This window comes from Rissa tridactyla, chromosome 2 (assembly GCF_028500815.1).
Source record: "Rissa tridactyla isolate bRisTri1 chromosome 2, bRisTri1.patW.cur.20221130, whole genome shotgun sequence".
In the NCBI taxonomy this organism is placed as follows: domain Eukaryota; kingdom Metazoa; phylum Chordata; class Aves; order Charadriiformes; family Laridae; genus Rissa; species Rissa tridactyla.
Genome location: NC_071467.1, coordinates 148,874,252 through 148,987,612, shown reverse-complemented (window position 1 = coordinate 148,987,612; position 113,361 = coordinate 148,874,252). Strand labels below are relative to the sequence as shown.

At 39.9% G+C, this 113,361-nt stretch overlaps 3 protein-coding genes and 1 long non-coding RNA gene across 13 annotated transcripts; 2 read left to right on the top strand and 2 right to left on the bottom strand.

Annotated features, from left to right (window-relative positions):
- Nucleotides 1-25,979: 25,979 nt before the first annotated feature.
- Nucleotides 25,980-34,256, bottom strand: THNSL1 (threonine synthase like 1). Of its 6 annotated transcripts, none has more exons than XR_008465001.1 (4): nucleotides 33,955-34,171; nucleotides 31,146-31,223; nucleotides 27,404-30,778; nucleotides 25,980-26,681 (listed from the first exon to the last, which is right to left on the bottom strand). XR_008465001.1 is itself a non-coding variant. In XM_054192414.1 (3 exons), the coding sequence occupies exon 3, from the start codon at nucleotides 30,716-30,718 to the stop codon at nucleotides 28,490-28,492; it is 2,229 nt and encodes a 742-aa protein (XP_054048389.1). In that variant the 5' UTR covers nucleotides 30,719-30,778; nucleotides 31,146-31,223; nucleotides 34,198-34,256; the 3' UTR covers nucleotides 25,980-28,489. The 6 variants fall into 6 exon arrangements, 4 of the variants coding, with proteins under 4 accessions (XP_054048389.1, XP_054048388.1, XP_054048391.1 ...); XR_008465002.1 differs by having other exon boundaries at nucleotides 25,980-26,477; XM_054192414.1 differs by lacking the exon at nucleotides 33,955-34,171 and adding an exon at nucleotides 34,198-34,256 and having other exon boundaries at nucleotides 25,980-30,778.
- Nucleotides 34,257-34,492: 236 nt separating this feature from the next.
- Nucleotides 34,493-47,757, top strand: ENKUR (enkurin, TRPC channel interacting protein). The gene is made up of 5 exons (XM_054192846.1): nucleotides 34,493-34,757; nucleotides 38,144-38,289; nucleotides 41,453-41,679; nucleotides 43,405-43,551; nucleotides 47,420-47,757. Exons 1-5 carry the CDS (start codon nucleotides 34,681-34,683, stop codon nucleotides 47,591-47,593), a joined length of 771 nt encoding a protein of 256 aa, XP_054048821.1. The 5' UTR covers nucleotides 34,493-34,680; the 3' UTR covers nucleotides 47,594-47,757.
- Nucleotides 47,758-48,932: 1,175 nt separating this feature from the next.
- On the bottom strand, nucleotides 48,933-56,707 carry LOC128906049 (uncharacterized). Of its 2 annotated transcripts, none has more exons than XR_008465057.1 (3): nucleotides 56,656-56,707; nucleotides 54,855-55,922; nucleotides 48,933-49,476 (listed from the first exon to the last, which is right to left on the bottom strand). It is a non-coding gene; the product is annotated as an uncharacterized LOC128906049 (long non-coding RNA). The 2 variants fall into 2 exon arrangements; XR_008465056.1 differs by lacking the exon at nucleotides 56,656-56,707 and adding an exon at nucleotides 56,175-56,340.
- On the top strand, nucleotides 56,443-103,818 carry PRTFDC1 (phosphoribosyl transferase domain containing 1). 4 transcript variants are annotated; one of them, XM_054192851.1, is made up of 9 exons: nucleotides 56,443-56,546; nucleotides 60,479-60,585; nucleotides 63,567-63,750; nucleotides 83,518-83,583; nucleotides 98,044-98,061; nucleotides 99,501-99,583; nucleotides 100,000-100,046; nucleotides 102,020-102,096; nucleotides 102,710-103,818. In XM_054192851.1, exons 1-9 carry the CDS (start codon nucleotides 56,487-56,489, stop codon nucleotides 102,755-102,757), a joined length of 690 nt encoding a protein of 229 aa, XP_054048826.1. In that variant the 5' UTR covers nucleotides 56,443-56,486; the 3' UTR covers nucleotides 102,758-103,818. The 4 variants fall into 4 exon arrangements, with proteins under 4 accessions (XP_054048826.1, XP_054048824.1, XP_054048822.1 ...); XM_054192849.1 differs by having other exon boundaries at nucleotides 102,693-103,818; XM_054192847.1 differs by lacking the exon at nucleotides 56,443-56,546 and adding an exon at nucleotides 56,983-57,303 and having other exon boundaries at nucleotides 102,693-103,818.
- The last annotated feature ends 9,543 nt before the right edge of the window (nucleotides 103,819-113,361 follow it).

Below are 113,361 nucleotides of genomic sequence, written 5' to 3'. Positions count from 1 at the left end.
CATTTCTACCGAAGCGTGAACCACCGTGCACTGGTACCCCAGGCATTTTTAGAGGATGGGTCCCCATCCATCCACCAGCGTAAAATCCTGGCACGACTACCCCGCCGGCAAGAGAGACCACCGAGTGTGAGATCATTTCAATGGGTGCCTCAGTCACATTTTTACGAAAAGCTAAACTCACGGGGCTCGACCGGAGGAACGCCAGTGGTCACCAGCACTGGCAGAAGGGAGGGCAAAAGCATCTTCACCCCAGGGCGCCCTGCCCAGATCCTGGTACTAAAGAGAGGCAGCATCTCAGCTGCTGGCACTGAGGTTTCCCCAAAAGCGTGCCCCACGCAGCAACATAGCCGTGCTTTTTCACCCCTTGCTGCCTTCAGCTGCTGTTCCCCAGTGCATCACAGAGGGAGGTTCGAGCACCCGGAGAAGTCTCAGCTGGGGCTGGGGATGCCTGTCAGGAGGAAAGCAGCACGTTTCCCATCGCTGCAGAGAGCTCTTGCTGTGAGCAAATTCCTCAGGGAAGAGATGCCAAAACCTAAAGGCACAAAAGCAGAGGGTTTGTGCAACCATAAGGCATCCATCTGAAAAAGAAAGCAGGACGGTATGGCTGCAGGCGTGATACCGAGGGGCCTCAGCTCTGCCGCTGCAGTGATCCAGGCACCGTCACTGCCGAGCAAGAGGAGACAGGAGCAAGCACACCTTTGCCTGTCAGCAAAGGGAAACAACAGTCGGATTAAACCCTGCAGACTTCAGTCAGCAAACGCGGCTTACACCGAGAATTTCAGGCTGCAGATAGAGGTTGTGTAGATGTTTACATACAGCATTTTAAATCAGTTCCTGTGACTCATCATAATACAAATATTTTCCTCACTGAATGTAGGCATATAAAGATTACCTGCGGAACTGCAGCCACATGTAACTTCTGCCGTATTGTAAATATCAATAATTAAATAGAAACCATTCGGAAGATCACAGGAGGAGTCAACAGACTGAACTTACAATGCTGTGAGAAAAACTCTGTGAATGTCTTAAAGAACCATCTCGTGAGACTGAGTGTTTTCCGTAATCTATCTAGCAACTCTTCAAATTCTGAGTGCAAGCAATATAAAGGATTAAACCAACTGTAATTTTAAAAAGTCAATTAAGATAAAAATACCTCATGAAATAGTACTTTCACTCTGCAAGTGCACGCTCTCTCCTGCTTTACCAAGCCACACTTCCCACCCCAAAAACTTGCTTTGCCAGCCCCACAAAGGCAACAGCACAAGAGGAGTGTAGCAGGGTCTGTCTGCCCTTTGCATGGTCGGGAAAACGGAATGCTGCCTTCTACCTTTCAGCTACTGATGTGTGCGCATGCAGAAAACCAGGTTATGTTTGCAAGGACTGGGATGAAAAAATGTCAATTGTAAGCCAAGCACACAGTCTATGGTGTTTATTAAAAAGACAATAGGCCACCCCACAATTGATAGCTACATTTACGGCTCTAACACTGCTTGTTTTACAGGACGGAAGGAGGACTGGAGAATGGTCCTGAAACACAAAACCAGGCAGGCCACCATTTCAAGGCAGATTAGGTAGCTACATAATGATCTGTACGAAATGAGCTGGTAACATCACCCCGCTTTTGGAGGCAGTAGATGCTCCCATTAGAAAAATCATCATCAAAGCTATCATCTTTCTTACCGGAGGCAGACGATTCAGTCCCAGGCCTCCATCCGTTCCCAGAAACAGTCCTTCTGTGCAGCATACAGACAGGCTGGGATGCAGACGCCCAGGCTGCGTGCCTCGGGTGCCATCCCCATGCCCCTCAGCAGGCAGGCACAGGCGTTTGCCTTCCCGGGGTCTCTTCTACCCAGGCAGCAGCTCTTGTAGGTGGAAGAGCTGTACCTGCACGTGCTAACCTGGTACTGAAAACTGTCACAGCCGTGTCGGCAAAACTCCCACAGACAAAGTCTTATTCCAGGATCAAGGTCTCTTCTCTTACCTTTACCACTGTGGACTAGAAATCAAAAATCCCCCGTTGTTCCAGAGGTGGAGTTTCCCCATGGGGATTTATACCCGTGCATCCATGTTGGCTTACATGTGCTAGAATAAACATATTGGTAACTGGTAAACATCCCTAAGCTGTTTGAAAGTATAATGGAGACAAAAAAGCCTGGGGATAGGGGAGAGAAAGGGAAGGAGGGAAAAGGAGAGGAGGCAAAGGGCAGGTCTGTTTAACTGGTCTCCAGACTAGGAAATCTTGGAACTACGTCTTTAAAGTAAGGTTTTCAGGGAATGCAGGCATCCCTTTCACATGTGCTTTATCGGTTCCGGGAAAGCTGATGAGACTGTGTTTCTGAGAAAGCAGGTGGCTCTGCTCCATCCAGCTCTCTGAAATCACCTAATGAGATCGTTTCATCCAGGAGACAACCGGAGAGCCCGCGCCGCACAGCAGTCTCCCAACGGCAGAGCAGGCTGACAGTGAAGGGCGTTCAAGGTTTCGAAACCACATCCTCCCTCATCTTGACATGATCGAATCAGTGACGAGATGGCGCCTGCAACAGCCCTCATCAGCTCAGAAGGCAGAGCCGACGCTCCGTCGGTCAGCGATCGGCGGGTGAAACGCAGAGCAGCTCCCGCCGTCCCGGGGAGAAAGTAATGAACCTTTGTTTCCCCTGCCGTCTGCTTGGTGACAGATGAAAACTAGATTTCATTGCTGAGTTTGTCAGGTGATAAATTCAGGTTAGTTTAAGGCAGGAAATCTGGAAAATGCTCATTAATGTTGGCTGTGAGTGCACGGCCGGGACCCTGGCAATGCCCCTCCTGTCCAACAGGAGCGACCTGAGCAATGGCTGTGCTGTAGAAGCGCAAAAGCCAAGCGGAGGCCTCACACTTAATTATCTTAAAGTTCACATAATGTCATACAGCAAATGTCATCCCTATCGTGTCAGGACATCTGTTCTTTCAGCCACTGATCTTTTTATGCCCTTAAAGAAACAGCCTGGCTGCCTCCTCAGTCTGGCAGGATTTCTCCAGTACATCTCCCTGGCTCACGGGAAGCCAGGGGAGCTGGAGTTCAAACATTTTTCCTAGTTCGTCACTCCCTGCTCAGAAAGGAGAGAGTGCCATCACCGGTAAAACAAAGTTCAGGTGCTGGATTTACAGCCCTTCCTTGGTGTCAGTCTTTGGCCAGGCAGGAGATGGGGGAAATGTCTTCTGCTGTTATTCCTAAGTAGATGATGTGCCATAAGTGGTGCTCTCGACAGAGTCCTCTTTTCTCTCCTCAGCTCTACAGCAGGACTTTCGGGTTTGGAGAGCTGATTTCTTTCCTTGGGTACTGCTTTTCCCAGCTGCCCACAAGTGATCATCCAGGGCATGGAGGATCTTGAGGTGGAAAGTGTGTCCCTGAGGCACCACTGGGCATCTTCAAAGCATGAGATCCTGGGTTCAAAGAAATATCTTGATACAATAGCTGTTTACAACTGAGCTACAGAACACCAAGATAACATTTATGTCTAAGAGAACAAGCGTCTAAGAGTTTAGGTTGCTGTGCTGCAGCGGGATACTAATTTATTTGGTTTTGGTGAGGATAACACTTTTGCTTGGTTTACAGATAGTGTAGGATTTACAGTCACTTGAGGATAAGCAAGTTTAGACATGCCGAATATTTCAAAACATGTTACTGGGGTGCGGCAGAGAGGCGCAGCCTTCTCTACTTGAAGGCAGAGAAGAACAGAGACCTTGAGCAGACAGCCAGGTCACTAAGTCCTGTCCCCTGTTGTCACACAGCCCAGATCATGTCATCCCCTCCAGATGCTGGCCACTTTTCTTCAGCAAAATAGCAAAGCATTTGCTGTGTGAATAGCTTGAAGGGCTTATTGCAAAACCTCAGTATCTAGGGGGGTAGAAACTTTCTGATTTAAATATACTCTATGGCCTCGCTGCATGCTGGTTTGCGGGCTGATACCGTCCTTTCAATAGATGGATCTCTTCTTCTCCAATATTTCCCCTTTGGTGTGTTGGTAGGCAGGGACAGTGGTTTGCTGGACTCATCCCGCAGCCCCTAGGTAGGCTGGACACGTCCCTGAGGCTGCTGACAGATACCTGCAAGGACCCCAGCAGTCACCCCTCAAATGGCAGGGCATCCTTGCTCTCCAGCCCATGCCAACGGGACAAAGTCTCCTGGGTCTCCCTGATGAAATTGCCCTGGAATAAAAGGGAAGAGAGCAGGAGCCAGAGGAAGGTCGGGATGTGAGCCTGCACGGTGGCTGAGGCAGCCTTTCCTTCTGCCCATCACGAAACTTAATGGTGAGAAAAGAGTGAGTTTTCTATTATGATTCCTCCTTGTTGCCATCGTCATCTACAAAATGTGCTGTATTTAAAAGAGGTTTATACAAATATTTCGTTAACATGCTTTAAACATCACTGCACGTTGTCCCAGTATGAAGAAATAATGTCAGGGCTCTGACATGATTTCTGTCCTTGTGGGACACCTCCTACTCTTTGTTTGGGCTCTCCTGTGTAGAAACCATCTCAGTTAAAACCACACTGTAGAGCTTTGTGAATATATTCCTTCCCTTTGAGAACAGCACCAAGCTTAAGACCTGTGCCATCTTTGAAGGGATGCCGTGACTCCATCCCCATGTGTTTCCATGTCATTGCGCCCAGGGGGAGGATCCCGGGAGGTAGCCTCGCTGGGGAGGCACCAAGGGTTGGCACCAGTTTTTGTTGTTCCTGTTCTGCAAAGCTCCCCAAAGCACTCAAGGACATTCTTTAAATTCCTTTCTCCCAGACAGTTGTTTGATAGCCCATAAATAGCTCCTCTTCAAACACAATGCTGAAAGCCCCCAGTTATGAGCCAAGACTGAAAATGTTTCAGTGTTTAAACACTTAATTGTATTTGTGGAGGCCAAAAGCTTCAGTGCTCTGTTCAGCTTTAAATTAAAAAACCCAACCAAACATATCCAAGAAATGCTATATTGTTCCTGAGATTCCCGTAAAACAGGGCTGTTTCCTTTACAGACGTGTACCTACAGAGCATGAAAGGTTGTGAAAATAGCAAGGATGAGCTGAGCTCTGAGTGCTTTCATGAAGTCAGCTTGGAGATCATGGCCAGGGTTTTCACATTCAGATACCTAAATATAGAGCTGTGCATACTCGCCACGGCTGAATTGCCAGGAGCCTTTATGTTCACAGCTGGAACATGGTCAACAATTTCTAAAAAATCAGTCTCCCTGTGATGTCTAATTTTGGGTAACAAAAAGCAAATCTCTTTCAGAACACAAGTTACTTATGGAAATACTCAGATTTATTTTCTTTCATGTGTCGTTCACAGGATTACTTTGTTCCATGACTGTGAAGGCAAGACCAGGGAGCAGCGACCTGAGCTTTCCTAGTACTAACATCATATAATATTACTTTATAAATATCATACCAGTAACAACCTGGTCATCCCATCCTGTTCAATCAGCACCTCCTCTTAGCAACATGAAGTCAATTTCCTGGCTTTAAGGTAAAGCGGTGCTTTTGGAGAAAGCACTTTCCAAAGGGAAAGAAAAATGTTTGGCCTTCCTGAGGACCTCCCACCTGTGCCAGCGCGTGTTGTGTTAACTGCCCCCTTCAGCACAAGTCCCGCAGTAGTCGCTGGGGTGCACCTCTGCTGTACGCCTTCTTGAACTCGGTGCCACTGGTTAGCATTATTAGGAATAATTTGATGTCATTAGACGATAATCTATGGACTATAACAGGGTAAAATATCTGTTATCAACTTGCCTCTGGGATCTAGAAATGCTGGTTAGCCTTTTTTGTCCTGCCAAACCTGACCCCTCCCTAACACAATTAACATTTCACATTAAACGGCCCTTAGTGTCAGGGACGTTATTTAGTCCCTAGCCTAGCCCTAGTCTGAAGCATGTGTTTACCTTTCCAACTGGGACTAGTCCTTTTAAATGGTACGACCTGTGTGATTAGTTTCAGCACATGCTAAATTGCTGCAGTAGACGAGGGTCTCCAGGAGAAACACCTCCCCTTCCCTGCTTCACTGACAAAGACCCCTGCATCCCATCCATCCTGGAGCAGACTGAGACCAAAGACATATTGCACTCATTTTGGTGATAGCTGCTATAAACGTCAAGTGGACTGTGAGGCTGGGAATATCCTGTGGAAAGCAGCCGTGATAATAAGTCCTGATAAAAGTATTAGAAACGCCTCACAGTCTGTAACCTAATATATCTTTGCAGAGGAAAAAAGCACGAGGAGCAGAAAACTCACCTCCAGTCTGGTCACTCTCACATAACTATCTTGCATTGACAGGAGGTGGTTGAAGGGGCAGTTAGGTCTCACAAACCACTGCAGTCCACTGAAACACAGCCCGGGAATTCAGAGGTGGGATGCTCCTGTCCCCACTTTGGAGAAAAAATAACATCTGCCTCTCTGAGGACGTGATCCTGTCCAACCTGCTCTAGGTGAGCCTGCTTTAGCAGGAGGGTTGGACTAGATGATCTCCAGAGGTCCCTTCCAACCCCTACTATTCTATGATTCCCTCTCCCCTGCTCAGCACTGTGGTGCTGCCGTCACTCCTGCGTCCCAGGTAGGGAGAGACTTGTGCCTCCCTGAGGTCTCTGCTCCCACTTGCCCCGGCAGTGCTGCACGCTCATGGACTGACACACGGAGGAGCTTGTTCTTCTCCTGCACTGGCTCTGTCTCCCGGTTCTTCCCTAATTAAATGATTTGCTGGTTTACGATGAAGCTGTCTCTCCAGTTCTTTTCCAATTTTAGGAAATTAGACGATTTGTTTTCAACTTGAGCTGTAACTCTGACAGTTTGACCAGTTACTCAATCAAATGCAAGACCAAATATTATGACATTTTTCTTCCTTCTGTGGGGTGTAGATCCAACTTTTTTCAAACATGTTGCCACTTTTATCTAATCATTCACTCACACGTCATTCAGGAAACGAAAATGGGCAGGAGCTGTGAAAGATGTGGCCCCGAAAGATTTGAGGAAGACCTTCAGCTGGTACAAATGGCACTTCTCCAGCTGGACAGTGGAGTGCTGCAGCTGTAGAGCAGCTGAGCAGCCAACCCTCGTGGTGCCTGGACTGCGGGGACCTGGCACAGTGCATCTCATAGAGCCCAGGCTGGAGACAGAGGCAGTGGGGGCATCCTCAGCCAAGGGAATCCAGAGTCGAGGCAAACCCAGGCTCACCCACCCATTGAAGGAATGCCAAAAACTACTTCTAAGACAGAAAAATGGGTGCGCCTTAATACACTTTGCAACATTAGGCCCGTTAACATTAGAAAACTGCAGGTCCTTTTATAAGCAAGAGGACAGACAAGCTTCATAAAGACCACTAGGCGCTTCCCTGTTGAACTGGCTACTCAGGAGGTGATCTTTGGCTGCGGTGGTGGGGTTCTGTCGAGTAGCTCATCAGTCTCACACGTTCCCAAGTCAAGTCACCCGAATGAGGGTGGCTTTGTTTTAACATGCATAACTACTTCTGCCTCCTGCTCCCAAACTGTATCTGGTGATACCCAAACCTAAGAGCCAAATAAGGATTCAGATTCATTTCTAGAATGATATTAAGAAGTCAGAGAGAAAAGATATATTTTCCCCTATTTTGGGATAAAATCTAATACAAGACAGTCTCATCTGCAAAGCTAGATTGCTCTAGTATAGCAGTCAGAAGTAGATCAGGCTTACAGACATAAAGCCCCAGCTGTGCCCAAAGGGGAAAGTCATGCTGGCAACTATTTGACTATGAGTTCAGGAAAGGGAATCCCCTCCAGGCCCATGTGGAAGTGATGGGTAAAGAGAGAGCATCTTTGCTGTGGTGATATTAATAGCTCATTTGCAAATTTTTACCCAAATCTATTCACTTCAAAAGCTTAGCTTGGGGACTGAGAGAGATATTTTTCAACAAAACATTAGTCTCAATTACCTAAATGTAACTAAGATAAATGAGCTGAAAAAAAAATAAAATTAAGCAGGTAAAACTGGTGAGACCATTAAATCCATAAAGGGAAGATGCTGAAACTTGGAAGGCACCAGAATACAACCCTGCAAGTATTCCGAGGCAGGGTCAGAAAGGGATAACGGGGCCCTCCCAGGCCGGAGATGCTGAGCAGCCAGACGGTATTGACACAGACAGTCAAATAACAGCAGAGCCCACAGCAAACACTGTGCACTAAGGTGGGAAAGAATTTTAATGAGCAATTTCAGTCTCATACATGCTATGAAAAAAGGACTTGGCATCCTTCCCAATGACAGTGCCCTCCAGATTAGAGACTAAGTCACAGCATCCTCAAGGGAGGATGAAAAGAGACAGCAATAGAGTTTCTTCCTTTCTTTCTTTGATTCTGATATAGTAACGTGTGCATAAGAGCTGTGTTGGAGCAAAAAGAACAAGCTGAAGAAAATAAAATAATAAAATAAAATAAAATAAAATAAAATAAAATAAAATAAAATAAAATAAAATAAAATAAAATAAAATAAAATAAAATATAACAAAACAAAACAAAACAGAACCACAGTAAAATAATGTTAACTGATTTTAAGGCATTAATCCAAAGCTTTATGAACACCTATAGCAGGTCATGCACTTAAGCATTAACTAATTTAACAAATAATGCCCCTTTAAAAGACTGTTCTCTGATGTCTTCAGAAGGACCAACATCCCAGTCCTCTCAGACGAGGCAGATGTGCAAAAGCAACCAATACCTTGTGGGACGGCAGGTTCTGCCCTCAAAAACACAATGGGGGAACCGGCGTGTACAGTGAATGCAAGAGGAACAAAACACTCTTCAGGCATCAGGGGGCATCAAAAAGCTCAGCTGTCTTCTGCAAAATATCTGCAATATGTTATTAGCCCAGGGTAAATGAGTCAGATGCTTCCCCCAGGAGCCATTACACCCTGGCCGGGCTGGGGCTGAGGGGCCGGCAGATGGCTGCTGGGGATGCCTTTCTGTCCGGAAAACCGGGAATGAAAAGAGCATGGCCCCGAGCACAGCTGATTTCTTAATGACAGACTCCTCACCGATCCGTCCCCAAGCCCAGCGTGCCGCGGGAGCTCTCCCACCCCGGGCGGTGTCGGCACCAGAGCTGTCTTTGCTCTCCGGAGCAGAACGCGGGCTGCCACGGTGTCTTTGTGGCCTTGATCTTGCTTTAGGCTAAAAAAGTATGATATGATAAGTCAGCAAAACTTGTGAAAAAAGCCTACTAATACCATTGTAAGGCTGAAAGAGCGACGTGCACGTTATTTCCCCAGCTCTGCACCACGATGTGCCATGCAAGCCCTCCAGGAAAGCAGCATTTTTTGGTTTTTGAGCAATTGTGCTGCCACGAAATTGTGGGCTTGGCACCCTCGTGAGAGCAATTTCCCAGCCAAGCTGCGGAGCCAGGGAAGGCCAGTTTGCTACATCTGTTACTGCCACCGCTTGTTAAAAGGACAGATCCTCTCACCACCGTGACGTTCGTTTCCGTTTGATCCTGTTCATTATTTCTAACTGGCTTTTTATAAATCAGCATCCTGCAAGACCAAAATTGAGCATAATGGAGACCTAGGCACGTAGAGTGATAAGATATAGAAATAGATAAGGAAATACCAGTTCAACTGCAGCTGGCTCCGTGTGACACTGAATGTGCAACTTCGCTGCTATTGACGTGGCTTGAAATATAGGTCTTCATCAGCCCTGAGCCAGGGCCACCCTGAGTGTCACCTGGATACCCGACAGGCATGTGCATCCTTTCAAACTTTCCCTTTGGAATAATCGGGAACTAGAACCCTTGAAAGCAATTAAATGTTTGAAAGGAAGGAAAGATATGCAAAGTCTTTCTTCCCCCACAAACTTGTGAGTAGTGACATTTTTTACCTATTTGGAGAGGTTATCATTATTTTTGAAAACATAAGGTAAAAATTTTACAGAAAAGGCTTTAAACTGTTGGGTTTCTTCCTTTTCTTTTTCCCTAGGTAGAGCCAAAAATCTTCAGTGTTTTCTACATCACTGGCTTCCCTCAGGTTTTTCACTTAAAAATCAAAAAGGTACAATTTTGCCTCAGTAGATTATTTCTATTATTTATTTGTGCATTTTCCTGTAAACAAGACTGACTGCTTAATAGAAAGTCATCTCCTGTGTTTCTCAAATAAGAAAGTAGCTGCTGTCCCAGAGGCAGACATGAATAATTGCTTGGTAACAGCCAGTGCAGGGCTTTGCTTTTCACCATGAACCTATTCCCCACGCAGAGACTAATTAGCTACTGCCGAAGGGAACAGGTAGATTTGCAGAGCTGTTCGGCCGCTCTCATTCCCAGTGATTTGCAAGGTGTTTCCTTACACCTCCCGGTCTCAGACCAGCCACGGCCTGACTCTACAACCCCCCTCAGCGTGCTCGGGCACCTGCTCCGCACCCTTCCTCTGTGATAGGATTTAAAACCACACTGCATTTTTCCTGTCTCTGGAGCAAAAGAAAGGCTCAGCTAGCAAGGATGAGCTCTTTCAATCCGGCAAGGGGCTTTCTGGTTAACCAGCGAGCGGTAGGGCAGCATTGCTGGGGATGTGCTGGGCCACCGCTTTGGTCACTGCATTTCCAGTGAAATATAACGGAGAAGCAGACAGGACAGACGCGTGGCTCCACGCTCTCCTCTGTGGGCCCCCCTTGGCCATCCCCACCTGGGGCTGTCACGCCAGGATGACTTTGCCTTTGAAACATTCGGGGAGCAAGAGTTTATATCAAATCTCTCTCTGCTGGGTTCTAATACAATACTCTCTACGAGACATGAAGACCCAGCTTACAGGACTACATAAATACAAGTATTCTTAGAGTAGATATTAGGAGGAAAATTCAGGAGGAAATTACCAGTCATGATGTAATTAAATACTCTATTATAAAGGAGATATACATAGATATAGATATAGATATGAGGAAACTGAGCTAAGGCTGCCTGGGAAGTTCTGACTTGGTTATTTCCTAGCAGCTGAGTGTTTGACCTTGGAACGGTAGCGTTTCTTTTCCCAAGTTTTCACGTGTCATTTTAATAGGGAACTTCAGTAGCTTCAGTCACAGACTTGACAAGCATCTCCAGTGACCATGTCCCTTGTTGTCTTTCAGCTTCATTACACATGGCAAGCATGAAGGAGATGGAAGGAGTGAATGAGATTTTTAATTGCTTTGGAAAGAATGATGTTCTGTTCCTGTTCAAATTTATATGGAGTCACTTGTTGGAGAATCTGGCTTTTAGCCTGTGTAAAATAATAACGAAAGGGTTAACAGGGAACCATGGATAATTATTCTAAAGTTAATAAATATATAATTAATTTCCAGTCTGCATTTTGCAATAATCCAATCTTGCTCCCACTGAACTCCATGGTAATTTTGTGATTCATTTTAAATGAATCAGGCTGCAGATCTATCGTGGAATATAAAATTCAGCACTTACATAAACCCTTTATTCTGAAATTCCAAGGTCTTCTCCAAAGATGCATAGTGCTATTACTCCCATTATACAGATGTAGATGCTGATGTTACACAGTCACCCAGACAGTCAGCTGATGGACAAGAAAAGAATAATTCCTAACCGGCTTGAAAAAAGGAACTTCAATGAAGCTACAGATTGTATTTCCAATTGATAACTTATCACTTTTATTATTTACAAGGAAGTTCAGCTTCTTCTTGCAATCAATTTTTAAATGCCATTTGGAAACTGTATTCCAAATAGTTATTCCAAAATAAAATATTACCTTATCTATCAAATGCTAAGATATCTGTTGCCGCCTCCCCTAAATGCCCAAATTAGCTCAAGGGCTCCCAGCAGAGCAGGGGAACCACTCCCCGCAGGGCAGGACAGTGGCACCAGTGGTACCGCAGCACGGGGAGAGGGAGAAGGGGCTGGGATGGGATGGGGCAGCCAGCATGGGCACAGCGCTGGGACACAGGACCCAGCCCCGCGCTCCCCCCGGGCGTGATCCTCACCTGCTCCCCACGGCAGGGCAGTGAGGTTCCCTAGACCCCGCATCAGCGCTGCTCTGGGGAGGCCACGTTAGTCCTGCTGCTGCAACAGTGACTGGGGGCGGCACGCTGCCTCTCCTAGACCACAGGCTCAGCCTTGGCGTCTGCAGATTTGCGAAAGGCTTTGATGAATCAGGAGCGAATCTTCCCAGCTTTCTCTAAAAGTGCCTGGCAAACACAGAAAGTGCATTCACAGCTGCATCTTCCAACATAGCCTCCAAGCTACTCTTTCTCGAGTCTTCTTCCCATCAGGGCACCCACACCAGCAGTTTGGGTTTAGGCTTTCGCACACTCTTATTCCCCTTGGACAGGCTGTCTAAAGCAATGGGCATTTGCTTTGCATCATTGTTCTGGGTCCTGGTTTCCAACTGAACATTGTTTGGCTTCTTGTGGCATAAAGGCACCTGGACTCCTTCCAAGAGCAAGATGCAGATTTCTAGTAGTTACTCCGTACTAGGGACTGCTGATTTTGTCCCACAGCAGTGACTTATTTCCCCTCTGTCTGATAACTCAAAGTGTTTCTCTTGGGAATTATGTTTTAAAAGACTTGGCAAACTGAAAATTAGCAGTGATTTTCTTTTTTTTTTTAAATAATAACACTTCCAAAAATGCTGTTCTCATTTACGTATCAACCATAAGGCAGAAACTGCTCTTGAATTATCACTGCTTGTAGGAAACTGCCTTAACTTTACAGATACCAGAACAAAGTCCTTATTTTTGTTATCATGAAAGAAAAACGCATACACCCTTCAGCCTGCCTATATTTCAAAGCCCATCTGAAGCAGAGCAGCAGGTGTAGCAGTTTCTCCCAGTCAGTTGAAAATACTGATGATTAATTGCATATATGCCCCCAGATCTCTGCCCCGCCTCCAAAAGGCAATCTCCTGGATGAGGCTGAACGCAAACAGGGCTGTAGAGGACCACCTGCTCTCCCTTGAGCTACATAATATGTTCTCCAAGCTCACGAACGGCTGGAAATGTAGTGAATCCAAGTTCAGAGGAAGCAACTAAGGACAGTGGGGTATAATAGAGTGGGCTGCAGAAGAGAATAGTTTCTTTTTCAGTTGCTAGACTGCTGCGAGTCTCTCTCCAAAATGTGCCTTTTATCTGTTTAGCAAATGCCCCAAAGTAAATGCTATTTTACACTGTGCGACAACATCTCTGCTTCAGCTTACACCACGCAGACTGATTTGCTCAGAGGAGCTTGGGCAGCAGCAGCTGCTACAGAGCAGGAGCTCACAGCGCGACTAGGAAACCTTTCTTCCCGAGTGCTTTCCTCTCTTTCTTCTGTACGAAGTCCCAGTTCTCCATGTTCCTGAGTGATTTAATCAAGTTGGCAGGTTAGTTCATGGCATATATTTTCCCATCTTTTGCCTAAACCTAGTTCACACTTTGTAGCTTTGGAGACCTCTCACCAATAGCATGTCGCACTGCTTTGCAGTTAACATTCATGGGGGTTTTGTTGTATGGCTGCAGAGGGGAAATCATCTGAGAACAAAGATTATAGGCCAAGTTGAGGTCACATCTTTCTCTGTAATAAACAGCCTTCCAACATGACTGCCTAATTTTTTGCCAGATGATAAAAAAAGCTCCTTTTTACAGGTACCTTTTTTTTCCTGCTTTTTGCCCAATTATAAACCTAATGAGCCAACTTTCCACTTATTCCATTACTCTGCATCACAGACATTGTATTCTGATCTGAAATTTTGCCAGTGCTCTAAAAAGCTATTGCACTCCTTTTATAGCACTAATATCTTCAAGCAATTCCACTACATTAATGATTATGACCTTTCTTCCTACAACCACTTTCCCATCTTCTACCCCTGGCTCTGAGTTGATTTTCAATCACTTGTTTATTCCTCTCTTTAGTTAAGAACATGCTGAAGGAATTTCTTAACCACTTCAAGTACAAATTCATATCTCTAATTTCCCTGAATGCTTCTATTTTTCAACCGTTAAGGTTTTTCTTTGAATATCACTTGGCAAGTAGCAAGCATTTGAACTTACAGCTGAAATCCACACAAAGTCATTATATACTATATTAAAAATCTATCTTTTGGTCTGATTGAAACTAGTGAATCAAATGTAATTTTCACTATACTCCAAAGAGGAGACTTTAAGTAAAACAGAGATAAATTCCATTTGAAACCTAGTCCTCAGAACTGACATTTCAGGGGCAGCTAAATTGCCAACAATTTTGTGTTTGCACCTTCATTTAAAAAAAAAAAACAAACAAACAAAAAACCAAAGAAAACATTTGCACAATTAAAATGGATGGAGCCAATGTGTACTTACAGTCCAGCTTAAATTATCTAGTTAGTACCTTTTAGTCCAATGCCCTTCTACTTGCTTGATCATTTGGCTTGAGAAGTAAGATGAAGAGACTGGCAATAAGAAACATGGTGCTGGAAGGAATGAGCCTGTTATGGAAGACACGCAGAGAGAAGGGGAGACTGGGTCTCCACTAAGGTCTGGGGAGCTGCAGAGCACATGCCAGATGGCACATACTTTTCTTCCATGTCTGAGCCAAGTGAAAACCAAGAGGAGTTCAATAAGGCTTTCCTACATTTGAAAGGCATCTGTTTGCAAGCATTGTACATCCAAACATTAAGCCTACCAATGCTACTAGACACTCCCAAAAAGAGATTTTTTTCTTTAGTCAGAGTGATACAAAGAGGAACCTTATGAATTCAATAAGGGCAAGTGTAGGGTGCTGCACCTGGGGAGGAATAACCCCATGCACCAGTACAGGTTGGGGGCTGACCTGCTGGAGAGCAGCTCAGCTGAAAGAGACCTGGGAGTCCTGGTGGACAACAGGATGACCATGAGCCAGCAATGTGCCCTTGTGGCCAACAAGGCCAATGGCATCCTGGGCTGCATCAAGAAGAGTGTGGCCAGCAGGTCAAGGGAGGTCATCCTCCCCCTCTACTCTGCCCTGGTGAGGCCGCGCCTGGAGTAGTGTGTCCAGTTCTGGGCTCCCCGGTTCAAGGACAGGGAACTGCTGGAGAGGGTGCAGCAAAGGGCTACCAAGATGATTAGGGGACTGGAACACCTCTCTTAGGAAGAAAGGCTGAGGGATTTGGGTCTCTTCAGTCTGGAAAAAAGACAACTGAGGGGGGACCTTATCAACACTTATAAATACTTAAAGGGTGGGTGTCAGGAGGATGGGGCCAGGCTCTTTTCAGTGGTGCCCGGGGACAGGACAAGAGGTAATGGGCACAAACTTGAGCATAGGAAGTTCCACCTAAACATGAGGAGGAACTTCTTTACTTTGAGGGTGGCAGAGCACTGGCACAGGCTGCCCAGAGAGGTGGTGGAGTCTCCAGCTCTGGAGACATTCAAAACCCGCCTGGACACGTTCCTGTGTAACCTGCTCCAGGTGACCCTGCTGTGGCAGGGGGGTTGGACTAGATGATCTCCAGAGGTCCCTTCCAACCCTACGATTCTGTGATTGGCAGCTGAGAGTCTACTTGTACCACATGAAAAAAGTGATGTTTCTGGAGAGAGCTGCTGGCTTTGGCTGTGGCAGCAAGAGGGGACCTATGCCAGCGCCCAGAAGCCCCTGTGCTCTGAAAACAAAGTTATTTTCATCTGGGTGCTTGCATAAGCAATAGTGCAGAGTCTCTTTTGCCCCCTACCCTAACCCTGGATACCCACATCAAGGCTGGGAATGTTGTTCTCACTCCTCCAGCTCTGATGCCAAGCTGGGTGCCCACCTGGGTGGCTGGAGGGCTGGCTGGTCACCACAGTACTCAAGGGCCACCACACCATGCTGGTGTGGACACTGGAGTCAAGAGCAGCGAGAGCACAGTACCACATGCCAAGTGTGCCTTGGGGGTTATATGATTCAAGTGATTTCACTGAGTGAAACAAGAGCAAAGTGGTAAAGGGTATCAAGAGGCACTTTTGACCAGCGGCTGATTGGAGAAGCATCGCTCAGACAGGTCAGGAGGGAGCAGACGAGAGCAAATAAGGAACAGTGGAGAAAAAATGTGGAAAAGGAAGAGTGGGACAGAAAAGCATATAAGGTGGTTCCTGTTGCTTTTTATTAGCGCTGCAGACTTTATATTTCATAAGAAAAGTATCTCAGTCATGTCAAAATACCTCAGTAAATCAGTACAAGTCCTCACAGTTGCAGAGATGCCATCTTCTAAGTCTCTGCTTTCCCTTTCAGGTTTTATAGATTCCATGTCAGTATTTTGTCCCCAGTCCCTGAGACACTCTTACCTGCTCAGCACTTTCAGTTCTGCCTGTTTTTACTTTTCTTATCTCGCACGGTTTCAGTTCACGTGCTCTCACAGCTCAGTGACAGCTTTCTCAGCGGCAGTGAACCAAGGTCAGGCAACGGTGCTGCACAAAACCAGGCAAGGGTCATGGCCAGCCAGACTCCGGGGCCACAGGCCACACTGCGTTCCTGAGCCTGACTGCACGGCTCAGGAACGTCGTGTGGCCCCTCTGTGACATCTCACAGGCGTTGTGTAGAAAGGACAACTGCATGGGCCAGATCCCACCTGGACCTGTTGATGCGGCAGACTGGTACCCACGGGGAGGCACATCTCTTTCAACACATGATCTGAGATGCGTCAGTCAAAATGACTTTCACAATGATCCTATGAGCATGATATTCTGGGCACACAATAAACTGAAACACATATACAATCTATATACATCCACTTTATATATATGTGTACATATAAGTAAATTCTCTCACGTTTTCTGTCTCACAAAACATACAGTAAACTGAACAAGATACCCTGGGAACCTTCATAATCAGGAAGAAGTCATACAGCTTCAGTTAAACAGACTGCAAGAGTATAAATTCTTATCCCACGTTAAACACAATTTTTGAGGTTTTAAAAAATTGTCAAAGCTTTCATCTTCCTCTACCTCAGAACTATTGCCAGACTAAAAGTAGAACCACCCCCCACCCCAAAAAAAGCTGTTTCCCTGGTATCTAGCCTGACTGTAGCAGGAACTTACACAAATCTCTCAAGAAAACCACAGCTCCACTTTTATAGTAAGATTTTAAGGCTAGAGATGGCCTGTTTTAGTCATGGTCATGTTTAAAGGAATTGTTTAAGGGGTCAGAATTTCGATTTCAGGCATTAATTCACAGACACTCGGCAGAATTGTGTCCAGCTTCCGACTATTCACTGGATCTGATTTTTGCTGCTGTTTTTCTCCCTTTTTCACTTTCTACACGTTGAAGTCTGATTTTAAAAGTATCTCTTCATTTTTGTGTCATGCATTTATGAATTTGGGGAGGAGGGAGGCAGGAAAAAGCCCCAACATCCCCTAATCAATTTGAACAAAAAGAAATGTTGCAGAAATTTCCACTTTCAAGCTTTCTGAGAAAGATATCAGCTTATCAAATATCAGCACACTCATGCATACATGCCTCTTCTCCTCTTAGGTCAAGTTACAATAACAAAATAATGCCTTCTGGTTTTCCTCTCCACTGAAAATTGTTGCGTACCTACACTTTTCCTTCCATTCAGAACCGCTGGCAATTTGTAAAATCCTGCTGTCTGACAGACGTCAGAAGTAGTTAATGACAACACAGTTCACAGAACTTAGGTATGAACATTTCAAAGGGTACCTGATTCCAGACGGGAAATAAAACTCTTGACCTGCACTCCAAGCATCAGCCTGAAAGGAACTTAATTACATTAACTACAAAATGCTTCTTACAGGATTATTATTTTTTTAATTTTACAATTCTGGCATTTGGAGTTGTAATATAGAGTTAAATTTACTCTACGAAGATTGATTTTAAATTCTCCTGTAAAAAGGATTAGAAAATTAAAAAATAGTTACGCTAAAATGACTTTATGATAATGGGTGATGGTGAAGAATTTGAGTGCATTACACAGACATCTGCTTTGCAAACCAAAAAAAGTTACCAAGGTGGTCCCAATGACACTCCAAATGCTACTGTTATGTGTCTTATTTCTTCTGTCTGCCCTGTAAAAACAGATCTACAAACCACATCATCACCAACAACATCTATTGCAGCTGTCAAAAAAGGAAAAAAAAAGGAAAGGCAAAGAAAACACAGCGCATACAGAAGGGAATTCAGGAACACGGGCCTCGGCAATTGTTTCTGGGGAATTGGAGACAACCATATAATAAAATTGCTTTCATAAGTTGATCAAAAACCATCTTAAATTAAAGTGACAGAAAATTCACTGGGGGAAAGTTAAGGGACATTGGAGGTTAAAGAGAACAATTTTTGTCTTTTTGGTCCTTACCCACACAGCCACAGTAGCCATAAGGCACAATAACTCGTCAGCTTCTCAGCTGCACAATTACTTTTAAGCTGTTCCATTTATATGGAATTTGATTTATGAAGCAGATCATGCAATTAATACAAGGAACAAAACCTCATCACTAAAGAAGATGATGCTTCTGCTGCCCCTGAACTGACAGAACAGCCACCGCTGTGGGAGGCGGGAGACCCCCCCCTTCACCCCGTAGGCCTTGCACAACAAGCTAAGTGCTAACAGAAGGCAAATTTTATTTTGGATGGATTTAAAAAAAAAAAAAAAAAGAAACGTAGTTTATATTTCTTCATTTCCCCCTGTCAGCCGTCAGCTGTGCCTTGCGGAAATGAGTAACAATTTGTGATATTGGGCACTACAGAGATCTTAGTAGTTTGTGAAGTAGTTTTCATCTAGCTTTTATACCAGCTCTATACAGCATCGGAAAGTTCACTTTGCACTCGAGATCTTTCGGCTCAGCTTCGCCACTCTGCATTTTGGAAAGGGGTTGACTGTGTATTAGGTTTGATTTGCCTTTAGTAAAGTAGTTCTAGTGTCAGGCCAAAGTATCACAGTGGATAATTGTGTCTGCTTTATAGTCAGGCGCTTTTGAGAAGGAAGGGACCTGTACTTACAACTATCTCTTTTCACAATAATATAAATGAATAAGAAAGTAAGAGCTTTACTGTCAGTGACCCAGCAGCACAAGGAACAGAGATGTTGGCAATTCAGGTGCTGCACACTTCCTGGAATCCAGACTTAAAAGATAATTTTAACAGTCTGAAAATGTAATATCTTTTTGCTTTTTGTAAAGGAAGTGAGGACTGTTTTTCTGTTTTCAGTCATCATCAGTGTATCTTCAGCATCCAATATAAATTCAGAGAATCCATCATATTATTTTGATCACAGATAAAGAAAAATTATACAATTTGGAAGTATATTAAATATTTAAGTATCTGATAATTTTCTAAAATGTGTATTTCTAGATTTCTGAGACTGAGGAAGTGAGAGACTGAAAGAGATCATGTTACTAACTTGGGGAAGAAACTCTCCATGTTGCATAATGACTCTTTTATCCCACCTATTTAAAAACCTCATGGAAATGCTTTATAAATCTAACTTCTTTTCAATAGGCAAACCTGGTCATCTATTGAAGGTAAACAACTCATTTCCTTTGGAGTACGATTGTTCCAGAAAAATCTTTCATCGAAAAATGTAATCCAGAGTGCTAAATCATTTAGAACAATAAAATTACTTGCATGAACAAACACAGCTTCTGTCGGTAATTGTGCTTGCTTGCCTTAGGCATAAGTTTGTTACATATGGGAAGTGATAATACTTGTGGTTACAGTTCCCAGTACCGCATTTTCCTTTCCCAGTTCACACTTACTCATAGCTATGCTTATCCATCAGCAGTTACGTAAGATGCAATTCCAAACATTTATAATCCACCTCTTGCAAACTATAAACCACATCAAATTAGTCCCTGCGGTGCTTTGTACTAGCAAAGCAATTTGCAGATCTGTCATGAACTATCAGTACTATTATTTGTCAGCAGTCAGTATGGCCATTTTTTCTGACGGTGTTACCTGCAAGGCCTTGGTTATATGAACTTATAGTGGCTGTCATGTAACAGAGAGACCCTCAGGGACAAATTTGGTGTCATTTATTTATCAATTTCTGCAAGTTGGAGTACATATCCATCTGATTTGACATCATGAGATGTCCCATTGCAACATCAGCAATGGTTGAGACCACCGATTTCCAGAGGTGATGTCCATCACACCCTATTCATTATGGCAGTCTGGGGAACCCTGAAGCCCGCTGTTGCTTGACGAACCTGTTTCACTTATTAGCTGTGTATGTTTCTTCTTACAGACTGTCCTTCAGGATAAGCCCTCTCCACACGCCAGCCATCAGCCCTTAAGAGCAGAGAATGTTTCTTTCCTCAGTACATTTGTTTTCCCTTTTTTCAAACCTCCTCCATGGGACACGTTTCTTGCTCTTCTCAGTGGAAACCTGTCCCCATCTACTCACCTAGTGCTATGCCTAATTACTACAAAGAAAATTCGGTATCTAACTTAACTTGAAGGGTAACAGCAACAAATAATTCACTTCCTCATCAACATTTCATAATTATTATGTATAACTTTCTTTGTACTAACATTTCCATGTGCCCAAAAAAGTAATTTTCACTTCATCACATTTCTTTAAAATTTGCAGCAAGTGGGAGAAGTTCAGGCCTTCAAATTTTACTGGTAGTCAACATCATAGAATCATAGAATCTGTTGGGTTGGAAGGAACCTTTAAAGGTCATCTAGTCCAACCCCAACATGAGATACTACTACCTCAAAAGGTTTGCCTCTGCAGTCCTCGTGCCAGATTCAACCAGCCAGGTAGGTTCTACCAACCCGATCATCCTGAAAGTGTTTTTTTGACTGACAATAGTTTTCAGCGAACAAAAATTTATATTCTGTTTTGCATAACCACCTTTGAGAGATGGTAAAGGTATAAGAGCATGTTAGAAAAAAGAACATCTGCTTAATGTCAAAGTAGTACCTGCTCACTCAGCAAAGACCGTCATCAGTGGCAGCGGCGGATGCAGCCACTACTCTGTCCTCCCAGTTGTGTTAAATGATAGGAACCAAAACCAGAGGTCTGAGGCGTTGGCGGTGGGTGGCACATGGAGCAGAAGGATTAGCAGGAAATGTACACATGCATTCGAAAAGATACCATGGAAGTTTTGCAACCACAAAATAATTTAAAAAAGAAAAAGAAAATTAGTATATCATAATCTTTTTTCTTGACTTGAAATAGACTTGAAAAAAATTCCACAACTTACATTGGATTCCAGTTTAAGCACAAACTGAAGGTAAAGTCTTTTTTTTCAAACCAAAATGCAACTAGGGCACTGGCTAGAATGGAAATATAAATGATTACTTAGCTCAGGTCTAATCTTACAGAGTCAGCAAAAATAAGCCAAGTAAGATCAGAACCTTAACCATGGGGAAAAAAAGCATGTACAATATGCATGTGTCTCTGTTATATAAAGTCTACTGCACTTGTATTGGTTTGGTAGGTTGTATTATGCTCCTTTCATGCTTGCATTTAAGAAAAAAGAATAACAAGGTATGTGATTTTAGAACACAGATTACATGAAAGCGAAAAAGATATAAAGCCTGAAAGAAAGCTGGGCTGCTTGTAGGCTCTGTTATCAACCTGGCTGACAGGCATTTGAAAGTATGTTGCTTGGTCATTTTAACATTAAGCTATGAAAAATCCTCCCCTGCACAGCAAGACATATAATTTATACTGTTTTTTCCTGCAAATACTGTTATCCGTTCATTATCCCAAAACTCACTACAAGCCCCACATGCTGCATCATATTCAAAACCCCAAACGCTTGGGTTTTGCATATAAGACCATGGTATTATTTGTGCTCTTGATTTAAATATTAAACAATTGAGGCGTTTTTATTTTATTTTAGATTCTTATACTAAAGCAAATTGATTCAAGATTTACAGTTTAAAAGTCTCTAGTAGCATATAATGCCATGAATTAATGTGGTGTTTCTCTGACCTGGAACCATCACATATTTCTGGGTATTCCACATATTAATGAGTATTATTAACCTAATTATCATTAAGGTTGTTTACTTAAATATAAAAAGCTCATGTAATATTACAAATGCTTATGATAGCCGTTTTAAAGCCCTTCAAAAACTGCAAGAAATTATCACGTCTAGCAAACTTCTGTTAGGAATGCCATCTTGTGGTTAAAAGCTGTATATAACAACGATGCAAGGTAATTTTAACTAAATTTTTACTTGCAAAATACCATTTTTGCAGAAATGAGGTATTCACGTATGACCTTTCAGAACTATATAGTATTCTTTTATTAACCATTGTGGATGAAAACGGTTGTGAATATGGCTTTCCTGTCCTCATCTGTATATAATGCCGATTAATTATGCAGGGAGCACTAGTTTCATTAGGAGATGGGATGCATTTATTAGCATTTTAAACAGAACCAGATTGCCACATGTACTTGGTAAAAAACGCCACTAAATGCCTAGTCTATTTAGATATAATTTAGAGAATTAGTCTAAAATGTATAGAAAATACACACACTTTTCTCAAAATATGTTTCTAGAGCAGAACCTGAAAGTGCACTTTACCTTTTCTAAGCTTTATGGAGCATCTTAAAAGATCAAATTTAACTATAAAAAGGAAATATTGGATTTTTCAATTTTTTTTATATAGATCTTACTGTAAACTGAAAATGAATTGAAAACGGTCACTTTGATCATGAAAGCAGAGAGAGATGCCAGGTAAGCAAGAAGGGAAAGAAGGGCTCCAAAAGCATCTAATAAACTTTAAAAGATATATAACTTTTAAAAGCCTAGAAAAATGAATAATAATTAGCTAAATTCAATACAGTTGACATTTGCATAGGCACTTTGTGTTTTCACTTCATTTTCATAATGAAAGTATATATTGCCCAAACCATCACAACACATACTGTATAATGAAATTTAAAACTAATGAGCCATACCCTAATAGCCATGAGTCAAGTCAGGGTGTGCATTAGTAGTCCATTTGCAATTCTCTAGAGACAGAAAGAACAAGGCTAAACATATCCAGTAGCCTATTTAGCGCACAACTTGTTCTGTGTTCTGATAACATGAGAGCAGAACTGAAATGAGTTCACCATCTCTAGCACTCAAAGCGCTGTGAAATACTGTTCATACTGTCGTTATCATGCAGGTTACTCCTGGGGCAGCCAAAAAGGACTGACGTGATTATTTAGTTTGACCTCTTGCATAACATGGATCTGACTCGTCTGAATTAGTCCACTTTCTATCAAATCACATCTTTTCAGGAAACCATCTAACACATCATGACTAGGGAAACCTTTACCATTCTGTTACGCGCATTTATCTCTTCTTGTAACGTGTCCAACCTAAAATTGCTGGATCGCTCTTTCTCTGCTAGATGGAACAGACCTTTATTTTATTCAATTTTTGCTCCAAAGATGGTTCTGCTAGGCTAACTCTCCTTTGCTAAACTAAGTAGATTCTGCTTATTGAGTCTCTCATGCCAGTGCTTCTCTCTAATCCTTTTATTGCTCTCATGACTGTTTTCTGTCCAATTTTCCAGCATTACTGGAAATTGTGACTATTGGAGTTGGACATAACATTCTTCTAAAAGGTTACACCGAAGTCAATTATAGATAGCAATATTACTTCCCTGAAAGTATTTCCATTTCTAAACTTGAGGATCTCACTGGTCCTTTTGGCCACAAGGCATGCTAACAATCCATGTTTAGTTGAACATGCACATCATCTCCAGACACCGCTCAAAGTCAGCATTTCCTACAGCAAATTGTTCTGTTTGGTATGTCCTCAAGCCTCTGCTCCTAGAGACAAAGGTCCACTTTAGACCACAGTGAGATGCAGAGTATTTAAGTTTTGTGGCTTCTGGAGATTTTTTTAAGCCCCTGATCTTGAAACCATATTCCAAATGAACCAAAGTTGCTCTACAACTGTTAACACACAAAGAGATCATCCCTCCACTGAACTAAGCGTGAATAAGAGTAAACTGTCGGGAGGTTTCCTTTTTCATATTAATTCCTCAGAATACGGACCTTCCACACAGTACCAGACAAGTCTGTGGTGCAACATAAACAGAGTATTTAGACATATGCTATTTTTGATGCGGGTTTACTTTTTTATATATACTTTCCTTCCAGGATGATGCAAATTAACCCACTAACATCTGTCAATCTCAGCAAAGTGAATTACTCTATCATTTACTATACACCTAACTTTCAAGTAAACACAGGACAGAACACGCCTTTCAAGATTTAAGAATATCGAATTCTGAAATCAATTATTTCAGTGGATTTTCTTTATATCACGTTGATAAAGATTTAAGAACATATTTGCAAAGAAAGTGCTACAGAGTGGATCCCACGGTATTTATTTAGAAAAAATATAGTGGATACAAATCACTAATGCATATTTCAGGCATGCCAAACATGATATACTTAATAACAATGTGTGTTCTTGATGTCCTTGAAAAGCAAAGTTGACCTCTTGAAAAAACAATCTTCCGTTTAGAGTTCCATCTGCTAAAATACTCCATCACCTCAAAAACATAAATAGCAATTCTTTCTAAATCATAAGATACTAAAACAGAACTGTCTTTTGAAGTCATCCCTAACTGCTCTATTCACCCTTTACCTCAAATCACTCTCTGTCACCCTGAGAAGCAGGACTGTGACTAAAGGCAAGTAATGAGCAGACAGTAAGTCTGTAAGCAAAACAAAGTGTTTTCCATATAAATATTCTAATAAAGTGTAAATGTAGACATTACCTTTGTCCTTAGGTTTTTCATGTTGTATCAGTGTTCAGCAAAGATTTATCTATACAGAAGAATAATAGCTTAAGTAAAGCTATGCTATTACTCCAGGTCAACAAAGCCAGTGGAAATGTGTATATATGCATGCTCACACTCTCTGTAAACCTGGCTTATGTTGATTTAGACAGCGACATCCTATTTTTAGGCAAATAGGAGCAAATTGTGTATACACCAAGCCTAAATGGCTTAAAGAATCCTGCTAATGATCACAATGTAGATTTGCTTTTGTGCATCATTAGCACAGCATTTTTGCCTGAAGAAGTTAATAGAAAATATTGCATGACAACAATCAGCGTGCACATCTGCAAAAGACAAAAAAGCAGCACTTGTGTCCACTCTTAATCATTAATGCCCTTTGAACCTTTCATAATACTGATAGTGGGGAAAAAAAAGTGCAATAACAGCAGCACAACGTTTGCTGAACCACAGTATTTTGCTGACTGACATTGAGAAAACCCGGGCTGGGAAGGAGGAAGAATTGCTTCCCTCACTAGCCTATCCCCCTGCAGCCAGCTACAGTGAGTACACTGGACATATTTTCTGTTTCACCCCTCCAGGCCCAGCAGGACAAGGCACGCCAGAAGATTGTACGTTACAGCTACCACAACAGGGCACCAGCACTTGGTCACAAATACTGTGTACATTCAGGATCACAACACTACTGCAGGCATTTTACAGTGCCCATAACTAGAATCCACAAGCAGATGTGGCGCACAAAAATAGTTCACTGAAGTTATAAGAAAGTCCAAAAATGAATTCATTTTTTTTTAGAAATGAGTAAATACTGTATTGTAAAAGCCTTTAGACATTCTGAGAAATGTACTAATACCATATATGTTCTTTAACCACTGCCTTTATACATCTTAAGTCCACACTGAAAGCCCATAACTAAGTATTACTGCTCTTTTTTTTTTACTTATGCAATTCATATCAACTGGAAATCGTAACTACAAATTTTACTAATACTTCCTGCTTCAAACCAAGCTTACTGCCATGAACTTTGAAATATTGAGCGTCATACCAAAATAAATTCTATGTTAGTTTAGTTCTGACTCTTTTATCTATAATCAGATAACTCAAGGTAGGATGTTGGCTTCCAACCTGATCTTGTTTACAATCTCAGCTTTTCTTTTAGGTACTTTCTGTGAAAACAAGCTCTTGTTACTATAAAGTAACAGTGTGTGACAAATTGCCCTATGATGTCAAATGGCATTAAGCCCTACAGACCCAGGTACTGCAGGATTTCCCTAGAGTCCTTATGCTGAAACCAATTCCCATTCCAGTAATTCAATCCAGGCAGTTGGGTTTCTTTGGGGTTGTTTGTTTAGGATTTTTTTTGGTTTTTTTTTGGTTTGTTTTTTTTTTTTTTTTTTTTAAGATTTGGAATCCTGATTTTGTACTGAGCACATCCAGAGAAAGCAATGTATTTTTTTTCCACTTGGAACTACTGCGAGAATCAGAAACATACAGAAACACAAGGTGGATGCGTACGTACCAGCTACACAAATAATGTTTCTCCTTTGGCAATATAATTATGCAACTTTTTCTTACAGAACTTAGACTATTTTTTTTAATTACATATTTATGGTCTTTCTCACGTTGTGTGTAGAAAATGATGAGAATTCCTCTGCCCAATGAGGAATGGCTGAGCGAGTTAGGTCTTTTCACCCTGGAGGAGAGGAGGCCTCACAGGGCACCTCATCAGTTTTCCAGTACTTAAATGGTTGCCAGAAGAGGATGGACGCTCTCTCTTCACAAGGAGTCACATGAAGACAAAAAGGGTAAATAGGTACGAGTTGCACGAGAAGTTTCATCTGGATATAAGAAAGAAATTTTTCAGAGTGAGAACACTCAATCGCTGGAATAACCTCCCCAGGGATGTGGTAGAGTCCCCATTGCTGGAGGTTGTTAAAATGTGACTGGGCAGGGTGCTAGATAATCTCATCTAGACTCAATATCACACAAAAGGTTGGACCAAATGTTTTGACATCCCTTACAACATGGGCTGTTATATGATTCTGTGAAAACAAAAATAAAAATATTATTTTCCAAAGTTAGTGCAGAAACAGTGAATGAGGACTGAGCGGAGAAAAGAACTAGAAAGGTCCTAAAAAGGCATCCAAGAATGGCAGAATCTAAAAATGCTATTGTGTTACACCTTTGTCATCACCTACATTTAATTCTATTGTAGAATGTATTCACTGTGGCAAACACACATCATGCTTGGGTCTTTTACCTTACACTAGAAGAAAAAATTTTTTAAAATAGTTTGCTAGATGGTGTCTTCTTCACCTCTAATGTGGCAAAACATAGAAGCAGACACACAGAGGAAGCTGGGAGATATGGCAACAGTTCAAAGCTCCAAATAAGTCCTGACATCTAGGAGATGTTGCCTCTCAAAGAGGGAAAAAATATTACCAATTACCACCTCTCTTGCCAATACCTTCCCTATTTGAATCTTGGTGGGACCCACAACCTCCCATACCTATACATCCTCACATCTGATGACTCTTAGCTCTTTACCTGTAACTGCACACCATTTCTCTTAGTGTGAAATGTAGTTATATTTTGCTCCCTTGCCAAATATAATTACAGTTAGCAGAATAAATTTGTCCATAATCACACGATTTCCTATGGCAACCTGCTCTACTTTTTTCTGATGCAAAAAAACAATAAAGAGCCTGTCATTAGCAAAAGCAGATTGCTAACATAGGTCTATTTTAGGTTAAATAATGAATACCTCTGATGCTATCACATTTTCCAGACACTGGGATTCATCTTTCACTCTCCTTGATGAGATGCCAAGCACTTTGTGAAGCTTCTTTCTTATATTAATTCATGCAAAGTAGGAACAGAATAGAATGTAAAGGAAATTAGTTTAAGAAAAACATGAAAACAGAAGTAATTAGACCCAGAAAGCAATATGACCTCTAAGATAAACCTTATATTCTAAAAAGTTAGAATGCAAGAAATAAATGTAAATAAATGGTGGTCTGGTTCATATTTAAGGAGACTGCTGCTACTACTAGCAAATTCTTCTATAGCATTTAAAAAGGATTCTAAAGTTGAAAGTTTAAATAGAAAACATCTAGGAAAAAAGACTACAACACACTGGAGGAAGAGTCACATTTCAAAAATTATTAAAAATACCAAATTAAGGATTCTATTTTATACAGGAAAATATCTAGGAGGAAAAAACGCCTGAAAAACAAAATAACCGGATTTTTTACACAAATGCTGGCCTCACAATACATAAAAGACATTATACAAGAAGATAACACCAAATTGAATGGTTCAATGATTAACAATACAAGTATACTTGAATCTTTGTAGTGAAATCAACCCTCATTAGTAACATACTAACATCATTACAATGTCTTATTATGTTTCAGTGCTCTAAGTGAAGAGAGTTAAAGTTTAACTAATCACCCACTGACCAAATGATCACATCATCCTTGCAGCAAAACAAGAGCTAATAGTTTCAGAAAGGTCAGACTTCATTATCTTCCTCCTTCCATGGAGAACACTTCAGGCTTGTGAAGGAGATGGCACCGCCGAGGAAAGGCGGCACTACTGCTGTCTCTACTATCTATGACCTGCAAAAAAGTATTCCAGTCTTTTATACTCTCAATTCACAACCTTTCACCACTACTAGAAATCTCACGCACGTTACTTACAAATACTGTTGAAAACTTGATAATTGAGTATAAAACTGTGGATATTATGCTGTGGACTGGACACAGGCCAGATGAATCATGACTTTATTAAAGCATGCAGCCTGTTACGAAGGCATCGCAATTGACACAGTGGACCTCTGATCAGTCGCTCAGAAAACTTTCATAAAATGATTTTGAATTAAGGTTTCTATACGGGACATCAGCATACTCATATCAGCAGCACAGACCTGGTGATCATCATTCCCTTTCCTTTTCAGGGTCTCTAATAGGCCCCAGTGGACTGGAGGCAGAGGGCTGTAAGAACTCAGCAAGTGAAGCTGACTTAATGGATTCTGTTTTATTTCTGCAATCCTCAAGGCCCTCAAGATAGCAGGTGCAAACTTAGAATAATGAGCTGTGGATGAAATAATAATTGGGCAAGTTCTATCTTGTAATCTATCTGCAACTACTTTAGCAACAGCTGTGTGTGTATCCAAAATATATCCTGTAGTACTGTACACAGAGTGAATGGCAGCTAGACAGTCCTCCTCAGAGCACCATCCAGCCACCAAGTCCTGCTGAAGCTTTTCAAGTAGATCTTTCCGCAGCTGGAAGTGGCCCTGATTTTCCAGCTGGTTATATAATTGTGTCACCAGTTGTCCATCCTCATTAGCAATCAGGTGCAAGTATCGCTCAAGATTGGAGGACTTCAAAATATCTACTGCTGGTGAAAAAGTGGGAATTAATTTTCTTCCCCTCAAATCATAAACACCTGTTCTTATGAAGTCAGTCAAAACATTGTTTTCATTGGAAGCACAAATACATTTTCTAATAGGAATTCCCATCATTTTAGCATACAAAGCAGCTAATATGTTGCCAAAGTTTCCTGTAGGAATGCAAACATCTACAGGGCTTCCAAAAGGAATAATATCTTGATGAACAAGATCAAGGTATGCAGAGGCATGATAAACTATCTGAGGAAGCAGTCGTGCCCAGTTTATGGAGTTTGCCGCAGCTAAAGCTGTTCCATATTCTACTGTAAGAAAGCCAGTATAATCAGAATTAGTAAAGATTTGCTTTATAGCTGTCTGGCAAAAATCAAAATCAGATTTGACGCCTACTGACCAGGCATTTTCTTTCTGACAGCCAATCATCTGTGATTTTTGAATTGGGCTTACTCCATCCTCAGGAAAAAAATTCATCACAGCAATTCTCTGTTTGTCAGTGTCATGGAGACGACTAAAGCCATCTAGGACAGCACTCCCTGTGTCACCAGAAGTAGCTACCAGAACCAAGTAATTGCAGCTTCTGGGAATGCAGTATGCAAATATATGCGGCACCATCTGTAATGCAAAATCTTTAAATGATGCTGTTGGTCCATGAAATAACTCAAGGAGAAACTGATTGCCCACCAGATGCCTAACTGGGGCTATTTTAGAACAAGTAAAGTTTTCTCCATAAGCAGTTCCAATAATTTCTGCCAGCTTAGAAGCAGGAATATCAGCAGGATGTATGCATCTTTCTAGTATCACCTGGGCTCTTTCAATGTAAGTTGCTTCTATAAGGCTTTGCCATTCTCCAGCAGTGAATTCTGGAAGTCCTCTCTCAGGAACAAAGAGTCCTCCATCAGGGGCTAAACCCTCAGTAACAACATCACTGAAATATTTGTGAGAGTCTTTTTCCATACTCCTTCCAGACCTACTAGACCTAGTTGAAATGAAAGTTTCCAGTTCTGAGTTTTGGTATCTCTTCACAGCATCAAGTACCCTTTCTGCTACAACCTCTGGTGCAATATCCCCTCCACAAAGAACACGGATGTCATACCACCTTTTGTAGAACTGCTTCCTGAACTGAAGTATGTCCTTGAGAGAAATACCAGGAGACTGTCCCACGATGCGATCCACTTTCATTGATTTCAGCCTGCTCATAACGACTGCTGTGGGCACATCCAGATATACAACTATTCCATTTTTCTTCATATGCTGCATGCCAGCAGCATGCATTGGATTGGACCCAGTAAGGGAAATGACACTTCCAGATGCTGAAAACTTCAACAGGGCTTTTCCTTCCTCCTCTAAAAATTGCTCATTACCAACATCCTGCAGTTTTTCTGACACACTCATGTTCCAGGTTGTTTCAAGGACATCATCATCTATGTCTATGACAGGGCAATCTAGTTTCTGACCTACTATTCTCCCGATTGTTGTTTTCCCAGCACCCGGAGGTCCCATCAAGATAATATTTTTGTTTCCAACAAGAGAATGGCTTGAGAACCATGACTTCCATATCTGTGCAAATGCAGCAGGTCTTGAAAGCATCAGTTTTAAACACATGCTAGAAAGACTGTTTTGGGCTATTTGCCTTAAAGGCCGGTACTGAATAATGTGAAACATCTTCATCTGCTGGGTTGTTTTGTTGCCTTTTTTTTTTTTTCCAAGCCAACTTGACAAGCCACTTAACTGTTTCAAAAAGAAAAAAAACACTAATTAGTCCTTCAGCAAGCATCTAGGAAAAACACCTAAAGGATATGAAATTCATAACAACAAGAATTCAAACATAAATCCAGTTATGACTTCATCAGTGCCAGGGAAGTATTTTTCAGAATAAGACTCATTCCCTTCTCCTGCATAGCTCCAGCTCACTTCCGCTGACATATCCAACTTCAAAGAGTCCATGTCCTCAGGGTAAACAGAGACATCCAAACATAACCCTACAATACTATTTGCAAATAATATTGTTTATAGGAATTCAAAACCAATTAGTTTTTTTCTCTAGTAGATTTACTTTTAAGTACACATGTACGAATAAGAAGATTAACTGAATTACCTTCTTGTAATCAAAGTGTTAACAAAACACGCATTTTCCCAGCTTCCCAAGATGCCTTTGATTTCTTATATCATCTTTCTGAAAAAAAATAAATGCAAGACTGACTTAAATACACAGAAAACTCACAGACCTGTGCAACAGCAAGGCTGGAAGAGTTGCATCCAATTCTCTTCTGAAGCAAGCTATTTGAGAAGAACTCCTATAACAGAACTGCATTAAGCATAGTTTGTGTGAAGTAAGAGAGAGAGAAACACGTCATGAAGACACTCTACCCTCAAAAAAAAAAAAATCACTAGGAAAATTGGATCTCCAACAAAGATTCTAAGTAAGAGATTCTCAACATGGTATTTTGTTTGCTTAGAGAAAGCAACACCAGTATGAGCACAAACTGCAGCACAGGATTTGTGCGTATTTAGGGCAAAGGGGGAAGAACTCTCAAAATGAAGGGACAAGGAGATGGCAGAAATCAGCACAAATTTACACAGAAAATCCCTACAGAGTCATTTTTCATTTTACGTAGGCAAACAACTATCACTTTGCTGTTGTTACTTATTCATTGTTCATGACTAAAAATGCTTAAAGGAAAGCAACACTGAACTTCCTTTTAGGAAATTAGTGAGATTTTTGATGTAAATATACAACTCGGTGCTTACTCATAAATTCTAAAAAAATATTTTTTTATATATATTTGCCATATATATAAAATCAGCATTTTTTAGAAATTATTATTTTTAGTTGCCACAGTATGTAGTATAAAGAGATGGCTGACTAAGCTGCAGGTTGTATTTATTTTTTTTGTCCTGGCACTGTAACACATAACCAAAATGGTAATCAGCGATTTCTAATAACTACATTTTAAAGACTCAATCTAGCTGCTAGCACCCCAGCATTTGCTTTGCCATGTTTATTAAAAGATTTACGTTTATATACTAACTACTTTTACCAGTGAAGAAAATTTTAATGAGAAAGTCTTTCCCCATATTAATCAAGACAGACTAAATAGAACTATTAAAGGAATTCACTATAGAGTAAGTTTCCAAATCCTTCAATTGTTCAGTGCCTTTTCTCCAGATGCTCTCCAATGCAACAGCCTTTTTATCACTGTGGAAAGCAGAAGGTGGCCTGGAATTGCAGTAGAAGGCAGTTGAGCACCAAACAGGAACTGCATCATCTTCCAAAGACCTACTCATGATTAACCTGTGTTTACAGTTGTCACACCTGTCCTTTAAAGACCCTGCTGTTCCCCAAGAGAGTGCATAATATCAAATGACTTCAGAGACACAGGTCACAAACTTCAAAAATGACACAGAAGCTCAAGTTTTGTAAGAGCAACCTACAAAAACAAAGACTCTTCCAGATGCTCCTTGCTCTAGATACTGCTCTATGTTCCTCAATCTGTCTTTGCACTCTACTTCCTTTACCAAACTATTAGTGTACGTTACAAAGTCACAGTACTTCTAATAATTTACAGCTTTGCATTTGCTCACTTCTGCGTGGAGAGACGAGCTTGCAAACAGTTAAGTCTCTGTGTCTGCACCCAGTGCTGTGACATGATGAACACGCTGTAATTACAAGGCATAGATCAGAGTGAAGATGGGCATATCCTACTGCATAGCTTTTTTTCTCAATCCTTGTAAAGTATAAGGGAATCACCCTGTGTAGATGCATTATAAGTTTTTTGTAGTAGTTATTAAAAAGAAAAAACAATCTGCAAGGACTAATTGTAATATTCAGAATCACTATACAGCTGTACTGCAACAGTAATGCATTCTAGCTCTGTAAGTATATATTCACTAGAGGGCCAGAAAGAGATCTTTGTGTTAAACTTCCAGATGTAAATAAGTTATATTCAGGATTAAAAAGAATAATTAGAGACAATATTTTAGTGATTTTATTTCTTGGACATAAGAATCACTTTAAGTGGTATGTGTGAACTAAGGGAGTACAGGCCAAGCACAGTGGCCTGCCTATCATGTCGAGCTGCACTACAGATTCATTTGGGGTGCAGTCACTTGGTATGCACCACACAGCTGCTGGATGCAACATCTGGACTGCTTTATGAATCTAGGCCATACGTATTGTTTGAAATCAACTTAGTTGCAAGGAATTCCTTTATGCAGCTACTCAGTTCAGCCTATTACAGTGTAATCCAATTTGGCACCCACATAACAAGCTTGCAACCACTGAATGCGACCTGTTTCTCTGAAATTGCTTCTTGTTCAACTGGCAAAACTTTACTGCAAAAACAATTCAAATTAGACTTTACGACTAGCAGAGTTTACCAGACTAGTTAGAACACCAAGCCATCAACTTTAGTTATAAACCCCATGCCAAAAAGGTGGGGGTTGGTTTTTGGGTTTTTTTTTGAAGCAGAGCTTACCCCTATACCTCCAATGAAATTTTAAGTTTTGACAATACAGCTCGACACTTTGCTCAGACTGCTGACACCACCTCCGCATCGTCAGCAATTACCCGCAGCTTTAACCACCACTGCGGATGACAGCAGTTCTGGTGAAAACTGTACTTTCATAGTGGTATAGACACAAAGCTTGCAACAACATAACCTATGCTTAAAATTCAGCACCCAAACAAGTCAGTGGCAGTTTGCAGCTGTCAAAGACCTCGAGGTGGGTCGAGGCTGACAATTACCACATTTCGAAACTGTTAACACAGGGCAACTTCCAGTTGACTTTTCACAGAGCTTTTATGCAGACAGAGAAAAATTAAAAAATCCCAAAGTAAACCATTCAACCTCAGCCTCCTCACTATCATCCCACTGACCACGACCCTGCAGAGGTTCCCGCCTCACCGTTTCGACGCCCAGAAAGTGTCAAAGGGCGGGGGGGAGGAGATGGGGGGGGCCGGGCCGGGCCAACGCGGCACCACAGAGCCGGGTCGGTCGCACCCTCCCGGCCAACGCAGGCCCAGACTCCCGCCTCCCCTCAGGAACGGCGGCGGCGGCGGCGGCCCTGCCTTGTCCCCGCGCCTCAGACCGGCTCGAACCGGTTCCCCTCGCCCTCAGGCTCCCCCCGGGCGGCGCGCGCGCACCTACCGGCGGGGGCGGGGACAGCTGCCACCGGTGCCGCGGCGCGACCCACGCGCCACCCCCGCCCTCCCCACCGCGCACGCGCGGCCACCTGCCCGCCCCGCCCCTATCGCGACTCCGCCCACAGCCGCGACACAGCGCAGGCAAACGGCCCGCCGCCAAGTGCGCCTGCGCGGCTCCGCGCCCTGCGTGGCTCCACCGCGCCTGCGCTGCCGCGCCCTGGCCCGAGCCGGGGGCCGTAGGCTCCGCCCCCTCATGGCGGTGTTACCCAGCAACGGGTTCCCCCGGTAACCGCGGGGACAACAGTGTGCCGGCCTGCCGCGGCGGCGGCCTGAGGGGGTGGCTGGACGCAGCCGTTCGCTGGAGTGGGCCGAGGGCCAGGAGGGAGGAAAGGCGAGGTTCCCGCAGCGAGGTGGGCGGCTTCCCCGCCTCCAGGGCCCTTCAGTGAGGTGGGCGGCTTCTCCCGCCCCAGGGCTCCTCGGCCGGAGGATGCCGGCGCAGCGCGCCCATGAGAGCATCCATAACCTGCCCCCCCTGGAGGAGAAGCAGCCTGTCAAACCTCCCAGGTACGTGGGTGTGACAGCACCGCTTGCTGACACGGTGACTGGTTCTGGCAAGGTAATGCCTCTTGCGGGTAACAGGTATTAAAAAAAACATCTAGTTTTTGCGTAGTTATTGCTCCTCCTAATGAGTCACTACCTAACATCTGAGGGTTTGCAGCCTGCTCCGTGAGCTGATGATTCAGTTTGGTATCTTAAATGCCAGCATGTTCATTGACAAAGAACTTACAAACACTCTCTCCACCCAGAGGAATTACGTGACATTTCTGTTATTTGCACTTATAACAATTTTTCAGTGAGCAGCTAATTAGCTGGAGGTTTTTTACATTTTTCTCAGTGCCACACTTCCCTTCTTTTCATGTGTCAGGTGTGTCTTCTGACATTTTTTCTTTTGCTTCTCTTTCTCACTCCTTACCTTAAAAACATTAAAAATGCCTTTTGCCCCCCTGGTATTAATTTCTTTGAGAGTTTTTATAAAGTTCTGATTTGATAATTATGCAAACATATGTTGGTTTTTCAGTTCCTTATTATTTTATATGAAAGAAAACTGTTACAGTTTGCATTTTCAGTAAAAAGTTAACATAGGTCATAACTCAATAGCTTTAAAATGAGTAAAAATATCAGTGACACTCCTTAGAACAAAGATAGTTATCCCTTTTTGGGTAAAAAGTTTCAGATTGGTGAGATTCCTAGTTCTGAACCTTTTCCATGTAAAAATAGATACTACATCTTTTTTTGTTTCCAATATGAATGGAAGATACTTTTGACCAACAGAGGAAAGTGAAATGACAATATGGCAAGGCATACAGCACACTAAATCCATTCCTGTCTTAATATCATTCAAGGATTTGGATACTGCATGACCATCAGGTTCAGTTTAGGCAAGGGATTCCTCAGGTTGGATGCAATCTGACTAAATCCCCTTCTGATCTCGTTGCCTTCTGTTGTCACCCCGCTTCCTGCTTTGGTTCGCAATGTGCCAAATATCCAGCTGGTACAACAGTGTTGAACTTGGTTAGTAGCATGATCTGACCAGTTCTAACTAATGCATACAAAATCTAGGGTCTTTTTTTTTTTCAAATGAGATCATACATACTTCACTCTCAACTGACCAGGTACTACTCATGAAACCAAGGCAAGCATCCTCATTTTCCCCAACTTTGATGTCCCAAGATAACACCTAAGGAATAGTAACTGTCTTCTTACATATGCGTTGTCTTTTCTACCCCTTGCCACGTGACAAATGGATTAAGATTCTCAAGTCCCCCATAACCATGTTTTCTTCCTTGCAGCCCTCTCTAACCCTATTGTTATTGATGTATGACAGCATTTAGCCACTTTCTTGGCCTGAAAAGTCACTGAAAAGGTACAACTGCCAAAAATTTGAACAATTTGTCCAAAGGAATGCCTCTAGATGTCTACAAAAGACATTTTTACCTTATGCCAACATGCAATAAACTCAATACCTACTCATTCACTTTCTCATTCGAAGACTGTGTGAACCCTACTAGGTCAAACTCCCCATAAAGTCATTGCCTTTCTCTACTGTGTGGCTACAATGCCACTCCTAGCAAATGGTGAGGAACGCAATTATTTATCAATGCTTGTGCCCATGTCTATAGCTGTTTGCCATGAATTAACAAATAACAGAAAAAAATAAATAAAACCTTGTTCCTTATAATTAGAGGTATTTCTGGAATAATATATAATCTTATGTACATAATCTTCTTTCTGATTTTGGAGACCAAATCTCCAGAAGACAAAATAACTCCACATTTTTAATGAAGTCCTCTTCCATATTCTAGTGTTATGATCAAGTACAAATACATTATCAGACATTTGCAGCTGATATACAAAAGCTTTTATCAGTGTTGCTACTATGAATCCCATTCACTGGCCCAGCATTACATCATTTCATATTTCAGTATCTCCATAAAATACGTTGCATTGTGTCTAATTTTTCTGTTCTTTTTTTCCTTACCTGAAAACATGGTGTATAGTTTTTTCATAAACACATTTTCTTCTGTGAAAGAAGAGTACAACTGTTCATCAGCTTTTGTCTACCATAAATTAATATGACATGATTCCTAAAGATGGACAGATTTAAAAGGTACAATGAGGTAGCCTTACCTTCAGGAGCAGGGAGTTCTGCTCCCTCAGGGAAACATCTGTGACAGCTCAGTCCTCCAGATAGAGGCAAGGCTCTCCTAATCAGCTAATGATCAGCATTTGTCTTTTTTTGGAGAACGTGTTTACATAGTTTTGATTAAAGCAGAAGTTACAGTGCCATATGCAACATTACACCAAAACAGCAGTGTTTGCATACCATGTACATACAGCTTTTTGTGTCTGAGCTCTTACTGATTTTCACATCGGCTGTTTCAGTTAGTGCCAAAACCAGCACTGATTACAATAGTTTAGGGTCATAATTTGATCTGTGGAATGTAAGAAATATACAGTGTACTGTGCTATTTCAGAGCAGTCATCCGTCTCATCTAATCTCTTATAACGGTCTGTAACCGATGATCGAACAGGGCCACTGTGACAATGATACAATGGACAGTAATAAGACAAACTGATGATCGAGGACATTCTGTCCAACCCTCGACTACAGTTGACATGTTTTCTGAAGCATGAGGTTTTACATGCCTCTAAAATATGTTTCATCCCATAGGATGAAGCAAAGCAGTGACTGTTCTCATAATCAATATAGATCTTATCTTTTTTTAAGCCAACTGAGCTTTTCCTTAAATGTGTTTGGTTGCTGTGTAAGGCCCTACAAAATGGCTTCTGACACAGCCAGCACATTTGCATCCTTGTCACACTACAAACTTTCAAATATTGAAAACCTGGTACATGATTACTATTTTCCTGTAGATGCACAACAGCTGCATATTTTGGATGCATTTTTGAAGGCAACAAATAGACACATTAAAAAAAATTTTCAAAACGAGTTAATTAAAAAATAAAGATCAAAGTGTGTAACACACAACCTCATAGAAGTAATGAACTCATGCAAGCAATACTCAAAGCTGTTTATTTCCAAAATTTAGGGTTTATTGAGTTTCAAAATGTCTATGTTCAGTATTTATATAAACAGTGCGTACAGGAACCATTTCCCAAAGCGTGATAGTACTGACCTTGGAGACACAAGAGAAGAAGGAAAAAGCAAGCTAACTTGAGAATCAGAAAAACCACTTGTCAGTGCAGTGCTGGGCTTAGCCTTAGTATGGAGTTTGTATGAATTACAGCCCTTATTTGGGAGAGATTACAAAACAAAATAGCTTAGGCTTTTGGCATGAACTACTGCAAAAAATGTATATTCTTTGAAGAAGTATTTTTAATAATTTTCTGATATTTATCTTCTTTATGGCTATTTTTTAATGTCTAAGGTATATATCCACATTTAGACCAGCCGTGAAATGTGAAGCAGAGAAAAATAAAGCTCAGTGGAAAACTATGGGACCAGCAAAAGTTGCAGTGCCATCTCCAAAAAAATTCCTGCAGAAACATTCAAAGGAACCCAAGCTACCAGCAAGTAAGTGTAGACATGACATTTATGAAATCTGCTGTATTTTTTTTTAATTTTAAAATTTATATTAATGTTGAAAATAACAGTTATGGAGAATCAAATTTTTAAAAAATTTAGTCATTTTTGTATGCTGAGGCAGTTTCCATTGTTCCTTCTATAGTATCTATGATACCAAAATTATTTCACTATTTTAAGAAAACGTTTCTTATTTATTGCATAAAATACTGAAACAAGCAACAAGGAGATTATATGTGTGATTAGAAAATACAGTAAGTATTTACTGTCATGTGGTACAAACCCAGCTGAAATATAAAGAAAAATTATCTCTGTTTTGGCTGCAGCTATTCAGATGTTGAAGATGTGTCGATGGTATGTCCTATCCTACTGATATTTCAATTTGTAATTATATAGTTTAGAGTTGTACACCATTCTTTTCTGCAACTGATCATTAATATTAAAGTAAATAATATGAATGGGGGTATTAAAAGTGAACTAATTGTTTTTAATGCTTGAAGAGATATGAGAAACGTATGTGTGCCTTTCTTGATGTTATAAGCAACATGCAGCTTTTCTCTTCAGCACTCATTGTTGGCTCTTAATCCCATAGCATTAAATTGGCTAGCAGTGTTCAAAGCATAGGATTTTTTTGAGAGCTGCATGTCACATAAATAAGAAATTTGGAATATTTTGTTGCAAAATGCATCCTATCTTTGGGCACAAACCATAATTCTGGGTATAAGGAGTTGACAGTTCTAATGTTCAGCCTCATGGCTGGCTCTGCAAAGGTGAAGTGACCTTCTTAGTGCTGCTGGAGTTCTAAGTACACTGCTGTCAGAATTGGTAATTGAGTTCTAAAGTTTGAGCTTGAAATTTTTTTTAGCCTGGAAAAATAGAAAAGCTTAACGTACAGTATAAAAAAAAAAAAAGCTGTCTAAGAGAAGGTAGGAGTCTAATACCCAAATCTGCGTGGCACATGCAAATGGCTTTAGCACTGCAAATACAAGCTGTCCCAGGAGGCTTTGGAGGCTTAATGCCTCAGGCAATATGGATTATTAGAACCTTAAAGTAAGCTTTGATCCCAGAGGTCCTGTAGGCATCCTGGGTCATTTTCGAATAAAGCCTTCACTTTTTCAGGAAATCTGAATAGCATTCAGTATACTGGAATGTAATACTGCTTGACATCTGAACATGAATGCTTCCAAGCTCAAGACCTTGTTAAATTACCACACTGGTGGTTTAGATGGGCATAGGAAAGAAGGTTGATTCACAAATAATTTGGAGTAGTCTGTAAGATCCCTTTTAAATACTTGTATTATAAAATTACTGTTATCTACTTCAAATTTGCTATATATTGAGATACAGCACTCTGACTCATTTTTCTCAGACAAGCAGCTCACAATATTTCTAGTTCAACTTGTTGATTCAGGGCTTCATAACAGCAATATGTGCTTTGGTGTTTGCATTTGGAGTCAATGTACTGGAGCCTATGGTACATCATAGCTTTGATCCAGACTAGTAATTTCATTGCCGTGATTAGATCCTAACAGATCTTGAGAAGGAACTGTATCATTAACTCAGAAAGTTATTGTACCTTTGTTGGATGGAATTACATCCTTACCTCAGAGAAGTTACACTGCTTAATCACCTCTTTTAAAACATGGCACTTTCATCATTTGGAATTTAACTACAGTTATCAGTTGTCTAAATGGAATTCTGGCATTGTGTTTGTGGTATCTGTGCCACCTTCAAAACTGGGTTTGATCCAACTATTTAAAAATTAGATTGCAAGGACAGAACAGAAAGAGTGAAATTTTTTCCCTCAAGTATGGAATAGTGTCATTCTTTTAGAGTCCGATTACTCACCACTTCCTTACAAAAAGATGTGTTTCTTAACCTTCAGCTGAATCTTATTGTGTTACTGGACTCTGGCATTCATTTTAACCAAGCTCGGTTGCTGGCTCCAGAAGAAGTGAGGGCTCCCAAAACAGCAAGTGTACACCAGTGTACTGCAGATAAGGGTGAGCCAGGGCTCACTGAGAAGCTGCAGAGATATTGTTTCCAAAAGGACATCCTAAGAGAAACAGACATTTAAGTCTGTGTGTCCTACAGTACTAAGTTATGGCAAGCTATCAGGTTGTAAACCAAAACCCAGGAAAGCACTCGTTCATGGTGTCAGTATCAGGAAATCAGGTGTTGTAGGAATGAGCTCTGTCACATGTGACTTTACACTTATTTTCTGCCAAAGAAGAACATGAACTCAGACAACCTGAATCAAATCATTATTCTGATAATGACTGTGAGTTTGAATTATATTTAGTGGGAAATATGGTGGGAGATGAACTGTCTTTCATCACTCACCTGAAGCCAGACTACTCAGATGACTGACTTTCTGTTGGTGCCTTGGAGCAAAGATTTACCCTAAAAAGGAAGAGTTTCTATAGTGTCTGGAGAAAGGATCGTGAGAAGTTGTTTATGAGTGTTAGGGAGCAGCAAGAGTGGGGCTTTTCCCTAAGGGTAGGTGAGGCAGAAATTGAGGGCACCCCCAATGCAGGCTGGGCAACAACCTCACCAGCAGAGTGCAGTCCCACCACACCAAAGGCAGGCAAGCAGAACAGGTGGTGATGAAAACGTGTCCTATCAGTAGCCTAGTGACCATCATGAAAGATGGGATAATGGGCCAAGCCCATCCACTGGTTCCACACAGCTCTTCAGGAACAGGACTAGGGGCAGGCATGGCTAAGACAGCCACCGACAGCCCAGGGCTGAGCTGAAATGGGGTTACTGAGCCTAAGGGTGTGGGGTGGATGCCCCAGGTGAGGCTGTGCAGGGCCATTAAAGCCTAAGGACCTTGACAACAAGCATCTGTAGTAAATGAAGTTTTAATTGCATGTGAAAGAAGTCCCGTATTACTGCAGTTAAGAGGAAATGAGCGGCTTTTTATACAGCAAACCCATCTAAAGCAATATAGTATTTCCTAGGTTATGAAACTTCTGTTATGCTAAACAAGCATAATCATTTTCATTATAGTACATTCCCAGTCAATTCTTTCATTGTAGATGCAGTTGGCTTCTATTTTTGTGTAATTTTTCCCTTTTGAAAAATGTGATAACATTAAATTGCAAAGCTCTTCATGGTTATTGCTGAGAATGTTTACATGCTCAATTCACAGGAAAAAAAGAACAGGATAGTAAGAAACTGCCTGCGTTATCAGTGCCACGGAGGACAGATCACCCAGTTATGGGAATTCAGAGTAAAAAGAATTTTATAAATACAAATGCAGTTGCTGCTATCACGGGATTGCCTAAAAAGCCTCAACCTATTTATGTTGATAGAAGACAGGGAGATAAATATCTGCTTGAAACTTCAGGCCTTGTTCCAAAATATATTAAAAAAAAGGTAAGTTTTATTAAATTATAGTGCCAATACTAGTAGCAATACCTATTTTAAGTTCTCTATTGCATTCTCCTATGAAATCTTTGTGATACTTTTTGAGATGTTTAGATACCACTGTTGCTTGTGGTAGTCCTTTGAAATTTATCAAGGAGAAATCACTGGCAGTAGAGTTGTGCCTTGTCTTTGCTCTATATTCACTTGCCTATGCTGTCGTCAAAAAATTGGCAGAATGATGCTCCTAAAGCAATGACATTTGTGTTGCATTGGAAACCCACAGGGTATCTAATAGGGAGACAAATGGAGTTCTGTGGTGAATGAATGTTGTCTCTTTAGGAAAGACAGGCAGGGAAGAAGAGAAGGGGTTGCCCTTTGGATGAAGGAGCTATTGAAATGTATGGAGCTCTTGTGTAGAATTGGCAACAGGCTGATTGAGCTTGTGGGTCAGGATCAGAGGAAAGGCCAGTAAGTGTCAAAAGCATGTTTGACAACACAATGGGATGGAAGCAATCCAAAAAGTTTCCTGGAGCGTGTCAGCAGCAGCTTCTTAACACAGATGGTGGACAAGCCAACTAGTGGTCATGCTCTTCTGGTTCTGCTACTTACAAATGAGAAAGAACTGGTCAGAGGTGTGATAATCAATAGTAGTCTTGGTTGCACAGGCCATGAAGTAGTTAAAGATCCCTTCCTCAGGAAGGCAGGTAGTGGTGTGCAGACCCAGTACTTCAGGAGAGCAAACATCAGCTTATTCAAGGAACTAGTAGGTAGGGCCCTGTGGAAGACAACTCTGATAAGCAAAAGAGCTTGAGAGAGCTGACATGCCTTTAAGGACAACCTCCTCCAAGCACAAGAACAGTCCATTCCACTACTCAGGAAAACAAGATGTATCAGGAGCCTGGCTTATCTAAACAGGTAACTCATGGCAGACCATTATGCAGAGAGGCATAATGACTTAACTCATGACAGAGAAAATGTGAAAAAGTGAACCTGCAGCCCTTGCAGTACCTTTGCATGGCTAAACGTATATGTAAATAATGCTAGTCATAGTGCTACCAACGCTAAAAGATTTGTGAATCATTTAGCATTTGGTAGAGAGAAGGAAGACTCTGGTACCTTCTGGCAGAGCTAGAGAGGTTTCATTTTACAAAGGATAAGGCAAAATAGATGTGTTCCCCCAAATACATTTGGGATATTCAGAAATTATTTTTCCTCCCAGAAATACAGTTCTGCCACATCCAGTATAGGATAGTTTATCATTCCTAACTGGTCCAATTTTTGTGTATGTGTTGACACTATTCACTCTCCTCTGTGGCATGCAATGCTCAGCAAAAATCAGGATACAGGAAGACCTTTTAAAGAAAGTATCTAAGGAATGTGTTTCAGAACATAGAATCTGACATCATATAAAAATTTAAAATAGCTTGCTATCATTAAGAGGTTTCAAACACCTCACTCGACCATCAGTTCTTATAAATAGACATTTTGGTTTCTGGATTCTGTTGTCTTCCAAGGTTGCAAAAGGAAATTGAAGGGAATTGTGTATACGTTTTGCTCAGGCTACAATCATGTTTGATACTTCTAAGGACACAGTGATTTAAGATTTTATTGCTCACTGGCACAAAATTCCAATTTTCAAGCTGTCTTTGCGAATATAATATACTATGGATGACGGGTATGTCTTTGTTTCCTTCTTAAAAGCACATATAAGAAACTTCTTCCTTACCCTTCTAGGATTACGGTGTTACACCAAAATATATAACGCGGAGAAATGAAGAAGTGAAGAGAGCTCAGAAAAAATATGAGGACAGTATATTGGAGCATCTCAAGAAAAGAGCTATGAAACGGCTATCTGATGAAGAAAGGAGAAGTCTTCTGCAGGTGCATATTTAGATTTAGTGTAATTAGTAACATGTACAAAAGATTAATAAGGTATTGTAAGTCCATATAAATAATAAAAGTATACTAGATTTTTTACTACTTTTTCACTAGATGGAGCTGTAGAACAATTGTAAACTGAACTGAAGGGAGCTGATCTAGCTACAGTTTCAGTCCAGTTTTACAATACTTCAATTCTGTTAGATTCCTATCCCCCTTAATGACTTGGAATTGCAGTGAAAATTCAAAGAAATGCAGAAAATTATTTATATGGATTTAGTGACAGTTCTGACTCTCCACTTCTGAATCATGGAAAAATACAAATTGGTTTGGGGTTTTTTTTCCTGATGCATAATATCGCCACTTTTATTGGTAGTTTCTATCTTCACATTGTGACCTCACTGACTAAAGCATAAGGCCATGCTTTAAAATGTGGCAAACCAGAGTTAAATTGCAATATATTCGTAGAACTATGACTGGAAAAAATTATATTTTGTCAAGCTCTTTTGGATCCTGTCTTTCATACAGTTTTTATTGCACAAGATTTTCTAAAGAGAAATAATACCATAAAAGAAGTGGAAAAAAGACATTTTAAAAGTACATCCAATCCTTGAACTGTAATTTCTCATGACCACATTTTAGCCAAAATTCCTATGAAAATGAGGCTTACATTACAGTGATATCTGTTTATCAGCCTGTTCCTTAATAACTTGATCTTAGCAGCCCCCTGAAACAAATTAGCAGATGGATGGACATCTCAAAGACGCTAAATTCCTACCAAAAAGCCAGCAGAATATCTAGAGAGAAAACACAGTGTCTAACTCACTTGCAAAGATTAACTGGTTAATCATCAAGATCCAAAATAGCTAGCACAATGGTGTGTCTCTTGCCTATGCAGCAAGCTAGGAATGAGTATGGGAGAGGAGAGGGTATTGCATTGACAGCCATATAAAGAACATAATAGCAAAAGTGAAGATTAAGATATTTTTATGGTGGGAAAGGCATGGGACAAGCTGATGGTCCAGCAAGTTATCTATGCAGCAAAAAGATATGTGCAAAAAGGCATGTGACTTCAGCTGCTCACAATTCTGCATTTAGTTTGATTAAAATTATGTTCTGTATTTTTAAAATACAAGAGCACACTGAAATATTTTTTTAATTAAAAAGTTTTAAGATTATTTTTGTTGACTCAATATTTTCTTTTATTTTTTTTTTAAAGTTTGCTCTTTCATGGGCCAATTTACTCATACAGTTGTATTGTCAGGAGGAATTAGTGTCCCCAGGGTATATGGCTTCTACCCAGTGCTCAGCTGTAGACATATGGGAATTCCTGCCTTTTAAAATAATTAACATTGCTAGTGAACACATGCATGCTAACTGATTTGAAAGAATATGTGGCAATAGATGTCTGAGAACAAAATCAAGCCTCATGAACTTACAAAAATAAAGGGAAATAATTTGTGCCAACATTTTTTTTAACTTTCTCCTTTAGGCTTACTTTGGTTGGGATTTTATGAGAATAAAAGAGTATGTTGATAAATGCAGTACATATTTCTCACTGATCCGACATGTATTAGAATTCCTTATATAGAGTTAGATACCCTCTCAGTTTGTGATCTAGCCCATAGCAATAGGGCTCAGCATATTACATTGCTGTGGGGGAGATTTTTACACAGGGAGTCACGATCTGCTTTTGATCTCTCCATTCTGTAGGGATAGAGTAAATTGTGATGAGTGCATGCTCTAATGTGTTTTAAAACTCATTGTTTTCAATGATTTCCAAATCATTTTTTACTAATGTACACAAAGAAGAATTATTTGAAAGAAGCTACGAATGACTATTCTATAAAAGTTTTGGAAATACTGCATTTATTTTCATGACTATATATTTGTGAACTATACCTGATGCCTGGTAGAGCTTTATTTAAGTACTTTACAGCCTTGGATTGCAAAGACAAGTAGCATTACAAGACAGTAAATAAATAAGCTCATTGCTCTTTGTTTCACATGTTGAGGTAGGGTTTTTGAATTTGTGTAGATATTTGTATATGAAGATTGTTGGAATAACCTTTATGGACAACACTTAGTTGCTTAATATGAATATGCAAAAAGCACGAATTGCTATGCAATGTATACACTGCTTTGAATCAGTAAAATATTAGTTCATATTAAAAAGTGTGTCAGTCTGGGAGAAAAGGTGCTTGACAATAGTGGAGAAGAAGGACATGAGGTTGGAAATCACAATGTGCCATAAAATTAGTATGTCAGATTAATCCAATTTTAGTTATGGAGGAGAACTGAAAACTTTAGTTCCCAAGAGAGTTACTTCAGTTCTTCATTTTTTAAGATACTTTGTGGTCTCCCCTAAGGAAACAGAACTGAGAGCCGGAAACATTTTGGAAAAGTGTTTTCTCACTGATAGCCATATTGTATTATTTACTGATTGCTGCATGAGTTTCTTGTAGCAGGTGTGATTATTAAGTTCACCCATATAGTTTTCATGAGGACATTTGGTGCACTGAATAAACTCTACTAAATCCTCATACATGCATGTATAGGATGTTTAGATTTTTATTATCCTCTTGAGGAGAGAAAGTAAGAGCAGTTGTTGCAGTAATTGTGAGGATGTAAAGGATTTTTCTACCACAGTCTGGTTCCATTCAACATATATTGGTGGATAAAAATTTGTCTCTAACGTTGAATTAACAGGTTTATCAGTACATTTCAGATAATTGCAAAGAGTTTTTTGAGGCAGGGTTCTAGTCTTGGGCTTTTATGATATGGAAGATATGGTTCACTTTGTCTAGTAAGGTAATTCTTTGCATAGCAGCATTCAAGAGAGGTGGCAGTTATTGAAATTATTGTTGATAGGGTCAGTGACAGCTAGGGTTTTTAGACCACGTGATAAATAAGTTGCCTATAGATGTTACCGTAAATGTAGATTAGGAAGGAAATGCAGTTATTCAGAATTTCTTCCAAGTAGTTCAAGTAGTTAAAATATGTTTAAAGAACAGTTTGGTCTCTATGGTCTGAGCAAAGTCTCAATTACCAAACATGAAGCTGGTGGTGAGATGATCTGAGACTGCCATTGAATTTTGGCTGAAGTTCCAAGTATTGGTACTCTTGTGATTACTTAAGGTAGGTAACACCACTGTGTGTGACGTGGCGATATCTGTGGTAGCCAGGTAGTTTATGGGGAAGGGATTTCCATAGTGCAGTTTGTAAGACATTTCCTGTTGCATTTTGGACAAAAGAAGGCTGAGTGATATGAGTTTTGAGGCAGCTTTTATGAATCCTAGTAGTTCCTCAGTGAGCATACTAGAATTAGATACAATGGAGCAATGAAAGTTGCCTATTTGTAGATCACTGAAAGCATAGAAAGTCTCTTATATAGAATAAGGAAGAGTCACTCTTTATTTACCTTACGCAGTTTTTCTTGAAGGTACTGAGGAGTGGAAATGAAGTGTACAGGCTTCCTTGAGTTCCTGGTAGGCTATGATTGACATAATTTTTTCAGTTTAGCATTTCTGTGGCTCGTCCTTCATTGGCTAATTTAATTACTATTTTGTTGCCTCTTAAAGACGGTAATTTTTTCTCTCCAAGGCACCAAGTTTTTTAAAGACCACTCTTTATACTGCATCAGGATGAGTCAAAATTATTTCTGTTGCAACTAATTAGACTTTGAAGCATTTAATCAATTTAGTCCTATACGATGTTTAAACATTATCCATATATTTAATTATTATTTTAACATTGCAGTGACACTTATCAAATGCAATATTAACCAAAACCCCTAAGTACTTTATGTGCATATTATTCTTAACTGAAGTAAGTTTTTCTCATATATTTCCTTTTCATGTAATGGCACTAGGGGCTGAAAAAGAACTGGGAGGAAGTGTATCGTGACTTTCAGCGTCTTTCGGTAGAAATAGACACCATACCCAAGAAGTTATATAAAGAAAAGCTGGAATTGCAGATGAAACAACTGGAGCATGACATAGAAGTAATTGAGAAGCACAAAGTTATCTACATTGCAAATGAGTAAGGACTGTTTTTCAGATATTGCCTCTCTCCTCCTTTTCTTTTTTTCTATCCCTACATCTCCAAGAACCACCCCCCTAAATTCTCAGAAGAAATTGACACCACCAACTATTCTGAAGGAAATATTTAACTAATATAAGTACATAGCTTCTTAGAAAAGTTGTTACATATAGCCGTCATCTGTTTTGAAATAAAATTCTTAATTAAACTTTGAGTATAAAACCATTAATTTAATCTATTATTCTGTGTAATTTTTATTAACTACTTAGATTTCTATAAACGTCATACAAAAAGCATGAAAAATACTGTTTCATATGTTTTGAGCACTTCTTTCCTTGCATAGCCAAAACAAAGTGAAATAACTGGCTGCTGAAGACAGCTCGGTAAACATAACTTCAGGGTGGGATGGTTTCTGGACTGGTTATTAAAGAGCTGTTGCGCTTTACTTGAAAGCTTGAGCAATTGTATTTCTAAGCAGCTTGGCTTCTGTGTACTCTCTTTTTTATTACCAAAACCAATTTTTATAGTGGAAGCCCATAATAATATAGACTTCACACAATTCATATACTACATGTAGCTTGCTGTGTTTATGTATAAATAATTCTGTAATACTATAGTAAATCTCCAACCAAAGTAGAAAAATGTGTTTCGATTGCTATTATGTGTGTAGCGTCAGAATGAAAGCAATATCCCACATAGCATGTGAGTCAAGGCCTAGGCAGGAATTATATCAGCACATTATACTGCAAGTATTTGCCTAAAAAGAAAAATTGTTTTTCTTTCCTGCTGCTTAACCTTTGCTTCAGAACAGCTTTTTCTGTATGGTATCAATCATTACCACCAGCAGCTGTTGTGACATCATAGTATCTGACAGCAGCAGAGGATGCTCCCCTCTGATACATGTGAATAGCTTCTGTCACCCTATGTGGAGGTTATAACTCCTTCCCTCTACTTTGGTGTGTATTCCACGCAACCTACCAACACTTCTTGATTGTGGAAAAAACATATTGTAATGAAAACCATTGAAAATACACACAGAAGGATAACATTCTTACCCTTTAACTCTCTCTGGGAAGTCTGACAAAATAAATTTACAGAATCCAAAGAATGTAAGAATAACTCTGTATTTAGATTTTGAAGAAATGCCAATAACTGAAGGTGTCATGTTCATGAATCAACTATACCATCAGTATAACTAAAGCAAAAAGGTGAGTAAACTCAATTGTTCTGATGGAATTGTTCCTTCATAAAAGATACTAGATATTAACAGAGGCAAGTCTGTCCACAAGCTAAAAGGTAGCATTAGCAGTTGAAGCGTTGTCTAAATTCACTGGTCTGTTACTGATAACCAATGAAATAATAAGAAAATCATCAAAATGCTTCTAGTACTTCATAATTATTTTATCAAGCTGGCATTTTCAAATGGTGCATGTTAATTGGGTAACCATCACAAAACACCGGCTAAATGGGGTATGAATTCTCTATTGGTCAGTAAGAGTTATGTTGCCACAAACTGAAACTATTTCCTGTTGGAAGTTATGCATGACAAAACTGTGTATCTATTTTTTAAAAATAGCAACATGAAATTATGATAAATATCTCACTGGCTCTTCTTCAGAATGAAACTATTTATATCCAGGAAGGAAGGGATCAGATATGGCATCATCACAAACACAGGGAGTTCCTGATTGTATGGCTCCGATAGAGCTGCCTCCAGCGTGCATCGGGTCTGACAGGAGCATATGGGCTCCATGTGGCTGTCTCAAGGCATGGTGGTTTCTTGGGCTCCGAGTGCATTCCTGGGGACTAAGTCTGGGACAGTTCCTCAAAATCTTCCTTGCAGAGGGGTAACCTCACCCCCCTGATGAAACAGTAAGGGGCAAAATTCTGTGGGAGAAATAATATGGGAGAAATTCCTCACTGATTTCATTTCCCTTAGTTTCTGTATGTGGGTATTATAGGAGGGCACGTTCTGGCCCTTTGTCTATTTTTGTGAAAAATTGGCACCACAAATCTAAAATCTAGCCCTTTCACTGGTACCTGTTTCAGGGAAAACAACGTATCTGAACATTTCAGCCCTGATGAAGGCAGACATCTTTCAGATAAGAAAACTTCACATATATGCAGATCAATGGGAGTCCCGTATAAATGTTACTCCTAGTCAATGCTTTCATCTTTGGCTTTATGATGCCTGTAATACTAATAATATAATTACAGGAGAGACAGGTGGCAAAACCTATTATTAAGGTTGCCTGACATTTCCCATAGCCAGGGAAGCCAGCTGCTGAGCTCTGCAGCTGATGGGGACCACCCGCTCCAGTAACAAGAGGCGTATTGAGGAGGGAGGACTGGCCATTTCTCCCCATGAGTGGACATCCGAGGGAGTGATGTATACTTGACTGCTGAATGCCTAGATTGTAATTTTATTTTATTTTTCATTCTGCCTTGATCTTGCTCCAGCTCCTTTTTGTTATGCAATGTTATGTAAACAAAATGTGAGCAAATTCAGGGCTTTCGTCCTCCAGGCTAAGCAGTGGCATTACAGTAGGAATCCAAAGTGAGAGGAGTTTCTTGTTTGTGTTTTTTCTTTACTGTTTAAAGGGTGCTGAGATATGTGACTGCCATTTCACCAAGTTATAAAAAACATACTTAATTTTTTTTCTAGACTGTACCTCTAACAAATGGTTGTAGACAAGCAGGCATAGCCAAACAGTAGACTACATTGATGTCAGCTGGTGTTGTTGATGCTGCTACGAGGATGAACTTCTCTTCAGTCACAGTACTAACCTCTGTTGTTAATTCAGTATTCCATGCCTGCCTCCACATTGACTCCACAGCATGGAAAAACGCACACAAATATGCAAACACTGGAATCACTTTGTCTTCAAATCCTTCCTCAAATGTTCTTTGCAACGGTGCCCAACAAAAATTTAACAACAGCTAAACTGCTGGTGAGCTGAGATTAGGGCTTATCTTGCTGACCTGCACAGTTTCCTTGAACTCCCCTGGCACTGTAGCCAGTTCTTTCTTGTTTTAGGCTTAGATTGTAAGTTATCTGTCGTGTGGATCATCTTTTTCTCTCTTTGCTTAGTGTCTGACACAATAAAATTTTTGTCTGTAAGTAGAACTCCTACGTGCTTATAATAATAATAATAAATATGATCATCTGGGGATGAATTAAGACGATGCAATAAAGGGAAGGGATTCAAGTTGTTTACTAAAAGGATCTGTGTTCCAAGAACCCTCATCTCATTTGTTTCAGCAACTGGAAAGTAGGAGTTGAAGGAAGAGAAATGAGATTTAAAGCACTTAACTTATTCCCTGGAGCAGTATGGTTTATTCATGTCTTTGTCATAGAATGTTTTTGAAATACAATGGTAAATGACTTATACCTGGCTTTTTCACTGGTACCCATTAATGCTGCATTTCTCATTTTGGGGGTTCCTGACTTCTGCAATTTGAGCCCATATGTTTTAAATATGGGAGATGGGTGTCTGAAGTTAGAATCTATGCTTTGAACCTAGACAGCACTATATAATAGTTTTGAAAGCTATCACCTCAAACTGCTCAGTCAAAATTAATTAAATTAATGTTTAATTTACTCTTGCTAGGTGAGAGCCCCCATATGGAAAACTCAGGCGACTCAATCCTCTAATTCCCAGAGCTGCTGTAAAGATAGACAAGTACCTCTAGAATTGTTCCCATATTGCTTTGAAAGACATATAAAGCTGAGGAAGTGATGTAATAATTGCCTCTTCGGAGAAAAAAAATTCAGTAGTGTTCAACATGTGGTCCCAAGCACTGCACAATGAGGAAACAACCATATTTTGCTGTTTGCTCAAGAGAATGGTCTGTTTTTTACACAAACCATAAAATTAGCAAATGGTCTAAATCCAGCATTCCAGCACTCTCAGGGAGCGGGTCATTCTGTGCAGCAAGAGAGCTTGGAGGTTGGCCAGCCATGAACATTTATGGTGCCTACGCTCCAGGAGAACTTGCTGGACCAGGTTCTGCTTTTCAATACACTTTTGTTATGGCACTGTTTATTCTAGGCAAGCTGCAAAGTACACAGAATTACATCAAAGACGGACGGAGCTATTCTCGAAAAAAAAAAAAAGTCCTTAAACTGTTACTCGATTACTTGTTTAAAACACGCAGAATTCTTTTGTTTTGCAGATTTTCCCAAATTAGCTGAAGTTTATTTAAAAAAAAGGCAAAAAGACAGATGAAGCCAAGTGAACAAATTCTTTCAAAAGAAAACAAACTCTTAATAGTTAAATTCATTACATTGGGTGTGATCCACTATATATTTACAATTGCCTGACCAGTTTTCATGGCCGTATGTGATGAATTTGTCATAGGATATGATGTGAGCAGCAGTTCTTGAAAATAATGCTTTATAATTCAAACGTCAATATTTCTCAATAGCTGGTTAGGGGAAATATTTGCATAATATTAAGAGAAATAAAGTTTATTCTAGTATTAAAGGACAAAAGGAAATTTTTGTTTGGATTTGTTTCAGCTATAAAGAACTCTATTTTAATAACATGAACCCGAAAAGCAGGAAGAGTATCTTCAGGAGCCAGGAAATTGCAAAGTGAAGCTCTCGCTGCTCTAGTTTGGCACAGTGAGATTAATAACAAACAAAAATGTAGTTTTGTATTAAAGATGTTTATCATGGACCAAATAAGTCAAAGCACAGAATTCTGTCAAGCAGTGCCTAACACTGATTTAACGATCATAAAAAATTAAAAACCAGATTAACATCTTGAATGGCAGCTTTTAGCCATTTTCTTGATATCAAAGTTATCGTAGTTCATTTTCAAGGCCTAAGTCAGTCTCGTAGACTCAGTACAGGTTCCCTGTGATAGCTAAAATGCTCTGAGTTTCCCTTGTGGATCTTAGAAGCTGCAATTGCTTTAAAGCTGAACTTTCCAGTTCCCTGGGGTGCTAATTCTGCTGAAATTGAAGGTGGACAGAAGCTAGATTCCAGCTTGCAGTACCACTCCACCACCTGCTGTAGTACAGCAGTCACAAAGGAGAAGTTTAGCATCTATGCTATGGTACATCATAGCTGCCTAATTGGTTGGCTTTTCCTATGGTCCTCTTATGCTCTTGAATGTTGGGGAACGGTTTGAAAAACTGCTTCATGTTCTCCCATGTTTATGAAATACTGTCTGGTAAATACGTTCTGCTGTACTCAGGGTCTTCAGCAGCCACCCTATGGACGAGGTAACTGCCTCACATAATGCAAAAGGACTCAAAATTATGGAATATATTAAAGCTGGATATGAAAAAAATTTAGAATTCCTTTCAATATGCCCTAAAGTACTGTATCTGCTAGACTTTTGTTTTTAATATTCTCTTCAGCGACCATTTTACCCAAAAATCTCTTTCTCTGCAACAACTGTAGGTGGTTGCTTACCTTGTAACCACTAAGAAATGCAGGTTTATGCTTGATAAGATTGTTTACAGTTCTGCTGCTCACATAACAGCTGCAGCAACAGGCAGAACCAGAATAAGAGCTCTTACTTCATCGCCTAATTGGCAAGCTTCTACCTAGGTAAGCCATACCTCTTGAAATATTCTGGATTTTCATGCTTTTCTTGTCTATTTTTGGTGTTTACATATTAAACTGAGTTGTCAAATGTTTGTTATAACTTCTTGGGAGGAGAATACATAATGGAGTTGCAAAGACTAACAGGTAACTCCATGACAATGTTTGTCTTGGACTGCTTTCTTGATATATCCCTGCCACCAACCTTCTATTTTCAATATTTCTTTACATTAGAGTTGTGAAAGGGTGGATACTACATGTCCTGCTTTTATCAGTATCAGGATAAGAGAGGAAAAGATGCGTAACTGAAATGATAAAGTTCATTCTGTAAAGGCCCAAGATATAAATACATTCACAAGGCATTTGCATATAAGTCCTAACTCTGCTTTGTTTCTCTGTGTGTCGCCTTTCCCATCTGCTCGTTTATGTCTTTTGGCTATGTGTCCAGACCTACCCAGATTGACTTCTAAGTACGATCTACCCTATTTTCTTTGTTCTTTCCCACTTTGATCATTTCCCATGGTTGTATATCTAAAAGTGTTTATTCTTTTCCTCCTATCTTTAGTTTATAAACAAACAGCTAAACAAAGATAATAGGAAAGTTTTTCAGAATGCTTACAGTCTTTTTCACAGTTAAGACCCTGATATCATGTTTTAAATAATCATATTTTGGCCCTAATTAAAAAAGATTTTGAAAATCTATTCTAGATTCATTCATTCTATACTGGCTTATACTGTAAAAAACAATGTAAACACTCAGTAAGTGCATATACCTCCACAGCAAAATCCTTAGCAGCTTCATATCCATCTAGCAGCAGTACCCTCCAAACTGTACCCAGCTTAATTTATCTAGATTTCATTTACATATTCTTATTTATTGTTATTAGTGAGACATGACACTTCATTACACTTCTTAAGTGAGCCCTATAAAATTGTTGGAAGAGAAAAATACCAAAAGGAAGGCCTGACAAAATGCAGTTATCCAACCTTGACGGGAAGAACAAACATTTCCTGCTTAAGTTTTTCAGCACAATGCCAGAGGAATTTATTTTTTAGTATCTTGTTCATCTTTTCCAAATTGTTAAGCTTCTGTCTGTGGTGTTCTGTCTGTGGTGTAGTTAAAACATCTCCTGTATTCCAGCAGTCTGATAAAGAATGTGGTTAAAAAAGACAGAAGACTGTAATAGTAACCCAACAAGTCCAAAAGGTAGAAGAAACCAGTACTCATATAGCAGTGGCAAAATTAATCTGAGATTCAGGCTGAAATCCAAATAGCTTCAGCACTATAGAGCCTAGTTCTGTGATGTTTGTGCAATGGCAGCTTTATCTGTAATGTGGTGGTAAGTAAATCAGATTGCATTAGCTTTAGGCTGAATCTGGGCTTTAGAAAGGGTTCTTGCCCCCCTCTAGGCAAGAAGAATCTTCAAATCTTGAAAAGTGTTGTGGGTACAAATCAGTAGCATTTAATCCCAAATTTGGAAACATTAGCTTTTCTTTCTCAACAGTTGTACGAAAAGTTGATATGCACTGAAATGCAAAAGTATTTAGGGATTTTGCCCATTATGAAAATCTATATATTTTACGAAAATATTTTTATTTGCTTTATGTAGGCTTGTACAAATCTGTATGTGCTGTTTATCAAATTCACTACTTTTTATTAAGTTTATTTTAAAGCCCTGTGAACAGAAACTATTTTTTTCCAGCATACCTCAAGTCTTCATATACAAGCATCACTTCCGAGGCAGACATATTCTGCAGTTGGTCTCTCTCACTTTGTAAACCTGGTCCTCTGTTCTTTCAGACATGTTGTCAATTGTAGCAATAGTTCTTCTAAGAGTAGTTCCTTAACCCACCAAAAAGCAAACAGATCCGGTGTTATATAAGAAACAAAGATCATCACAAGACAATTTTCAATTGCTTTAGTACTTATCCAGACTTTAATTGGTGATTCAAGTACAGAAGCCTTCTTAACACCATATTCCTAAGCTATTATCCTACCAGTTCTAATGTAAGTGCACTAACAGGATGCACCTAAAAACCAGCCCATGTTGGGCTCCAAACTCCTACTGTAGACACACCCAGGGTGTTCTCTGGATTCATCAGTTATGACTTGTGACCTACAAGTGTCAATGACTACATTCTAGAATAGAAGTGTACCAAGTTGAAATGTCTTCCTACTTGGTCAGTAAGAGCCCAAGATCTCACTAAGCATATTTCATTATGCCCACATCTCCCCTAAAAGCAACTTTTTTTCCCCTTTACTGATTTCTAGTATAGTAACAGCAGAATTCTACCAGTTGTACATTTAACAGATAAATACCAGAAATCATAACCAACTTTCACTTTTAAGAAAGTGAAAAGCTGCAATTTTACCCACAGTGGACTGGGACGCTGTTAGCATTTTTCCCAAAAGATGGGATACAAAAAGGATAGTGCAGGTCCAAATCTGAACAGCTTATATGGGAATGTAAAGGTAGACAATGATCAGAGGAACCAATGAGAAGAAACAAGCTCCTTCTCCTCTGTAAGGCTGTGAAAGCAAAATATTAATAATAATCTTAACAGAATTGGAAGGGGGATGGTGAAAGGCTCTGTGGCTCCTGATCTGTTTTCCTTCTACTGGACAGACAGCATGAATGACATGGCTGGGGGATGAAGGCATGAGGAAGACATAGCTTGCTCCAGCATGTAGAGAGCGGTGGGGCAGAAGGAGCTCCAGTCCAGAAGTCAGCAATGAACTATTGGAAATTTGCTTTCTGGCATCCTTTTTTCCTCCCTAGAGTATAATCAGAAGAATATAACCTGTTAAAATGTCAGTTTGGACCACACCAGCTTAATCTTATCCACTAACTTCTTCAGCCCAGGCCTCTTGCCCAGCTCTGTCCACCATCCTGCGGGTCTCTCACCGGCAGTGGCCTGTCCAGGTGCCTCCACCCCGTCCCCGGCACCAGAGGTGTCCAACAGCCCTAGCGACACCGCTGTGCCCCACGCACCGCTTTCTGAACACCCGTCCCATGCCTTTACGCACAGTTTAGCTGATGCATTACAGCCTGTTTCCTCTTCTCTTCAGAAAGGCAATTAAACTTTGTCACGGCATTAACCAAGCTGATGACCGCCTGTTTGGCGAGGCCCGGCCGCCGGCGGGCACACCGTAGGCCCTGTTCCCTAGGGAGGCGGGGGACCGGCCCCAAACACAGGGGGCCAGCCTCCTCGGGCTCCCCGCAGCTCGCCGGGCGCCGGCCTCCCTCCGCCGGGGAGCAGCGGCGGGCGCAGCCCGGCCCCCGGCCCGGCCCGGCCCGGCCCCGCCCCGCCGCAGCCCCTCGGGCGGGCGCGGAGGAAGATGGCCGGGCAAGGCGGCAGCGGAGCCGAGGCGCGGAGCGGTGGAGGCCGCGGCGTTGTGGTAAATGCAAAGCGTCGCCCGGCCCGTCTCGGCCGCTCGCCCCCCCCCACCGCGTCCCCGCCGATCCTTCCCGCCCGTCCTCCGTCGCCCGCCCCTCGGCGCGGCTCACCCGGCGCTTTGTGCTTGATCCCCCGGCACCGCGCTGATCCCGCTGCCCGGCCCCCGCCCCGAGGCCGCCGCTAGCCCCCGCCTCTCCCCTCACGTCCTTCCCGCCCGCCGAGCCGCCCTGCGAGGGTCCCCGCTTGCGCCGGGCTCCCCCGACCGGCACTCGGGCCGCGTCCCCTCACCCTGCTCCGCTCCCCGCGCTTGCGTTGCCTCCTCACGCCGCAGCCCGCCCTGGGGCTGCCGGAGGTGGACGGGGACGGTGCCGGCCCCGGCGGGAGGGTGCCTGTGGGCTGCCCGGGCTAGGGGCGGGCAGGCCGGGCGGCTCCCCAGGCTTCCCCGGGCTTTTGGCTTCCACCGTGAAAACGCCGTCCTGAACGATCCCGAGCGGCGGTGTCGCCAGGTTGCCCGGGTAACTGAGATCCATCCCTAGGGCTCCCACCGAAATGCTCAGAGGCCTTTGGGGATCCGGGGGGGCTGCACAAGCTCGCCGTTGGGCTGCCCCTTGTTTTTCTGCCGTGGGAAAAAGCCCAAACTTCGGCAGTGTGTTTTGAGTACTGAAGAGGTTACGCAAAAATGAACGAATATGCTCCTTATTCTGAGGGACAAACCAGATTTTCCTGTGGAGCAGATACCCTCGCTGCCACCCCCTCAGGTACGTTCTTTACTGTGGCGTTGGGATTGTAGCCCGCTTGGAGAGCAGCCGCCAAGGCGGTGGCCCAGCCCATGCCAGCGTCCCCCCGTCCCTCTTCCGAAGAAACCCATCGCTGTCTCGGACACCACCGTGCATCAGCCACCTCCCCTGACACCTGTGGGGGTAAATGACATTTTTAAAGCGGGTGACTGTGTTTAGCACCAAAGTGACGTGAGGGTATTGCCGAGGAGGAGATGAGTGCCCATCAACATGTTCTGCTCTCCTGATCTCATTTCTGCTGCTTGCTGCACACAAATGTGTGCATGCGCTCCCCAACCTCCCCAAAAAATAACCAAAAGTAAGGCCAGTGCAGTATGATTTAAGTTTACAAAAGGTGGACTTTCTTGATGCTTGCCCCCTTATTTTATACCAAAGCAGAATCTGGATCATTGTCGCTTTGAAGCGAGCACTGCGCTCAAACCTCAGACATACCCACTTTGCCAGACAGCAAAGCTAGCAACGTTCTTCCAAAGGTGTTGCAATTGAGTGTCTCCAGCTTCTCTCTTACTGCTCAAGGGAATGCTTTCGGGTATTGCCATGTATTTGTATTCCTTCTTGTATACATTCACATCAAGTTTTTAAAGACCTACTGAAGAATTTCTGCTGGGCTGCTTGAACATGCCAAGCCTGAACTTTAAAAATGGCTCTTTCTTTCACCATAGGACTTTCTTTACACACTTGTGTACCATTATATTTAGTAAATATATTTATTTATCTGGTTGAATACTGTCTTTTTATTGAAACAATCACAAATATTTCCTTCATATTTTCAAGGGCTAAAGCCAGGAGTTTAATAAAAGTTGAGTTTAATTTGGGGCAGATATTTTTTATGCTTAGCTATTAAACTGAGGATAATTGCACTTTTTTTTTTTTTAATTAACAAGCAGACTACTCATAAAAATTTACAGTTACTTGAAAATTGTCCTATAGCATAATGCTGTGAATAGCTGTAGGATAGATGATCATAGCTAAGTCTTATTGTTGGGAAGTGCCTATTTAAAAGAAAGAAGAATATGAAATAGGCTTATTACATTAGAAAAATAAGTAATTAGAAAGTACGTGTGAATTTAATCTTATTTGTCAAATGCCAGTGAGCACTTGTAAATGAGAACTACTATATTATTGCAAAGTGATGCAGTTTATGTTCTTTTATTCAAGAGATCCAGAAGGGCAGATAGGAGAATCAAAATTTCATCCTGATCCTGTTTCATAAAGGACTTATTGTAACCTAAGTAAAACCTATTGGCTCGCATGAATTCCAAAGTGGTTTCCATCCATTTAGTTTGATCTTCTGCATCACACCAAAAACATGCAATTTGGCGAGAATGCATAAGCAATACTGACAAAGGTTCTTAGTGGGTGTTTATAGTACTTACGCAATTTAAAGCACTATCTGAAATTGTTTCATTTTCTGTTAAAATGCTTTAGAACAAAAGCATGCCAGACAGTTCATTGCTACAAAATGTTTAAAAAGTGTCAGCCACTCCTATGTACTGAAAATGAAGGTGGGAAAATAGGCTTCCCAGGCCTTCTGCAGAAGTGTTTTTGGAACAAGATTTGCCTCTAATTAAAAACCTCGCCAAAGAGGATATTTATAATCTCCCGTTTCTATGGAAATGAGGAACATAACTAAGTAACTTTTTTCTTTTGTGTAGTTTCAAGGCTTGTGTAAGTCAGGGGAAAAGCTTTTATTGATTCCAGTGATCTCCAAGTCCTGCTCTTTATGGGCAAATGTTCAATAGTAGTTACCAACAAATAACTTTTATTGATACAGAAACTAATGGGCAGAGTTAAGAAAACACGACAGTCGAGGTGTCTGTAGCTGTCAATTAATATGCAAAAAACCACCAATCAAACAAAAATCCATGAAGCAGAACACTGTTTCAGTACAGTGTGAGGCAGGGCTATGCCTAAATTCAGGAAGACTGGATGTGGAGGAGCAGCTCAGCATCAGATATGTTGTGTTAGCCTGGATATTTTTGAGATATTTTTTATTTCTCTACTACATGAAATCATAAGCAGAGGTTAGCTTCAGTGACAGTCCTGTAAAGGACCGTCATATATTTAGCAGAAATGCCATTAAGACGTGCACTTCACAAAGGCAAGTTTCTCACCATTTATCCTTCTACTCAAGGTTCATGTGGCCAAAGCTGTAGGAAGAAGGACGATATGTGACTTGAGGAACATGATTGTGAAGAAAACCTATTAGGTGTCGCTTTTTATCCTGAATCAATATTGAAGCAAAGCTTTGTAATGATTCCAAGATAACTTGTGAACCTGCAGGTCTTGTCTTTCATAAGGAATTGTGACAGTTGTTCATTTGGAGTTTGCTTAGTTCTTCGTTTGCTGGCTTTGCACGCTCGTAGCTTTCTGAAGCCTTTATCTGTTGGCTGATTTTCGCCCCACTTAATCTCTACTGCCACTGTATGCTGCAGGATCTCCTAAATGTTGTATTCTGATACTTATGAAACTAACATATATTAAATCTGTAAAATATTTTTTCCTGTCAATGTATGGATTTACAGACTAGCTGATAGTGACATGAGATGCAAACATTTTGTAATCACTTTGATGATTTACCTAAATTAAGAACCTCACCTTTGGCACGAAGTACAGTCTCCCACTGATTTGTACAGATACTGTCATTCATGTAGCATGTAATTTATTCTCCCTATGTGCTGTTTCATCTGTATTTATTTATTTATGTGTGACTTTAAAACCAGAAATGTACAATTTTAGTGGATGATTTTATGACTTTTAATCCCACTGCCTGAATCTTCCATTGGAGAATCCCCACTTACTGGTAATCTTACATTTGCATTTTGAGTTTGAAAGTAGTAAGAAACTTAGACTTGACACTAGTTTAGTATTAAATATTTACTCTTTCTATCTAATTGTTTGCAATTTCAGGTGAAATTTCCCAAGTTCTGGGGGGAAGAAACTGTGGCATTTGCTTTCTGAGATACACTGAGAAGCAAAATAATTAATAGGAAAAGTGAAATAGTAAATTATAACTGAAAGAGAGTATGTCATACAATTAATCCAGCCAACAGAGTGTACTAGAACGCTGATTTTATATCAGTTACATATTGTCAAACACCATGAAGTATTCTTAACAGTACTGTTTGCTGTTCAGATTTCAGACAATTGGCCTGGATACAGTCTGGATTTGTTCACTTATCCTCAGCACTACTATGGAGATCTGGAATACGTGCTCATACCTCATGGCATTATTGTTGACAGGTATGTGTAGTTTGAATGTTACTAAATAAATTCTTTGGTCAGTAGTATTATTCTTTTTTATAAAGCTTGTCATTCACAGACAGTGTGCATATAACATTTGTCCTAAAATATTATATTAGCAATTATATTTATTTATTTATTTATTTATTTTATTTATTTAATTTGGAAAGTAAAAAAAAATGCTTGAAGGTTAGGAAATGCTAGACTTGTGGGTTGCCTTTGCAACTCCCTGTCTAATTTGTTTCACCTAATTTCTGATTTGGGCACTGAATGAGGCAGGGGTTCCAAAACAAGGAAAGCGTGATCATATAGTGAAAATGGCATTGGAATGTAAATTATAAGAGAGCTGAACTGAAGATGAAAGTGCAGGTACAAAGCTTTGTATATAGTTATACTTGAATGTCCCACTTTTACTCTAATCATCCTGTGTTTTTAATTTAAAAATGAGAAAAAACTATGCTCAGTTATGTACAGTTTTGGCAACTCCCCAGTACGAATTATTAATGCTGAGTAACTTAATGGTTCCCGACTACACCATTGACTTTTGCCATTCAGCACAACCGAAGAGTGTGTCGTGGACTGTTTGGGTCCCCATGCTAGGTTTGGAGGGTGGCAGTTGGAAAGCTTGATCATCCCTCATTCCTTACCTTGTAGTAGTTCCCATGTGCTCTCAGTCTAGGCATTTGATGGTGCTTTGGTATTTGTACAGCTCAGTGTTCATGCTCAGTTACTGTTTTGAAGTAAATCTGTTAAAAATCTTGTTAAAAAGTTACAAAATGGAAATGGTAATTTTCAACAGCGTATTTATTGGGAATATCTGAATGGAATTTCATGGGACATTTTCAACCTGCAGCTTTCTACCTACCACATTTGGACAGTCAGTTGCAAGTACTGAAATTGTTGGAACTCCTTGAAAGAAGTTTGTAAACATCCATCATAAGGAAGAGTTATGACTCTTGTATTTATTTTTAAACACAAGCTTTCTTTCATTGCCTTTTCAGTTACCATTGTGTTGAATTTTTCATCTCTTTTGTCTAGAGTCAACTGACTTTTAATTCCTCTTTTTTAAATAAGTATGTTAGAACTTCAGTTCTCATAGAATTCAATATACATTTTTTGAAGTAAGCATTGAACTCCAGTGTTGTTGTACTCCAGCAAAATGAACACCACTGTTTTTTCTTACTCCAGCTGAAAAGACTAATTCTGTTGTAACGGAATAGGATGTGGAACTGAATATATTGTGATCATGCAAAATTTTCATGTGGGAAGAAGGCTCAGCACTTGAGAAAATTCTCTTGTCAGCTGGTAGCAATTAAATACAGGTTAAAAAACTGCTATGTTTTTATTTGGAAATTGACATTAATACATTTTTGTCTATGCTGGAATTTTTGGAAATTTCAGTTCCTCAAACAACTTGAGGAACAAGATTAAAAAAACGAAAATCACCAGAGAAATGTTTCTTCTTAATGAGAAGCTTTCCCCATTATTCTCAGACTTGATAAAATATGATAAAAGACTATTTTACTAATCTTCAGTAAAGTAAATGAAAGTCTTTTAGTAATCTTCAGTCTTACATCAGTAAAAGGAATTATCTATTTCAGGTGAAACAAGATGATCTAATGATATCTTCTATTTTTCAAATCTAAAAAATATTAATTACTGCTATATGGAATTTACTTCAGCATAACAAATACAGAGATGTAAAAATGAACCGACAGCTTTTGATCATAACTGTATATTATCTGCAATTTAGAGCTTATTCTTGTCTGGCACATGCACACGTGTAGATTTCGCTATAGTTCAATGTATTTATGTAGCGGCAAATGGATTCCCATATTACAGTGGGTATAGAAAAAAATATGAAAAATGTAATCATGAAAGACATGGGATAAATTATAGGATTATTTAATAAATTGCATCCTGTCAAGAAGTCCACTCTTATTGAAACTACTAATCTAGTTCAGAGAGCTGTCAAATAAATTTCCAGTTAAATTGTTTACAGAAAATAATGCACTGAGCTTTTTTTCCTCAAAACATCAAACGACATTGTTTGGTTTTCTGTTGATGCCTGCTGCCTGCTTTACATCTAGAAATGACCTGGTACCCTCTTTTAGGTCTAGAAATGCCATCTACCGTGTTCTTTAGAAAGCAAAGCTACCTAAGATAAGCATTCATGTTTATTATTTTTATCTTGAAAATTTATGTACTACTTATATGGCAGAAATGTGTATCTTTTGGGTTCAATCATCTGCCACATTGTGTTCTCAATGCAGAATTGTCAAAGAGAAGACAGATATGGGAACCCTGCAATTCCGGGTTCATTGAAGCATAACCTTGATTGTTCTTACGTGTGTGAACTTGAACAAATCACTTAAGCTCTTTGCACTCTTCTTTTTTGCTGTAGGAAATAGTGATGATGTGCACTCTTTATAAAATTTTGATTGATGCTATATTTCTTTATAGTATTTGTGTATATCTTTATTAAAATTGTAGGGGTAGCGTCTTCAAAGCCTATCAGTATGAAATATTTCTTATAATTCTCTTTCCTATCTTTCACCGAATTTATTGTTCTTGGGTAGTAACTAACATAAGAAGTTGGGGACTGTACAGGATTATTTTATACTGATGTTAACTGTGAGGTAAAACTGAAAGCTAAGTCACATTCTTTACTCCAAAGTCTCTGAAACGCTTACAAATCCAATATATATTGAGATGCTCCCTTTTCTATAGCTGGGGAATTTATGCTTTTAAGGTTAATCAGTTTGATTCATAAGCTTTGCATCTTGCATCCATCACTTTATATCTGCCTACTGTGAAGTTGATCCAAAACCAGACAAGTCAAGTCAAGACCCTTAAAACATTGACTGTCAGTCAAGCCATATGCTCACCGTAGGGTTTCTTTGTAACTACATGGAAAGCATATCATGAACCTAGAGAATCTGCATCTAATGTTATTTTACCCTTATTTTTCTTTGCCCCAGGACAGAACGATTGGCCAAAGATATTATGCAAGACATTGGAGACAATGATATTGTGGTTCTCTGTGTCCTCAAAGGTGGCTACAAGTTCTGTGCTGACCTTGTGGAGCACATTAAAAATCTCAGCAGAAATTCAGAAAGGTTCATCTCCATGAAAGTTGATTTTGTTAGACTGAAAAGCTACCACGTAAGTCAACAACTTATTTATGTAGATTCTCGTTGTATGTTCATAATAAATAGTGGGCTTTTGTAAATGGGAAATTTAATTCCGCCCCCCCTCCAAATTAGAAGAAAAACAGTGTGAAAAATATTTTTTTAAAAAAAACCTGTGAGGTTTTTCTTCAAAATATTTGCTTATGTCCCTTTATACTTTATGGATAGTATGAATGAGGATATGAAGCATCCTCATTTGTGCCTTTTTAGCCTTCACTTTTGGACAGAAAATTATTCAAATTTCCGTCATGTAAAATGTCGGCATGTTGTTTGTTCTCAAAATCCTCAACAGTTCTGTCAAGTTTATTTCATGTTACTTCATTTTCCACCCCCGCTCCCACATAGTTTGGCATCACTGCAAGATGATAAATCCATGTCTTATTTTAAATGTTTAATGCTAAGCAAATGAAATGCTTTCATCTTCATAACATGCAGTTTACATAGTAGCAAAACATACCACTAGATGATGATAGTGTTTTATAAGAAAATGAAATAAGCCATTGAACCAAATCCAGTGTTGAAGTAAGGATCAAGACTTCCTGTTATCTTCAGAGGAAATTATGCAATAATGATTCATTTGTTTCAGTGAGGCAATGGTAGTGAGATGACCACGCTTTTTTCAGAATGCATGATTATAATTTCTATTTGCATAAGCTATACATTTATATTCCACCTTGTAGTGCATACTCCATAGTGAGGGAGCATTTCTAGAAGTAAGTTGTCCTAGAAATGTCTGAGGAAGTATACTAAATAAATGGTGTGATAATACAGTTTCTCTCTGAGCACAAATGCAACTTGCTGAGTCCAATAGTTCCCACACTGATTCTACATCCTTCACACAGACAGGGGTTGGTTGGCATTTTGCTCTGACCCCAGTGACCATAAACTTTTCCTCATTTTCACAAATATAGTCTGAATTTTTTCTGTCATGGAGGAGAAGTAGATGAGAGCCTTTTGTAGCCATTTGGTTAGGATTTGGTCCTGGGACTTCTCTTTCAAGAATTAGGTTTATGAAGGACATGTGCAATATTAATTTTATACAATTTCTAGGTATTTAGCAGTATTGTAGAACTAATTAATAAAGTAAAATACAATGTTTGTCTCACATAAAGGCACATGGAAATTATACTCAAATTTTTTTGCTGTAGTAATGATGACTTCAATAATACTGCCTGGCGAATAGTGGAATTATTTTAATTGGTTGTTATTTTGCACATGCTTTTCCTGTTGGGTTATCTCTTATCCAATATAAAGATACCCTGGTTCTAAAATTTCTTTCCTTGGTGACAAGTTAATTCTTATTAACCCTACTAATCCATAACCAATGAGTGTCAGGAGATGTAAACCACAAAATGGAAATCTTAACGTCATTGCTTAGGAAATAAAATAAAAGCATGTTATGTTAAGCTGAAACTGCAATACAAATTTTGTTATGGAAGGATGCATTTATCAAGACTAAGTCCTAGATGATCCTAGCATTTAGTGGCTGTGCATATTTTGGATCTTAGCCTCCTGCTTTAGCAGGAAGGTGGTGCCTTCCCTAGAACTAGTGCTTGCATCTAGTTTTCAGAAAATAAGTATTTTTTTTTACTTGTAAGTGCTTCTGAACAGATGTCATGTATTTAGAGCCTGAAGCTGTGCTTGATTTAGTGCTTGGAACAGTGCTTGATATCTGCCTGGCCTTGAGAAGCTGAATGACACTGCAGTATAAATTTGAAATGACATTAGTATTGGTAGGTTCCTGCCATGAGATATGCATAAATGTAACACTGACTAAAGTACCAGTACCAGCCATCCTTTGCATTTTGAGTTATCGTTGTGTCCTGTCCAATTGCAGATTTTAGAGAATATATCCATGTCAACATAGCTGTAGTCAGAACACTTGAGGAACTCGCTGCTACTAGTTTGAGTGACTCTTTATCCCAGTCTTATATGAGACTCCCAAATCCCCCATGTCAGTTTGTTCTGTAATAACATACCTCTCACAGCATTTTACACTTCAATCAGGGGCAAATAATCACAATTTTAGAGGTAAAGCTCTATGTGAAGTCTTGGAGTGTCACCAGTTCCACTCCTTTGCTTCCCTTTGCCTTTTCTGTTCCACTTTCTATTAAGACTTATTACTGTTCTCTCTTTTTATCCCCTTTTAATTTTATAGACACTGTTCTTTTCACATTATTTATCCTGCTTCCTTTTACTAACTGTTCTTTGTTTCTCTCCTGAAGGGAGTCCTGCTGCTCTCAATATACTTCCTTCAGATATGTCTCCCTTCCCCCCTTCAGCTGTTTAAATCCAACAACTAATATCAGCTCAAACTCATGGAATTTTTGAATTGTCTTATTCCAACTTCAATACTGAAAGGTTAGTTGATTTTTAGAGGTTGTAATTTAAAGTGGGATTTCATGGTTTAATCATGTAGCAAAAATGGGCTGTAACTGTGACCCAAAGTCAGATCTTGGCATCAGTGAAAGTACATCTTAACTGCAAAGTATCAGTGGAAAATGTTGTACTTTGATGTCTGGCATATGGACATGATTACAGGAAAAGGAGATTTACAAATATGACCAGCTTTACATGGCTGTTTGTTTTTCAAACCTGTCATCATATTCCAGAATTTCAACACTTAATTAGTATGTTAAGATCTGCTTTCATATTAAGTAGATGAAAGTTGGGCATGTAAATTCTGGTTTAGACTTCTTCATACAAATGAATTGATTTTAAAAAAAAAAAGCATAGTACATTTAGATTCTCTGGATATTAATGAAATGAGTGGCTGCTTCTGTAATCAGGATGGTTTTATCTGGTTTGCAAAGTATTGACATATGTGCCTCAGCCTGGACATTTTTATGGTGGTGTCTTGTTTCATTATCTCAAATTGGCATGTCAGATTACTGAATTTAGTATATATACAGGTAATGTGGGAAAATACCATTTGGTTATTATTTTGAGAGGAAACAAAATGGAATCCAACTTAGGAAAGCATAGCCTAAAAATGATGTGGTTATACTGTTAAATTCTACAGACATCAGTATTGTTTCTTAGACCTTTAATATAACTCCTGCAACTGAAACTGGAGGTGCAGCCTTGTCTGAAAGCATATTTTTATTTCCTCTAACAATCAAACTGTATTTTTCCATTTCTTTTGGGTTTTTTTCACTAGAAAGCTAGAATGATACAGTGGAGAAAGTTAAGGAGTTTACACATGTGGACAGAAACTTACAGGCTCAGGTGTAGATCAATAAAGAAAAAAATAGGTGTGCTTAATTGTAAACAAAGTTTGTAGCTGTAAATTGAGAAATATACAACTTGCAAAGAAACATTTGATAACATTTTTATAACTCAGATTTTTAAGGCTTCTTAATCAGTAAGAATTATATTAAAAATAACTATGAAATGGAAAAGAATCATGAATGGAAAATACGTGGATAGTTTTGCTCCATAGAAATACGATTTTTGGAGAATGACCTTTCTTCTAGACTTACAGGTGATACAATATACTTGTTCTCATTTTAATTTTGTGTATTTAAATGAGCTCAAAATAAGAAGATTGTTTAAATGGGGATTTGATTAAAGGCTCTATGGTGACTTTACAAGCTTTGAGCACAGCAGGGAAATTACAAGAAAGCAGCAAGGGGAGTGTTAGAAAATATGATTTCATAAATAAACAGATATGGAAGTATCACGTAGACTTAAGGGTAAGAGTCAGGAAGTAGATGGAGTGGAAAATAAAATCCAATGATGGAAATTTTAGACGCAGCATCTCCGAGTTTTGAGAGGCAGAAAAGAGAAAACATACACTTTTTTGAATGAACTCAAGAGTAGTGAGGCAATAAGTATAGTGGGTAGGAACTCGCTAGGATAGTCCTTACAGTAAATTTGATGCAGGTATGGAAAGCTGCATGCCAAATTTTAGGGGAAAACAATGTATTCTGGAAACACTGACATAAGAACTGATAGAATTCAACAGCTTCTTAGATACTAAATTCTAAGACATTGGATTTTAATGTAAGTTAGGAACAGCGGAATTGACTGCAGAGATTTTTGAGTTCAAAACTGGATTAATAAAATCTAATGTGTTCAGTTTTCACCATACTAATTTTTTTCCTTAGTGATTGCTCCTCCAGAGAGAATCAGAGCTCTGAAGTTGAAAAGAGGCGAGAGTTTCAGATTGATAGAAGAATTCAAAATTATTTTCAGAAACACCATAGGTTGAAGTTAAGGATGAAAAGTAATGGAGGAAGAATTTGCAGTTGGGAACGTTGTCTAAGGAGAAAGTGACAACAGCAGGAGAGTTAAGAAACATAAATCCAGAAATTCTTTAGTATGTTTGTGATATTGATAACTTTAGCAGATTAATTAGGTAGAACGCAGGGGGAAGTACAACAGAGGAAGCAGGAAGGTGTTTTATGAGGGTGTTTACAAATTAGTGGATAGGACTGGACAAGAAATAATGTTTGAGGATGAACCAGAAGAGTGAACAAAGGAAAAGAAGGATGTGGATGTCATGAAGAGAAGGGCTGAATGGGATATGTTTTTGTAAAAAAACATAGCATGAGAACCATAGCAGAAGAGCAGAGCGTTCACAAACAATAATTAGAGCTTCTCTTTGTTCAGTGTGGAAGAGATAATTTATGACAGGCCGATAAAGGTAAAGGTTGAATTAAAGCTTGAGACAGAAGAGGATGTTCTGACTCATCAAGTCTAATCCCCTACTAATAGATTCAATATCACCTAAACCTGTTCCATGGGTATGCCAAAGGTGATCTTTAAACCAAAGCTCAGTTTTGAAATGGAATTGGAAAAATTAAGTGGAGAAATAGAGGAAGTACGCAGAGTCTGTAGACTTTCTTGAGAAGTCTTCAGCAACCTGTCAGCAGAAGAGAAAGTAAATGCGTGTGAATTAAGACTTCTTTAGTAGACAAATGACAGAAGCTAAAAATTGAAAGAATCATGCTACGAGTCATTGAAACTGGTGGAGGAGGCTGGTGGAAGAGACAAAAAACACCACATGCTTTTATTAGGCAGACCAGTGTGCTTTCTACATGCATTGCTACCCGTTCTTGTGAAATGTTTAGTATTCCCATATCGTTATCCATAGATGTCTATTTAATTCTCTCAATTACTATATTTTACAAAGTAAGTATGATAGTAAATCTCATGCTTTGGGCAAGTGACTCTCAGTGGCATAGCTTTTTTTCACTGAAAACCATGGAGAGCTAAACTAGGAGTGAGATTGATACTTTTCCTTAGGACTTTTGTGATTTCTTTGGTTATTCCTTTGTGGACTGAAGTGACAGAATACCAGTAATCTCTGTTATTTAGAAATAACACTGTTATAATAAACTCTGTTATTTTGAAAAATATTTTGAATAATATTTTGAATAGCTTTGACACCCCACCTGGAGTACTGCATCCAGCTTTGGGGCCCCCAGCATAAAAGGACATTGACCTGTTAGAGGGGGTCCATGGGAGGGCTACAAAGATGATCCGAGGGCTGGAGCACCTCTCCTGTGAGGACAGGCTGAGGGAGTTGGGGTTGTTCAGCCTGGAGAAGAGAAGGCTCTGGGGAGACCTTAGAGCAGTCTTTCAATACTTAAAGGGGGCTTATAAGAATGGACTTTTTAGCAGGGCCTGTTGTGATAGAACAAGGGGTGATGGTTTTAAACTAAAAGAGGGAAGATTTAGACTAGATATAAGGAAGAAATTTTTTACCATGAGGGTGGTGAAACACTGTCCCAGGTTGCCCAGAGAGGTGGTAGATGCCCCATCCCTGGAAACATTCAAGGTCAGGTTGGATGGGCCTCTGAGCAACCTGATCTAGTTGAAGATGTCCCTGCTCATTGCAGGGGGCTTGAACTAGATGACCTTGAAAGGTCCCTTCCAACCCAAACTATTCTATGATTCTGTGATTCTATGAATTTGTGCAATGCACTTCTGAAAGAGGGGAGTATATGAATTATTGATAATCAGATTATACATTTTAGTTGTTAATTCCATTTTGAGCACAGATTATTACACAATATTGATCTGTTTTCCATATAGCGTCTGAATTGTGGATTCTAGAAGTGCATTTTTCATCTTCTCATGTCAAGAAGATATTGTTGAAAATCATCCCGAAAAATATGTATGAACTTCAAAGGAACGTTGTTTGCTAGTCACTTGGAGGAAATGTCTAGAGGATTATGAGGATTGGTCAATTCATGTAATTCTTTAAAATGAATCCATTATTTATGGTTTCCAAAACATAACTAATAAAAAAACGTGACCTCTGAATTGTAATCCATGCACAATGGTTGCATTGAAGTCTGTTCACAAACAAATCCATTGATACGATCTGTTTCCTCTTCAGCCTCCAGTTGTTTGAAATATATTTACAACTGTTGGTTATTAATCTTGGCATAAACACGACCATTAGTGCTGCAAAATTCTGAAAACAAGCAACAAAACAAGCATTGTTTAGTAGAAATTGAATGTTTTTGCTATATGAAGCCACTTCAGTAAATAGTTTTGCTAAATCGCTCTACTGTAGGAGTAAGGAACAGAGGGATTTTGTAATAAGTAAGTTGAAAGCCAGTTGGTAAATGTAGTAAAATAATTCATTTTTCTGCCGTGTAGCTTTACTTCTCATACACCATTACTAAATACTTACATCTTAACAGACACAACAGCATGAGGCATCAGACTATAATCAGAGTAAAGAATGGCACAAAATGTGCATTCCTGCTTTGCATAATAACCTATTCTTATTCAGTATAATTTTACTGTATGGAACTTGGGTTTTTTGAGATCAGTATGAACTTCACATCTGAAAACAATATGTTGTAATTCTGACCCTAAAAAGCAACTAACTTCAAAATAGTTTTATTTATTTAACAACACAAAATAAAGAACTAAGTGTATTGCTTGCATTTAGTGATTCACATCTATACCCAGACTCTACAACAGTGTTACAATGATTGTTTATCTCCATGCCTGTGTGTCATGAAAACACAACTTATGACCTGTTGAGAAAAATGCATGTCCTTAGATGGAAGAGAATCCACATTAGCTTTTGTACTTACAGGTTTTCTCTTGGGCAGGTTGTGAGTTTCCTTTATTTTGCTTCATGCGCACAGTTTAGCTGATGACCATGTCATCTACTTGATGCTGGGTAGCTGTGGAAGAATCACAAATTGGAGCCTTCCTGGTAGAATGAATTCCTATCAACTTTAAGGCCAAATTCTGCAATAGTTTCAGAGGACTGAAGTCCAAATTATCTGCAAATTATCAATTATCATGCAAATAAATAGCTTCAATGTAGGCAAAATGGGGTTTGTTTATTTAATTTAGAGAGAGGTTGCGTGGGTACTAGACATTCAAAAACTAAAATATATTCTTTTAACCTTTTTCAGATGCATGGCTTGCAGTCAGCACTGTAGACAGTGAACACCTGTACAGAGAATTTTGCAGCATGATATACTTTAAAAAGCTAATGGGCAACAAAAATATGACATTAATTTAGTCCACAGAAGCTGCCAGTGTCAAGGATATAGACCTTAAAGTTGTTGCTGTTCTGAGAAATGTGTTCTAGTGATTGTAGACAGTGCTGCCAAATAGATGTCTCATGGGCAAGCTAAAGATGAGAGATTTGGGACTAGAAATCTACTCCTAGAATTGCCAAAGGGATTTTATCTCTGTGTACTTTTCCATGTCTGTGAATGGATAAAATGGCATTTGCACCCTAAACTAGTACTATCTTTTTGAGTGAAAGCTCTGTGAAATGCTCAAACCTGCTAAAACAGGTTTTGAGTCAAAGGTCCTTTACAGTTCCAAGCCAAAGATACTCCCGAGTGTTAAGCAGGCACCAATGCCATCTCTGTATCTCTGAGTTAATTACTGAAAATTAGTAAGACCTGAGATGGTTAAGAAGGCGAGGAACTGTGGAAACAGACCATACTTTGTGTGGATAGAATGTTCGGAGATGCTACAATTCACAGTCCTCCTAATTGTGTCCAAATGTTCATTTTCCAAGTGTTAAGACGTGTTTAAAAATAGAATATTTTTCATGAAAGAAACAAAAACCCCACTTCTACGTGCAGCAGTGTCTTACTGCAAAATGTCAGCCTCAGAGACACTAAAGCTTTTCAGATAAATAGCTGAAAATATGTTGGTAGCGGAAGTTGTACCAAAAACTGTTTCTTGCAACTAGCTGATGAATTTTTGAAAGAAGTTTACAAAAATATAATGAGAAGAACGGCAGCCTTATTGGTTAAATTGTGGCTGGTGTTATTAGGGTAACAGCATGATTCAGACAACTTTGAGAATAAACTCTCCTGCCAGATTCTTCTGTGCATCAGGTACAGGTGGTTAGTGGTTGGGTGTGAAAACTAAGGCACTGGAAATGGGTCTCTTTTCTGATTGCGTCTGCACTGGCTGGAACAATGACAGTCTCCAGTTCATTCCTCAGTGACTGCAGTGCCCTCCTGCCGGTCACACTTGCCAGCTCAGCTGCTTCCGAACACTTCCTAACCTGCCTCAGCTCAGATGAGACCAGTTACAAGAGGCTTTCTAATTGAACCGCTGCAGCTTTTGCTGGATTCATTTTTACTGACCCAGATGCAGGCGTGCATCTCAGCCTGGCCGTAGCCCCTGCCAGAAGGAGAGTTACAAGCGTCTGGGGACGGACGGCTTGTGGGCAGTAACTTCTTCAGTCAGCACAGCTCCTGCTGGGAAAAGGAGTCTGCCCATAGTTGAGGGATCCTCGTCACCAAGGGTGCACCATGGCACGCCTCAGACTCCCGCTTCTTTATCTGAGAGATGCTCCTCAGAGGTGTCAGAAGGAGCATGGATATTTCAACCCTAATCATTTTGGAGAAGCAACCTATTTTTCATAGTGTTCTAAGGCAAACGGGAGAAGGCTATACTGTATGTAATAAAATGTGACCTTAAAATTCAGTGTTGTGGAACTTCTCAGGTCTGGAGGCAGATGCTCTCCTTTCTAGGCATCTACAGCTTCCATTTAACATGATGGCAGAGTTGTGGGATATGACACCTTAAATTCGTCACTTGCTTGGGGCTGTCTTGACTGTAAGGAGGAAGAAAATGTTTCTGATTTAATTTATTTTAATTAAAACATACAGCATTTTCCTGTTGGACACCGCTTAGGGGCTTGGAGTGTTACTAATAATATAAGTAGGCGTTAATTTGTGGGCATAGTTCAGGAAAGGTCACAATAAGCCTATCATACAGTCAGTTTATCAAGTTTATCTGTAATGTAAAACTTACTCATAGAGAGGTGATCTCTGTAACTGTATGCATCAGATAACACACCTACACACCACTTAAATATGTTAGCACCATCTGAATTCTTGATGATTTTTTTTAAATATGAGTAAGTGTTTCAGTGACTCACATATAAAAGATTTGGGGGAACCAAACAGCTCAGCCGGGGGAGAACTGAGTAGGAAGCGGCCTGATTGCCATGGGGACAGAACGAGAGCAGATGTGGCAGTGAAGGCAGAGCGATACTGAGCTGTGCTACAGCTCTCCAGCAATATCAAAATACTGTTTTAAGGCATTTATAGGGCATATTAAAGCAAGTAATTACTTGCCTTAAGATACTTCTCATTTTTATCTATTGTTGCCTGCTTAGGTATTACCTTCCTTTACACTGATTTGTGATTTTTAGCTGTGGAATTCTTTCTTCTAACTGAAAAATTTTTACAGTTTTCCTGTATTGTGGGTTGACACTCTGTTCTTCTGGACTTCAGATCTAATGAAAAGTCCGCAAGAGGTATTTTCTAATCTTTCTGGAGAAATTTGTCTCCCCAAGGGTCACATTTTTCTAAGAAGCTGTAATGTTTTCTTTTGAAAAATGTTTTCCGATTTGAAATAAATGTTTTAGATTACAGTATGTTACAGAGGGTACAGCTACTATGGATAAATGGAGTTTTAGATCTGAAGTTAATTTTTCATAAGTTTTTTTTAAATATTTTTTTCATGAGCTTAAATCTTTGGTATTTTTAAGCAATGCAGGTTTCTGGAACATCTTGACATTTGAGAACATGGATGTTTTTAAAATTGGTCAGTTTTAGAACAGATTTAAAGCATCAAGGGATTTCATTAAAAGCATTCAAGAGGTCATTTTTTCAAAGAGTTAGATTCTAAAGTTCCCCTGGATACAATATTTGTTGTAAAGCAGTGGTTTGTTACAAAGCCTGAAAAATTGGAGTTTAGTCTTAGTAAAGTATTTTGTTTCATATTCTGCCAAAAATACAACAAGCCACTACTAAATTATGACATTTGCAGCATTACTATATGTCCTCATTAAGAGAGCCTATAGTCCTTATTTTCAGGGACATTGTACAGGGACCGGGAGATAGGCTCTTCTGTATAAGAAAAGTCCAGAACATAATGGTTACTAATACTGTTCTACAAATAAGATCTGACGAGTTTGAAAGTATCGTGATATATTTATGCATTGGAAAAATATCACCTTGATTACTTATTTGGATGCTAATAATACCATTTAGTGTGTGGTTTTTTATATTAAGATCTGAAATGGGGCAAAATTAATTAAAAGAAGCCGGAGGGTTCTAATTTTCCCAAGGAATTCTATGACTCTCTTTTACTGGCATCTCTTAAATGCTGTTTCTTAAAACAGATCACAGCATGTGCAATGTTCATGCAGTGCCACACCCCAAGGGTGCTGTAAGGCATAAACCAAAAAGGTTACTTTAAAGGAATATAGCAATAACAAGTATTGTTGCAGTATCTGTGTGACAAATACAAAATTCTTTTCTCCTCATTTGATAGACAGAAGTTAGAATATTTAAATAGAGAAGGGATGCTATAAAATAAGCTTGCAAGAAAACTCACAAAGGACCTGTGCGTTATCAAAAGTTTCCAACTTGTCACTAGCCAAGGGACTAAACATCATGGTATGAAAGAGAGCGCTGCCGAGTTGTAAGAGTCAATGATACGCTAGACTCCAGATTGCTGGAAGGGGCTAAGCATTTGAGGTTTTTATCAGTCTCATCTTTTGTGAATTTGCTTACACCTATCTATCTGTTTTCTCAGCCTGTGGCTATTTGACAAATTTGAAGATTCTCCTACCTTCCTTTTATCACCAAATCCTAGGAGCTGCTGATAGTCAGGGTCAGAAGGTTAGTACTTTGTGCTTAGTCTAGAGAAAGCTGTTTTCTCTTGTGCTTTCAGAACCCTCCAAGGGACAGGATTTTTAGTACGGAGCTACAAATCCACTATACGATTTTTCGCAATGTTCATTTACTTTTGTTCATTTCTTTACAAAACATTTCAAAAAATGGAGTAAGAAGGTACACATGGATCTAGTAGTGTCCCGACTGACATGCTGAGATTCTCTATTGATGCTGGGAAATGTGACTTCCAGTTCTGGAGAAGACACTTCCTAAATTGTTCTTTTGCCTGTAAGTTTTGAATTTTATTTGCTTCCCATCTCGGGAGACAAAGCATGAACCTCACCTCACAGGACTGAACACCCCTATGAAATTGATAGTACCTTTTCTCATCCTGGAGCATATGCAGATTTTATTTCTATGTTTTAAATGTTATTTTACAGAATAAAAAGTTATAGTACAAGGAAACCTCAGACTACACTCCGTGGAAACTAACCCAAGTTTTGCGGATATATTGTGTTTCTGATCTATATACCATTCAAAACATTTGGTATCACATGTTCTTCATTTCAGTTCTTGCTGATCTTTTTAAGTGTACAGGTGCTGCTTGTGCCATATGGTTATATGTGGTGCTGCAATGTCACTGCCTCGTTCTTAAACGAAATAACACATTAAACCAATACCAAGCAAATATAGAAAACTTAATTGCTAAACCAGAAAGGAAAATATTAAATAATTTATGGTCTACAATCCTTCTTAGCCAAGATAACTGGTCTAAATTCTGGTGCAATTTACAACAGTTTGGCCATTTTCCTGTAGAGTTACTTCCTGTTGATACCAATAAAACTGAAATAATATCTCTGTTCAGACATTTTAAGGGAACTTTTAAGGCAAGTTTTACCCACAATAAAACTATAGGGATAGATTATGTATGCAGTCATGTTTTTAGAAAATTTTCTTTATTTGAAATCTCTTTATTCTGTACATCTACAGAACATTAATAGGTGGAAATATAGTGTTAAACACATGCTTCCAGCAAAATAAGAGAGTGGAGAGAATTTACAGCTTTTAACATTTGCCCCTAGGAAATATGTTCTTAGTTGCAGGTATAACCTGTATTAACCTGTGTTATCTGCATTAACATTGCATGCGAGTTCACCTTTGTTGATGTCTGAAAGTACGCGCAAGAAGAGATCGATTCCAAATGCTTTGACCGGGAAGGCAAAGGCTTCAATGGCAGTCTGTGCTTCATTACATACCAGAGAATGTCCATGGAAGCAACTCCTCTAGGGGATGAATTTTCTGATGGCTATTTCAAGATACCTTACCTTTGGATTAAATACAGAGAAGGCATGCAAGAGTCCTGGTACACAAGAAGTTACTGAATGTGTGAACAGATGATTGTAAACAATCCAATTTATTAATTTTAATAACTTACTGTTGCCCTGAGAGTTGTTTAAGCTGAATGATCTGCCGTGCTTTTACAGCAGAGAAGAAACATACACGTGTTACCACAGGTCAGCTGATAAGGAGTTCCTTGCTGTCAGTGAGTTTGTTGTCTGCGTTTCTCTGTCCAAAGCCAACTTCCTCATTGCAGAACTCTCGCCTTTCCTGGAACTGGATAGACTAGCCTGAATTTGAAGCACTTCCAAACCTGTGCAATGGAGTTTTTTGTTAAGGAATAACAAGAAGGAAGAAAAAGAATAAAAAATAAGCAAAATCTTCAAATTAGTTATACTGCAGATCTAACCATAGAGATATAAAATATGTCTTATGCTATAGTAACTGGAGCTCAGATAGATATACCTATACCAGTATAAATTTACTATCTCAGGTTATGCTGGCAATAGCAGTAAGACAGATCTTGGCCCATCATAGTCAGCGGTGTGGTTGCTGACCAGCTCAGGAAGGCACCGCAGCCTCAACTTTAAAGCTAACAGAGATACACAAAACCATCACTGCTTCAGTGCAAATATACCTTTACTGTCCCTGCGGGAGAGGTGGTGTTCTAACAGTGGGTGTATGCCAGTTTTCTGTATTTGATTTCCAGTTGGTTCAGCATTGTGGGCTTGTTTGCAAGGTATTCAAAGCACCTACAAATATATCAGTGACCTGGCACTTGATTATTTTGAATGTGGGTGTGCCCCGGAGGTTGCAGTCTGCCATTTGGTATACATTTGATTCTGGGGAAGTGAAGGCATGCTTTCCAGTCTTTAGTGGGAAGCGATCCATAGCATTCCCACTCATTTGCACAAGTCTCCAACTTAACAGCACTTACTATTTGTCCTCTGAATGTTGCTACTCTAAGCCTGGATAGTCTTTCTAGTTGCCTGCTACGAAAACCATGACAGTCCGTGCTCTTGAGGTCTTTTGTTCTTAGCTGTTGTTCTTCAGAGAAGAAACTGAGAATAGTATCGGTTCAAGTGTATGTTGCTTCTCAGTACAGCATCTTATGTATTACCACTCCACAGATGTTCTTCTTCCTTCTGCTGATATACTGAGAATAATTTCATAGCCTATACTTTATATGTCAGTTTGACTTTACCTAGTAGTCAAAATACGTTAACAGATGATGTAGATGCCATACTGATGCTTCCCCAACCAAAATATTCATATATTGAAGTACTTCTCAGGAGGCAGGCTGCAAAGCAAGTAAGCTTCATACTAGGCATCATGATCCAAACTGGAACATCAAAATTTTCATTTTAATTGTTATGTTCATGACTGAGATGGTAGAGCATGGTCATGTAGCAAAAGATATTGTAATTATTGAACAGTATATAATTTCAAAGCAGAAGTCTTTATACTTGCAGATGCATCTATCCAAACTCTGCCAATACCTGCAATTAATTTCTGCAATGCTTTTTTTTAAATGCAGAAATCTTGGTTATATTATGAATCAGTTTGCTGCAGCTAAGTCACATCAAATTATTAATTTTCTCTTTAAAAGTTGTGTGACAGACATTGCTTCTGTGGTTTCGTTTTGAAATATATTAACTGGAAAGTAATTTCTTGTCATATCTGCTCTGATTTCATCTGAGTGTTATGTTTCTTCTCAACTGAAAAACATATCTGTAATATGTGTTAATTTGTGTGCCAGAGTATACAGTTCTGCTTGGGGTTTCTGTCATTTTCAATTTCTGTTGCAGCACTGTATGGTAGCCATAGATCTGAAAACATATATCCATTTCATAAGTCAGTTGTGGCCATCTGATGTTTCAGAGTCTCAGCTTTTCTTTACTGTATGCACTACTAAGAATTTTGTTCAAATCCTCATCATTCATTACCTTGGTAATTGTCATCTCCTCTTTGGCTTTAATACCATATACCTTGTTCCCTCAGTGCCATTCAAAATGCAGCTGTTTAGATCACCTTCAAAGTTACTATTAGTGTAGCCTACCCGGTTGCTATCCTTCCTCCAGTATTAAATGCAAGTTATTGTTTTATTGAGGCTCATTAAGACTCCATTCTTGATGATCATGAACCCCCCACATGAAATCCAATTGTTTTATAGGTAAATTTCTATTTCTGCTCCAAGAATTTTAGAGTGTAGAGGCCTATTAATCATCCAGTGCAGTTTTTGCAGAAAATCTGCAAAGACTGGTTGCTAATATTTTTTTAATGACAGAAGTTGGAAGAAAGATTGAAATAATATCTTTTGAAATCTCTCCTCAAATATATTTCACCTAGATTAAAATGAAACCTTTGAGTAAATGTGCAAGCATATTATCCTGGGGTGGTACCGAGGGGAACTGTGTAAAGCGTTTGTGTGAGACAGACCCTAGAGTGGATAGTTCAGGATATTACTAACGGACAATAGTCAAGATCATTGCTTCTTATGTGCCTGTGGTAAATGTGACTGAAAAGAATTTCTTTCCGAGTGGTTAGTGAGGTTTTTAGGAAGAAAATACTGATCTCATGTCTTAAGCTGGGATTCATCTCACCTAACTTCAGATTTCTCACAGTCAGATGTCTATGTTTAGGTTATTTGCTGTAGATATCCCATATGGTGAAACAGATGATCTATCTTGTTTTCTCCATTGATTAAAAGGGAGCCCAGGATGCATAGATTTAGATGTCTTAACTTTCAGATGCCTAAATTAGGAACAGAATGATCCTGTCTTTAATGAAGACGTTTTGAGGTCATGAGGTCTCACCCTATGAGAACAGAAGCAGCATAGATCACACGCAGCCTTAATGACATGGACATAACGATATTTCTTAATGGAAAATAAAAGCTGAGGCAAAGTAAATGTGACGACTGAACTCTATTCTGCTTTAGTGGACATGTTGCACCAAATCTACTGGTGAAGAGGTGCTTGACTCTTGCTTTTCAAACTCTGTCGATTGTGGGTCAGTCACAGTTGGGAACGTCACAGGCAGTAGTTCTGTCTTAGCCATTTCACTTGGCCATTAGGGAAGGATAAGAGAAGCCTTCGAGATGCTCTGTATTCAATGGCTTGAAGTTCCAAGGGACAACTGAAAGTAATGGTCTGTCAACCACTTCTTTTTCGTCAAAACCTTCCTGGAAAACCCAGCTGTGGGAGTTGGGATGATGGTGCAAAATTACAGCTGTCCTCAGGTTAGTGGACCTGCTGTATCAGCCAAGTGGCAGAAAGCAAAGCAGAACAGGTCAGATGGTCACATCCTTCTTTGTTAAGAGTTTCCACGGTGAATTTTAGGAGAAAAAGGTAATTGCATTTTTTCCAAGAAATTCCATACGAACTGTGCAGACTATAGTAACTAAATGTGTGATAATGACCCGGTGTCCATATTTCATAATTTAGTTATGCATTTAAACTGTTATGTTAGAGCTTCTTTTTTTGCCATGATTGTTTCAATGAGCCCAGTATTAATGTACTCCAGATTCTGTTTCTTTAGAAGAGTAACAGATGTTCACAGTTTGGGGCAATTTTCAGATGAGCAATGCTGTTTATAATAAATTTTCCTGAGACCACCCAACTCATTTCACTTGTAACTTGAACTATGTCCAAGTGTTGATCTCAGGAGATGTAAAAGAGATGTAATAATTCTGTGCCCCACCCAGTTCAAAAGACATGACTTAGTATAGACGGAATTTAAATATCTATACTTCCAATCAACATAGAAACTCAAAGTTTTATCTTGCATGCCATGAAAAATGGAGGTGGAAATAGCAACATTCTTACTTTCATTCGTCAAGTATTCCTAGGATCTGAAGATGTATATTGACAAGGTCTGAATGAAATAGAATTAAAACCCAAAGATGAACAGGTGAAAAAGCACAACATAGCAAGTAAAACCAAGGAAAGTGACATTTATCCTGGAAAATGCAGATTTACTAAACACAGGAAAAAATCAGAAATGCAGTATTATATATAGCTTGCAATGCGACAAAATGCATCATATCTTGTTAGAAACAGCTGCAATAAATTTTGTGCTGCACTAACCACAGTGGGATTTTGATATGTCTCTATCTAGGACATTATATTTAGTGTCAAACATTTAACAGCAAAAATAGTGTTGATAGGGTTTAAGGATGTTAGAAAGCAAGTATTGAGGAACTTTGGGAGACGGAAAATGAACCTTTAATTAATGTCTCTGCATTTATAAGAAGTCCTAGAAACTCAATTGTATCAGTTTTGTCAAGGTATGGAACAACTCCGAAAGGAAAAAAGAGGCTCTGAATGACTTGAGGACATGAAAATAAAACAAACAGTTCTGAATTGACAGTAATTGGTACTGAATGAAACAGTACCAATTCTTTTTTCTTTCCTGACATTTATTGCACTTTATACTTAATATTTAGTGCAGTGTTATTTTGAGATTGTAAACTGAGAATTCAGCAAAAAGCCTTGAGAGGTTCCTATGGCAACCATAGTGTGCATGTTATCTATGTGAATATTACGATTACGCTAATGTGACATCGTGGTATTGAGTCTTGCTGTTTGGCAGGTATGTATTTTACAATACGAGTTAATTGATGAGCGTAGTTATAGTTATAAATGGCATTAAAATCAGGCATCTGAAATTTTTTTTGCAATAGAATTACTCTAGTGCATGATGCAAGTAATTTTCTTTACATTTCTTGAAAGCACCTTGGCTGGAGGGTTCTCAGCTGCATTTTTATATGTGGTTTTTAGGCACAGTGAATACTCAGCCCTGTCCTCTAACAGAGATCATTCTCCAGTCAGAACACGAGGATTTTCATAATTGTGTGCAATTGTGTCACAACGGCCAATGTGTGAATACGCAGCTTGACAGGATGCTCTGATCGCTCAGCTCTCAATGGCTTTTGTGTTTGCTTAACTGCTTGCCAGCAATGAAGATGCTATTTCAGCATCTTCCTTTCAGCTGGAGCCAGAAATACCAAATGCAAAGGAAACAGTGCTGCTGTGAAGACCCCCGAGATTTTTTTAAAGTTAAATATAAATAAGTTCATTAATCATTGCACCTCACTGTTGGGATTTTTTTTCTCTCTTGTTTTAAACTAGCAACTAAGGGCAAACTGCCCCTTCGGTAATTCCTGTGTGTTGGTTGTTACTGAAATTCCAGTCTTTCTTATTTGGAATTGAAAAAAAAAATGTCGCTGCATTGGTTATACGTACCATGATAGATATTAGAAACTATCTGCCTTTTATAGTCTTGACCTGAATATGTCCCTGACTTTTGAAGAGTGACCTGTCTTGCTCTACAACAAAAGGTTTATGCTTTTAAGCCTGAACGTAAAATCTTCTCTATTTCCACATTTTATTTAGTTTTAAAATAATATTATAGGAATCGGTTGCTTGCTTTGTTGTTTTTTTTTTCTTCCTGTTTTTCTTTACAAGAACAAAAGAAATGTTGAAACTTATATTAGAAAACATATGGGATGCAACTTTCATTCCTGGTCTAGCTCCGTTTCCCAGGAAACAAAGCAGAGCAGCATGAAAAGGATCTAAAGCTCCTAGATCCGGTGGAGAAAAAGTGAGGGCAGGTCTAAAATGTGTCTTTCAAGGCAATGACTACCAAGGACCTCTTACAAAGCTGTGGTGTGAGAGTTTTTTGGGCAGTGGAGTCTGAGTAAAAGGGGAGCCTTTTGGTGGGTCTGCAGCATGCAAACCTGGAGAAATTGTCTTCTGGGCAATTCTGCAACCTTTACCTACAGTTACTCAGGAAGGCTGTATTAATTTAGACAACCTGTTCCCATGGGGACCGCGAATAGTTCCTGGGGATGTCAGATTGCTTGTGATCGGCTGGCTGCAAAGGTGCCTTGGAAGTCCCTGGACTTTTGCCACCTGGGCTGTGAGCGTGGGCAGATGCGGTTTCCGTCTGCACAGGCGTGCGGCTGGGACCGTGCCGCTGGTGCTGGTTTTTGAGGGGAAGAAGAGGAGCTATAAACTCTTTAGCCCAGTAAATCCTCACCTACCTTCGAAGTCCTGCTGTCCCATTTTTTATTCGTGGAAAAACATCTGACTTCAGAGCACTGACTTTACAAAATAAAAGCAAAGTATTCAAGTACTGCATTTTTGTCAGTTGTCTGTAATGATAAAGCTTCCTGATGTTACTAGTAAATTGCAGTGTCACGTCATGGTGCTGCAGCTATTACTAAAATAGGACTAACACTGTCTTCCTACAGGTAGGGAGATTAGATTAGCACGTGCACCAATTTGGCAAAAAAAACGCATTAACTATACTTAGTTTTGCTCTTGCTTTGTTTGGAAAGTTCATATAGCTTGGCCATGACTGTATATTTTTTAATTTGCTACCTTCTTTAAGGCCTCTTTGTCTTCCTTTAAAAGTAGGGCTTCTGTATGTCTCCCTTATGTGATCTTAACTCTGTGTGCTGCTCATCATGAATTCGAACTAGAGCTGGTTGAGACTTCTCTATCAGAACGAATTTCAACTAGAAATGTCTGTGAAACAAATTTATCAAAAAAAGTTGTTTTACTGATTTTTTAAAAAAAATACCTTTTCTAATAGGAAAATGAAAGCATACTATTATGTTGTGTTTAGTTTGACCTAATTGGCAGTATTTTATTTTATGGAATTGACCTCAAGGATTCTATCTTTGAGTATGTTGAAAAAGCAAACCCAAAACTCTTGAAATTGTACGGCACACTGAAGCTATTCTTGATAACAAGTGATAATTTTTGAAAACTTCCCTCCCCCCAAAAAAATACTTAGTGAACGTCTTCAAGAATAGCTGAGTTCTCTGTGTGAGTGACAGATGTGAACGCATTTTGCCTGTGTTTCTAAAGACTGTTCCAAAAAAAGAAAGTGCTTACAGGTGTTTGGTCAAGTGTTGAGATCCTCCTGTCTTCCCGTTGTGAAAGGGACAAGTACATTACTCAACACTTGTCATATTAAGAAATAGCGAGCAAGGGAACATTATTTATTTTAAAAAGAAAGAGGCAACTTTTTCTAGTTCAGTAAAGCCTGGAGCTTGATATTAGCTTAAATACAACCAGGAGATGACAGAAGCCACAGGAACAAGTGAGAGTGTGGTTTTGTCATACACCAATACTAACCAGCATTAGACAATATTGATTACCAAGACTCTGAAAGATCCAAAAAAAGTTAACATGTTTATACTTGTATTTTATACAGTTACATTCAATTACAAAGTTTTGTCTTTCTTCTTTCAGAATGATCAGTCTATGCAAGATATGCAGATAATGGGAGGAGATGATCTTTCAAAGCTGACTGGGAAGGTTTGTTAATTTTAAATTTAAGAAAGAAAATACATCCACTGGAAACACTTGACAAAAGCTGGATAATTTTGCACATGGACTGCCACATACTAATATTGGAATCAAAGAAAGTTATTAATCTCTATTAAATTGCTGTAATGCCATTGCTTTCAGATTGCAGCTGCCCCAAAAGATCAGAATGTTGCCCCTCCATCCTAGTGTAGGGGTTTCCCAATAGTGACGTACATACCATCAGTGAGATTGTGGGCAAAATTTGTACTGGAATGCTTGCCCTGAGCTTGTTTATGTCGTGGAGCCTTATTTTTTCTGCCCTCCTTGAGTGCATGCAAGCAAATTGCATGTTGAGTATCCCTGTTGAATTCAGCATATGAGGAGTTTAATACAATTTTGCCTACTGTACAAAGTTCAGTTATGGAACTTTTCACTCAGATAATCAAATGGGAATTTTTTTTATTTCAACATCAGGCTGGCCGTATGACTGAATTTGCTTTCCACTATGCTTGAACATAATGGTAATGAGAGAGAGTGGTTTGAGTCAGTGAAAAGGCTATTTTCATCCAGCCATGGTAATACAAAGCAGTACTTTGAAGAGGAAGGAAGGCTGATTTCATTAGGCAAATGGTCTGTGTGGAAAATGGTCAGAAATGGATTCTTTACTTATGCATTAAGGCAACATAATACTTATCTTGTTATTTGTACTGTACATGCAGTTACGCTTTTAGTAGCTGCCACTAAATAATAGCATTTTCTTCAAAGCACTCCAGTGTAGCACTAGCAAACTCATTTGTTTTGTTGTACTATAGCACACAAAAAAAAGAAGAGAAACTTAACTTTAAATATTTCATTAATATTAAATAGGTTTTGATGCAACTAGAACTTAAATGAAAAAAAATGCTGTTACACTCAGAATATTTTAGTGATACATATGTCCTCAATTTGCACTTCTAAATATTCCTTCTGGGTTTTTGTTTCTAAATGATCACTAGAGCATTAATCACGTTCTTGGAAAATATTCATTTGCTACTTTCTTATATTCAAACACTGGAGCTACCAGTTTTTCTATGATGACTTTGCATGTTTCTCTACCTCACAGGCAGAACTGGCAGTGCACCTATTCATCTTACCTAACCTATCTCTTTCCCAGATAGTCTAAACACTTTCTCAGCTTCCAAGCCCAGCTCCCCTTCCCCATCTTCCAATTCCAGATTTTCTCCATGAATGGTTCCAGTTATTAATATCTTTTCCAGATATAATCTTTCTGGTATCATTTGAATTCACTGGGGCAAAACATTATTTTCTTTTGCAGGACTTTTGTGTATTTGTGTGTGTCCACATATGTATGAAAGACAGAAAATTTCACCCCAAGTAATTCTGCTCTTTCCAAAAATTAAGTAAATTGCTGTCTTATACTGAAAACCGTGGTGACCCTTTTCTCAGTGGCGTCACCCTCCTGTTCCCAGGGATGGAACAGGACGTAAAATTTGGCTGTTGGGAGGCTAGGACATACCTGAGGAGAAGCCTGAAGAGCAATGTAGTTTAAGATCGCTGGGTAAGGAGGCTGGGATCTTGGGTAGGCGGAAAGGGGCTGGTTTGGGAACAAAGGCGGCTGCTGATGAGGAAGGGAGCCCAGATCTGGAAGCTGGGTGTGGAGAGGCTGAAGCGGAGCAGGAAGGGAGGGCTGGGACTGCTGGGGGAGCAGACTTGCTGAAGGCAAGGCATGTTTGGCAGTTGTTTGTATGTGTGGTTGTCTGTGACACAGCTGATGTATGAATAATTAAACAGCATTTTCACTATAACAAGTGAGAATGGGGTTTCCTTAAGACTTATTTTACTGATTGAAAAGCTGGGATGCAACGCTTGAGCTCAAATGTTCATACTTACACATCTAAAGTTGGATATATGAAGGAGTGGCCTTATGTCCATGGATGCCAACTCCTCCATCTGTTGTTGACTTAAGCAATCAGTGCAAGTATTCAGCACATTTTACTAATCAGTCATTTGCAGACTGATTCAGAGCCTCCTACAGTCAATGTAAATCTTTCCTTGAAGTGTTTTTTAGTACCTTAGTTTATCTGCTGCCTTTTAAAACTACTGGCTTTAGTAACCATTCTAAGTCACCGAGTGAATTAGTGGAATACTTACCAATAGAATTCAACTTCCCTGCTTTTAATTGAGCTGGGTGCTTCTTCTGCCGGCTTGCAGTACTTGTTAAGAAAAGACTGTAATTATATTGAAAAATTAATACGCCAGGTTAAGTCCCATTAACTTGGTGATTGTGGAAGTTGTTTTTAAAAATGCCAGCATGGGTTCGGAATGCAAGTTCCATTGAGCTTCTGTAAAGTTCAAAAGCATCAATAATGTAAACAGTTTTGAAATCTGCAGACAAAAGATTCTGAGATTTTTATCTTAAAGTGCTCCTCATTAAGTAATAATACCTGGAACCTCCGCTAGCCTATAATCTTAGTGAACAACTAAGTAATTTTCCATGCATTACTTATTATTGGACAAAAAGATTACTGAGTATATTCATGAAGGTGCTGTTCTATAGCAATGTTTTTTCTGAAAAAGCTTAAAGAAAGCAAGACATTTTAAAAGCTAATTAAAAAGAGGCTGTTAAAGATAATAGCTCTTCAGAAGGAAGAATATCTCCTCTGTACTTCTCTACAATATGCTTTTGTTTATAAAAATATTATAAGCCTAGGAAAACTGTATAATGACCCAAACCATGAAAAATATAAATATTCTGAGAGAGGGGAGAGTTACTATATAGACCCAAACTGTTACCTGAAGAAAGTCATCCACCATATGAAATTCTTCTTCTGTGAAGAAGGTCACAGAGGTAAGAATGAAGATTTCCGTGGCATGAATCATTAATAAAGGCACTTGAAGAATGAGTCCTGATATAGCTTAAGACTCTAATGCTTTGTAACTATTCATTTCTATGCAGAAAAAATATAATTTCAAAATCTCTCCTTTCATGATGTAAGTGGTGAACATAAAATCTCTCAGTAGCTGATTAGTTAAGTAGCTGCTTAGTTTTCAATTACTTTAAAGCTGAAATGCTCATTTGGGTAAAAATTATCATTAACGTTTGTAAAGAGGAATAAATTTTGAAAATGGGGAGATAATTAATAGCTGTCCAGAAAACTAGAGGCGCTGTTTGAAAGCAAGAAAGCTATGAAAATTTATGTAGATGAGGTGAAAGAACAAATAATATAACCCTGTTTAGTGTTAATACTGTAATTATACTGTATAATACTGTAAAAACTTGTAACATATTTTACATTATTTTGGGCATTTAAACAAAGTAAATTTTAAAACGTCTAGAAACTTCAGTAGATTCAGCTGTACCAGAGTTGTAAGTTATCACTGCCATTTACCTCTTATACCTGGACATGTGTATATTTTGTCCCAAGAGCTTTGGAGCTGGTTACGTAGTCCGAAGTCTCTACTGACAGGAACCATTCTGTATATCGCTCCATATGTAATGTGTCATAGAATCATAGCATTGCCCAGGTTGGAAGGGACCTTTCAGATCATCAAGTCCAACCATCAACCTAACTCTGACAAAAACCATCACTAAACCATATCTCTAAGCACTATGTCTGCCTGTCTTTTAATACCTCCAGGGATGGTGCCTCAACCGCTTCCCTGGGCAGCCTGTAGCCTTTCAAAAAAGCTCCTATACCACTGTGACTTATCTCCTTGTAAATGAGAGAAGTTAAACAAAATCATAAACTTAAGAGTTTATATCATTTTGCAATTGCAATACTTATTACAGTTGTATACTGTATTTGATGTCAAAAATAGATCCATGTATTTTTGTCATTATCACTATTTCTACATAACATAGAATGTGAACAAAATCAATCATTCTTATTTGTTAGGTTAGTAAGAACTTTTAATTAAAACAAAGTAGTTATGTAGTTAGTACAATACAATTATGGAGCCAGCGATTTCTGATATTCCGTCTGTCTGTGATATGGGTCAATGCTTACGTTCTTTATGAAGGACTGTTCCCCTTGTTCATATTAAGTACATCTTGTTGACAGCCAGTGGTTTGGGCATTTTTGGAGAAGTGTAGAAGGTAATAAATAATGATCAAGAAAAAAAGAAAGTGAATGTCTTATATTCTCTCTGCACTTAATTGTTTTAGTTTGAGCACACCATCACTACTACTCCGATGCTCTCCTAAAATAACTGATCAGCTCATATCAAAGAGAGGTTTCACTCAGAGGAAGATATCCACCGTGCAACATTCCTCACTTCCTTCCTGCAGGATTTGTGCTATAAAATCTCCAAACTTCCTTTATATGTCTCACCTAAATCAATTTATCCACTGTCTACCATTTTCTTGCCCCACTTTTCATATGGTAAGATGTTCCAGGAACATAATGCAATCTCACTTTCTTTTCTTATGTCTCTCATTTCTTCTCGTATTTTACTGAGACATTTTCTCTGCATGTCATAGCTTCTAACAACAATTCTGAGACCTGTTTCTCTAGCATTCTCCTAAATATGTTAGCATTTCAGTATTTAACGCAACGTAAATGTGGCAACTGCACAACACAAAGTTTTATTTTTTAGATTTAAAATACATATTATCTTCTCCTTCACCATTCCAAGTTTGTTTCTCATAATTCTGTTGGTTGTGTATTTATTTTTTTTCAGCTTCAGTATTCTCCACCTTGACTAATGTTGTGCTTTCTCTCCCTACATGCATTCCTTTCTGGAATAATGCCAATAAATTTGCAGAAAAAAATAATGGCATTCTCTTTAGAACATTATGTGCATGGGAGACTCTTTACCTGACAGTAAAGGTATACAAAATCCACTATACACTTCTGCAATAGTCATGTCCCCCATTCCTCTCTACATCTTACTGTATTCCTATCAGACGTGCTGCCTTGCCTTTTTCATCTTTTCAAAGGTTGATTTTATGTGCCTCGAAGCATTCCACATCTTCAGTACCTCTACTTAACTGCCATCTTTAGTCACTTTTGTTGTTCTCTGTTTTTTCTTAATTAGATTTTATACTGTCTACTCTTCTGACAGTTGCCATCCTTAACTGCTTTTTCCACAGCAAAAGACACTATTTTTTTCTTCCCCAAAGTCAATCACCTTTCTTTGCACTTCCTTCTTAGGTAATCTCTTCTCCTGTTCATCATTTTCTTTTGTTGTTGTTGTTCTGGAGGAAGGAAAGTTGAAATAAAACATCTTAGCCTTCCTATCCTATTTTTCACATGGTCTCTGCTCACCCCCATAATTCCTGCTTCTACATCATACGTGTTCATAATTCTGTTCATTTTACCTGTGTCCAGAAGATCCTCTTCCAATTCCAGATGATCAGAAAATTATACTTTTTCCTTCAAGTCAGAGAATGGAGACAGTGATCCATTCCTGCATTACCTTTAGAGTGATTATGGCCATTTTCTCTACTTAGGCACAACAGAAGCATGTTGTAAAGATGGCTGCGAGCAAAACATGTACATGTACAGCTTTCAACACAATGCTCTCTAAGAACAAAACAGTGAGAACAAAAAACAAACTGGAGAGTGTATCATCATGCCCTTCATTATGTCCCCCATTCTGTTGACTCTTGGAGATACTGAACTAGTTTTACAGACTTTAAGTAGCTGGAGTCTGTGTACGTAGACTCTTAATGCACTAACCAAGTTGCTTCCATCAGCAGCTGACACTGACCAAACTCTCTAAAAACATAATGTTTTTGATATATGATATCTGTCCTTTCAGGAATGCCATAAGATGTGGATCAGCCCAGCAGAAAAGATTAAAATCAGACATTCATGACCTGTTCTAGAACCCTGTAGAAAGCTCCTACTTAGATGTCTAATTTCTCAAAAGTCTTTCATATTATGTTCATATAACAGTCAACTGTCATCATTGCTAAAATGATGAACCTAGTTTTCTCTTCTGAATTTGGATAGCTTTTTGCCTTTCGCTGTTGCATTTTTTAATACCTTTGCCTACTAGATTGAGCAGCTTGCCATTATCAAATTTATATTGCCATATGGTTGCATATTTGCCTACTATCCAGTCATTACTTAGGCTTCTTTTAGATAAAGTAATGCACTGGGAGCCTGCTGTAAAGTGCTGGTGTTCTGTAAGATGTAAATGAGACACAGTTTGAACGTAGAATTAATAACAGGAAATTAATACTAGGCAATTGATACAGTTGTAAGAAACAAAATTTCAAGCATGCAGATCCTTCTGTTGGTCTGAACACAATCAGCAAACTTCATGCTAAGTACAGATTGAGAGAAACTCTTAATTTTAACCTAATGTGGTAATCAGTCAATTTGGGAGAAAAAAGTGATTGTCCTACATGATCACCTGCCCTATGACCAAAGGGGCAGATAAAAACGTTAAGAATTCCTATGAGCTAAAATAAGAGAGCAAATTATCAGCTGTGGAACACTGATAAATGAGTTGGAGGTCAGCTGCAGTGGAAGATTATAATGTGCCATAAAGCCAGTATTTTATTGAGTCCACGATTTCTAGTGCATACAGCAGTTCTGAATTTTTGTTCCCAGGCTCAGCTGTTGAAGGTATTTTGTGGTCTCTTTGAGGCTGTGGGCTGAAAGGTCAAAGTTCTTTTGAGAAAAATGTTCTCCCACTGGGAACTTGGCTGTTAATTAAATAAAAGCTATTACTTTCTGCTACAAACATTACTTCATTGTAAGGTGTTTTTTCCAGGTTTCAAATCATTCTGCTCTTCTCAGTCTTAAGTTCTTTCTGTATTTGCTTTTTTTTTTAACAGTTGTTTGTTTTGCTGTGTTTTGGGTTTTTTTTTCCCAATGTATGTGCATGTTATACTACTGATTTTATGCTGAAACATTTAAGGAGAAAATACCCTCTGTGTACCTACCTGATTTTCTTGCTCTACAGACAAGGGCTGTGTGTGTCCTCTTAGCTGTAGTATTGCATTAAGTATGGTTGTTTCTTTGATTACTTAAGTAGAGTTTCTGTTTTCCAGGAAATACTCCCTCTTTCTAAATTTGTAACTTAGAATTTTACCTTGTTAAAATTTCACATTTTACATGAATTCAAAGACAGCCTTTTCCTCAAACACTTACTCAATGCTAATTTCATAGCACTGTTATTTAATAGCAATTTCTCCTTTGAAATCAGTCTTCTAAATGGAACATAAAATCAAAATCTAGAAAAAATTGCTTTTCTTTTCCAGGAAGGTGAAAAATAGTTTCCACAGCACTTACTACTGTCAGGCAGGAGGCATACATGATCTCATGACTCTGCTTGGTCTTGTTAGCTGACATTGTTCCATTTATTACTGACCTGTCGGAAGGTAAACAATAGAAATGTATTGACTCAGTGCCGGAGTATTTTTCAGCTTATTACAAGTCAGAATTTTTCTTACATGTCTTATAATAAAAACCTATTTGCCGTGTATAAGCTCATGTGGCTTTGAAAAGCGGTAAACTACAGATTTTCAATTTTCGCAGGTTTCCAGTCCATTATTAAAAATGTTAAAATTCACAGGTACATTGAAATTTAACACGAGAGACAAATACACCTGGAATACAGGGATTAGAAATTATTTCTTCTTCATTTTACATAGTACTAACATTGCCAAAAAATTCCTGCTTTTTCCAGATGTCCCAAGACATGCTGCTATGAACCATTTTTACTGCTGTCTAAAAAAGGATATGAGAGCACAAATTTTATTTTTGTGTAGATCCAGTTTGCACCACAAATGTTATTTCTGCTCAGTCCAAATGTCCATCTGCAGAGTCGCAAGTTGTATGCACCCTGATCACTCAAAACTGGAGAATTTTAAACTTCACAGCACCCCTTTGCATTTAAAAACACAGTTAAGAGTACAATTTTAGGGTTTAATAACGCAGAGTACAATTTTACGGCCAGTGCTCTTTAATGTTTTTATAAATGATCTGGACACAGGCATTGAATGTACATTAAGTAAGTTTGCAAATGACGCTAAACTAAGAGGAGCTGTGGACTCCCTTGAGGGGTGAGAGGCCTTACAGAGATCAGGATAGGCTGGAGAGCTGGGCAATCACCAACCGTATGACATTTAACGAGAGCAAGTACTGGGTTTTCCACCTGGGACAGGGTAATCCTGGTTACACATGCAAACTGGGGGATGAGAGGCTGGAGAGCAGCCCCGTGGAAAGAGATCTGGCAGTTTAAGTTGATGGCAAGTTGAATATGAGTCAACACTGTGTCCTGGCAGACAAAAGGGCCAACAGCGTCCTGGGGTGCATCAAGCACAGCATAGCTAGCTGGTCGAGGGAGGTGATTGTCCCATTCTACACTGCACTGGTGTATACTGTGTGCAGTTTTGGGTGCCTCAGTGGTAAGAAGAACATCAAACTATTAGTGTCCAGAGGAGAGTGACCAAGATGGTGAAAGGTCTTGAGGGCAAGACTTATGAGGAGTGGCTGAGGTCACTTGGTTTGTTCAGCTGGGAGAAGAGAAGGCTGAGAGGTGACCTCATGGCAGTCTACACCTTCCTCGAGGGGGGCAGTGGAGAGGGAGGTGCTGATCTCCTCTCTCTGGTGACCAGTGATAGGACACGAGGAAATGGAATGAAGCTGCGTCAGGGGGAGTTCAGATTGGACATTAGGAAATGGTTCCTCACTGGGAGAGTGGTCTGTTCTGGAACAGCTCCCCAGGGAAGTGGTCAGGGCCCCAAGCCTGTCAGAGTTCAAGGAGTGTCTGCACAACGCTCTTAGTCGTATGGTTTAGTTTTATGTAGTCCTGTGAAGAGCAGGGAGTTGGACTCAATGATCCTTATGTGTCCCTTCCAACTTGAGATATTCTATAATTCTATGATTCTGTATTGCACCAGCCTACTTCCTGCCAGCTACCGGCTAGAAACAGCTGTAAACACAGGATGAATCACAGCCATACACATATCTGTCAGCTCCCAACCATCCCTCTGATCCATCAGCAATGAAAGCTGCTGATTCTCTTGCAACGACTCAGTAGAAAGGTGTTTAAGTCTCTGAGAGTTGAGCCACCGCCCCTTCTTTATTTGAACTATATAAGAAGTCTTTCCAGGACATACTTTAAAAAACTGACTGTTCTCTGTGTCTCACTGTAAGATATATTAGCACAATTATTAGATTTCTGGACGTACTTCACAGATCGTATTGGTGAAGACGGACCTACTCAGAAATTAAGCCATCTTCGGTCTAGTTAACATGTCAGTAAATACTGCTATTTCCTGTTCTCCAAGCTCCAAAAATAGACAGACAATATCAAACGCATGCCAGAAGGCTGGATTACTTTTCTTTTCATGTGGTTTCCTCCTCTGCAATTGCCTCAGATGTATCTGAAAGGACAAAACTGTCTTGATCTATGTGGTATAGGAGCTTCAAACACATATACTTGAAAAAAGATCTTTTCTTCAGCGTCCAGCTTTTGTCCAGCTATCAGTTACTGCTGCAGCACCACAAGGTGATGAGTTTCACCAGTCTCCTGCCCACCAGCCCACAGGTGGATTTCATGATAAAGCTGAATAAGGTCTTTCTTGTAAATGTGACCTTTCACAAGATATGCTGGATGCAGCCAGCTATGCATTTAGGATGATGGTGACATTACTGATAATGTACCAATTTGTTGTACCCATTGCATTCTTCTTTCATCTTCTTCTATCCATCTGCTCAAGGATAAGCGAATCTATTTCAACCAATTTTATTACACATCACCACTATCTAGTCTTGGATACTGTATGTCAAACCATTTCTTGGCAGTTTGTTCCTCTGCTGCTCTGCTATGCCATCCCTTTTCTGGAACCCTTCACTCAGTAGCCTGCTCCAACAGGAGCAAGGTAGGGGATAGGCAGCAATACAGTCGTTTTGACAGCACATCATGTTGTTTCGAAGGAGGCGGTTTTTGGTATATCAGAGGATGGCAAACCATTTTGAATGCCTTCAGTCATAAGCAAAAGTTAAGGCCTGCCTAGTCAAAACAGGGATTAATCTATCACTCTCAATGATCAGGATCCCTGCTTATTTATATGTCCAAAATGTTTTCATATCTAAATATTTTATAGTGGCTTTTCCACTACAAAGTCCTTACATACAGGATTTCTCCAGAGCACAGAAAATCCTCATCCATGTTTTGGAAATAATGAGAATGTGCATAATGCAAAACAGAATCTGTGTTTCCTGACCTAGGCAACGGCCTGATTAAAGGGACTTTCAAAGGACCAAATCTCCCAGTGCATATAATTTGTAACTGTTGGACTCCTTGAATCCGAGGAGAAGAGGAAAGAGTAATAGAATGCTGGTCAGACAATTTCAGGGTCCAATATCCTTCCTTCTCAAGTTAGTCAATAAATATGAGATCTTGCACTTCAGCTGAAGTCATGCACAGGTGACTATCACTCTTGTGGCCAGACAAGCCCTTCAGGCGTGTCTGGATCCACGGTAATCTTCTTCATATGAGTCATTTGTGATAAGAAAATGTAGACAAGATTAAATTTCTATTAGACAGATGTATAATTGGTTGGAAAGCTGCTCTCAAGAAACAGTTAATTACACTTCATTGTCAGACTGGATGCATTAAAGCATGTTCTCCGGGGACTATACAATATTTAGTTCATGATTTAAAAGATAGAATTAGCACTTAATGCTAGTGATACTACCTGGAAAAATACTACAAGATATTGTTATGATCTTAAGAAATTATTTCAAGAATTTGGTTCAAAGATTGACATATAATGACAATAAAGATGAATACTAACTTCTCCGTTTATATAGAAGTAATCTTTTGCATAAAGGCAAGTGAGGAAGACTGACTAAGCAACAGTTCTGAATGGGAGACAATAGGTGGATCACTTAGGTGGGCACGTGAGACAACAGCATACCTTTATAGGAGATGTAACTGTTATACTGGAATATATAGAAAGGAGGAGTATTTATAAAGCATACAAAATGGTTCTTTTATTCTTGACACTCAAAAAGGCTTCCCTTTGGTTTGGGGCACCACAACTGGAGAAGGACTCTGACCAACTGGACAGGTTCCAGAGGAGAGCAGAAGAATGGCCAGAAAGCTAGAAAATATAACTTGTGAGAAAATGTTGAATAAATAGGGGTTGTTTAATCTGAAGAAGAGGAAATGGGAAATACATCTGTCTTCAAATATAGAAGAAGTTAAAAAGAGAAGAAAATGGAGCTCTTTCTGTGTCCACTGCAAAACAAGTTCAGGCCAAATAGCAACAGAGGTTTTCTAACTGTATTTTGGCTCTTAGATGATGAGGCACTGAGACACATTGCCTGGGGAGGTTCTGAAGCCCTCATCGTGTTCAAGAACAGGTAAATCAGATATCTGTGAGGGATAGTTTTAAGTTGATTATTCAGGCCAACAGAATAGTCTTGATGAACTTTCATGGTCTCCTCAGCCCCTTATTCTATTAGCGTCTATGATTTTTTTTCTCACAAGTTCATTAGTAAGGTCTGCTCCTCTCTATTGGTTTAATCCCAATTCCATGGCCAGGGAGGCTGCTGTCCCCTCATTCTGTCTACTTTTATGATTTCCACTTATGAGTAAGCAAGAGAATCCCTATTGCTGCTCACGATAGGATAGCTGGAGCAGATGTGGTAGCAAAAACCCATATTTGTCTATCAACAGACTGTCCCAGGACTATGTGTTTCTCTCAATCTGTCACAGCCCTGTGTGCACAAACAGGCCTTAATAGCCATGACCTGTGTCACTTGGGGCCCCTACCCTCACCTGTGAGCACAGGAGCCTCAGTTCCCCTCCACCCTGGCCTTTTCGTCTATGCCTGAGCTATGCTGTATGGGTACCTGTCTTCAGCTCAGCTACAGCCATGGCTGTGTGTTACTACAGCCATTGATCCCGACCCCAGCTCACAGACTGACTTCCCAGTTTAACCTCGGACCTGTCTCATCACTGTGGTCCTGCCTGGAGATCAGTGGTCTGTGTTTGATCATGTTTACTCTCCCTGGACCTGATCCCAACCTGTGGACTGACATCCCAGCTTCACCTCAGGTCTGCCTCATCACCATGAACTCACCTGATGATGTTGCACTCTTGGTCGAACAGGTCTCAGGTCTGCCCGCCCGCCTCACTGGGGCACTGTGGGGCTGGTGAGGCCCTTGCACTGCCGGCTGTGTTATTGCCCTCAGTTCATGGCTACCCTTCACTCAGGGAGCAACAAGCCTTTGCTGCACCCTGACACAGTCTGCTAACGCAGGACTTTGCAGCCCTCTGCCATGTCAGTTTTGGTATGTCCCAACTCATGCCATAGCTGCTGGATAGGTTTTGTCACTAGAAGATCTGTGCTTTTCCTTTGGTAGGAAAGTTCTTGGCAACAGTATGAAGAGTAGCAAGAGATGCACGAAACTGGCAGATGGGTCAGGATGTCAGGTCAGCCTCTTTCACCAGGTGCCACTCGCAGTCAGCCTGGACTGCTTGCTGGTACTAAAGGAGTTCATTTCCATCTCTAGTTCTGGTGATGCTCTTTCCTTGTCAACTCTTCTGCTCTCTCCTTGTATTTTATATATATATGTGTGTGTGTGTATATACACACATAAATATTTACATATATCACCAGCTGTGCAAGTTCCCTGGGGGATGGTTAAACCATTAGTCCTGCACGTAATCTTCAGGTGTCCACTGGCTGAATCAAGTGATTTGCTTATGCCTCAGACCCAGGTGTCCTGGGCTGGTCTTTGGAAGTGTTTTTCCTAGTTATGACTTCATCCAGGAAGCCAGATGAGAGCCAAACCCTTTTTGGATCCATATGGCTTCCTTCAAGAAGAATACCTGTCATAAGCTTCTCCTGAACATGCTTTTGGTGTCTTCATCTTATCTAGAGGACTGACATACTTCCATTCTTTCTTGAAGGAAGAAATTTCTAGAGGCAGGGTGTCTTCGGACTTTTGTTGTTGAGGCCTTTGACTTTTTACCTCCACAGGGCTAGGTCTTTCAGATCCAGAGTTGTTTGTGTCAGCAGCTGAGAGGTTGAAAGTCAGGAGTGCCAAGCAGGATAACCACCAGTGAAACCTGTTATGAAAACACCAAAAAGGAGACACCCTCCAAGGTTAATACGCATTCCACTGGAGCTCAGTCTAAATTAGTGGCTTTCTTGAGTGATATCTCCATTGCTGACGCTTGCTGAACTACTACCGGCAGTTTCCTCCACACCTTTACCAAGTGTTTTGCCTTTTCAGAAGCATCCAGTATATGGTAACGTGTTTCTTCAGTGGTCGATGCATGAAGCATGCTATGGCTCCCTGCCAAGCACTGGGATTGTTAGGAGGAACTGCAGTATGAATAGATATATGGATAATCTATATTAATATATTATTCCTGTTGTCAAGATTAAAAAAAATATTTACATATCAGTTAATGAAACTGTCACGAGCACACTCCCGTCACACGCTCCTTCTCCATGGTGTTTGAGTCTTTCTCAGAACTCTCAACCTTGGGATTCTCCGATGGCAAAGGAAGTTAGACAGCCTCCAGGTTACGTATGTAGCAAAGCCAACAAGCCTGACAGAAAGAACATGGAATGTAAGCTAGGCTGGTGAATACTGCAAGGATACGAAACTATCTGTCTCAAGGTTTTGCAGGACACACCAAGTGCACACGCATGTAAGATGTATACATAGAGAGGCAGATTGATATAGGAATTTGTGAAATAACTTTCCTCTTGCTATTGCAGATTTCACCTCAGAAAGTAGATCTTAATGCAAGATTGTAAGAGTCCATCCTTTTGTACATGCATATGATAATGCCCACTAATAAATAGATTTTTATTTCTTCTAATAAGGACATTACTTATTATTGCTTTTAATAGAAGAAGAAAACTCACCTTAGATATTGTGATTCCCGGAACTGTGATGTCATAAGGCTTGACATCACTGCTCTTGACTGGACCGCTCCCCTTCTCTTCAAGTAATACTACTGGTTTCAGCAGCAGTATTTGAAAAGAAAGGGTGCTTTGAGAATGGGTGGTACAACTTGGCCTGTAATCCTTTACTGTGAGGTTTCTGGGGGGCGAGGGGAGGGAGGAAGAGCATTTATTTCAGAGTAAGAATATTATTGTTGAAGTCTCATGTTAACATTGGAAACAGTATTTTAGTGAACTATAGGGTACACTGTAGTACACGGCTAGATGCACTGGAATGAAGTGAGGCTTGTGCCATTTGGATTTCTTCCATCCAATTTTATTTTCCAAAGCTACATCTGTTCTTGCACAACAAGAATAATCTAGAGATGAATAAAGTCGTAGCCCCTGACTCCAGGGCTTGCTCTTATGGCTGGCTCTTTTTCAGGGCACACGAATCAGGAAACTGCTTGTGTCCCACCGTGTTGTACATATGCACGTGGACCTACCTGTCTTCATTTCACTTTTTCAAACATTTGTTTCTCTTAGTCTGTGAATGTTGTGTAATTGTGTTCCTTTTTGTTTGTTTCTTTCAGAATGTTCTAATTGTGGAGGTAAGTTGGGTGCTTATGTCATATTGTACTTAGATAAGTCCCATAGTCAAGGCGTGATTGTGTGCTCAGTTTCTTAAACCCGTCTGTGTTTACACTTCTTTAGCTGGGAGGCGGTGAAGAGGGAGAGAGGTTGATTTGCTTAATAACCTCCCGGTCTTTTTGCAATTGAGTGACGGATCAAACTACATTGCTGCCACTCTAATTGGTACTCTGCCTTGTAATACCCAGGAGTCTTCGTTTCTGTGTCATTTGATTTGTTCTTTCTATGGTTTCACCGACTCCTGTTCTGCAAGTTGTTCTGTTCCTTGGAGGGCAATGAATTAAATGGAACGATGCCCTGCACTTCTCAGCTGCACGACTTTGAAATAGTAGCATAGCCCTGCACATGCTTTACAACTTCAGGGTTGTTCACGTGCTGGTTGAAAATGTCGGTCATTCTCTCACGTCCCCGTGACTCCTGCTCGTTAGCATTGCATCCTGCACTGTCCCCTGGGGAGGGCCCGTCACAGATACGTTGCTGATGGAAATCAACAGCATTCAATTGGAGAGGAAAATGTGTCACCTCACTGGTGCTGCAAATTCTCTCTTCGTTAATGTAGGCGATTCTCTTCTAAAATGTCGGAAAAGCAACTGCGATGGTTAGAAAGCATGTCAGGATCTGACTGGCATTTCAGGTCCAGTCTGCTTGTGTGGGAAGTAAGCTGGACAGTGTAATAAAGGAAAAGCATAAATGTTGGAATGTCTTTTCTAAGCAAAGGAGGGAAAAAAAGTCATCAGCCTCAGAGATGGCTGGGTACCCGAATAGCTGCGAGGAGCTCCATACTTGCAAATGCTAACTGCTGTCAGAGAAATTAATAATGTCCGCAGCAAACTTTGTTAATGCTGGGATAGCTGGGAAGCAGAGACAAGGTGTGCTAATGAAAAATCCACACCCAGAGAGTTCAGGATCAACAGCTCCTCTCCAGGTCATGCTCGGTTTTGTAGCCAGGTATCTACTGATCTCATTCAGATTAGCCTGGGTACAGCAGCTCTGGAGAATGTGCATTTGTACTGGACTAATAAAACAACAAATAGGGCAGATTTAACCCTGGCATGGAGAGATGTTGACATACTGTAGTCTGAGCGTAATATGAAAAGTCTGATCCCTGCATCCTTGCAGTGCCCCGTGAAGTCATCTCCAGACCCATGTTACATCCCAACTACTAGAAACACAGCTATTTTCAAGACAGGCCTCTAACTGATTATTTTATGAGTATAAAGTGCTTGCTTGAAAGAGTGTGAGCTCAATTATAACCTTTTTTGGATGTGGCTCACAATACACTGGGAAAAATACCTCATTTCCACAAAATAAGAAGGTGGAACTGCTCAGTCATTGTCCAGATTTCCTCTTTTCAGCTTTCCTTTGTTTTTTACTTCTTCTATTTTTCATGTTTTGTAAGGATATTGTTGGAACTGGGAGGACTATGAAGGTTCTGCTTAATAATATAGAAAAATGCAAGCCAAAAATGATTAAAGTGGCAAGGTGAGTAAAACGATCACAAAACTTAGTAATTAATTAGTCTAGCCCAGCATATTTTCCAGTGGAAGCTCGCATTCTGAGATCCGGCTTTAATTCGATGCTGCAGTATCACACAGGGAGCTCTGCAGAGGAGCTGCCTGAGTCACGAAGAGGAGGGTGGAGGAAAGGGGAGGAAACGCTGTTGCGTTGCTCTGCAGTGGCAATGACCCTTCAGCCGTCGCAGGGCTGGCACTGATGGACTTTGAGAGGGAACACACCCATCTCTTCCCTGCCATCAGGACGTTGTCGGGAGGAGAAGCAGAACAAGAACAGTGATTCACATGGCTCGGAAGTTTTTTGATAAAGGGAATAGTTTTAATGCATGTTATTCAGGTAAATACCTAGATTTTACATGGGGTTTATTTTGGTTTTGATTACAGTTTGTTGGTGAAAAGAACATCTCGGCCTGATGGGTACAGACCAGATTGTAAGTGTTACTGTGAAAATCTGTACATGACAGTACAAGAAGTTACCATTACTCTACCACTTGCCTTTCATATCATTCTACGGACTGCCAGAAGCATTGTAAAATATCAATTGTCAATGGGACAATGGAATGCAATGGAAGGACATGTATAATCCTACAAAGCCTAACTTCCTTGTAGTCTGATGTTTTCTGCAGAGTGCTAACTTTATAGGGAAGTTATGAAAAGGTTTAATTTTATTCATGAAAGGTGTTTATCTTCAGTTCTGACAAACTATATAGAAGAGAAAGTCCATTTCTTCCTTTTCTTTCCTCATTGCATCTCTGTGGAGGAGCTGCAGGATTCCATCTGAACATGAAAGGTGTTTTATTGTGGCCTAGTTATTCACAGGTTTTACATTTTTATAACAGAATAACACTCTTTATTATTTTTTGAAAAGTATTATTGTTTAAATGGTAAACAGTAATATTATAATTAAATCCCACCCCCCAAAAAAGCAAAAGATAAATTGGGCTTTTTAAACTTCCTCCCGTTGCTCTGTTGGTGTCACACCAGCACCACTTCGCTCTGAATTATTGGTACCTGTGCTATGATGAAGCTGTAAATGGAGCTATACCAAGCTATTGTCATTTTAGACTTGTTAGAATAAATGATGTAATAACAGGTATGTGGCTAAATAGTGAAAAGAATAGATCCATCTAGAAGAGATCGACCAGTATTTGCTACTGAAGAAGGCTCTGGTCAGCTGAGCTGGGGAGGAGGGTAGAAGGAGAGTAGGCAGGTGAGTACCAGGAGGCAGCATGAAGGGTCTTGATTTGGGATGTGGGAGAGAGGGAAACTTTATGAAGCAAAAGTCACTCCACATTGGGCACGGCCCCGCGGTTTTAGCCCGATAATCTGAACTGTGACCCAAACATTTTGTTGTACAACTTTTTACACAGTGGTATTTTTAACCTTTAGAATTTAATCCAGTAAATTATATATTCAACTGGATTCACTAATGTTAAACATATCAAAAATACAACAAAATTACTTCATGAAGGGTAGCTTAGTATTTTTATGTTGTAAAATGAAACAGTTTTATCCTTGTTTATTCATACTGTGATTCATTTTATAAAACATCAGAGATCACTCTTGTAAAAATCAGACAGTGCTGTGTCATTTGCTCACTTGCCCGAATTTATGATTCCAAAGTGTCTATTATCCACAATTTTTAACAACTGAATAAATTCCTTACTTGAATACCTGTAAAAATTTTTATGCTGACCTATTTTTGCATCCATAAGGTTGTGCTTGTCTCTAGATACCTAGTGAACAATTTGGAAAGAGTCTAACTTGTTTTATGTAGTGCTGATACCGCACAAACCTTCACACTCAAAAAAGATACGTGCCTATGCTCAGCTTGAAGTTTGTGAGTTGTAGGATTCAGCTACTCTGCATGCATTTACTTTATTAAGCATGTGCATGAGCCTTCATAAGGTTGGGGCTTTAATTTAAGAAGCATTTGACGTGTTTTGGTCGCATACTGTGCAAAAGAGTTTTTTCTCTTCTCAGAAGAAAATATATAAATCTCCGAAAGTTACTTCAGAATTAAAGTTGTACTTTTTTTTTTTTTTAAATCGTTAATGTGATACTGGACAGTTGTCATCACACGTGTGCCAATGGAGTTTCCAACTGTAGGCAGAATTTTTTAGCTCTGATTTTGGCTTCCTTCCGCAACATATCTGTTATGCCACTGATAACGTACAGAACTCTCCTACACTGACTGCTCACATCCCTGTCACAAATAGTCTGTGAGTGGGAACTGGGTATAGGGCCACTGCTGACCTTCATGTCTCAAAGTCAAAAGTAGCATGACCTCAAGTGATTACGTATATCTACAGTTTGCTTGTCAGAGAACCAACACATGAATTTAAGGGCTATATAATTGCCACTGATCTTGTATTGATGGTGTTTGTTATTTGTCTCAATACAGATTATGGATTTGAAATTCCAGATTTATTTGTGGTAGGTTATGCCTTAGACTACAACGAGCACTTCAGAGATCTAAATGTAAGTTTCTTTAAAAAATGGTTTAAAAAAATCACTGTTTTGCTTTTCCAGGGTCTCTTAAATATCCCATAATTTGCTTCCTGCCTGGGGCCTTAATGTCATGGTTGGGATCCTTTCAGTGAGTGTAGAACTCCCTGCAAAACCTGAAGTAATCCAAAGGAGTCAGAGCTGTGCCTGGTTCCTTCCCATCTCTTCCCCCTAAGAGCAGAAGTCATTCCTCTGCTACACTTCCGTCTTCTGTGCCCTAGGACTTCACAGGGCCACCATTCCCACTGCGCGCAGAGACAGCAGTAAATAGTGACGCACAGCTACAGTTCAGACAGGTTTGGACTTTTACTGCTCTGTTGCCTACCTCTTTTCTCAGTGAGATTATGATGGAAAAAAGGTGCAAGCCTTGCCCACTCCCGGGGGTGGACCTCAAAGCTGGGAATTGCAAGTGGAAAAACTTGCTGTAGCTAGAAAGTGAAATCAGTATCCAATTGCAGGTCTCTGGAAAGGAAGGGGTAATTACAAGATCACTAGATTGGTCAAGTGAAAGTATTTCTGAACAGTGTATTAATAACTAATAATGTAATCAACTATACTGTTGCAATCAGTGTTATATTTTTTTCAGCACATATGTGTTATCAATGATCATGGCAAAGCAAAATACAGAGTCTGAAGCAGTAACATCCTCACCTGAAGATCTGGAAGCTCAGTGAAGCAGCAATTTGACTACACTCCCTCGAGCATCTCCCAGAAGAGCAGGGCAACTGACTCGTGTTTCTTTCAATTCAGTATAATGAGTTTACTCTAGAGATACTGATTAATATTTACAGAAGTGAGAGCTCTTACCTAAAATGTGAAGTAGAGGGCTTTTAAAGTTATTACCTTTTTTAAGTATTAAAATTACTGTATAAGATGCCTTTTGACTAGTAATTTGCCTGCCTCGAGTCTCATTGTGCCAAATGGAAAAACATTATTTTGATTTAATTCCACAATTCAAAAGTTTCAGCTGAAGCTGTACGTTGTATGGTAATACATTTCTGGCAGTTCACTACTGCCTCTTCCGAATGGAAGTTTCAACTCTCAGAACGTGCTGGATTAGATTGCTGGTGCAAAACGAACCTTTGCAAGACACTGTTGATCTGAAATGGGAAGATGTCATGGTTTTGGTGTGTCGTGTGGCCATAGAATCTAACCTGTTCAATGTGCCGAATTGTAATCAGGACAAAACAATGCCAGGCAGGTTTCAATTTCTACGTGGTATCCTTTTACTTCTATAGGGCACGAACAAGTAAAAAAATTAACATAGTGTTCTCCTGGACGTATATTCTTAATTAAACCTCATTAAGCACAAAAGGTTAACGCTAGTCAGAAAATTATTCAGTTATGATTTGATTTTTGTAGCGTGTCTGAGTTGAGACTTTTTGCAACCATTTGTTGTCTTTAAGAATACAGATCTGACCATGTTGGAGAAGAAAAAAAATACGTAGGAAAACACAGAAAACCAGTTAACTCATGAATAGGGTAGACTCTAGGTATTCCCTCCTTCCCTTATATGTCATGTTTGAAGAATTTTGTTAATTTCCATGCTGTATTAAGCGCGAAAAATTTACTTCTGTACTGTATGTAACTGTTCTCAGCAACTTCCCGAGGGAAGGCAATGCGAAGGAAGTAGCTGTGTATCGATAGCTTTGCTCTGAACTGTAAGAGGCAGATTGTTATTAGTTTCGGGTTCCTTTAAACTAATAAAGAAATATTAAGAACACTTGTTACATTGCACAGTTGTTTTTTTTCCTGCTTCAGCATATTTCACACATCCCATAAAAGCTCTTCAAAAATATGTATTTAACTGGTAATCCAAACATAACTTATGTATGTGTCCTGTGGCTCCTAAGCTATTGTTATTTGGATAAAATCCATGATGTTAATGGAATGAAGAAGATCAAAGAATTATTTTGATTGCTAGCGAAATGCTTTAGCCCTCTCTTCTTTACTATTTTAACCTATATTTTTAAAGATTTCTGTTGAAAAGCTTTCCCTCATAGAATAACTTTGTTTTAGAGAAGAAAGGACGCCCGTACAGCCTCTGGGAGAAGCTGGTGAAAAGAGTTTAATCTCTTTTTCTTTTATGAGAGTGTTAAAATTTTTCTTAATCCTTCTGATTTCTATGGATTTAGTAGTATCGGCACATTGCATAGGCAGACAGGCTTAGGCTTATGCTTAGTCCAAGAGATCCACTACATTATTTCCTTTATTTCCTCACTCCTTAAAAAGTCACAATCCATTTTGCCTTGCTGCGATGATCAGCCTTCAGCAACAACAACAACAACAACAAACGGAGCAAGTGAATTAGTGTGAAATTAGTGTGAAAATCTGAAGTTCTGCAGATGCACATAATTTAGACTCTGTTAAAGTTGTTTCACTGGATGTTTCAGATTATTAAAATCTACTTACTTAATAGAAAAGAACAAATTTATAGAAAAGATAAGAACTGGAATGTTTCTTCAAATTAATTTTATTTTCTCCTGCCATCATAATTTTAACATTGTGAAAAAGCACCATACAGATTTCAGTAGTGAATTTGCACGTGCAGTTATACAGTGAATAAGAGGTGTTTTTCTCTTCTAATGTCATATTTCAGTTTTGGACCCTTATACATCTGAGCACGTCCAGATGTCTCGGTTGGCATCCACGTTACTCTTTGCTTGAAGCACTTCCATCTGAAAAATTAGTTTTCAATTACATTAATAATCAGATTCCAAAATACCATTAGTGTAACTGAGGAAACAGGTAGTTACGCATTATCTCTGATTAATATTGGGTCTAGTTTCTTCGATGTGCTCAGATAGTTTAAAAAAAATCATATGTTTTTTCTGTAGCTGTCTCCTGGTTCAGTAACAGTGTTGGTTCCATTCCTTTAACTAAAAGGCCACTAAACATTTCTTCAGTTGCGGTTGCACCCCGTGGCCCACAAAGCAGGGTGGGCTTTTTAAAATGAGTTCAGCAGCATCTGTTACTAAGAAGAGAGAGGGGATGTTCTTTACAATCCAGTGTTTCTCTGGCCATCGTGTTTATGTATTTGCTGGGCGTCCGTTTTTATCTCAGTTTTTCTTCTCACGTGCTCTTAACCCTAGCATCCTTTCCCTACCTGTGGAATACAAATCGACAGGGGCAGTAACGTGGTTTAACGTTACATAAACGTTTAGCAGCCATCAGGTTTTAGACTTTATTCAGTTCGTTCATGCTTACAGCTGGTCCCATTCCAAAACATCTGAAAATGATTTTCTGGAAAATAGGAAGAATAATTCCTGCAACTTGGTCAACTCAATATCATTTAGGATTTCATGTTACAAACTATAGGTATGGTCTGAATATCTAGTAGTTTCTGCTTCAGAAATAGAATTTAAGTCGTCTCAAAAGTCTGTAATGAAAATATTTTTTTCAATTCAATTAGCTGCTGCATTCTTGTACTTAGAGTTGAACAAAGGACAAAATAGTGTCTGGTTTTTTGATTGATTACTATTAGTGTTATATTTCCTGAACATATTATGTTAATCCTCAAAGTTTTATTAATAAATTTCTACAATGTAAAATTCCAAGATTTCCTTCCAAAATACAGTGTTAACCGTGTGTGATATTCAGCTGCAGAACAGTTTCTGATCTGTGAAAGAGTCAAATCATCACAGTTTACACACAGTAAAATGCTTAACTTGGAGATGTACTTAGGAGTCATCATTATTGCTCTGTGGTGAGAATAACATTTACTTCCATAAAAATATTGGAGTTTTAAATTTTAATATTTCTTTATACTGGAGAAGATACAGGCCAAATCAGCTTTTCTGCATATGCTTGCATATTGATTTTCTCAGATAAAACAGCAGTGAAAACCCCTATTGTAATCAAACTCGTTATACACGCAGTGCAATCGATTCTAGCTACCAGAAAACGTTTAATTTTCAGTTTCAGTTAAATACGAGAACTTCAAAAGAAAAATATTAGAGGGTAGCATAGCAAGGGATGGAGGGGTCCTTCCCCTTTTGTAAAACCATCACATTTGGGAATGTTTTTTCCCTTCTTTTACCTTTATAAATGTTTTCCAAAAACTCTGACAGTCTACATGTAAAGATCAGAGATGAGCGCAACATCTCAGTGTGCTGTGAAAGCTGTCTTGAATTCTTCTTCCCCTTAGGTTGGAGGGAGCAATTCACACGCGTAAGTTATGGAGGTGTGTGTTACCTCAGTTCGCTCTCCCCAGGGCCGGCTCCGGCTGCGCTCAGCAGAGCGCACACAATGAACGAGGGGCAGTCAGCCCCTCTCCGTGCTTATTGCAGCGGTCCCCGCTTGAAACCCGGTAGGTGAGAGAAGCGGAGCGTCAGGCACTTCACCCATCCTCCCCACGAAATGAAAATAAAGCGGAGGGAACGTAAAAACTTTCACCCTAATTTCACAGACCTTTCACAATTACTCATTTAGTGCTATATGCCTTCCCCCGGGCAGTCAGCCACACGCAGCGACCTCCGTACCTGAACCAGGAGCGTTTGTACCACCAGGGAATGACTGCTGTGTTTGCCAGGGGCACTGAGAGCAGCGAGGAGCAGCGCAACAACACGTGGCCAGCTAGAAAAGACTGGTCACAAGCCATAAACTACACTGGGGGATTATTTTGCGGTGTTAAAAGGACAATTCTTTGTTAAGGAAGAGCAATATTCTGCGCTTATCATACATGATGAGAGGGGGAAAAAAGATAACCAAAGCAGAGAAGGAAGTGCTAACACTGGAGAAAGGTTGTCCTTTATTTTGCAGAAAAGATGGAGAATACCGAGTATTTTTTAGAAGGGGAAGAAGGGGACCTCAGTTCTGGGTGAGGCTCCAGAAGCCCCTTGAAGGTTGTCAGCTGTCGTTCAGATACTTATTTGTGCCGGCCTGAAGCCCTGGCTGACACCACCTTCCTTTCCGTCCATAAACCGGTGTTTGGCTCCTTTGTACCTTCACGGGAATACGCATGCGTCCGCAGCTGAACTTTTCACATTGCCAGCGGTTGTTTTGGAACACAAAGGGGGTTCCAAATCTGCAGAAACTTAATTAGTTAAATACTTTGCTGTCATGGCTTGTTCCTTCTGCCGCTGCACGGAGCAATGAACTACTGACAAACTACTGGAGTCTGCAGTACAGCAATTTATTTGTAATACTAAGAGAGAAAAAGGTTTGGATACCGTTCAAAGGCTGACCTTTAGTTTGTTTCAGGAGTGGCATGAAAAATTTCCCTTTTTTCTGCACAAGAAAGAAACAAAAATGACTTGTAGTATTGTGATCTACCAGTCTCTCTTCGACCTGCGTGACTGGGCCTCTGATAATGGTAAGAAAATCTCGTTTCTAATCATGACGCAAAATTTCATTACATTAAATCATTACTACAAATGTTCCAAAATCCATCGGTCCTACTGTTAGTAAAGCTTTGTACACTTGTCAGCACTGTTAAGTCATGAGGTTATACAAGGGACAACTCTCTTGCTGGAAGATATATGTTATGCCTTCGTGGCTATTGAATTTGCATAGAAAAACATTGGGACTTAGCGAAGATGTTTGGAAGCAATGCCAGAAAACAGAGTTGTCTTGAAGCGCCTTTCCTCAGTACAGGTTCCTAAGCTAGAAAAAGTATTAATCTCTTTTCTTCAGATTGCTTTTCTCCAGTTACAACTTATTTTTACGTCGTGTTCTATCCTGGTCTCTTTTAACCAGATTCTTGCCAGTCCCATGGGTTTTAATGACACTTACAAATGTTTGGGTTTTTTCCAGGAAAGATAAGCGCTTGTTCTGAAACATTCAGGGGCAGATTTTCGAAGATTCTTAAGCATCCAAGAAAATTTTACGGGATTTCACCTGCTTGGCCAGGTGCCTAGCTGCATCCTTCTGTGAGTACGTACCTTTGAAAATATGTTTCTTGCCTAATCTGGATAAACTGGGAAAACACGCAATAATGGAACTCGGAATGAAAACAGGAGGTACCAGAATAAAAGGGAGAGGCAAGCACAATTGTGTCATTCTTTGATGTGGGCATGAATATCTCTTTGTCTTTCTGAATCATGCAAGTATTGTTTAATTGATTTATTTGTTTGGGTTTTCATGTGAATTACTGTAGTAGCGTTTCTGCTTTTTCTTAGGAGATTTGGAGTGAGGTGAGAGTGCTCAAAATTCAGCTTTTGGAAATAATAGTTCAGCATAAACACTAGCGCAGAGAGACAAAAGGCAGACCAGATCCAAAGGAATATTCAGCAGTAGCATAAGCAGCAGAAGAGTCAAGGAGGGTAAAAAAAGATCTGTCATTGAAAACTTCAGCTGTGGAGTATTGAGTGGAATGGATCCATCAGTGAGGATCCAGTAGAGGAAGGATATTAAAATCGATTAAATATGACCTGCTGAATGAGAGCGGAGATGGAAGGCTTTCTGCTGAGAGCCAGTTTGGTCCTGGGCCCTTTTGTGCCATATGGGAAAGAAAACCATAATAAACTGAAATTGTTTATCTTCCTCCAGAAGGCATTTCACATAATAACATGACGCTATTAATTGCATTCAAGCTTTTAACTACAAATGCCCAATATAAGCTTCCAGTGTTATTTTGCCTAAACTGCGTATAAGGCAGTCTCAGCTCTGTAAAGTCAATTTGAATCTCTCTGTGTCTTAAATTTCATCAGCCACATTAGACATCTACGTGACCCCATCTGAACAGATCTCAGTGTTGTTACTGACAGTCAGTCCCCCATCTTATTTTCTGAGGTTTTTAGGTCTTCCCATCTCAGGCTTTACCCTATTCCTTAGATCTTTATTTCCATTTCTCCCAATTCCTCTTACCCCGTGTTGGGCAGAAACCTATTTACAAGCTCAGCAGGTGCTGGGAGCGAGGTGAAGGATGATCTGGAGACGTGGCACAAATGCGGGCGAGTTTGCAGCCCTTAGCAGAAACAAACCCCACAAACCGCCGAGACCCTCTACTGAGTGGCAGTTGCTGGTCTGTCATGAGAGATTATAAGAAAAGAAGAAAATATTTAATTTAACGGGAAAAAAATCCTCTGATTTGTGCGCGAAGGTACCAGAGTGGAGAAGCTAACTGGCTTGCGAGGCAGAGCGAGAGGACTCCGTGTGCCACCACCATCGCTCAGCCTGGTTTCCTTGTCTCCTGGAGCTGAGGCAGCAGCTGGGGCTGGAGGAGGGATCTGGCTATCGAGACGCAAATCAGCGCAACAAACATCCCGCTTCGCTGCAGCGTTTCTAGCTGCAGCACTCAGGCAAGCACAGAAGAGGGGTTCTCCAGGCCAGCTCTGGCACGCAGTTGATTCTGTCGGGCCTCAGCCGTGTCTTGCAGCAGCCTAGCCAAAATACACCTCAAAACATTTTGATGTTTTCCCCACACAGGTTGCAAATTGGAGTCCAAAGTGTTTTCCTGATTGTGTTTCCTGTGCAGAAGGGAAGACAGAGGTCGAGGCACGTCACGGCACTGCCCCAGCCTGATCTGAAGTCGTGCGTCTGGCACGGACTTACCGGGCTTATTTTCCACCCCTTAAACCGTGTTTAGACCGTCTCAACTTCAGCAGTCTCTGAGACATGTAAATTATTTTATGCAGAAGCACAATGGCATTTTGTGAAGTCAAAAATAGGTTGTGAAAACTGCACGTAAAGCTGCTCAAGAAGACAGACTGCGTGTTCTCTGTATTTGAATGGCAAACTAAGGCCACAGCGCACGGGCCCCGCTCCTACAGGGCAACACAGACCGACCGAGCACAACTGCTCACACGCCCCGAGTTAAGCCCCTACCGAGCCTTAGCAAGATCGGAGCCACGGTTTTGAGTTAGTATAGGTGTACACATGAAAACAGTGTCATTTTCAGTCTACACACGAAAATAGTATCATTTTCAATGGGGATGTTATTCCAAACGGTCCTTTAGCCTCCTTCAGTAGAATGGCATCGGCCTAAAAATAGGATTGCTTGTACTGCTGTTAACTACTAGAATTTAAAGTTTTGGTACAACATTTAATACACTAGTAAATGGCATGGAAACGCGGCCATGCAGTTCTTGGTATGACTCACCAAATGTTCATCCCCCACTGTGGAGTCCGGGCTGTTGAAGTAAATCCTCACCACCTGAGGAGAGAAAGGCACGTCATAGCTGTTCTCAGCCATCATTACGTAGACCTTCCAAAGTTCGTAACTAAACCTTCCATTTCTCGTAAGAAAAATGAATAGAATATAAAATCTTGTTTATGAATCATAACAATCAGCATGGATCACAGCTGCTTTTCTCTGCGCTGTAGTTCACCTGCTCATAAATGCCTGAGCTTTCTTCCTTGAGGCTCCTCAAGACCAAACCTGGCCTGCCTAAAGCCATAGTTTCACCCATGTCGCAACGCAGCCATTATCCTGACTGAGCAGGCAGAATCTCTGCATCTTCCACCTTGATTTGCAAAGAGAAACCCTTCCCCAGTCAAAGCACTAAACCATGTAAAATCATTAAAAGTTACATATTGCAGGAGTGGCCGCAAAGCATTAGGTATCAGCTAAGCCTGTGGGGTAAAAGATGTGGGCTGAACCAGGGCGGGGATAGTTGCATTTTACCCTGCTGTTTTTGGAAGGGTTGGGAGGAGAAGGAGGACTATTCGTACTCTGCTTTACGCAGCAGCCCGAGTGCCTCGCCAGAAGCAGGGTGCTCCCTCAGGGCTTGGAGGCTCTTGGCAGAGCAGAGGCAGTGACACAGCTACCAGTGTCACCTCCAGCATCCTGCCGAGGTCTCCTGGTATTTTCCAAGATCAGCTCTCAATGTTAGAGCAGATGGGATCACAGTTTAAAACTGTAAAGATGTAGGAGTTAGCTTTTCACTGAGAACAAGCTCTAAATAAAACATGTCCTAAAGTTAACTTCTTTAAACATCCCTGCCCTTCTCCCGGGGGTTTGCGCTGCCCTCCCCGACTGCCAGTGCTATCTTTATTCAGCTTCTTTCCAGAACCAGTGTTTCTCATCCTCTGCTGGCTCTTGCTTTTGCCCCAGACTGCTCCAGAAATCTGTATTTTACAGTCCAAAAATAACATTCCGGACTTACCATTCTCTTGTCATCCCGTGGCTCCAACTGAAATAATTAGGGAGGTGGGAAGTATTTTAAAAATCAAGGAAGTAGGTGATTTCCATGTTTAGGTTTAATCAGGATTATAGTACCAAGACATGTGAAACACTAAGGCAAAAGGCCTGGCTAACGTCCTCTGCTGCTGCTGAAAGGAGCTGCTGCTTTTACGTCTTCAGACAGTTTTGATATACAGGGAAATGTAGTGTCCCAGTAGATAGTGCTATATTTATCCATAACATAACTGATAGCTACCAGATAAAGAGCTGCAAACTCATAAACAATTATTTAAGAATTTAGGGTTTGGAGGGGGGTTGGCTTTTTTTTGTTTTGTTTTAACTTCCCTCTGCCCTGACACACTTTGCAAAAGCCCTTTGCCAGCATATTTTCAAAAGTCTTCTAATTAGTCGTTCCAGGAAAACAAGCATTTATGATTTGATCTTTTGTCCATAGGTTCATCTAAGGTGAAAATTCCTGGGAAGCTGCCATCACTCTTCTGAGTTAATTCAATGCAAAGTCATCATACCAAAATTGCTCAAAAGTTAGTTTGAAAATACGCAATTAAGCATTCATATGTCACAGTCTGCATTAATTGCTTTGTGAAAGACAAAACGTAGTTCTTATTTATGTCTAGTATTCCTATAATAATGATTGTCAGCAGAAATGTGGACATAGCAAAACAGCTCAAAATAAAAATAAGCATTTTTATCCCTGTTTTTAATAAAGTCTAAAAGGTGTTTTTCTATTTGTCATATTCTGAGTTATTTTCCAGACCTCTACCTGAACTTCTGCATTCAGCATTTTAAGTCTATCACAGGATTCCTGGTTGATTGCCTATGGAGTGTACTTCATTAGCTTTACTTTATTTACCTTAGAAATTACAGTTAAGGGAACCCTCACGAGCCTGGTTTTAACTAAGGATGCTCACTTTCCCTCCTTCCAACCAGCGTATCTCAGAGGTGGCATCCAGATTGTTCATCCAAACTAAATTTCTTTTTTGTTCTTCTTTGTGCTTTCCACAGCAGGTCCACTTGCCCTTTCCGATACATCTCGTGTGTGCCGATGGCGCATCGCGGTGCTCCCGTTTAACCGCTGAATAGGAATGCTGCAGGAAATTGTTTTCTCTGGCTCCAGTGACATTTTATGCCACAACAAGGCAGCCTTAAAGTGAGAACAACTGCCTTTAGAGGAATAGCCTTCATCATTTGAGCCCTTCTAGCCATCACAATAGCATAAAATGTACTCCGGGCCTCATCTTAATTCCTGGCCTGGATTTTGGTGGGAATGCCAGAGCTCGCTGAACCACAGCTATACCCTGCTTTTCACAGTGCGTGGCAAGGGGCAGTTCCCTCAGCAACCCCAGCTTCGCTTTCCCTGACCCTCTGCTCCTGCACAAGCCTTTCCCAGTGCCAAGATGCCGTAACCTCTACCTTGCTCCCACCCTCAGTACCTGGGTCACACACAGGAGCAGCTGGAGGATCACAGCCCAATGCCTCGTGCTTCTCCTACTCTTTTTACTATTTGCGACACCTGGGCAAACTTCTAGAAGTCCTGCTTCTGCTTTTAGGGTTCTTCCTTCACCTGCGTGCCAGCTCACTCCTCTTTGTCTCTAGAAATCTGTCAGTCTGTTCAAAAACAAGAACTTTTTTTTTTCCTGACAAAGCCAGATTCTTGGCACATTCTTCCAGCATTCCTTTAAACAGCCAGTCAGCAAACAACAGCGCAAACACTCGCCTGCCCTCTCATTGTCTCCTGACCCTGATTTACGAGAGGTCAGCGTGATAGATGTTTAAACTAACCACAGGCTCGGTTTATGCCAGGCCACTCCGTCTGAGCTTTCATGTCATATTACAGGTCCTTTAAATTCCATTGCAATTAAAATCGAAAGCCACAGTTGTATGTTTTCAGCATCTCCCACCCAAAATATTGCGTATTGCTTGAGGCCAGACTCTGCCCTTCTCCTTCTTTCTGGATATCATCTTCCCTTCTATTATTCATATTTTCAAATTGCTCTTGAAAAATGTGGAAGTTCATCTAATCGAGTGGACAGCCAAGTGCAGTGACATCCAAGAGCAAAGTGCTACTTCAGATAAGAGCGTTACAAGCTGGCCCTTTGCAGACATTTTTAAGCTGGCTTCCACAACACAAACATGGGATGTAGGCAAGCATACGG

Bases quoted from the DNA above. Each gene is read 5' to 3' on its own strand.
- PRTFDC1 (XM_054192847.1), top strand. From the start codon at position 57,235: ATGCTCCTTATTCTGAGGGACAAACCAGATTTTCCTGTGGAGCAGATA. The intron at 60,586-63,566 runs GTATGTGTAGTT...TCTTTGCCCCAG, and splicing joins CATGGCATTATTGTTGACAG to GACAGAACGATTGGCCAAAG. The intron at 102,097-102,692 runs GTAAGTTTCTTT...TGTTGCAATCAG, and splicing joins AGCACTTCAGAGATCTAAAT to TGTTATATTTTTTTCAGCAC.
- THNSL1 (XM_054192414.1), bottom strand. From the start codon at position 30,718: ATGAAGATGTTTCACATTATTCAGTACCGGCCTTTAAGGCAAATAGCC.
- ENKUR (XM_054192846.1), top strand. From the start codon at position 34,681: ATGCCGGCGCAGCGCGCCCATGAGAGCATCCATAACCTGCCCCCCCTG. The intron at 38,290-41,452 runs GTAAGTGTAGAC...CTCAATTCACAG, and splicing joins GGAACCCAAGCTACCAGCAA to GAAAAAAAGAACAGGATAGT. The intron at 41,680-43,404 runs GTAAGTTTTATT...TTACCCTTCTAG, and splicing joins CAAAATATATTAAAAAAAAG to GATTACGGTGTTACACCAAA.